Source organism: Balaenoptera physalus, assembly GCF_965194825.1.
Source record: "Balaenoptera physalus genome assembly, chromosome: Y".
Classification (NCBI taxonomy): Eukaryota; Metazoa; Chordata; class Mammalia; order Artiodactyla; family Balaenopteridae; genus Balaenoptera; species Balaenoptera physalus.
The window spans coordinates 9,896,636-10,039,936 of record NC_138904.1 but is presented as its reverse complement, the minus strand read 5'-3'; the positions used below and the strand labels follow the sequence as shown (position 1 = coordinate 10,039,936).

Below are 143,301 nucleotides of genomic sequence, written 5' to 3'. Positions count from 1 at the left end.
TGGTGAGAGTGGGCAACCTTGTCTTGTTCCTGATCTTAGTGGAAATGGTTTCAGTTTTTCACCATTGAGGATGACTTTGGCTGTTGGTTTCTCATATATGGCCTTTATTATGTTGAGGAAAGTTCCTCTATGCCTACTTTCTGGAGGGTTTTTATCATAAATGGGTGTTGAATTTTGTTGAAAGTGCTGTCTGCATCTATTGAGATGATCATATGGTTGTTCTCCTTCAGTTTGTTAATATGGTGTATCATATTGATTGATTTGTGTATATTGAAGAATCCTTGCATTCCTGGGATAAACCCCACTTGATCATGGTGTATGATCCTTTTAATGTGCTGTTGGATTCTGTTTCTTAGTATTTTGTTGAGGATTTTTGCTTCTATGTTCATCAGGGATATTGGCCTGTAATTTTCTTTTTTTGTGACATCTTTGCCTGATTTTGGTATCAGGGTGATGGTGGCCTCGTAGAATGAGTTTGGGAGTGTTCCTTCCTCTGCTATATTTTGGAAGAGTTTGAGAAGGATAGGTGTTAGCTCTTCTCTAAATGTTTGATAGAATTCACCTATGAAGACATCTGGTCCTGGGCTTTTGTTTGTTGGAAGATTTTTAATCACAGTTTCAATTTCAGTGTTTGTGATTGGTCTGTTCATATTTTCTGTTTCTTCCTGGTTCAGTCTCGGAAGGTTGTGCATTTCTATGAATTTGCCCATTTCTTCCAGGTTGTCCATTTTATTGGCATAGAGTTGTTTGTAGTAATCTCTCATGATCCTTTGTTTCTGCAGTGTCAGTTGTTACTTCTCCTTTTTCATTTCTAACTCTACTGAGTTGAGTCTTCTCCCTTTTTTTCTTGATGAGTCTGGCTAATGGTTTATCAATTTTGTTTATCTTCTCGAAGAACCAGCTTTTAGTTTTATTGATCTTTGCTATCGTTTCCTTCATTTCTTTTTCATTTATTTCTGATCTGATATTTCTGATTTTTTTCTTTCTGCTAACTTTGGGGTTTTTTTGTTCTTCTTTCTCTAATTGCTTTAGTTATAAGGTTTGGTTGTTTATCTGAGATGTTTCTTGTTTCTTAAGGTAGGATTGTATTGCTATCAGCTTCCCTCTTAGAACTGCTTTTACTGCATCCCATAGGTTTTGGGTCGTCGTGTATTCGTTGTCATTTGTTTCTCAGTATTTTTTGATTTCCTCTTTGATTTCTTCAGTGGTCTCTTGGTTATTAAGTAGTGTATTGGTTAGCCTCCATGTGTTTCTATTTTTTACAGATTTTTTCCTGTAATTGATATCTAGTCTCATAGTGTTGTGGTCAGAAAAGGTACTTGATACAATTTCAGTTTTTTTAAATTTACGAAGGCTTGACTTGTGACCCAAGATATGATCTATCCTGGAGAATGTTCCATGATCACTTGAGAAGAAAGTGTATTCTGTTGTTTTTGGATGGAATGTCCTATAAATATCAATTAAGTCCATCTTGTTAAATGTATCATTTAAGGCTTGTGTTTCCTTATTTATTTTAACTTTGGATGATCTGTCCATTGGCGAAAGTGGGGTGTTAAAGTCCCCTACTATGATTGTGTTACTGTCAATTTCCCCTTTTATGGCTGTTATATTTGCCTTATGTATTGAGGTGCTCCTATGTTGGGTGCATAAATATTTACAATTGTGATATCTTCTTCTTGGATTGATCCCTTGATCATTATGTAGTGTCCTTCTTTGTCTCTTGTAATAGTCTTTGTTTTAAAGTCTATTTTGTCTGATATGAGAATTGCTGCTCCAGCTTTCTTTTGATTTCCATTTGCATGGAATATCTTTTTCCATCCCCTCGCTTTCAGTCTGTATGTGTCCCTAGGTCTGAAGTGGGTCTCTTGTAGACAGCATATATACGGGTCTTGTTTTTGTATCCATTCAGCCAGTCTATGTCTTTTGGTTGGAGCATTTAATCCATTTATATTTAAGGTAATTATTGATATGTATGTTCCTATGACCATTTTCTTAATTGTTTTGGGTTTGTTATTGTAAGTGTTTTCCTCCTCTTGCGTTTCCTGCCTAGAGAAGTTCCTTTAGCATTTGTTGTAAAGCTGGTTTGGTGGTGCTGAATTCTCTTAGCCTTTGCTTGTCTGTAAAGATTTTAATTTCTCTGTCAAATCTGAATGCGATCCTTGCTGGGTAGAGTAATATTGGTTGTAGGTTCTTCTCCTTCATCACTTTAAATATGTCCTGCCACTTCCTTCTGGCTTGCAGAGTTTCTGCTGAAAGATCAGCTGTTAACCTTATGGGGATTCTCTTATGTGTTATTTGTTGTTTTTTCCTTGCTGCTTTTAATATTTTTTCTTTGTATTTAATTTTTGATAGTTTGATTAATATGTGTCTTGGCGTGTTTCTCCTTGGATTTATCCTGTATGGGTCTCTCTGTGCTTCCTGGACTTCATGAACTATTTCCTTTCCCATATTAGGGAAGTTTTCAACTATAATCTGTTCAAATATTTTCTCAGTCACTTTCTTTTTCTGTTCTTCTTCTTGGACCCCTATAATCTAATGTTGGTGCATTTATTGTTGTCCCGGAGGTCTCTGAGACTGTCCTCAATTCTTTTCGTTCTTTTCTCTTTATTCTGCTCTGCAGTAGTTATTTCCACTATTTTATCTTCCAGGTCACTTATCTGTTCTTTTGCCTCAGTTATTCTGCTATTGATCCCTTCTAGAGAATTTTTAATTTCATTTATTGTGTTGTTCATCACTGTTTGTTTGCTCTTTAGTTCTCCTAGGTCCTTGTTAAATGTTTCTTGTATTTTCTCCATTCTATTTCCAAGATTTTGGATCATCTTTACTATCATTATTCTGAATTCTTTTTCAGGTAGACTGCCTATTTCCTCTTCGTTTGTTAGGTCTGGTGGGTTTTTACCTTGCTCCTTCATCTGCTGTGTGTTTTTCTGTCTTCTCATTTTGCTTATCTTACTGTGTTTGGGGTCTCCTTTTTGCAGGCTTCAGGTTCGTAGTTCCCATTGTTTTTGGTGTCTGCCCCCAGTGGCTAAGGTTGGTTCAGTGGTCTGTGTAGGCTTCCTGGTGGAGGGGACTAGTGCCTGTGTTCTGGTGGATGAGGCTGGATCTTGTCTTTCTGTTGGGCAGGTCCACGTCTGGTGGTGTGTTTTGGGGTGTCTGTGGCCTTATTATGATTTTAGGCAGCCTCTCTGCTAATGGATGGGGCTGTGTTCCTGTCTTGCTAGTTGTTTGGCATAGGGTGTCCAGCGCTGTAGCTTGCTGGTCGTTGAGTGGAGTTGGGTCTTGGCGTTGAGATGGAGATCTCTGGGAGATTTTTGCCATTTGATATTACGTGGAGCTGGGAGGTCTGTTCTGTGCAATGTCCTGAACTTGTCTCTCCCACCTCAGAGGCACAGCCTTGATGCCTGGCTGGAGCACCAAGAGCCTTTCATCCACACGGCTCAGACTAAAAGGGAGAAAAAAAGAAAGAAAGAAAGAAGATAAAGTAAAATAAAATAAAATAAAATAAAGTTATTAAAATAAACATTATTATTAAAAAATTTTTTTAAGTAATTAAAAAAAAAAGAAGAGAGCAACCAAACCAAAAAACAAATCCACCAATGATAACAAGCACTAAAAACTTTCCAAAAAAAAAACAAAGAAAAACCAGACAGACAGAACCGTAGGACAAATGGTAAAAGCAAAGCTATACAGACAAAATCACACACAGAAGCATACACATACACACTCACAAAAAGAGGAAAAGGGGAAAAAAAATATATATCGTTGCTCCCAAAGTCCACCTCCTCAATTTTGGATGATTCGTTGTCTATTCAGGTATTCCACAGATGCAGGCACATCAAGTTGATTGTGGGGTTTTAATCCGCTGCTCCTGAGGCTGCTGAGACACATTTCCCTTTCTCTTCTTTGTTCGCACAGCTCCCGGGGTTCAGCTTTGGATTTGGACCCGCCTCTTTGTGTAGGTCGCCTGAGGACGTCTGTTCTTTGCTCACACAGGACCGGGTTAAAGGAGCAGCTGATTCGGGGGCTCTGGCTCAGTCAGGCTGGGGGGAGGGAGGGGTATAAAATGCGGGGCGAGCCTGGGGCGGCAGAGGCCGGCATGACGTTGCACCAGCGTGAGGTGCGCCATGCGTTCTCCCAGGGAAGTTGTGCCTGGATCAGGGGACCCTGGCAGGGACAGGCTGCACAGGCTCCCAGGAGGGGAGGTGTGGAGAGTGACCTGGGCTTGCACACAGGTTTCTTGGTGGCAGCAGTAGCAGCCTTAGCGTCCCATGCCCGTCTCTGGGGTCCGTGCTGATAGCCTCGGCTCGCACCCGTCCCTGGAGCTCTTTTAAGCGGCCCAAACTTGACATTCTGAAAGCAAAAAAAAAAAAAAAAAAAAAAAAACCCTCTTATTTATAAGGTAAAGGTCATAAAATTCTTTTTCTTTAAGAAAAAGGAAATCTGGATATTGTCCCCTAGTTTCTTAGTTTAGTTGACAAAGATGAGTTCAATCAAATGTCATCACTATACCCGTTGTAAGGACTAAAGCTAGGAATTCTTAGCAACATATTGGATCAGTCTCTCCTCCCCTGCACGTCTCCATCTGAACACAGATACCCTGTGGTATAAAATTACTGTGCATTTGAATTGTGTGCCTTGTTGTAAAGTAGTCCCTTCCTCACACAGTTACATTATATCTCTAGGCTGGGGGATTTCACACTTAGCTAATCCTATGAATTTTTCTCTATTCTATCTCTATTTTATCATTGCCTTATATTATTTGTGGACATGTTTTTTCCTCTTGAATTGTCCATCAAGTTCTTAGTTGTATTTATATCCCTCAAAGCCCAGAGGCTAACTCTGGGCATGGTAGATGCTTAATGAAACTTTGTAAAATAGGTTTTTACTTAGAGCGGAATTTCAACGTGTGTTCATATGTATTTCTGTTCTGCATATTCCACCCCACACTTTGGAAGCCCGCATCCAACTTTAATAAACTAAATCAAATGTTACTATTGTTCATGTTTCAAACCCAATCTCCAGAAAAGGAACTTATTCAAAATAAGTTTATTTCATTGATGTTATGCAATTTGAAACTTATCAAATTAATAAAACAAAGCCCTGAGTTGTAGGAGCTGTGTTATATTGTGTTACTGTTCAAATATTTGGTGACCCTCCCAGTGGGCCAGTTCTAGAACACCACACCCCTCAGATCAGATTTGCCATGTGACTTGCTATGCCCCTCTCTTTGGAAGGATTGTACACCCCAGTGTGTGACATGCTTTTTAGCCAATGACATGGGTGGAAATGATGAACATCGCTTCTGCATGGAAGCTTTGAGAGCCAGCAGGGGTATTACTTTGATGTCTCTTCTTTCAGCCAGTGAGACCTGCAGTATATCAGACAGAGGCTGCTCCACCAGCTCAGGTTCATCAGTTTGGGTCCAGAGGGGTGATGACATGGAACGGAACCACAGCTGACCCATAATGGACATTAAGGTAAGGACTAAATCTTGTTTTTGTAAGCCACGGAGATTTGAGGAGGGGTCATTTTTTCTACCACTGCATGGCTTAGCCTATGCTGGCTGATCCAAAAGTGTTAAGAGAGTGTTAACAGCGTACGGAAAACCCGAACGAACTTTTTGGCCAACCCAATAGTTGCAAATAAAGACATCCACTCCTTCTAACTTAGAAAAGGAGTTTCTTGGGGAGATGCTGGCTAGCTCTTAGAGGCAAGGCTGGAGCTTGAGTTTGGACAGTGGGCAGGAAAACAAGAATCCAGATCATGAATGGCTTAATTAAGATGCTGTCACTGCTGGGTACTAGGTCCTGCCACTGGCATCATCACCACTGCCATTATCTGTGGTCACTGGGAACCAGGGGCCACCATTACCCATGCCAGAATGAACTCTGAGCTGTTCCAGCATCTCCGTGTTGCTTTCCCAAGACTCAGATCTTCAAAGAGAGTATCTGATTGGCCGGAGTATCACATTGGTGGTTAGGATTTCAACGTATGAATTTTGGGGAGATACACACTTTCAGTCTACAGCAAGACAACTTGTTAAACTCTTTGAATGATAAGTTTTCTATAGAGTCCTTTGCATTTTCTAAGCATATCATCTGTGTTTAACACAGTTTTGTTTCTCCCTTTGCAATCATGATACTTGTTCTTTTATTTCTGTGTGCTAAGACCTCCAGTGCAATGTTGAAGAGACATACTTATCTTTTCCCTGCTTTAAAGGGCATACTTACAGATTTTAACTATTAAGAATGAATGGTGTTTGGTATAGGTTTTCAGCAGATATTCTTTATGAGGTTAAGAAACTTCCCTTTTATTCCTGGTTTGCTGAGATTATCAGGAATGGTTGTTGAATTTTATTGAATGCATTGTTTTCTTTGTCTATTGATATGATTGTATGTTTTTTCCCTCTTTCAAACTGATAATGTTAAACCACCCTTACATTCCTGAGATACATTTAAATTGTCATAACATATTCAATTCTGTTGTTTTGTTTTCTCTTGACTATGAGTCACTTTTTGCTGCTTCTTGGCATGTCTAATATTTTTTTGTTGCATGCTGTGCATTGTGTATAAATGAAACATAAATGCTCTAGATAATATCTTTTGCCATTGAGAGTTCCCCCGGTCCTTCATTAGGCAGGTAGTGTGAGGGATTTATCACTTTAATCCGATCAGGGATTGAGTTTAGGCTGAGCCTAGCTACGGCTGTGGCCAGCAGCCTGAACCGGCATGGATTATTTATGCCTATGTGGATGGCACTGACAGGAGGAGGTGAGAGGAAAGAAGTTGCTTATGTGAGCACGATAATGGTCTCAGCTTTTACACTGAAAAGGTCAAGAAAGCTGTTGATGGGCATTGGGTACTCAGACGTATGGCAGCGGGGAGGTGTGAAGAGCACAGTTCTGCTTTACTGTCCTGAGTTCTAGGAGTGGCTCAAACTTTTATATGTGTCTGTGGATTTGGAAGGGCTTCTGTCTGAAGGAACGAGTTGCTAAGGTAACTGGATTTTTGTCTGGCCCTTAACATTGTAGCCTAAGGCAAAGATTACATTTGGATGTCATTGAAAGTATTTCTAAAGGTTGCTTAAAATTGCTTCATTAAAAAATTTCCACTTATTGCTCAAAAGCTTATTGTAACATGGGATTCAAAATTTCAATAAAAATTACCCAGATTTCTACTCCCCTAACAATTCAACTGTTTTGATTTTCCCACTTCCTTTCCATTCTTCTTTTTTTTTTTAATAAACACTCATGTGCACAAACACCCATACAAACACACACAAACATACTATTTACATATTGTAACCGTGGTGTGCCTGGGATTTTCCTCCTACTGCCTTTTAAGGTGAAGTTCAGTTTATGACTCACATTCATCAGGAAATCAGGAAAGGGATCAAATTCCCCACTTCATTCCTGAAGGTTAATGCCTGCTTCGTTCTGCCCTCTGTAATTACCCAGGTTAAGCTATGTTTAGAGTGTGGTAAAGAGAGAGCAGCACTGTTCCGCATGTACTTATTATTTTTAAGGGAGTACATTAGATTTAGTTATGGCTAGAGAAACCATTATAATTTGTTTCTCCATCAGTGATGAAGATTTTGTAATAGTTTGCATCTGTATTTAGAATTTGAGTGCAGCTACATGCTAGGTTCTTGGTGAACTGCTGTGCCCTCAACCTGCACCAGCCCTGCCCACTGCCACTTGCTCATCATGAGTTACCTCCTCGCTCATGCCTTCTCTGCTCCCATCACCCTGTATTCCCACCAGCTGCACCTTGTTTATTTCCTTCAAGGCCCTTAATCCAATTTATAACTGCACATTTATTTAGTTGCTTATTGAATGTCTCCTCCACTCTTCTGAGCTCTCTTAGGAAAGGGACTGAATCCAATTTATTCAGCAACGTAAGGTCATATGATATAAACACAGCTGGTGGATAGAAGCAAAAATGTGGGAGGGTGCCTGTGGACACCCCTGAATTCCTCCAGTGTCTTGTCTACCCGCTGTAGTCTCAATGCCTGAGAGTCCACATTTCTGATTATTTAGATATGTCATTTAATGGTGAAATTGCTGACCATTGAGTTCTGTGTTTTTTCCCTGTATGTGAAAAGTATAATCAATTTAATTTTCTTTCTTTTTTTCTGGCCATGCCACAGGCCATGTGGGATCTCAGGTCCCCAACCAGGGGACCAGGGATCAAACCCGCACCCCCTGCAGTGGAAGCGTGGAGTTTAAGAAGTCCACAGTCAGTTTAATTATAATCAATATTTATGATACCTGAATCTGGGGCCCTCTTACTTGTAGCTTTTCATCAGAGATACCAGACGTGATTTCTTTCAGACTCCAGCTTGAAATGGAGTATTAACTCCTAGTGCTCATAGTAATAAGTAGGTGTTATTTAAGGAAAGGAATCATTAATGCCCAGCAACCTTGATCTGTTTTTCCTCCTTGAGTGATGCACTAGATGTTTACAGAATATAAAGGCAAAAACCCTAATTAGATGAAGGGAGACAAAATAGGTCAGTTCTTCAATGGTTTTCGTCAGTAAACAAGTTCATGGAGCAAGAGCGATAGAGACCATCTGTCTAACTTGTGTCAGCTTGCCAGGCACACATATCCAACAGCAGAAATGCCCCAAACTTGCCCTTCAGGGAAAAATCTTTCCACCCACCCTACTCTTGCACTGTCAAATCGATTAGGTAAAGCAGTGGATGGTGGGGACTTCCCTGGTGGCGCAGTGGTTAAGAATCTGTCTGCCAATGCAGGGCACACGGGTTCGAGCCCTGGTCCGGGAAGATCCCACATGCCAAGGAGCAACTGAGCCCATGAGCCACAACTACTGAGCCTGCGCCCTAGAGCCTGTGCTCCACAACAGGAGAAGCCACCGCAATGAGAAGCCCAGGCACTGCAACAAAGAGTAGCCCCCGCTAGCCGCAATTAGAGAAAACTCGCTCACGTCAATGAAGACCCAATGCAGTCAAAAATAAATAAAATAAGTAAACTAAAAAAAAGAAAAAGTGGATGGTGGAAGAGACCAAAATATACAAGTATTCTTAAGAGTCAGCTGGCTAGTGTCCAAGTAAGAGTTATTTCAGAAAAAGGAGCTTTCTGCAATTCTTTCTTCAGGTGCTGACTATGGCTACACAGATATGTTTATATGCCTCACTCACATTTTGGAACAGCCTAAGAATCACTTGTAGGACCTTCTTAGGGCCCTTTTTCCAAAACTCTTAGATTTCTCAAGGCTTACTTTAAGTCAAGATACAGTAATTTCGTAAGTGCACCTGTTAATAGCTGGTTGGTATTAGCGGTTACAGAGATAAACCCTTACCCCGTCACTCCTTGGCTATGATTATGACACATGATTTTCAGGTAGCATTTCCTTAGTGACCCTATGGAATGCTTGTTGCAATTTAGTCCAATGTATCTGACACTACGTATTTTTATTTTCTTTTGGAAAATTAACTCTAATGTTCTTATATGTTTGTTTTGTTGTGTAGTTTTAATTATGTTTTAAAATAAGATAATGAATATCTTTTCCTCCTCCCTATTGTCAATAGATTTGTATTTTATAAGCCTTTACTCATATTTCCTTGGGGAAATAACCTGTATGGATAAGATTTTTTTTACTTTAATTAATTTATTTATTTTGGCTGCACCAGGACTTAGTTGCAGCATGAGGGCTTCTTAGTTGCAGCATGCGGACTTCTTAGTTGCGGCATGCATGTGGGATCTAGTTCCCCCACCAGGGATGGAACCCGGGCCCCCTGCATTGGGAGTGCCCAGTCTTACCCACTGTGCCACCAGGGAAGTCCCTAAGATTTTTTTTTCTATAAAAGAAAAATTCATTTAAACTCAAACTAGAACTCAGTCTTTATTACATGTCCCACTTTCACAAGTATTGTAAAATTGTCTTTTATATTGATACTTGTGACAGACTCTCTCAAATAGAACCGTTCTAGTACTGAATGAAAAGTCTTAAATTAGATTCATTACCTGAAAATAACTCCCTAAAGAGCCAGAGGTTAATGATTGTGGGCCCAGGAAATAATAAAAGTGAGATCCTTCTCTTGGAAAACAAACAAACTAAATCTGCCCTGCAAAATATATTTAGAGGGACTAAAAATCCCTCTTTGGTCTCCAGGAGCCTGTATCGGAAGACCTGTGCGCTGAACTCCATATTTAAAGTGAGGAATTAAGAAGAGTTTCCTCAGTACCCCCCGTTTCCCACTACTGCTTTTTATTTAGAGAGGACAAAGGCACTACAATTTTTAACAAGCCCAAGGAAATTTTAAAAATTTAATCAAAAATCCTGTTATTTCACAGTATCACAGCTGTTCTCATTTTTCATCTACTCGTTTGTCTATTTGCATATTCATTTCTCAACGTAATCACAGCATCCTGTGATTGTGCTTTTGCGATCTGTTTATTTCCACTTTACGTCAACCTTTAAAGATAACTATTATTTCGTGCTCTCTCTCGCGGAAACGCAGCCGTAGGACCAGAGGAATAGCCGACCGGAAGAAAACCCGGGATTTAGACAGAACTGACAGGCACGGAGTGGGTGAGGGCTGGGCGAAGGCGACCTCGAGGCCCCGCCTCCCCCGGGCCCCCCGACCAGGCCCCGCCCCGCCTTCTCAGGGCTCCCGCCGGCCAGGCCCCGCCCTCTTTTCCCGGGCCCCGCCCCGTCGCCATGTTGTTCCCTCGGTGCTGGACGGGGGCAGCTGTAGTCGGACCCGGGCAGTGCCGCGGACGTCTGCTGCCCGCCGGGTCCTCGACCCTCTCTCTTTCCTCACTGCACCCGGACGGGCTGGCCCGGAGCTCCAGGGCTTCCTCCGTGTGGCCGCGAGGTGAGCGGGGCGCCGACTCCCCTCGGGGCCGGGCGGGGGCCTAGGCGGGCTGCGCGGGCGTTAGGGTCTGAGAGGAGCCCGCGGGCCGCGTGTGCGGCCTGGGCCTCGGGCAGCTGGGGCGGGAGGCGCGCGTGGCCCGTGCGGGTCACTGTCCCGCCCCGGGGTGGCGGGGCGGCTTGTTGCCCCCTGCCTCCTGCTGACTGACGCAGGTGGAAAGATGGGGTCGCGCACCCGGGGACAGAGACACACGCCCGAAGACAGAGACGCCCAGACGTCCTGGAGACACACACAGGGGGAAGGAGATCCATCGATACCTGGTGACACATACCCAAACACCCAGGGAGAGGTACACATCCACACCAACCCCCGGGGAGACACACAGGGCCACACGGAGAAACCCACCCAGGCGCGCCAACCCAGCGCACTTCCGCATGACTCATGGAGAGAAAGCAGAGGCGCGCACGATTTGATATTGGCGACCTCTGACCTGCTTCCCCGGTGGATATTTGCTAAGGTGTTGGGGCCACTCGGGAGACCAGTTGGGACGTGTGGGGTGTTATCGGATTCAGACTCTCGCTAGGGTTTCGGAATCGTGTTCCTGTCTTTCTTCTAGCTTAGTATGTAGGGAGGCAAGATGAAAATTTTAAGTGCTGACCAAGTCGTTGTGGAGGTATCAGTTGGTTTTTGGGTGGTGGTTTTTTCTTTTCAAATGATGACACATCCCGTGACCGGGGTTCTTTTGAGGAATGACTTTTCTGCTAGTTTCCAAACTGTCACGTGACCACGCGCTTTTTGTAGGATTTCGGAGGCCTGATAAAAATCAATAGATTTTGGTTCCCTTTTAAAGAAATCAATTAAAAAATTTTTTCTTCCGGGTTTGTCTTTCTGTGGCATCATTGTAGTGGAAAATCCCTAAATTGCCCATAATCTCAAAACCGCTGGGTGGAACAAAACTGAAGAGATGCCGGAAGCTCGGTGTTCTTCAGCCAGGGACTTTTAAGAAGACTTTTCTGTATTTCTCTTTTAGAAGCTTAGGTTGAAGTTGTCTTCACTGCTTGTCTCCTACTCTCTGCATCTGCTGTGGCCGTCTGGGGCTTTCAGTATTGTTGTGTGGACATTGTAAATTCCTCGTTTGTACTAAAAAGTTTCTGGCTTGCTGACTTATTTACTTTGGAGAGTTTTGTGAGTGGGGGATATTTTTGGTTTATCGTTTGTGAGGTTAGAATAGACGGAGGAAAACTAAGTAGAACGTTGTTGGCCTTGACTGCAGGCCGGGTTCTTGGAGGCTAAGGAAATACGTCAGTGCTCTTCCCTCTTGCCCAGCCTCTCCTATGTTCATTTCTTTCTTCCTCAGCCACTTCTTCCATCTAGACTGTGGTACCCTGGAGGCCTGCACATAAGTTCCTTTGGTTCTAGAGACGAACTCTTAGCCTACCCTCATTTCTTACCATTTCTTGGGCCGCCACTCCAGCACTGGGTGTTCTGTGCATGTAAATCCTGTAAGTACCTCATTTCCTTTACTTCTTACAGCATTTCTGTGGTATTAGCTCCATTTTAAAGATGAAGAATTTGCTGGGGCGTAGGAGGGGTAGGTCTGATTCCCATGGGCACGGGTGGTGAGGGGCCAGAGCCGGGATTCACAGCAGGCCTGTGTGAGTTTGGAGTGGTGGTTCTCCGCGGGGGGCGGGGGGTATTTGACAGTGTCTGCAGGCATTTTTAGTTCACACGTGAGAGGGAGTGCTGCAGGCGCCTACTGGGTGGAGACCAGGGATGCCGCTCAACATCCTACAGTACACGGGACCGCTCCCCACGACGGACAGTTGTCTGGCCCAGAATGTCACTCGTGCCCAGGTTGAGAAGCCCTGCTTGACCTCAGTCTGTGTAACTCCAGAGCTCACAGCCAGCGCTTCTGTAGTTCTTCAGATGTGATGTTGGTTCCTATTTAGGGTACCTCCTCCTCATTTTAAGAAAGAGCAGCGGGTGGGGAGGATTTGAGAACTTGAAGAGATTTCCCTTGACTAAAGGACATATTCATTCTTTTGAAAGATTGACCAAAAAATTTCTGATAACAGAATCTCCCCCCGCCCTTTTTTAAAATATTTATTTATTTGACTGTGCCGGGTCTTAGTTGCGGCACTTGGGATCTAGTTCCCTGACCAGGGATCGAACCCGGGCCCCCTGCATCAGGAGTGTGGAGTCTTAGCCACTGGACCACCAGGGAAATCCCTCCCCGCCCTTTTTTTTCCGAAGGCAAAAGTGTCAGAACTTGAGAGTCACTCAGAGCCCTTGAAGTAGACTTAGGGAATTTGGTTTCTGTATTATTCCACTTGTCAACACACATTTTCTGAGTAGCCCGTCGGTTGCTGATATAAACGTGCTGGTGATATGAAGGGCAGTGGGGAGTCCCCACCTCCCCGAAGCTTACAGTCTAATCACAGTCATGAGATCACGTTCTAACTTTGTCCTAGAACAAAATTTATTGCCCAGCCAAGGTCATGGGCCAGGTGTCTTTAAACCACACAGCTGAGACTTCCCTGGTGATGCAGTGGTTAAGAATCTGCCTGCCAGTGCAGGGGACACGGGTTTGAACCTTGGTCCGGGAAGATCCCACATGCTGCGGAGCAATGAAGCCCGTGCCCCACAACTACTGAGCCTGCATGCCACAACTACTGAGTCCACGTGCCACAACTACTGAAGCCCGTGCACCTAGAGCCCATGCTCCATAACAAGAGAAGCCAATGCAATGAGAGGCCCCTGCACCTCAACAAAGAGTAGGCCCCGCTCGCCGCAACTAGAGGAAGCCCACGCACAGCAACGAAGACCCAATGCAGCCATAAATAAATAATTAATTTGTTTAAAAAAAAAAGAAAAAAAAACAGCTGCACACCAGCACATAGGTACCTGTGTCATGGCATTTACTGTGGGTGGACTTAGGTGAAATGGGGAAAGGTTGATGTGTTTTTCTTTTAAATTTTATTGGAGTATAGTTGATTTACAACGTTGTGTTAGTTTCCGGTGTACAGCAAAGTGATTCAGTTATACATATACATATATTCATTCTTTTTCAGATTCATTTCGCATATAGGTTATTACAGAATATTGAGTAGAGTTCCTTGTGCAGTATAGTAGGTCCTTGTTGGTTATCTGTTTTATATATATATTAGTGTGTGTATGTTAATCTTAAGCTCCTAATTTATAAGGTTGATGTGTTTTTGATAGTTTTGTCAGTTGATCACGTGTGAAAATTTACAAGAAATTGGGAAGCCATTCTTGCTAAGCATAAAATTCTTCCTTGAATTAGCCTCAGTAGACAATAGTTTTGCATGCATTTTATCATTGAAATCAAGAAATATGGGGCTTCCCTGGTGGCGCAGTGGTTAAGAATCTGCCTGCCAATGCAGGAGACACAGGTTCGATCCCTGGCCCGGGAAGATCCCACATGCCGCGGAGCAACGAAGCCTGTGCGCCACAACTACAGAGCCCACACACCACAACTACTGAAGCCCACACACCTAGAGCCCGTGTTCCACAACAAGAGAAGCCACCGCAGTGAGAAGCCCGTGCACTGCAATGAAGAGTAGCCCCTGCTCGCCGCAACTAGAGAAAGCCCGTGCACAGCAACAAAGACCCAACGCAGCCAAAAATAAAAATTAAAAATAAATTTATTAAAAAAAAAGAAAGAACAAATAAGCGATGAAATTTTTTTAATCGAATTTTGCATTTTTTCTCTTGCAATCTCCAGCCTGTTTTCACCATGCCTAAAACTAGCCCCTTCAGTCCATGTAGTGCTTCATTCTGGTGGCAGATACAACTCTTAGGTGAACTTTGGGAGGGAGTGAGAGGAGTCCAGAAGGGTTGGCTCTGGGAGTTCCCTGGTGGCCTAGTGGTTAGGATTCTGGGCTTTCACTGCTGTGGCCCGGGTTCAGCCCCTGGTTGGGGAACTGAGATCCCGCAAGCCATGCAGCACGGCCAAAAAAAAAGGGTTGGCTCTGTTTAGGAATTGCTGTGAGTGTTACTCTGTTATTCATGCAGTCAACACGGCATCTTTTGTGAGGAGCTTTGCTTTTTGACTCGTGCTGATGGACAGTGTGTTGTTCACTGCTAATGGATAGATTTCTCTGCCTCTTATCAGTTTTTGTCTGCTATGGGGTAGAGGGGATGCTAAATTACACACCTAAAAATGATTGCTATCGCGTGGCGTCTAGCAAAGGGATGTGTGGTCTGTTACTACTGGAGGGGTTTTATTCTGGGAAGGATCCAGAGGAGTTGGTGCAGGAAGAACATCCACTGGCCTCGGAGGAGTCTTGCTGCATCTGCAGTTGGCTTGCTACTCTAGCCAGGTTAGGTCACAACATTTCTTTCTTCATAAAATGAGATGGTTGTACTTTATAATGTATGTCTATGAGAATACATGATACCAAGTAAAGACGTCACATAATTGGCTTCCAAGTACAGGCATACCTCGGAGATATTTTGATTTGGTTCCAGACCATCGTAATAAAGCGAGTCACACGAATTTTTTGGTTTCCCAGTGCTTATAAAAGTTATATTTATACTGTACCTGTCTATTAAATGTGCAGTAGTATTATGCCTAAAAAAAGCAATGCTTGTACCTTAATTAAAAAATACTTTATTGCTAACAGATGTTAACCATCATCTGAGACTTCAGTGAGTTGTAATCTTTTTGCAGTACTGACATCAGTGATCACAGATCACCATAGGAAACATAATAATAATGAAAAAGTTTAGAATATTTCAAGAATTATGAAAATGTGACACAGACAAGAAGTGATCAAATGCTGTTGGAAAATGGCGGTGATACACTTGCTCCAGGCAGGGTTCCACAAGCCTTCAGTTTATAAAAGCCCACAATATCTGTGAAGTGCAATAAAGCGAGTTGTGCCTGTAGTTCTGCCTCAGGCAATTTGCTGGTCAAGCAGCAGGAGGAAATAAGCCAAATGGAAGAGAGAGACAGAGAGAGGTAATAAATTTGTTAGTCAAAACCAAGGATAAGAAAATAGGGCCTGTGACTAAGTAGGTCATCAGCAGAACATTTATTAAGGATTTTTTTTTTTTGAGGGGGTGAACTCACAAAACGCCTCAGCGAGTTTGGAAAGCTGTGATACAGATGAAAGGTCAGGGTGCCTGAGGGAAGGAGGCCGGGGACCCAGGTGTGTAGGTGGAGGGGGGCCGGCTACCCTGGGTTGGGGAGGTGAGGCCAGAGCTTGCCAGAAATCCTGGGTGTGCCCGCTCGGGAGAGAACTGGGAGGAGAAATCTCCATTTCCCAGCGTGAATCTTGGTGTTGTACGTGTAGTGAAGTTGAGCTCTGGGTGTTTCCACCTTCTGGGTTCTTCCATTACTTTCTGTTAGGTTTTGACCCTGGCCAGTACAGCATTACTTTCTGTTAGGTTTTGACCGTGGCCAGTACAGGGTTTAGGATGCTGCTGCTTGTCATGAACACAGAGAAGATGAGATCTAAGTGAATGTAGGCGAGGTCATAGCTGGATCAGCATGGGCTCGGGAGAGCCGGCTGTGTGTTCTGGAAGAAATATAGAAAGAAGCGAAGCAGGCCATGGAAGCTTCACGCTGGCTTCACTGAACCGGCTCATTTAATCTCGGGGAGTCTGAACACAGGCTCCGCTTGTGTCCAAGGCCTGGTGCCTTACAAATGTCTGCTGTTGTTTGAAGGGGATGGAGAAACAGTATGGAACAACTTTCTACATTCATCCCTTGGCCACATTCATTATCCATGTGTGAAGGACAGCAGAGCAGTGTAGCCAGTGAACTGAGCTGCTGGGTCAGTGTGAACTGTTTTCATTCCAGGTTCTTGTGAACTGGATTAGGTTTTGGGGTACAGAGGCCAAGGTCGTTTCCAGAAGGTTTGTTCTCATGAGAGTGGTTGTGTTATCAAGGTTAGAGAAGCGTGAAAGACGCCTTACAGATTCCTGTTTCTGGAACGTGCTCTGTAGAACTTTTACAGATAGGGAGTGTTCAAATGATTTAACAGGTTCGCAAATGTTAGAACTCCCTGGGGTGCAGTGTGTGTCTAGGCGACCTCTCCGGTCTGCGCAGTTTCACACTTGCATGTGTAATCAGAGCAGTGATTAGGTGAACACACCTGAACATACATATGTGGTTTAGTTGGAAGTCAGAACAGAAGAGCTGCTTGAAGGACACATATTGGTGAGTGCAGAGCATTTTCTAGAATGAGTTCCAGTACTCTTAAATAAAATTTCAGCAATGCTCTTTGGGAGCAAACAGCTCCTACCCTCGTATCCTGTTCCACATTAATATTTGCACAGTACCTGAATTTTATCACACTAGCCCTGGGAAACCCCGCCTCGCGAAGATATGGTGTCATCGAAAGGAATGTGGTGTGAGCTAACGTGGGGACTGAACTCCCTTGAGCGCCAGTTGTGTGGCATCCTGTGGACGGCCAGGACCTCTGTGGTGCCCTCCAAAATGTCACATACCCTGCCCTGCCCGGTTTCCTGTGTGCACTGTCGCTTGCTCTCCCCTCCCTCATCATCCAGAGTGTTCCATCCCCAACTTCTGCTGCACACAGTTTATTAGGAAGTGGGTCTGCTGGTGGGGAAAGGGGCCCCTGGGTGCAGAGGAGGTGTCATGGGGTCTACCCTTGTGCTTTCCGCCCGGCCAGCCTGTCTCAGTCAGTGTTGAGAAGTGCCTCGTGCCCTCTGGGGTCTGTGTGCTCTCTGGGGCTGGTTTCTCATCGTCAGCTGCTTCTCGCCAAGTTAGGATTCCTGTCTCTTCAGTTTGTCACTGCTGGACTATTTGCTTTCCATCTTCTCGGTTTTGTTGTTGTCTCTCATCTACAGTTGTTCTCTCTTATTGTCCTTTTCGGGTTTGTACATGTTTTAGACCTTTCCTGTCTTTTGATGGGAGTGAAGGTCACACATGTTTGACCTGCCCTGTTTAATTAGACCAGGGAGAATTTATTTAATCTTTATGAACTTGGTTTATTGATCTATAAAACATGTTGTTCTCTCTTATTGTCCTTTTAGGGTTGGTACATTTTTTAGGCCTTTCCTGTCTTTTGATGGGAGTGAAGGTCACACATGTTTGACCTGCCCTGTTTAATTAGACCGGGGGAAGTTATTTAATCTTTATGAACTTGGTTTATTGATCTATAAAACATGGGTGGTAGTGTCCAACTTGCGGGTGACTTCAAGGTGCTCTCTGCCAGGTACCTAGTAGACATTCAGTGAACAGTGGTGGCTGATGTTACTGTGGTCATAGCGTTTGTTATTTGAGCAAACAAGAGAATGGCAGTAGGTAGGGAGGGAAGTGGACGTGTTTCTCGTGTGGGTGAATGAAGTGGGTAAGATAGAAGAAGAAAGATTTTGAAAATGGGGAAAAGAGTTGGCTTGGTGTTAGATATGTTGAATTTGAACTGCCATCCGGGTACCAGATGAATATATTATAAAGGGGGTTGGATTTCTTATCTGGTGCCCGAGCGGTGGGAGGGTAGAGGTGGGCTTTAGTTTAGGAATCACTGGGTTTTATATCCCAGGAAGACATGGTTTGGGAAGAGGTAAGGTCATCAGCCTTGCGATACATCTCCTTAAGAGCCCGTTAGAAAAGGGAGCCATCTAGGTTGCAGAAAGCCAACGGGGTGAGGGGAAGAGAAAGCAGAAACTATTATCAGAGTAGTTTTATGAACAATGAAGTGGGAAGCATTTTCAAGGTCATTGCCAGGCTGTTTAGCCCTAATAGAGGCAGTAACAGTGGCTGAGTCCTGGCTGAGACTTGAAGGTCCCGCTGAGGCCTCCAGCTGTGGGTGTGATACCTCCAAGACCCTTTCCTAGTTGGGCCTCCATTACCTTATTTGTTTAAAAAAAAATGCCTTGTGTACCATTCTGAGATTCTATATCATGTACATTCAGATAAATCTCTACATCTCAGAATTCATGGCCTACCAGGTGGGCCTCTGGTGAGGACGTTGGTCAACCATGAGGGTGTGTCTGTAGAAGTGTACACAGGGAAGTCCTATGAGAGGCACTTTCTTCTTCATTTAGGGCTGCATGTGCCTTAGGGCATTTAGATGAGGACGGAGGAGAAGCCAGTGGACGGGCCATTAGCAGGTCTCTGGTGACTTTTGCTGACATTCAGGGGGATAGAGGGGTTGAGAACCTGCGTTTAGTGAGAGGGTGGAGGGCTGATCAGGCGCAGAGCGGAAACGGGTAGTGCTGGCAGAGTACGTGGGGGATGGGAAAGCTTTTTGTAAGCAAGGTCACCTTCAGTACCTTGGTGGGGACAGACTGGAGCATCACTGATGGAGAAGTGGGATGAAGTGAACTTTCTGGAAAGCTGCCTGCGGCACTCTTACGTTTCTTCTCATTTTGACTTGGTGACAACTTCCTTGCAGAATGGGAGCCTCTAATCTAGTTGAGTCCTGTATGCCAGACATATAGCTGTTCTCTTGAAATAGACCTTCTTGGGAAATTCCACTCCTCTTATTTAATTTCTCTAACAGCCAAAGAGGTCTACCTGCTGTGGCCCTCGTGGGCACTGTTGCTATACTAACTCTTCCCTGAGCTTATATGGAAGTTCTCCAGCCCTTAACCTTTTCTGCTCCAAATTAAAGATACCAGTTTTCTTATCTAACTTGAAGAGACAAGTCAGAACCAAGGTTCCCTTGAGTTACAGCAGATCATTTAGGAATCACATTTAGTTTGTGTTTTGCTGCTTTAATGTATTTTTCTAACATGCATATTAAAATTCATTTCTTTCCAGACTTCCCTGGCTGTCCAGTGGTTAAGACTCCGTGTTTCCAATGTAGGGGGCGAGGGTTCGATCCCTGATCAGGGAACTAAGATCCCACATGCTGCGCGGCAGGGCAAAAAAAAAAAAAAAAAAATTCATTTCTTTCATAACGCAGTCTTCTTCCTGAAGTACCTAGCTGTACTTCCCAGTATAGTTTTCCTATTTTGTGACCTTTATCCATTTCTTTGCATTTTAAATTCTGTCCCCCAAAGTGCAGCCTTTAACTATCCCCACTCTTTTCTGTCCAGCATTTCAAGTGCATTTCAAGAGCTGCTTGAAGGCCACATATTGGTGAGTGCAGAGCATTTTCTAGAATGAGTTCCAGTACTCTTAAATAAAATTTCAGCAATGCTCTTTGGGAGCAAACAGCTCCTACCCTCGTATCCTGTTCCACATTAATATTTGCACAGTACCTGAATTTTATCACACTAGCCCTGGGAAACCCTGCCTCGCAAAGATATGGTGTCATCGAAAGGAATGTGGTGTGAGCTAAAGTGGTGACTGAACAGGTGTCTTTTAGGTGTCTTATTTCAGGTGTCTTATTATAGGTAGATTTATGCTTGTTCCTTTTAAGGACTTCATTAAATAAAACAAAGAACAAAATGTGATCCTCACTTATAGGATTAGCAGTTTCCTGTGAATAAGTCTCTTCATTGAACTGTCACAGTTCATGGTCAAAGTGTAATATTAGGAAAGTCTTATGGGTGAGGGAAATAGTAACGCCAAGTAAAGATGAAAGTCTTGAGGGTGTTAGGAACTACACAAATTGATCACACGAAATATACAAATATTGCAGACATGTATTGATCATTTCTTGAGGTCCACAATCCTTTTAAGAATCTGATGAAACCTTTTCATACTCTTTCCAGAGAAAGGCTCAAACACATGCTTCCATCCATACCCTCATCCTTATTTCACATGTGATTCTAGGAGGTGCATTTTCCCCCTGCAGCTCCTTCATGGACTCCCAATTAAGCACACTCGATACCTGTACTGTGTAATGCAATACTCATGTAGCTATTTAAGTTTAGGCGAATTGAAATGAAATAAAATTAACAATTCACTTCTTCAGCTGGACCAGCCGCATTTCAAGTGCTCAGTAGCCACATGTGGTTAGTGTACTGTACTGGGCATAAGAACATTTCCGTCATCACAGAAAGTTCTGTTGGATCACGCTGCTCTATACTTTCAGGATGATTTAAGAAAATTGAATTCCTTAACCAAATCTGTTTTTTTCTCCTCTCTTCTCCCTTCCCACTCTCTCCACCACTGTTAATGGTTAGTATACCTAACTACAGAGGTGCCTTGTTTTAAGCAAAATTGAAAGTATATACTTCTTTAAAGTTTAATTAGATAGCTCATCTTCATAAAAGAGTACTTACTGAAACGAGTTCTTTTAGTAGAGTGAGCTGCTCTGACATCGTGGTAGCTTGGTCTGATTTACACAGCGTTCTCCTTGTCTAGCTGTCTCTGAGGTAATGCTCAGTGGTCACCTAGATAATTTATTTCATCTGACAAGTTGTGCCTCCAGTTTGGTCTGTTCTTCTGGTATTTTGCTTAATTCTTCTGTTTTGCTTGACTTCTTGCTGTAAGAGATCATGCCCATTATTACACTTAATGACTTCCTTGACTTGCCTCTCTTTCATCTGTTTCAGCAAAGACGACTAGGAAGACTGGTAATAAAGAGTGGAGCTAATAGGCTGTTAAGCGAGACACACCTGTATTAAGATATAAGGAAACAAATACACCTCAGGCGAAAATAGAAATAATGTAAGGATTAGCCATGCTTTTGTTGCCTTGGTTAGTTTCTTCAAGCCTCGGTTTCTCAAGCTATGAAATGAAGTGGCATGCCTCTCACTAGGGCATTCAGAGTGAGTGCAAAAGGAATGTGTGATTTTGGAGAAAAAAAAAATTGTTCCTAAATTTAAACCAGGAGTGATAAATTCAGTTTAAGTTTTTGGAAGTGAGAGTTAGTCACGGGGTTTCAGATTTGAAAATCTGAAATTTTGAGGAAGCAGTTTATAAACCCAGCGTACTCTCCCTTTGGTAACTTGTTAGAGGAATGTCGTTTTTCAGCGTTTCCTGTTGCATTCAGTACTTATTTTAAAGTGGTTTCCTCATGTGACTTTCAAGTAAGAATCAAGTTTTTTGTCCTCTCCCACACATTTTTTTTTCCCCCACACATTTTAATAGACCTCAAAAATAGAATGGGGGAAGGAACTAATTGAGTAGAGAAAGAAAGAACTGTAAGTACGGTAAGTACAAATAGAAAAATAAGAATAGAATAACAAGAATGAAGGAGGAAGTAGTTCACTCTTTGTTCTCAGTTTAGCATTCATTTGGTACCTCATCGAATGGAAAGCTTTGTACTAGATGCTGCAGAACCAAAAAAGGACAAATGAATGGATGGCGTTAAGTGTTGTGTGTCCCTCCCAGGGAACTGACGCTGTAATTAGGAAACACACATACACAACTGACAGATGGTTAAAGCATAAGTGAAGGAGAGCTGTAATAGAGGTGGGATGGTTATGAGAATGAGGAGAAAGGTTAGGTTTCAGGGGACGGGGGGTGTGGGTGGCAAAAGTGGGCCTTTGGATGACTCGGATTTTCCTAGCTGTCGATGTTGAGGGGGGGGCCTGCTAGTCCCAGATAAGGGCCTGAGCAAAGGCTGGACAGTAAATGCCTGTGATAAGTTTGGGGATGGTGACTTGTAAGGATATAATTGGGACAGGCAGGTACGTGAGGTTGGATAGCTCTTGGAATGCCATGCCCAAAATCCTATATAATAAAAGTAATAAAGAAATAAATGGATTTCGTTATCTGTAAGGATGGAGGCAGTTATATCCATAACCAATAAAAAGTGTCTACGTTTAATCCATACAAACATTTCTATTTGAGATATATATTCTCCATGCTTGGATCTGACTCCCCCTTGGTTTACTGTAATATAATAATTGGCTTTGGAAGCCAGCATGGGGGCGGAGAAGGCCAGGGAAAAGGCTACTACTGATACACTATCCATGAACAATTGATAGTGCAAGATAAAAGTACACAATAGAAAAGCTGGAAAAATAGTGTTATGAAAAGGAAAGGGTTGCTTACAATGTGCTCTTTTTATCTTTAGTTTTGAGGTATTTGCTGAAAGCATAGTTCATTTTCTTTCCTGCCAGTAACCTACTTAACCAACTTCCTGTTCAGATTAGTGTGCGCCATGTATGACACGCATTGGTGCCTGCACATGGTATTGTAATCCTAATAGAGTATCTGTGTGTGTGTAACTGGCTTATTGAAAAGGATTCTGCTGAAGGGACAAGGAGATCATCTGTGGCACGTGTAAATCTAATGTTAGGGTCTTACTGCTAATTCTCAGGCTGATATAATTCCCATACTGTAAAATTCACCTTTTTAATGTATGCAATTCAATTGTTTTTAGTATATACACTAAATTGTGCAGCCGTCACCACTATCTAATTCCAGAGTATTTTTGTCATATCCCCCCCAAAAAAAAGAAAGAAAGAAACCCCATACCCATTAGCAGTTACTCCCGATTCCCTGGAACCACAAATCTACTTTCTGTCTCTATGGATTTGCCTATTCTGAACATTTCATATAAATGGGATAATATAATATATGGCCTTTTGTGTGTGGCTTCTTTAAAATACAATGTTTCTGAGGTTCATCCACGTTGTTGCGTGCATCAGTACTTCATTCCTTTCTATGGCTGATTAATCTTCCATTGTATGGATAGGCTACATTTTATTATCTGTTCATCAGCTGATGGACATTGGGTTGTTTCCATTTTTTGGCTATTGTAAATAATGCTACTTTGAATATTCATGTACAAGTTTTTGTGTGGATGTGTTTTCATTTCTCTTAAGTATATGCCTAGGAGAGGAATTGGTGGGTCATATGGTAACTCTGTGTTTACACCTTTTTGGGGAACCGCAGATTGTTTTCCATTATCGTTGCACCATTTTACCTTCCTGCCAGCAGTGTATGAGACTTCTAGTTTTCCCACATCCTCATCAACACTTGTTATTGTCTGCCTTTTTGATTTTAGTCACCCTAGTGGGTGTGAAGTGGTGTCTCATTATAGTTTTGATTTGCATTTCACTACTGGCTAATGATGTTGACCATTTTTGCCCATTTTTAAGTTGTTTTTTGAAAAATTATTGATTAATTTTAAGAGTTTTGGATACAGGTCCTTTATCAGATATAAGATTTGCAAATATTTTCTCCCATCCTGTGGGTTGTCTTTTCACTTTCTTGACAGTGTCCTTTGAAGCACAAAAGTTTTAAATTTTGATGAAGTTCAGTTTACCTATTTTTTCTTCTGTTACTTGTGTTTTTGGCTTCATATTGAGTTATTTTTAATATAATCTTGAGTTACAGAAGAATTTAAGAAACAGTTGTCCTTAAGGTCTGGTGGATAGCAGTATTTGGTGAAACTTTAAAAGAAAATCATTTCTGTTTCATTTCAATTACGGCATTCAGTCAAGCTAGGCTTTAAGTGAAAACGAAGCTTTAAAAAATATTGAGTCTGCCAACCCCTGTCCAAATTGCAGATTCAAGAGCAAAATCAATTATTGTGGTTGCCTTAAAAAATACACATTTGATATTAAAAAAAGGAGTATGAATTTGCAACCAAATCAGGACTTTGAAGACTGAACTCGGTATTGATTATTCGAGGTTTTCTTGCAGACTTTCATGTTAACCTGTGAGCTTTTACATGGTGTCATCACGACGTGCACGTTCTTCAGGTTTATCACTTAACAATGTATTTCTACAGACCTGTGTTTCCATGTCTCCTCAAGGGCGGCAGACGATCCCCAATTATGCATTTAGGTCATTTCCGTTTACCCCACTTGGAAAGTCATTCCTTCCTTCCTTCCTTCCTTTCCCTCCTTCCCTCCCTTCCCCCTTCCTTCCTTCCTTCCTCCCTCCCTCCCTCCCTCCCTCTCTTCTTTCCTTCCTTCCAAGATGGTTTTAGAATGGTATGAGGATGTATTTTTTTGGTAGAGTCTAGAAAATTGACAACTCAGGGAAAAGTCTGGGCATTTTTGTCATGGTATAATACATTTCCATTAACTGATTCTTTTTAGAGAGCTTGTTTCATTATAAAAATGAAATTGCCATGGGACTTCCCTGGTGGCGCAGTGGATAGGACTCCATGCTCCCAATGCAGGGGGCCCAGGTTCGATTCCTGGTCAGGGAACTAGATCCCACATGCATGCCGCAACTAAGAGTTTGCATGCCACAACTAAGGAACCCGCGTGCCGCAACCAAGATCCCACGCATCCAAATAAATAAATATTTTAAAAAATGAAATTGCCGTGATAGGCATGCTGATTTCAGTATTGTCTCTGCACATAGAGGTACGTGCAGGGTGTGCTAGGAGCGCAGGGGAAGGGCTTCACGGGGAGACGAGGTCTAGCTGCATCTCCAAGGGTGAGCAGGATTTCGCTGCCCGCCAGAGAGCAGGAGGAGGGGTTTGTAGTGAATATCTTACTGCAGTCTCAAGTACGAGGCCCAACCACCGCAGTTTTCAGCCCCAAAGTCGCTGATACCATTGGTACTGACAGTTGAGAGGGATGGTAAGGGATCCATCGCAGCTCTGCCCGAGGCCTCCCTCCCGCCCTCGCCGCAGTCTGCTCTTGATCGCAGCCAGCTGCCTTTCTGGACTCCGCATCTGTTCAGGTTGCGGGCTGCAGAAGCTATTTCAGGGCTCCGCTCGCTCCGAGGGTGTCAGCAGGAATCCTTCCGTGGCTGCTGAGGCCCTGCCCGCCCCAGGGCCCGCCCGTCCAGTCCCGTCGACACAGCTCGCTCCGCTCTCCCCGGCTCCGGGTGCCCGGCCCACCCTGGCCTCTCCCAGGACGTGCCCGGTGCCTTGGCAGGGCCTTCGCACCACTGGTCCCGCCTCCTGGTTCTGGCCCCCTCCCCCTTCCACAGGTTCCTCCTCCTGCTGCTGAGCTTTGCTGGTGGTCAGACCAAATCCCCCAGCAGTGGGCTCAGCCTTTGGGGAGGCTGGTTCTAAGGACGGCACGCGCCTGAAACGGTCATGGAGACACTGCTTTAGAACAGCCCACGCTGGAGACTGGTGCATAGTCTCGCGCTAACACAGGGGAACACTGCCGATGGTCCTCTGGCCTTGGAAGTTACCGCTTCTTTCTTTAACTGAGCGGCAGGTGAAGTAGCTCTCTCTGTTACAGGATCATGTTGGATGAAAATGTAATTCCCCTCATGGCTGGAATCACGCAGCTCCGTGAGATGCTCACACTTGGGGCCTGATCTGACCTAGGGAGCTGCAGGGGCAGAATCCCTGCACTGTTTAAGCTGTTCTTTGGGTTTTGGTTGTGTGTTGTACTCTATAGCACGTACCTCTCATTTGTAAGACTTGTATCAGTTATAATGCAAGAGGGTTTGTGCCCGGATTGTCAGCTCCCCCAACTACGAGCCCCACCTGCCAGGGCCTGGGTGTGGCCTGCATCCTGAGTGCCTGGCCGGGGGAGGCACGCACTGAGGACTCCTGCAGAACTGCTTTCCTACCCGCTCCACGCGCTCGGCTTCTGGGAGGCGCCGCAGGGTTCTGCAGATGTGTGATTGCAGTTGCATTTAAAACATGTTCAAATTGGAAACTCTAATAGAACTTAGGTAGACTCAGATGTGCTTTATCTATATGTCAGTGGATTGAATACTAGTAGTTCTGTCAGGTTCACTTGTTTCTGTGCAGATCTTGAAATAGAGCAAGCAGGTGGAAGACTCTTCCCATTGCTACCCCTTCTTTTCATTATACCTAAGACAGCAACAGGAGCGCCCTCTGAAATAAACGCAAAGGCAGCTGAGACTGCCGCGCCTGTGGGTTAGCTACTGGGCTTTGGAGCCGGTCGCATTCCGATCTCACTGCCCCCCTTGACGAGCTGTGTGACCTCGAGCAAGGACCGTAACGTCTCTGAGTCAGAGTCTTCATCCACAGGGTAGGGATAATGAGAGGCTTGTGAGGAGTGAACACAGTGAAGCAGAGTCAGTGGCTTGCAGGGCTCAGTCAGTGTTAGCGTGGTGGTGGTGGTGGTGATTTTCTCCTTAACCCCCAAATATCAAGATTCTGAAGGGTATCATTTTTTTCATTGAATTTATAAGTTGAGGGCTGCTTTACGTAAGTCCCACAAAAATGCCCTTTGCTTTTAGAAAAGGGAGGGACAGGGGTTTGGAACTGTTGGTTTAGACCGGAAGAGGCTAGTAGTTCAGCACAGCTCCGCCTGGTCGGTACAGGAGGCCTTCACCCGGAATTTGGTCTGTAGGGCTAGGATCCGTTGGCGTCCTAATGTCTGCCTGCGTGGCCCTCTCGTTTGTTCTGCCCAGGACTCTTCTGAAATTTGACTGAAGAAATGGCCATAAAAGAAATTACCTCGTTTCTATAAAGCTCCCAGTAAAGACTTCTTCATGTGTCCATTCCACGGAGACTCCCTGCGCTCCTCTAACGAGCCTGGCACAGGGGTGAACCGCTCCCCCGTTGTCCGTGTCCAAGTGGGTCTTCCAGACAGCCCTAGACGTAGGTACCGCTGTCACCGGAGTCGCCAGAGCTGCAGGATGTCAACTAGCCTGCCCACGAGTCTGCGCTCTTGGCCTCTGGCATGGGGAACCAGTCCTCCTTTCCGACAGTGGGCCTCCATTCGCTCACAAAATTTCCTGTCTGCCTTGGCTGCCCAGAAAGAAGCTTCACGAAATTCTGCGCTGCCTTAGTCTTTGCCTGACTTTTCCTGTGTCACATTGGGTGCCTCTCCCTTGAGTGGTCCTTCTTTTTTCCTTGTTTGTGTTAGCTTTATTCTGTGGAATATGATTATTCTAAAACACTCAAAATTTGGGCAGATTTTGAGTAATTTATAGTTTACATTTCATCTTAACCAAATTTTACAGCTGTCTAAATGGGATACTTAGAAAGGTAGGATGGGTGGGGGCAGGTGAAAAACTTGTTGGAAAAAAACAATGGTTAAAGTGTAGTATTTGATTCTAGGGCTATTTTTAGGCTGAGAAGGGTCATGGGCAGCTTTCAGGTGCAGTTTTCCTTTTAAATTAAGAATCTAGCTACTAATGGAAGTCAGACATTTCTTTTGCATTTTAATTCTTGTGTTTACTCTTAAAGTTATGAAAGCAGATTGAATCTACATTGCTAAGGTGTGCTTTCTGATTTTTTCTTTGCAGATGATGATGTTTGAACTGAACAATTAAGGTAAGATTATGGCTTATGTCACATGCTTTTCTTATTCAGCTTTCTTTATAGGGTTTAGCTGATTGCTAAAGTCATGTTTTAGCTTGGGTGAAGATTATTGCCTTTGGGCAGTCCTTCTAAACTGGAGTATAAAAGGCCTTCATTTTAAGGTAAGTTTTGAAAAGAGCATATCAGGATACGTTTATTCATTCAGCTTATACTAAAGAAGTTTCAAAGCATTTTACTGTTTTCAGAGAAGAAAAAGGGGACATTTTGAATGTTCATAAACTCATTATGTTACGTTAATGTAGAGATTGCATGAAGCTAGCTTTTGTTAGATGTCAGTGGGAAATAAGATAGTCCGTATAATTATCTGTATCACCATGTGTGTTTATGTTCAATGCTACCGTTAGACTCGGAGAGCTGTTTGTACCTGTGTTAGTTGTTTGAGCAAAGGCCAGCGTACCCCCAAATAGGATACCTGGGAGACCCCAAATTATACATGAGAAATGTAAAAAATTGTACCCTATTTCCTGGTGTGTGGGGCTAGCGTATCCCAAATTTGTTTGATCAGAATAAGGGCACAAACTAGGAAATGCCACATTATTATGAAGAAAGAAAAGAACTATGAGAGTGTCCTGATAGAGTTACGAATTACAAATCTCAAGGAGTTTCTAAGACTTAATTTGGTAGATGTATGTAACCACGCATCTGGGTGGAGGTTGTCAGATTGCACAGTCTGGTTTATAATTTGATGTACAGATCCTAACAAGTTGATGCTGTACAATGAAACTTTGTGTCCAGTGAGGCAGTTAGAGACTTACTAAAATCCTGAGATAAATGATAGACTAGAATTCAGCACATCTGTTACACCCTTGTAACACAACGTGGAACATCTGTGTTTATATAGCTTCAAAATCACGAGAAAGGAACAATCTTGGGATGGGGGGCTGCTGGGGGAGGTTCCCAGTGTAGGGTATGACGGTGCTGAGCGGTTCTGAGGGCCCAGCGGTTAGTTCGTGAAGTGGGGTTGGGTTCGCCAGCAGAGGGAGCAGCACGTGCCAGGACGAAGGCAAGGGCGAGTGTGAGGGCCGAGCGTGTGGATCGGAATTTCACTTCCCTCTGGCAGTGCGTTTCGGAATGGCTGATGCCAAGAATGGGCAGCAGGGCCAGGTGTCTTGCCTTAGAAGTGGGACTTAGAACTGAATCTCTGGAGAAGCACTGAAGAATGTTAAAGAGGGAGCGTTAGATGCTTTCCTTGTGTCAGAATAGTTGGTGTGCTTTTTTGGTTTTGCTACTCTTTTTTCCTAAGTTGAAGTCGTGTAAGCAAGATTCCAAAGAATTAAACAAAGGAACCGATTTAGTGCACTGTTACTATGTCAGGAAATTAAAGGGCTTGAGATAGTTTCAGTTTCCTCTCTAATATTAATTTAGCCTGAGCATTGGGCAGAGCCATCCATTGAAGTCGAAAAGTCTCCAAGTAGTATGCACTTTAATTGCCTCACACTTTCGTTGGCCAATTTAAATTGTATTAATTATAGTAGTAATTACTGCAGTAATTTAAAAGAGCTAATAAGAGTTAGGGACAAGTTGCCACATATTTATAAGAATGGTGTGTAGCATGTAGTAGGAAATGCAGAATTCTTGCACGTTATGGGAAGTGTTCAGTTACATTATACCGGGTCATACTTGCATATAACCAGGCGATTGCCAGGTAATGTTTGTTTACTGCAGTGATTTTGCAAATTCATCCTAGTCAATACAACAATTATTGTTCATGCCTTTATTACCTTCCCATTGAGGGATTCACAATATCTACTTTCATGTTCAAGTTAATTACCATTTTTCCTCTAGGGCTGTGCTGTCCAATACAGCTGTTGGCTCTTTAAATGTGACTATTCAAATTAGTGAAAATTATATAAAATTTAAAATTCATTTCCTTGCTCCCACTAGCCACTTGCGGGTAGTGGCTGACATATCAGACAGTCCAGATGGAGGACATCTCCATCGTTGCAGAAAATTCTGTTAGTGCTACTGTAAAGGTTGTCTTCTTTTACAAATATCTTAAAAGCCATTTAATATTGAAATATTCACAGTTTAAATGATATAATTTGATTCAAAATAATTGGGCAGAAGGGAGAATGGGACGCTATGGAGGAAACAAGATTTGCTGTAAGTTGATAAATGGTGAAGCTAGGTTTAGGGTCTGTGAGGTGTCATCATATTATTCTCATTATTCAGAAATTGTGTATGTTTGAAAATTTTCATAATAAGGAATTAAAACAGAAGCCTTAAATAGGAACAGAGCTCCGCTCCCACCAGCCTACACAAGGGCGTCTGAATCTCTGTACCCGCCCCACCCCGCCCCCCGCCGGGGGACTGGTGTCGGGGAGGGAGTTAGTCCTGCCCCAGGGCTTCCCCTGAAGGGTACGCATGGTACCACATTTTTGTTTAATGTTCATTTCATTCCCCCTCGAAACACACAAGTAACAGCCCAGGCGCGCATTTGTTCAGAAGAGTTGGAGCTGCCCAAATGAATCTTCTGGGTAGAATGTACTAGGTTATGATATTATATCAAAGATTCGAGTGGTGCTGACATTAATGTTAGCCAACTCAAAATAGTGTTCCTAATGAAAAGAATAGAGTCCTTTACTCGGTGGTTGGCTTCGATCTATTTACAGCCAGATCAGTCAGTTGTGTCTCTGGTTTCCTGCTTACCAGCTCCTATGGGGATGGCGCTGGGAGAGAGAAAGAGGTGGGTTGTCTAGAAACCCCCTGGCCTGAGAGGAAAGCCATCAGTGAACACTGTCACCGTGCCACCGGAGGGCTGTTTGCAGTTGCTACAGAAACGTGCCAACTTTGGTCTCCCACTGCATCTGTAACAAACGGTGGCAGGGCTTATTGTGAGCCAAGAGGAACGGTTGAGAGGACAGTCTTTGGGGTCAGACTTGGCCTTGAGTGCTAGCCTCAGTCAGCGGTGACCCGAGGAAGGGGAAGAATGAGCCCTCAGCAGCTGTCAGAGAGAGTGACGGTCGGGTGGTGCCTGGCACGAGGCGGAGGGCTCAGTAGGTGACATCTCTTGCCGTCCGGTATTCCGTGCGCAGAAAGGAATTGGGGCTCTGTGTTTTATTTCCCTTAGACACTGACATTCATAGAGGCATGTAGAGCCATGTACAGGTCTAAAGGAATGTAATGGTACCCTTTTATTTTACAGGGTTCCGAAATCAGAGATCTTGAGATTAAAAATGGCAGGAAAATCATCGCTTCTTAAAGCAATTCTCCTTGGAGATGGTGGAGTTGGGAAGAGTTCTCTAATGAACAGATATGTGACTAATAAGTTTGATGCCCAGCTCTTCCATACAATAGGTGTGGAATTTTTAGATAAAGATTTGGAGGTGGATGGACATTTTGTTACCATGCAGATTTGGGACACGGCCGGTCAAGAGCGGTTCAGAAGCCTGAGGACGCCATTTTACAGAGGTTCTGACTGTTGCCTGCTTACTTTTAGCGTCGATGATTCTCAGAGCTTCCAGAATTTGAGTAACTGGAAGAAAGAATTCATATATTATGCGGATGTGAAGGAGCCCGAAAGCTTTCCTTTTGTGATTTTGGGTAACAAGGTTGACATCAGTGAGCGGCAGGTGTCTGCAGAAGAAGCTCAAGCCTGGTGCAGGGACAATGGCGACTATCCTTACTTTGAAACAAGTGCAAAAGATGCCACGAATGTGGCAGCGGCCTTTGAGGAAGCAGTTCGACGAGTGCTTGCTACCGAGGATAGGTCAGATCACTTGATTCAGACAGACACAGTCAGTCTGCACCGAAAGCCCAAGCCCAGCTCATCTTGCTGTTGAAGTTCGAGAGGTTGCCCGTGCGATCTAACCAGCTCACACACATGCACAGATAAGCACAGGGTGGAGACGAGAATTCGTGTTTGCAGCGATGGATCACGTACTCATGAAATTAAACTAACCACATTGCTGCCTTGTTGGTGGGTGGGAGAAGGGACACATCCACTCCCAGGAGAATCTCTTTACTCAGTAATGGCACCTTACCTTTATAAGTTGTAACGGTTGTCTAATAATGTTTAATTTAAATATGTATGTCACACAGCTAATAAATGAGATGACCAAGACTTTATACTTAAAACAAAACACTTGAGTATCCTAGGAGTTACTGTTTTTTCCCCAGGAAAATGGAGAACTACTTTTTCTATGTGTATATTTTTATGTAATTAGCACTCTGTTCCTGGTTCAGGGAAAACATGTCCTAAAGCAATAATGTTAGATATTAAAGATTAAAATCCAGTGCATTTGCTGTGTAGTCGTGTGATTTGAGGACGTGTTCATTCGGTTTAGAATTATGTGCGTGTTCGCTTTTTCATTCTACGTATCAGGAGTGATCTCACTCATAATCACTTGTCACTTGTGTGCCCTCCCCCGCCCCCCAACACAGAAGCCGGCTTTATCACTCTTGGAGGAGGTACTGCTTCTGGATTGTACTGTGTGTGCGGGTAAATGAAGACATCTTTATTTGGTCATGTATTTATTCAGTGTCTTCTGTGTCACTGAGCTTTGTTTAGTGATTTGGTCTCAAGGAGATTTTTCGTCATTCTGCTGCAGTGAGCAGCCTTATTGATGAGCAAGTTGTGGTCTTTCGTGGGTAAAGTTCACGCGCTGCGCCATTCATGCGGATCCCATCCCACAGAGGAACACCAGTGCCAGGCGCACGTGTTAGTGAGGACAGGACCCTTGGCTGTGGAGCGGTGGGTTATCAAGCCACATGCTTTTGGGGGGTTGTCCTGTGCGGGGGGGTACATTTTGGAACAGCTAGGTTGAGAGATTTCTCTCCCTGGCCCTGCTCCTTGGAACCACTTGACACAGAACACCAATATAGTAAGCTCAGCTTTTGAAAATCTAATTTCCTAACACAACAGATTTGGCTCTAAGCAAAACATTTTCACATTTTAAATTTGGGGAAATTAAATCTCTCTGTAGTCTCAGGTTAGAGATAGCTGTAGTTTTTATTATTTATAATCAATTACGCCCCCGCCCCACCAAACTATAATCCTCCATTCAGAAAACAAAATAGGAATCCACCATTAACAAATGAGTGTATATTATATATTCCCTTTGTTTTTTTCTCTAGGGGACTTGCCTTGTTATTTTAAATCAAGTGTACCCATTGTTTAGTGACTTGCCCTTTTCTCTTAATCTGTCTGGATATATTTCCATTATATAGTAGACCTCCCTCATTTATTTGCTGCATGGATGTCTAGCAGTTTATTCAAACCGTTCTCTGCTGATAGCTAGCTAGCAGTAGTAAAGTTTCCCACACCTTGCTCACCAGTGGATATTAGGAGTACGTTTTTTGTTGTTTACCATTTGAATAGATGATAGAGTCACACGGTTGAACATTATAAGGCACAAGGGACAAATATCTACCATTGCCACCGAGTTCCTGCGCCTGGAGGCAGCCGTGTGTCAGTTTCTTGGGTATCCGTCTAGATTTTTAGTACGTAAGGAAAGCATATTGTGTTAGTTCACTAGTGCTGCCATAACATGCAGATCAGGCAGTTTAAACAATGGGGATTTCTTTTCTCACAGTTCTGGAGGCTAGAGGTCCAAGATCAAGGTGTTGATAGGTTTAGTTTTTCCTGAGTCCTCTCTCCGTGGCTTGCAGGGGATCTTTCCTCTGCACACAACACTCCCCCACCTCCACACCCCCCTGTCTCTCTGTGTCCAGATTTCCTCCTCTTATAAGAACACCAGTGAGACTGGATTAAGGGACCACCCGAATGGGCTCATTTGAACTCACATTAACTCTTTAAAGGGCCTGCCTCCAAATACAGTTACGTTCTGAGGGACTGGGGGCTAGGCCTGTTGATTATGAATTTTTTTTTGGGGGGGGACACAATTCAGCCCGTTATACGTCTGTGTGTGTGTGTAGGTATTTACAAAATGTATAATTTTGATACTTGTATAGATTTAACTAATACCTTAGTGGTTTTTCTAAACTTCTAAGCATCTTTTCAATAACCTTTTTTTCAGCTAAATCTTCAGGGATTAGATTAGTTGGCATTCCAGAGGTCTAGAGCTGGGCAGCAAAAAAAGGATCATAGGACCGAATCCTCGTGTGTGTAGACAGGCTGACGGAAGGGAGAGTAAGGCAGCTCCACAGCGTGACTTAAAGGGACCCGGTGAACAGAGGCTGACCAAACCCAGCACTGAAATGGGACGAGAGGAGGAGGAACAGGACCTGACTGAACAGCTTCCGCTTTCACAGCAACGACAACTCGCTGACCTGACGGAGGAGCTCTTCAGACAGCAGCAGAAGGTAGCTGAAAATCTGAATCTTTTAAGAAAGTAACACGGGCTTTGCCTGGCAGGTGTTATGACACAAAGATGAGAACTAGGGAAAAAGTGAGAGCTGGGGAGCAAAGCAGGTGACTGCGGTGGCGGTGGTGGTTGCAAGAGGGGCGAAGCAGCTGCGGAGCCCGAGGAAGCAGGCGGGAGGGAGGGACTGGGGAGCGCACTGTCCCATTCAGGGCTGGGGCCCGGGTGTTACGAGGCCCGGCGGCTGCCGCTGTGATGACAGGTGCTTTCGTGCTGTCTGCACATGTAAAGCCTTGGAGACAGAGTTCAGGGTTAAGAAAAAGGCAAACTACTGAACTTGGGAGGATGGACCGATGTACACTTGCCAGTCGATGTAGCAATTACAATGTGCTGCGTGCAAGATGGAAAAGTGCATGTTCTTCAATGAATTACTGCTTTTGTCACCTTTTTCCCCCTTGGGGAAAACTCCCTAGTTGAAGTTAAAACATCCTAGATGGTCCTCATGTTAAAACCTGGCGTTTTACATTTCTATAAAACCTTGTGTAAGCTTTCACTTTAATAGCATGACCCTGTGACGGCAGTTCCATCCACAGTGCCAGCGGGGCTTGTGGGGCAAGGAAGCATTAGGTAGAAAAGAGGATCTGTGTAGTCAGTGGATTCTGAGAAGTTACCACCATGGGCTGTCAACCAGGAAGTGCTGTCATGACCGTAAAGTGAAAGGACACGGGTGTAGCAGGGTGGAGGAGAGACCGAAGGTCTCTGCATACGTGGAGAATGTGGGCGCCACCGAAGCGTCCTAGGCAATGAAAGAGGACCGAACCCGATTTGTGCATTCTATTTGGATCACTTCGGGAGTGCTAACGTAGATTACAGGTTTAATGCTGACTTGCGTGTGCTCAGTGGAGCCCGATGCCCTGGGTGCTACTGATGTCCCCCAATTGGTCTTGTGTTCCAGAGCTTTAAGTGACAGTCACCTACTACCAGATCTGAGTTTTGCTGGCTCTTTTGCTGTTTTTTTTTTTTTTGGTTTCTTTTGCTTTCTTAATGGTCAGCACCTGGTTTTCCCCTTGTACCGGCCCTGGTTCCATCCTTTCAGCTGTCCTGTCCATGTGCCCACAGGCTTTCCCAGCACGGCCCACGTTTCAGGTCCTACCCACTCGTACGCTCATCGCTGAATCTGCCTTCAGGCTCCTTCAGAGGCAGTCATACGTGAAATCTGACACTTAACTACAGTGATCTACTCCCACAGGGCCTGTGTTATTCGTTCCCATCTCACCATCACAAGCCTGGTGACAAGGCTGTTTGCAGGGCACCGCTGTTGTGTGGCCGAGCTGGGATCCAAACCATCTCCACCCTACAGCCTCCTGCTGGAGCACCACGCCGCCGCTCCTCACCGGAGCATTGCCACCCTCTGCGCTATACGCTCACTGAGGGCAGAGCAAACTGTATGCAGTAAGTACATGTGTGGGTCTCTCCAGTGAGCATGGCGGACATTACGCCTGGATTTCTAGCTGAGTATCTTTTTCTGCTCCCAAAGCTCTGGCACCTAAGTTTGAGGCGATTTGAATCCTGGAAAATGAGTTACGATATATGTTAACATGCAGACTTTCATTAGGGGAAACAGGACTAAAATGGTAGTAGTAGTGGTGGGGTGAGCAGCACTTTAAAAATTCAACATTGGGAATCTCCTGGTGGTCCAGTGGTTAGGGCTCGGCGCTTTCACTGCCCGGACCCGTGTTTGATCCCCGGTCGGGGAACTAAGATCCCGTAAGCCGCGCAGGGTGGCCAAAAAAAAAAGAATAAAAAAAATCGATATTAAACTTCCACAATCTTGGACAAACATCTTTGTTTAGGAAATCAAATAAATACGGTAAAAAATTATGCTAGCAACTTCATACAAAGATACAGGACCAAACTTAGAATTAATTGCTCAGGTTATTCAGAATGGAACAAAATTCTTCAAGTGCTCACAATTAGCACAGAAAATACGCAGTTATTATAACTTGCTTTTCAATGGACATTTACTGGTTTACTGTAAGATCCCACGCTGTTACAGTACAAAAAAGAGACTACTCCTGCCCCCTCCGGTATACAGCCTAAATGGCCAAGAGCGCAAGTGTTAATGTGATGCAAGCTTTTCTTTGTTTACAATTCTAAAACTGCCTTACAACTTTTTACTAGTACAGCTAGCAACGGGTTCACTTAATCTTCAGTTTACTGTCTGAGGGAAAGGAGACATAAGAACATAACCTGTCACTTTGGTCCTAGCCTCCCACTTTACAAACATGGATCCAGGATTCTAGTATTACAGCAGGATCACTGTTCCAGTCTCTGACAGGGGCAGGCCTGTGGCATTTGGCACTGCAAAGCTGTCTGCTGTGGCTTCTTGGCTTCTTAGTGTACATATACTACTTCTATGTATACTACCTATACGTTTTCATAACATCTCTCGATGTATAGATGAACCCATGTATGTGCTATCAACTTCATTCCCTACTGCAGAAGCTTTTGGTTTTAAATCTGCCTACCAAATCTTGACAATGACATTTGGTTCTGGATTGTTAAAACAAGATCAAGCTATCTGAATGAGGAAAGTCAAAAGCTTATTCTCAATTTTTAAAATAAAAATATTTCAAGCTTACTGATAAAGAGCTCTTCATAAATAACACTGTTCACAAGCAAGTATCAATCTGTTGATAATCATAAGAAACTGAATATACTATTTTTAAATATAAAAGCGATTTCATTAGGTTTAGATAAATTGAGACTACAACTAAAACTTTTCCATGCTGTTTAATCAAGTTACTTACAATGTACACATTCCTGAGTACACCCCATTGTAGTGACACTGTTTACGTCCGAATTTTTTGCATTCAGCTTAAAAGGTGTTTCTTCCCAAGAAACTGAACTTTTCTGTCAAATGCGCTTGATCGAATAGGAGAATTGGGTTCATAAAATGGATTCATTCCAAACTAGAAGAGAAGAAAGTATTAAGGTGAGCTTGTAAAAGTTAAAAGGCTGACATCATAAGTCTCTAAAAGGAAAATCTTTTAAAGTTTTAAATTAAGTCATTAAAGACATTCAAAGCAAAGTCTGAAGACCACATTTTTAAGTTTCAATGAAGATGTTCCACTGTTAAATATTAACAGCCCCTTAAGGAAATTTCTGTCTTGGTGTTGAAGGGAAGTACCTGTGGCAGAACCCATGGTGGCACGTATGGTAAGTGCTGCCTGTGTGAGCAAAGCCAACTCCCGGGATCCACCCTGTGTGTGAAATACAACTACATTCAACGTTCATTATCAAGATGTGGATTCATCCGGTAGGCCCTTTGGCTATACAAAACACATGAAAAATCTGATATGCTCAGAGTGAAGGAAAGGTTATCCCACACTGCTTTTAAAAGTTACTCTTGTGCGGTAGTTTTTAACAATCAGGTTTTTAATACTCTCCTTTAACACAAGGTGAGTGATCAGTTTCTCAGATAATGTAATGAGTATATGATAGTATGTGTGAGGGGAAATTAGTACTGGATGGAATCACAAATGAGGAAAGGAGTTACCAACTTTTACACCTTAATCACTTGATGTTGTCCATCTTTATAAGAGGGCTAAATATTCTTACTTGCTACTTCTGACTAGGAATATTGATTGTTAACTGTGCTGATATGCAAAAAACCTTGTCCAAATAGAGAAGGTTTAAATTATTAAGAATATACTGTCAGCACTGCAGTTTAACCACTCACATCTTATTACTATTTCATTTTTTCCAAATGAGTATCAAGACATGCGCGTGGCCCCTTTCTCCTTGAGTGACTTTGATAATACATGAATCACTTCCTGTTTATGATCTACATTCATTGCACTGTAACTTACTTGTTAAGTAGATGGAAAACATTTTACATTAAAATTATGAAGCAACTTCCCTCATACAGACTGCTTCTGTCTCTCGCTTTAGGGTTCCCTCATAAAATCAACTATATGCACCAAAAGGGGGAGAATGAAACCGATTTAAAAATAACTACGACTTGTTGTCCTGCCTACGTGGTAAGCTGGTGGTAGAGACCTGCCTGGTGAGGGAGCTGCCGGGAACCGTCCTGCTGGAGGAGAGCTCTGCTGAGAGGAGAGCTGTGCGGTCTAAGGGGGCTGCCTCAAAAGTTGGAATCTCTTTTATAACCAGATTTTACAAGGTACAGAACATACCATACCTTTATATATAAATCATAGACATCAGTAAAGAAGTTCTTTATCCCGTCTTCTTGCCTGATGTCATGCAGCATAGTAAATCTCATATGTGAAATAATTAAGGTATAATCTTCTTTAGAAATGAAAACTGAAAAGCGATCAGTCGATACAATATTCTTCAAATGAGTCACATGCAGTGTATTTTGCGATGGAAAAGGTGAATCTGTACACTGGGTTCAAAGTTAGGTTAGTTTTATCTTGAAGAGAACATAATCTTTTTAAGTTAGAAAATAACTACAAAATAAAATCACCATTGATATGGTTCAGATAAACCTTAACTTTATATATGAGACTTGGTTTTAACATTATCTGTTAAACAAAAGGTGAGTGTTTTTTCCCCCTAAAAAAATAAAAGCCCCGTAAGTGGCAATGTTTACCTAATATTTTGCAGTCCACAGACTCAGAACCTGGCATTTAGGTCCCACCTTGGTCTAGTCTGTTACCCCAACCCTTTGTTAGAGCTCTTTATTAAACAGGTAAGGATATGACCCGCAGTGACGAATGCTGAAACGAACCACTCATTGAACTTGTCCACCGTCTTCAAGTACATGTTGTTTGACAGCCACATGTTCTCATCTACGAGGTCGAGAGCCGCGTGAGCTATGAACTGGTTCAGATGGCGGTGATCGTCCTAGGTGGCAGCGAGCAGCACCAGATTAACATTTCCTTACAGCGTCAAGAACAGCCACACTTCACTCTGCAAATTCTAGACACAGCTTTCGGTGGGGTGGGGGGAAGCTTTCTGCTTTTACTTCGATTATTGTCATGAGATTTACAGAGGTCTTCAGTGCTTTCACATTATTTTCTATTTTATAATCTGGTTTCGAAAGTTCAATAAATAGAAACAGCCAATTCCTTAGTAAATGAAATGTGTCCAAGAAATTATATTTTTAAAATTTTGCAAGAAGGAAGTTACCAAGTTCTGTAACCATTTAAGCATGTGAAAAAAAGGATACTACATTAAAAAAAAAGATCCTGCTTTTTTTTTTGTTTTTCTTCCCCCTCACCATTCCTCCCTTCCCCTCAGCTTAGATCCTGATTTCAAGAAGCTTGCATCTTTTTAGAGGAGGAAGACAGGAAAAAACAAGGTAGGCTGGGGCTGGGGGTAGGAGGCGGGGCTTCATGTGCGGTGACACCCAGTGAGCAGTGGAGACAGCCTGGCACAGGGTCTTGAGGTACAGGGAGCTCACATGGCAGGGACCTGGGAGTGGCAGGTGGCCAGGCTCAGCCCCAGCTGCGTATCCCCTGTGCCGACAGTGCCAGGTGGTCCTGTCAAAGCCGGGGGTGTCCTTTTCATGGACTGTAAAGGCCTAACTGAAGAAGGTGGGACTGTCCCAGCAGAATGTGGAGAAGGAATTCACAACCTGGAATGCAGTCTCACTCCTGTAGAATTCTTACTTTCAAAATGCATTTTTCAAAGAACACCTCTGTTACAGGTTGAATTTGTGCCTCCTCCCCCAATCCCTGTGTTGCAGTCCTAACCCTCAGTACCTTAGAACGTGGCTGTATTTGGAAAGAGGGTCGTTGCAGATGTAATTAGTTACCATGAGGTCATGCTGCAGTTGAATGGGTCCCTAATCCAATGACGGATGTATTTATAAAAGGGGGAAATCTGGAGACAGTCGCGCACCTAGGGAGACTGGCACGTGAGGACTGCAGTTCTGCTGCCACAAGCCGAGAACTGCCAGAAGCTGGGAGAAAGGTCTGGAACAGACCTTCCCTAGCTCCTCTGGACGGGCACGGCCCTGCCGACAGCTTGGTCTCAGACTTCAGGGCTCCCCAGCTGTGAGACAAGACGTTTCTGTTGTTCTAAGGCACGCAGTTCCGGGTACTCTGTGACGGCGGCCCTAGGAAACGAACATGACTTCCTTGCTGAGGAGGCTGTTCCCGTGCCTGGGCGGCCGAGTTGCCCTGGGAGCCCTTGCGTAGCTAAAGCACGTTTACACTTCCCCCACGGCACCGTGACGGAGCCAATTTAACCCTCAGAGGAGTGGACGTGTATTGTCTGGCTCGCAGTAGTGCTTTCCCTGACACTGATGATCAGTCTTGAGACGTTAGAAGAAAACTGTAGAAATGGTTTACGGAGGTGAGTGGTAGCAGGAGAAAGAAGATGCAGTCACGCGACACTATTTTTACATGCACTGCTTTGCCTACCACAAGGCCACCGGAGTGAGAGAAAAACTGTAAGCAGCCGCGTACCACACAGAGCAACTGCTGCTGCAGGGACGCCTCACATCCAAGTGTTAACGAACAGTGTGCTCACGTGAATGTGGGAAAGTAACGTAGCAACAACACCTGCTACAGTAGGTAGTACCTTGGATTTCTGTCATATTTTAGTGGCAAGATCTGAATAGCTGAAAAGCGTCTTACACTGGACATTACACATCACATCTAATTTCAAACATCAGTTCCGGTCTTAAGGGACATTCAAGCCTATTTTTGGAGGTTGGGAGAAACATAGTATAACCTGTCGGCAATTTATTTGGAATATGCACTTGTACAGGGAGATGGAAGGGACCAGCTACGCTCATCCCAAGACTCTATGGCTCTGTTTACTCTCGGTGGCAACATGTTCTTGAAGCTTGTTTTTCGGGAACCACTCTTGACAAGAAGGTTGGGTGGCGTCACTGGAGAGGAGAGCACGAGGGCACCACGCGGCCAGTGGGTGCCACATGGGGGTCGCCGAAAAAGGCCGCCGTCTCGGGCAGCAGGAGGACGTGTAAGTCGGGGTCTCTTTTAACCCTCCCGGGGTAAGTGGATCTAGTACGTGTGTCCTGCTGAAAAAGGTGATTCACGGGGACAGAAGGGACTTTCCTGGCATTTCAGGGCAGCACCACGTGCTCCTGCAGACCCACTGCAGGTGAGCTATGTTTCTATGTGCTCAAGGAGCCGCCTTCACAGGGGGTGACACAGGGAACTGATGACCAGGGAGGGGAGACCCAGGGCATCTGCTAGTGCGTGCTAAGTGTGTGCTGAATTAGAGCACGAACAATTCAGAGGATACTCCTGGCTGGCTTCTATCAACCTGAGGGACTGCAGAGCAACCCTCATTTAGTTGTGCTGGGTTCGTAGTTACCTCATCTGTCCAGATCTCTTGCAGTTCTAAAATCACATCACACCATTATCGTTACAGCAATAGAACAATTTTTTAAGTTTCCATACGCACTTTGGATTCTGCTTTTCCAGCTGGCAAAAACTCCATTTCAAAAACTGGATTATCATGGTGACCAACAATGACAAAGTAGAAGCTTCCAGACATTGTCTTCAATATATAGCTCCAATTAAATGAAAATAACACATATTTTTAGTACTCAATACTGAAAACCAAAAACCAGGAAGTGACGAACTCCATTTTTTTTTTTTTTTTAACTTAAACCTGAATTGTAGAGGAGGTGGCCCCTAAGCTCGGCATGCTTTCCAGCATGCCACTGTAGATACATGGCTTTTGGATGATACAAATTCTTTATCTGTGATATGTCCTGGAGAATCCACTACTACATTTTCATAGGGAAACTGGAAGACCTCTAATATGAAATCATAAGAACAACATTCTCATGATCCGAAAGTGTGGAACATTTAGGGTAAGCTGGCTTAAACTTGGACTAGATCAGTCAGCATTGGCGCTAACACCTGGGTGCTGATTAGGAAATACCTGACTTGCCTTGGAAATTTTCAGGACGGACGCTTCCAAGGAAGCTAAGAACCACTCTAGCGCATGTCCTTTACAGAAAGGAGAGCTCCTGGAGCGGTCAGCTACAGGCTGTGTGGTACTTGTATTCCCACCTCAAGGGGCTATGCACATAAAAGAGCCTGTTATATGCCTCTTCAAACACCATTTATGAGAGAGGAAGAAACAGTTTTGTACTCTAGAAGAGACGGAAGTGGTCATAATCCAAAAGGAAGACATTCTGAGTCATTAAGAGGTCCTGGAACGAGGGTTAATAGGTTTGCTACAGGAATAAGACAGAGAAAGTGGGGGGGGGGGTGGAGAAATCAGTGATTCTGGGGCATTTACCACAATTGAAATCTGGATGGATGGATGGACAGATGGGCAGATGCATTTATGTATGTATTTTTTGTACAAGGTCTTTGGAATCAGAACAAGCTAGGTTCACGTCTAGCTCTAGCTACATGAGTGCAGGCACTTGGAGACATGGGGCCTAGGAAGGCCTCCTCCTGGGGCGGGGATCTGCTTCACTGGGAACGTACAGTAAGGTGTGTCCGAACCCAGGGCCCATCGAGCCTCACTGGGACTTCCACGCAACAACATCTGAAGACCTTGGAAATGTATTTCCTGATGAGTACAACATTTTGTAGAGGAAATCACGGCATGGCTGGCCCCTTTCACTCTGGAATTGGAAGGCCGTGACTGGAAGAAAAGGAAGATAGGAGACTCGTGGCATGATGAAGTGAGTCAGATTTAAAAGGTTATTTGGGGCAGCGGTTGGCACACTACGGCCTGCGGGCCCAATCTGGCCTGGTCCGTCCTCTCACTACCATCTAAGGCTGCTCCTGCCCTACAATGACAGAGTGGGGTGGTCGCCACAGAGACTGTCTGGCCCTTTACAGAAAAAGGGGAAAGATGAGAAAAAGACCCAAACGGTAAAACTGGACAACAAAGGCAGGCAGGAATGATACAAAAGCTCTGCAAAACCAGGAGAATTGGCAGTAATTCTCAAGCACAAGTGAGGGGAAGAGGGATGGGAGCCTGAAATTTTAACCAAGTAAACAATGACATCATTCATTCTTGCTGGAATAGGTTTCATAGTTGGAGTTTGCCAAGGGAAGGGCTTACTTTCTTCAGCACAAACATTTAAGCAGCAGCAGGGGGGAAAAAAAAGTACTGTAAGGAAGATACTTCTCCCCCTACACACATTTAGAAGCAGCAAGAGACAATATATGTACAAGGAAGATTACCCTCCTCCCCGCCTTCCCCCAAACCCACTCAACCCTATGTGGAGACCCGTGTCTGGGAGACAAGCACATCCTAAAAACAGCGTGAGGATAAACAGAAAGGCAACTGCAGGAAATACCGCATAAAGGGTCGATCACAAACTGCTCAGCTACGCAGAACCAGAGCTGCCAATCGTGTGATTTCACACACAGCTGAAGAAGGTATGCAACTCTCGATTCCATTCTGACAAGGAAAAGCTGAAAGGTGTAGTGGAAGAAAAGGAAGCCACAGGAGAACATAACCATTTTGTCTCAGGAAGGGAATGTCCACAGTCATTTAATACTTGGGGCTTCTCTGCCTAGGTGGTGAGTAGAGGTGAGACACGCTCTAGAATTCCATGCTGATAAGGGAACTTTCTGCGAGGATGGAGATGATCTACACCTGCTCAATTTTTCCATCACCTAAAATAGGGGCCCTTCAGGTGTCTCCAAGGTCTCGAGGTATGGAGGCAGTCACACAGGGCTTGGCAATGGATTAAACTGGGGAGCCGCGGGAAGAATCGAGCATGTTTCCAAAATGTCTGGCTGAGGTGATCAAGCAGAATATCAAGATGATGAACCTGTTCACTGAGAACGGAAATAAGAAAGGGAAGGAAGACGGATGAAAATGAACAGGTCAGTTTTGAACGTGTGGTGGTAGCCAGAATAGCTCCCCCGAGCCCCACCAAGATGTCCACATCCTAATCTCGGGAAACCTGTGAACGTTAATCTATTCAATACATGGCAAAGGGCATTAAAGCTGCAGATAGAACTAAGGCTGCTCATCAGCTGATCTTCAGATGGGGCGAGGATCCTGGGCTACTCAGGTGGGCCCAATGTAATTACAAGCATCTTTAAAAGTGGCAGAGGGCAGCCCCAGAGGAAAGTGCAGGGGAAGCGTGGCTGTGGAAGGATCTCCACGGAGATACAACATTGCTGGCTTTGAAGGTGGAGGAAGGCGTCGTGCGCCAAGGAATGCGGGCGGCCTCTAGAAGCTGGAAAGGACAAAGAAACAGATTCTTCCTGAGAGCCTCCAGAGGGGATTTCAGCCCAGTGAGACCCGTGTTGGACGTGTATGCTACAGAACTGTAAGATGATAAATTTGTGTCGTTTTAAGCCAGTAAATTTGTGGTAATGTGTTGTGGCCACAGTAGGAAACTAACACATGTCAAAGCTGAAAAAATCTGCAGGTATAAGAAAAAAGGAAGTACTCCAGGAAGTGTCAGCAATAAAGGTAGAAGGTGCATTCTATAGAGACTGGGGACAAAATGAGTTTATTTTCCGTGGGACACGCGTTTTAGAGCCCTGTGGCAAGCGGGGGGGGGGGGCATGGTGCGTGGAGGTGAAGCCACTCGGAGCAGTGGGGGAATGAGAGTATGGAAGAGAACAGCGGCTGGGGCTGGGTTTTTCCAGCAAGTGTCCCCTACCGCTAACAGCCCTTCCCCCCACCCTTGCCCAAAGGACCTGTGAGGAGGGGGCCGTCGTTTGGGCAGTGTGTGTGTGGGGCGCGGGGGATGGTGCTGGAATCTAGGAGAGGGAATGCAGGAAAGAGAGGCGTTGGGGGGATTAACTCTCCTCAACAAGGAGGAGAACCTTCTGAAAGTTCCAGTGCCGAGGCCCTCGGGGCCTCAGGGGCCTGATTGATGAGTGCTGTGTCTGGGTGATGAACAGCACGTTTGTGAGAAGTTGCCATAGTTGTTAAAGTACCAATGAAGAAATCCTCCCTTGTAAGGGCAGGACTTGTCGGCTGAAGGGAGGGGAGCCAGGACTCCCATCTGTGGTGAAAACAGCTGTTTGTGGTGGCTAGAGCGTCTTGAGCTGCTTTTGAGAGAGGTAACTAAAGAAATGAACAAGGAGCTCTGGATTTCACTGAAAAGACCGTGTACAGGATGTAAGAAGGAGGGCACTAACTAGTAATGAACGTAAAAATGGGACCAGAAACCTGTGAGGCTAGCATTAGAAGGGCAAAAGCCCAAAACAAGCTGAAATGTGTGGAAGGCTTTCAGGTTACCACAGGAGAAAGCAAGGGAGAAAGGTCAATTAGTTGAGGCACCAGGTACATAAATAACACGGGACACAGGTGTGCTGAACTTGAGTTTTCTCAAAGAATGATTCTCACACGGCAAGTGCGGAAGCAGTTAGGTGAGGCAGGCTGTGAACCCCAAGACAAGTATGTTAAAGAAACAGTTGGGTTGACAACTGACGGTATAACTACTGGTCAGTGACGTTTGAGAAATCACAGGAACAGAAAAGAGCCAGTAACTGTTACTCCAACTTTGAGAAACAGAGAGGCTTGCCTCCCAGTCTGAGTACTTCCGAAGAGATTAAAACACCAACAGAAATAGGTATTAAATGCCTGTCTTCAGTCAGACACCATGCTGGGAGCTTTTAAGACAAACTAAGTCATTTAATGTGAATCCCTAGACAAAAAGAGTGGGTTACGACTCACTCGCTCGTTCTAGGAGAACAAGTTATGTCAGACCTACACTCGCTCTTGAGGAAGGGAAATACGGAGACGGTGAGTCACTTTCTGAAGTCCTGTGGTTCTCTGCCTAAGAACCCAGGGGAGACCTGTAGCCTGGATGACAGCCTGTGGTACCCCCAGAGCCACGGCAGTGCCAGGGCCCAGGAAGTGCTCGTTCTCTGCTGAAGGAGGGACAGTGCAGGGCTGACGGGAATGTTAAAGTGCTCCATGTCAGTCGACAGCATGGGGTCTCGAGGGAGCCTTTGAGGTTGACCTTAACCTAGTCCAGCTCAAGGTTTGCATCAGTAACCGAGATGAAGCCAATTTACCACACCCAAAGATAACATGCCAAGGGCACCTAATTTATTAGAAGGCTAAAGTTAGGATTCAAAAGATCTCCATGGCTAGGAGAAACAGGTGACATGAGCAGGACAGAATGTAAAAGGATTTGGAATAAAGTCCTGTACTTGGGCTTAAATCAGCCGCACAACAATAGGATGTGGGAGACCTAGTGTAAGAGCGCTCATCTGTGAGAACCCGTTTTCATTCACTGCCAGCTAAATCGGAGGCGGCAATCTGATACAGCGGTCGAAAGAGCGAATGCAAGTCTAGGCTGCACAAAGAGAAGATGATGTCCTCATCACTAATAATACCGTCTCTGGGGGACATGCTCAGTTCTGGGAATCACATTTTAAAATCATTAACTCTGAGCTGTGTGTGCTGGGAGGGGGGAGGCATCTAGGCTAGGGAAAGCAGACAGAAGCTACTGAAGGAACTGAGACAAACCGGGGGCGGGGGGAGACGTTTTTTGCGGGGACAGTGGGCTATGGTGCACTCTTTAAATACGATGCTGTCTAATGGGAAGGGATTTGACTAGGGACGGCAAATGGGTTTTTTTCCCGTGAGCCCATTCTAATCAACTAGCAGTGAAGGCCAGGAACTGGTGCTGAGAGAGATTCTGAGACTAAGGGTGGTCAGGGGGAAAGGCTGCTGTGATCAGTTACCCACATCTGCTACGGGTTTGGGAGAGGGCAGTGCCTATGGGAGCGCCAAGTATTTGCTAGCTCTGAACTAGACAGACTTACTCCAAACTGTTCCAGAGGCCAAGCCTAGGGCTGCTCCTTTGAGGTTACATGGAAAGACATTTGGGTCAATATAATTGAGAACTTTGTAACAATTAAAGAACTATCAGGCTGCCTTGTGAAGTGACACCACCCCCTGCCCCCGATCACTAGACGTGTGTTACGGGGAGGCTGGAAGACCACTAGTAGTGCCAGAGTGGGAGGATGAACCCGATGAACTTAGAAGGCCCCTCGGAGACAACTCATGGATGCCAGTTCCAAAACCACCCATTTTTACAGCAAACCTCTTTACAGCCTCTATAGAGGAACTTCTGGAAAACTTCCCTGTGCTCCCAACAGCAGTGGCTTCAGTTGTTCCATAGACCTGGGGCTGGAAGACTAACCTAGTGTGGCACAAGACATGTCCACTGCAATAAGCAGGATGAATACTGTTGATAGTTCTCTAATAGGACATTTTTCCTATTAATAATAAAAGCAATTCCTCTGCCTCGCCATAAGTGAGGTTATGCTGGCTTTTGGACATTTAATCTAAATATATTCAATTTGGGCACCGAAGGTTGGGGGTAAGAGGGTCTTCAGTCACAGATGTGTTTTTATTTAACAGTACTTGCAACATATTAACATCATCTTAGAACATTTTTCATCATCTCACTATTCTGCTCAAAAGCCTTAATGTTTCTCATCTACAGGGATCAAGTACCAGTATCAAAAACGTAGTCCCACGTTGCTCTGTACAGCTTTTCTCAACCTCATTGCTCTACCCTGGCTACAGTGGACTGGTATACTTTTTTTCTCCCCAACTGATTGTGTCCACTCCAGATTTATTTCTCTCTTCATGCCTGTAATACTCTACCTCATTCCATGTGTAAACCTCACCCATCTTTCAAAGCCCACCCAAATTCCTCCTCCTCCAGGTATTTCCCAACACCAACCTACACGCTCTCTACCTCCTATGGAAGCCCTGTCACTCTTGATGCCTCTTAAATTCTCTAAGCCTTTCACCGCCAGGGGTGAAAATTCATTGTACTCATTAGTGCTGTTCACAAAACCATCACTGGCCCAATTTTGTCCTCATGGGGCTTAGATACCTTATACCCACAGCATGGGGCTCTGGAGTCAGGCCAGATGCCTCACTGCTCTTGAAAGGGTCCTGATTTTTTTTTTTTTTAATTCCTTTCAGAATGTTCCCCCTTCCTCCCATGCTTTTTGCCCACCATCCAAATTCAACCCAACAAGGCCCTGATGAAGTCACACTTTTCAGAGATGTGCCCACTCATGTCCATCTCCAACCACTTTTCTAAAATCGTTACCCAGTCTACAGTGCATCTTAGTTCTTAGTCAATTCTCTGGCTGTAATGTTTTCATTATTGTTTCTTGAGAGACTGGTTCCTTTTCTTTCTAATAAGATTTAGTTATCTGGGGGACCCGGCTCACCAATCTTCACAGCACGTACAACGGTGGGTACTCAAAGTTTAGCTCACTGGTTTTCAACCCGGAGCAATTTTGCCTCCCAGACGACACGTGGCAATGTCCGGAGACATTCATGGGTCTCAGAACCGGGGGCGGGGGAGAGCAGGTGCTACTGGCATCTATTGGGTAGAAACCGGGGATGCTTGCTCAACATCCTGCAGTACACGGGACAGCCCCACAACGGAGCATTTTCCGGCTCCAAACGGCAATAATGCCGCGGTTAAGAAACCCTGGGTGAGCCGAATGACCCAGTGAGAGGTATAAGAAGCAAAGCCCCCGAGCAGGTGGACGTTTGCAGGTTGAATCGCGGTGTGGACTGGCCCGGTGGGATGTGAAGAGCTCAGCCGGCCCCGGGGCAGAGGGGAGAGACAGGGCCAACACTCGGATCCCGTGGGGCCGGGGACATCCCCCAGAGTCCTGGATCGCCAGCCGCCCACTCGCTCCATTCCCTACCTGCGGCGAGATGCCGGGAACGGAAACGCCCAGTCAGTTCCCGCGGCCGAGACCCGCGTTCCGCAGCTTCCGTAGGGACTCTGCAAGCAGCCCTCGCGAGACTCCGCAGTTGAGCTATCGCGATAGTGGGCGGAGCTTCCAGCCGCAGCGCGGCGCGGCTCCGGGCTTGCGCTGTAATGCTCCAGAGTAGGGCGGCTGGGCTTGGAAGACTTCGGGGAGGGGAGGGGAGGGGAGGGATCAGGTCTGAGCGGTTCCAACTCCGGCTAGTGCCGCGCCTTCTCTGGCCTTCTGTCTCCGGTCTCAGCCCTCCAGCCGCCCGTGAGAGTCCCGCGTGGGCCACAACCACGCCCACCTATCAGAACCGCGGAGAAAGGAAGTGCGTGTCTCTGCCTGAGTTCTTAGTTCGGAGTTCAGCTTGTTCCTCCCGTTTTTCTGGGACAGCGGCAGGGCTTCCCCTAGGCCTGGGCTCGCACCCCGGTCTCGGGCTCTAACTCTGGGCTCGGGAGGAAGCTGACACCTGATACCTCAGGTAGATACATCTGCCCCCTCCTCGGGGCGGGCGGAAGTGAAGCCTTTGTTTCCGTTAAACCGCCTTTGGCTTCCTTGGAGCCCACCGATCCGTCTTCAGAAATTCACGTCCCCTCTGCCCGCCAGGTAACCCGTAACCGTTTTCTCTTCTAGGCCACCATGCTCCCCACATCTGACGTGTTGAGTCAAGATGAACTGCGCAAAAAGCTGTACCAGACGTTTAAGGATCGGGGTATACTGGACTCACTGAAGGTATCACTTTTAGGCATAGCTGTTACATAAATTTTACAGGTGTAACCTGTAACAGGTAGTCCACATGTAAATACATCCATGTGTTGGGCTTTAAAAATAGCATGATACACAGATCGTATTGGTGAATTACACTGCTCTGTTCCTGTGTAACTCTTAAATCGTAAAACAAACACATTTTAGTAAGGTTAGGTTTGTTTTAAAAATTTGGTTTACAGGTACCTGAGTTAGTAAGTGGTTTTGTAATACTCATATTTGAATAGAGGATATTGTCACCATATAGAAAACATGAAGGGACTGCTTACTGTAGAAAAGTTGGGGGAATGAGAAATTTCTTCTTTAAAGTATATTGAAAGGTATAAATACTTGAGCAGCAAATATTTCTTAGTACACTTCATGTATGAATTAACAGCAAGGAGTAGGATAGCTCAAATGTGTTTTCATTACCATATACATTTCAAAAGACCATTTTACACTTAAAATGGGAAATTAAGGACAATTTGTTCTTGTCTCCATTGTTTTTGTAACTTAAAAATACTGTAGACTCGTGAAAAATACTTCAAACTCATCTGAAATATAGAAAAGCATACAAGAGAAGTCATCTCTAATACAAGTACTAATTGGCATAATGTTGTATGTATTTGTGTATCTTCTTTACTATTATATGGTGAGCATTTTCCTGTGTCCTTAAATGTGTCTTGAAATTCTCATTTTCATTGGCACCAGGCTCATCTTTGGATCTTTGGACATATGGGTAATTTATGCAGCATTCCCCTATTACTGAATATTTAGGTTATACCCAGGTTTACACATTCCTTCAGTGGCATCTCTCACTTTTTGCCTAGGATAGATGAAGTGGTATTAATGAATCAAAGGGCGTGAACATTTGTAAGGTTCTTGGTGTACACGTCTTGTTTTAGAAAGGTTGTAATACAACTGACCCTTGAACAACACGGGTTTGAACTGCTCAGGTCCACTTATATGTGGACTTTTTTCAATAAATACCTACTAGAATACTACACTGTCTGTGGTTGGTTGAATCTGCCGATGCAAAACGGGGGATGTGGAGGGGGCTCCTAACCCCTGGTGGTTCGAGGGTCAACTTCAGTTTGTATTCCACCAGCAGTTTGAGAATGCACGTCTCTCCAATAGTATGATCATGACATGTTTTAAACCAATCTAAGACTGAGAAACTCTATTATTTTAACATTCTTTCTTTTGTTTATCAGTGAGGTTGCGTACGTTTTCTGGCCATGTGTACGTTTTCCATGGATTGGTGGTTCATGTTCCCCTTGCCCGTTTTTTTCCCCTAGGGTGCTGGTGTTTTCTTATTGATACGAGTTCTTTTAATGGAAACTTAATCTTTTTTCCCATTTTTGTGGCAATACTATCTGTCTTCAATTTTAATTTGGCTCTAAAAATACTGAAGTTACATTTTTATGTGGTCAAGTCTCTTGTTTACTTTTTTTGTGCTGATTATTCTCAGTCATTTTCCACTGAGAATGAATATTCACTTTTCTTAAGTTTTTAAAAAGGCTCTTTTTTACGGTTCATTCCTTAACCCACTTGAAATTAGTTGTAGTATATCACGCATTAGTCCACTTTCTTAGGCGGAATGGTTCTTGCGTCTGGGCATGGTGTTTGTTCTCTTACTGTCCTCTGGGTTTGGTTCGGTAGGGTTTTACTTCATGTCTATAGTCCAGTTGATAATGACCTATCATTATCCATTTTGAGCTATCCTTGTTAGGCTTTGGTATCAGGATTATGCTAGCCTTGTTCACTTGACAGCTGTAGCCTATCCTAAGGAGAAATACTGTTTCTTGTTTGCAGCTGGCCATTCAGTTTGTTATTCTAGCGTGATCAATGGCAGGGGGGATTTTGGCAGGGCAGATTTTTACTTTCTCAGTCTGAGCTAATTTACTTTCTCAGTTTAATGACCTGAGTGAGTTCTAATTTTTACAATTCATTGAAGTTTTGAGTGACCTAGTTCACTTTGGGTGTTTGGAAAGAATTTGTATTTATGATTAAGTACAGAGTCATATGGGTGTCTGGTAAATGAAGTTTATGAAAAATCTTCTTTTTCCTTATTTTGAGTCTACTCTGTCAATTGCTGAGAGATGTGCTGAGGGTTCCGGGTCCCTAAGTCTTGTCTCCTACTTACCCTCCCCCCACAATAATTGGCCTTCTTTCTTTCTTTTTTTTCTTTCTTTTTTTTTTTTTGAGCAGAGAAAGGTTTATTGCAGGGCCAAGCAAGGATAACAGGTGGCTCATGCTCAAACCCGAACTCCCCTATGGTTTTTTGGGGAGAAGTTTTCATAGGCACAATTTGGGGTGAGGGCTCTGTCCTTACTTCTGTCTTAGGGACGTTTCAAGCTTTAATGCTGAATAGATTTCCCTCTTTGCACTGGCTGCTGGAAAGCCCCCAGCCAGTTTTTGGATTCCTTCCAGCAAGTGCTAGATGGCATGCTTTTTGGGTGTGTCAAGATGGAAATTCATCTGTAATGTCATTCCACTGTTTGCTACTCTTCCTTTTACCCTGCTTAAATCCCTCATTTAATTCTTAGCCATTTCAGTACTTGTTTGCAAGACACCCTAAATCCTTGTGTTAATTAAGCTGAATCTAAGTATATTTCTTCTTTACTATGTTACAAATTTAATTAAACCACTAAATTTTACTGGTGGAGGAGGCTTTAGTTTTCTCTTTTCAGTTACTTAACTGTATCAGATGAGGCAAAGCATATATATTCTGTTTAGTGTAAATGTGTTTTTTACTATAGGATTTTATTTTATTTTTATTTTTATTTTTGGATTTTCTAATCTTAGTTTTTTATACAGCAGGTTCTTATTAATCATCTATTTTATACATATCAGTGTATCCATGTCAATCCCAGTCTCCTAATTCATCCCACCACCACCCCACCCCCTGGCCAATTTCCCACCTTGGTGTCCATATGTTTTTTCTCTATATCTGTGTCTATTTCTGCCCTGCAAACCGGTTCATCTGTATCATTTTTCTAAGTTCCACATATATGCATTAATATACAGTATTTGTTTTTCTCTTTCTGACTTGCTTCACTCTGTATGACAGTCTCTAGATACATCACATCTCTACAAATGACCCAATTTCGTTCCTTTTTATGCCTGCGTAATATTCCATTGTATATATGTACCACATCTTCTTTATCCATTCATCTGTTGGTGGGCATTTAAGTTGCTTCCATGACCTGGCTATTGTAAATAGTGCTGCAATGAACATTGGGGTGCATGTGTCTTTTTTGAATTATGGTTTTCTCTGGGTATATGCCCAGTACTATAGGATTTTACATACACGTATAAGTTCTGTTCTATACTACTAATATAGAACATATATATAGAACTAATATATTCTCTTTAGCTAAAGGATAGAAGAAAGAGATGTAATGAGAACTTCATTTGTTTCTTGTTTGTATTCTATTAATAACAATTCTTTAGATGTTATTTACTGCTGAACCCCATGAATCTAGGCAGTGTACTCTTAAGTTCTGCCCAATTGTATGTTTCAGATTATGTGAAAAATAAATTAGAACAAATATCCAGCAGTCTGATTAGGGGATTTTTTAAAAACCAAAATGAATAATAACAGTGGTGTTATAACTTTGAGAAAATTAGCCACCTTGAGCCTAAATTTCCTCATTTATAAAATACGGGAAAATTATTATATTTCATAATGTCTAGAATTGTAAATAGTCCACGTGAAAGTGAATCTTAATAAGCCTTTTTTGGGTTTACTGATTTTTCTCTTGTGTATACTATTTCCGTTTTGGGAACCTAATTTTATTTTGATGAATATACTTGAATATATTTAACCCAGTATTATTTTCATATCCTCCAACAATTTGCAGAGAGGTGAGGAAGTAGCAAAGTTTTCTCCTGTATTTGGTACCCCAATGAAAAGTTGCTGAACTGGGCTCATAGGGAAGCGAAGTTAGTCTCACCATGTTCTGGCTCGCCACCAGCTCACTTGGAAGCTGGTGAAAGCAAGTTACTCTTTCTAGAACCCACTGGGCTGCTTGTCTCACAGGGTAATACACAGTGTCCAGGGGAAGGTTCCTAACTTGGGGCCATGGATTTAGAACCATTCTGGAAACAAAAGGAAGGATTCTAATTCATGTGACAAGTCTGTGTCCTGCCAGTGGAGAAAATGCTGCTGAAATTTTTTTTCCCTCTTGTTTCATTTTGTATTTGATCTAGACGCAACTCCGAAACCAGCTAATTCACGAGCTGATGCAGCCTGTGCTGAGTGGCGAAGTGCAGTCCCTCTCCCTCTCAGTGGAAGGGAGCTCCCTCTTAATACGCGCTTCCAACTCTCTAGTGGCAGATCACTTACAGAGATGCGGCTACGAATGTGCGCTTTCTGTCTTCTTTCCCGAAAGTGGTTTGGCAAAAGAAAAGGTAACACCTTTGCTTCTCTGTCTCTGAATTTTCTGTTCACAGCTTCTCCCTCAGGTAATAGCTAAGTGCTCCTTGGCTAGCTGGGTCCCTTTCTTGTTTATCTTTGAAATTACATCATGTGTTTGTTATAATGTGACAAAGGAGTATGAAATCTGACATTGTTACCAATTCCTTGGTATCTTGATTTGTCTTTATAAAATTGTGACGTTTTGGAGCTAGAAGTGATCTGACAATCCATGTGGTCTGAGGACGCAAAACTGCCATTTATGTTGAATGTCTGTTGTGAGGCTGGCACTGCTGGTCACTCTGCAGGTGGTACATGTATTACAGATGAGGATCCAGAGTCTGGAGAGGTGGGGTGATTTGCTCAAGGTCACATGACTGGTAAGTGGCAATGCAGGGCAGTAAATCTAGAGCTACAGTGTGCCGTCTTCAGTATGCTACAGTCTCTTCAGATATTTGTCGTCTTTGTGATGACATAAGAGAAGTGAGGGATAAGTAACTTTTGAAAACCTGTGGAGTTCTTAAATACTACAATACCTTTTACCACTTTCCTAATGATTGTCACTATCTTTCCACCAACCACTGAACATACTAGTCATGCTTGGTTATTTTAAAGGCAGATATGGCACACTTTCCCTATTTTCCTTAATAGACTTAATTTTTTAGAGCTGTTTAGCTTCACAGCGAAAATGAGCAGAAAGGGAGGTTGCCCTTCCGCTCCCTAACCCCACACGTGCAGGCCTCCCCGGCTATCAGCATTTGTATGTTTGGTGAACCTGCGTTGGCACATCATTATCACCTGAAGTCCATAGTTTACATTAGGGTTGACTCCTGGGGCTGTCCCTATGTTTTTACTCTTTATCTTGGCCATAATTGTCCACAAGTGTGGTATTCAGCTGTTTTAACAGAACAGCAGTGTTATTATTGGAAAAACTTAAAATTTAAATATGCTGTATTAATTCATTAACAATCAAATTTTACCAGCATTCGAAATTCTTTGACTTTCTTCTATCTGACTTTCTAATTACATTTCACAATTTTGCTTCTAGAATGAATAATGTGTCAATTATATGGTTATAGCAGTGATTATCTAGTTCACACACTTAAAGGTTTCTATACTCTAAAATACTGTGCAGAATATTCTTTAATGGAAAACTAATTGTACATTGTATCAATGTTCTGAGGGTAGACACAGCATGTATTTCTATAGTATGTATTGTTTACTAAGAATACTCAAACTCTGACCACATGTATATCTAAAATAGTTTTAAACATTTTGTAGTTGTAAAGATAGTACAAACTTAGTTTATTTACATTTTGAAGAAATAGTAATTTAAAAATGTCATTGCAATTGTAAGACCCTGGAATGCACTCATATATTCATTGGTGCCTCAGATGTTTGAGTGTTTCTTATCTGTAAAGCATTAACCATTTCTGTTATTTCAGTTAGGCACATCATTTTTGATGTGAATTATTTGGAGGTTAATTACGTGATCAAGAGAAAAATTTTATCCTTTTTTGACTGCAGTGTTTATTGTAACTTAATATAAGAAAGGTTACGGGGCTTCCCTGGTGGCACACTGGTTGAGAATCTGCCTGCCAATGCAGGGGACATGGGTTCGAGCCCTGGTGTGGGAAGATCCCACATGCCTCAGAGCGACTAGGCCCGTGAGCCACAGTTGCTGAACCTGCACGTCTGGAGCCTGTGCTCCGCAACAAGAGAGGCCGCGAAAGTGAGAGGCCCGCGCACCGCAATGAAGAGCGGCCCCCGCTCGCCGCAACCGGAGAAAGCCCTCGCATATAAACGAAGACCCAACACAGCCATACATACATACATACATACATACATACATAAATAAAATTTTTAAAAAAAGAAAGCTTATGTGTTACATTATTAGCATAGTTATAATCTTATTTAGTCTGAATCATGATTTTTAGTCTTAAATTGGGATGTTTCTGAATATATCACTTACACATTGATGTTAAAATCTGTGTACTTTTTTTTTTTTTAAGGTATTTACTATGCAGGATCTGTTACAACTCATTAAAATCAACCCTGAATCCAGTCTCTACAAATCACTGGTAGGATTGTTTCAGTTTTATAACCTACTTTGGTTTGTTAATAGTAACTGAATAGTTGAATAAAGGTAAAATATTTTCTTTTGACAGATTTCAGGATTTGATAAAGAAAACCAAAAAGGTAGGAGCCTTCATCTTTGTAGAGAATAGGAACATTTTTGTTATGTATTGTTTTGTATAAAAGTATGAAACTAATAATTTTCAGGTGGAAGAATTGAACCCTTTGACTTTTTTCCTTTCTGGTAATACCTTTTTAAATAGAACGATTCATCTGTTTTACAAATGTGGATCCTTTCCCCCAAGTTTTAACCTCTTAAAATCACTATTACTCAAAGGAGAAAACTGGAGACAGCATCAAGAGCCCTACAAACGGATTGAAAGCTGGTCTTTGTAGAGATACCCACTTTTTGGAACATTTCCAAAACAAAAACAAATAACGTTTAGGCCACTATCTTTGTATCCTAGATATGCCGTTAAGTACAATATATCGAGTATTGCATTAATATTGGCTTAAAGAATGAAATATCTGTTCAGTAATGTGCTTTTTTTTTATTGTTTATATAGGCCTGATAAATTACTTTAATTTTGGCCTTGATAATAACCTTCAAAGAGTCCATAACTACTCTGAGATAATAGAAAATGTATATATTGATCTCTGCCCCCAGTTCCTGGCACACAGCTCCCAAAATCCTTGTAATTTCCTAAGTGATAAGAACACAAGGAGCATATCTTGTTCTAGTATTGGTCTTTGACCTCCATTCTTGACACAGGTCTCCTGAAACCCTTGTAATTTCCTGGGTGATAGGAGTGTCTTGTGTTCGAATGAGCCAACACTACGTGGGTCCCTGGATGGCTCCTGGATGAGGCTGGTCACTGGAAAGACCAAGCCATGATTAGAAACTTGAGATTTTCAGCTTTGCTCCCCATTCTGTTGAAGGGAGGAGGACTGAAAATGAATAATCGATCATTTTTGTGAGTAATCGATCATGAATGTGTGATGAAGCCTCCATAAATCCCAAAAGTATGGGGTTCGGAGAGCTTCCAGGTTGGTGAACACATTGAGGTGCTAGGAGATTGGCACACCTGGAGAGGGCATAGAAGCTCCGGGCTCCTTCCCACATGTACCTCACCCTGTGTATCTCTTCTGTTTAGCTGTTCAACTGTATCCTTTATCATATCCCTTTTTTTAATATGTAAATTTATTTATTTATTTTTGGCTGTGTTGGGTCTTCGCTGCCGTGTGCGGACTTTCTCTAGTTGCGGTGAGTGGGGCCTACTCTTCGTTGCGGTGCGCAGGCTTCTCGTTGTGGTGGCTTCTCATTGCGGACCATGGGCTCTAGGCACGTGGGCTTCAGGTTGCGGCACGCGGGCTCAGTAGTTGCCACTCATAGGCTCTAGAGCGCAGGCTCAGTAGTTGTGGCACACGGGCTTAGTTGCTCCGCAGCATGTGGGATCTTCCCGGACCAGGGCTGGAACCCGTGTCCCCTGCATTGGCAGGCGGATTCTCAACCACTGCGCCACCAGGGAAGCCCCCTATCATATCCTTTAATAAACTGGTAAACGTAAGAAAGTGTTTCCCTGAGTTTTGTGAGCTGTTCTGGTACGTTAATGAAGCCCACGGAGGAGGTTGTGGGAACCCCTGTGTATAGCCAATTGCTCAGAAGCACAGGTGCCAGCCTGGGCATGTGACTGGCACCTGAAGGATGTATAGGTATGGTGGCAGGGGGTGGTCAGTGTGGGACTGAGGCCCTTAACCCACGGGGTCGGATGCTGCCTCCAGGTGGACAGTGTCAGAATTGAGTTCAAGTGTGGGCCACCCATCTGGTGTCGCGGAGAACGGCTTGATGTGAGGGAAAAGCCCCACACACTGGGTCACCGGGAGAGTCGGGAGTAAGTGTTGTGAAGTGTTCTGTGTAAAAGTCAAGGGGCCCACAGGGAGGGGAGAGATGGGAGGAAAGAGGTGGGTTTTTCCCTACACAGAAGGAGGGAGGCTGAGGTTTTTTCCCTTTACAACTGCTGTGGGTGACAGGCCACAGGCTGGACTTGATGATGGACTTGGTAGTATGAACATAAGCTGGTAACTTGCCTGTAACGCATAGTTGTTATTTAGATCTTTTCCAAAAAATCCGTAACATCATGTAGTGGCCTTTTTGTGTTAGTGTGCTCCTTGATTTTGTCTGTTGCCGGCATTGCTACCTTCCCTGCTGGGACATTAATTCAGGCCTTGCCATTTGGCGAACACTTGAGTACCTACTTTCTGCCAGTCATTATTCTGTGACTTAACTGCCTGCTCTCCCGGGAGTAATGTTAGCAGAGGATAAGTACATTGGATCAAAAGACATTCTGTTTCTATTTTACTGTATTATTGAAGTATAGTTGATCTACAATGTTGTTAATTTCTGCTGTACAGCTAAGTGATTCCATTATACATACATGTACATTCTTTTTCATATTCTTTTCCATTATGGTTTATCACAGGATATTGGATATAGTTCCCTGTGCTCTATAGTAGGACCTTGTTGTTTATCCATCCTATGTATAATATTTGGATCACAAGACATTCTAGGTCACCTGCAAAGTAGGTCATCCTTACTGAAGTTGAGGATGGTAGGTGATCCTAGGTTGTAGATTCTGTGGCCGTGCTGTTTAGTGTAACTCTGTGATGGGAATGTCTGTATGTGTGTTGGCCGATACGGTAGCCACTAGCCACATGGGGCTGTTGAGCATTTGAAATGTGGCTAGTGTGACTGAGGAACTGAGATTTTAATTTAAGTAGCTACACGTGACTAGTGGCCGTCACGTTGGACAGCACAGTTCTAAGTAAGTAGCTGCTGTCTGTAGTGTAACTATTTCAGAAAGGAATTTAGGGCTTGAAGGGATATTAAGAAATAATCCATTTATTTATAGGTATTTATACTATTAAATATAGCTTTTCACCTTTAAGCACTCTTTAAATCTTTCTACTTCAGAAAGACATCTGGCTAACATCTCTTACCAGCTTTACCCAGCATCCTAGTAAAATTTCTGAAACTCAAAAACTGAGTTGCAGACATGTCATGCATCCTAATGACATAATTCGGATAGAATTCTTGGCTAACAGTAAAGCAGCTACTGTTAAAATGAAATGATTTAAAAATTGGTGGCTCCCCATTAAGAGATTGAGACCATCAGAAAACATGTAAGAAGATGTTTTGTGCCTAACTGTTGTGTATTCCCTGACAGAGATCTTTGGTCTTATCTTACTGTGCCTGTACTTTGAGGGTGCTGATCTGTTGAATGGTTACAGTACTTTTCCCCTAGATTCCACTCACACATCCTTCCCACCCCTCATTTTTCCTTTCAAAGATAATGATACCCAGAAAATAGCTGGCCAGAGAATTTGGACACTGGCTCTTTTCTTTCTGGATGTTAAAATCATTGCCTGTGATTGACAAAAGAATACATAGGTAGATAGATAGATAGATAGATCAGTGGGACAGAATAGAGAGCCCAGAAATAGGTCTATACAAACATAGTCAACTAGCTTTTAACACAGGCAATTCAATGGAGGAAATACAGTCTTTTCAGCAAGTGGTGCTGGAACAGTTGGACATTCATATGCACAAATATGAACCTGGACACAGACCTTACACAAAAATTAACTGAAAACGAATCATACATCTAAATGTAAAACACAAAAATATAAAACTTCTGGAAGAAAACATAGAAAATCTTTGTGACCTGCTGTTTGGCGATGAAATATAATGCCAAAAGCATGATACATGAAAGAAAATATAGATCAGTTAGACTTTATTAAAATTTATAAACGTCTATTCTATGTAAGAGTGAAAAGGCAAATTACAGACTGGGAGAGGGTATTGGCGAAAGACATCCAGTAAAGGACTTGCATCAAAAATACACAAAGAACTCTGAAAACTCAACACTAAAGAGACAAGTCAGTTAAAAAATGGGCAAAGGATCTGAACAGATAGCTCTCCAAAGAAGATATACAGTTGGCAAATAAGCATATGAAAAGATGCTGCACGTTATTTGTTAGAGACATGCAAATTAAAACAAAAATGAGGGAACATGGCCAAAATCCAGAACACCTTCAGCACTAAATGCTGGTAAGGATGTGGAGCAATAGGAACTGTCACTCATTGCTAGTGGGAATACTAAATGCCACCTGGGGAGATAGTTTGGTGGTGGTTTTTTTTTTTAAATTATTTATTTTTGGCTGCATTGGGTCTTTGTTGCTGTGTGCGGGCCCTCTCTAGTTGTGGCGAGCAGGGGCCACTCTTCGTTGCGGCGCACTGGCTTCTCATTGTGGTGGCTTCTCTTGTTGTGGAGTACAGGCTCTAGGCGTGCAGGCTTCAGCAGTTGCGGCACGCAGGCTCAGTAGTTGTGGCTCTCGGGCTTAGTTGCTCTGCGGCATGTGGGATCCTCCCAGACCAGGGCTCGAACCTATTTTCCCCTGCATTGGCGGGCGGATTCTTAACCACTGCGCCACCAGGGAAGCGCAGTTTGGTGGTTTCTTACACAACTAAACATAGTCTTACTCTACAATCCAACAGTCATTGTTTTAGTTATTTACCCAAGTGACTTGAAAACTTATGTCCACACAGACACCTGCACGTGAATGTTTGTAGCAACTTTATTCATAATTGCCAGAAATTGGGAACAACCAAGATGTTATTTGGTAGCTGAATGGATAAACAAGCTGTGGTACTTCCAGACAGGGAAATACTATTCAGCTAAGAGGAATGAGCTACGAAGCCATGCAAAGAGATAAATGAATCACAAATGTGTATTGTTAATGTAAGAAGCCTGTCTGAAAAGGCTACGTGCTATATGATTCCATTTATGTGACATTCTGGAAAAGGCAAAGCTATAGTGATAGTAAACACATCAGTGGTTGCTAGGGATTTGGAGGGAAGGGGTAGGAGGTTGAAGAGGTGAAGCACAGGATTTTTTTTAGGTTAGTGAAAGTATTCTTACAATACCTGTAATGGTATGATATAGACATTTGCCTAAAACCTGTAGAACTGTACAAAGAACAAGCCTTCATGTATGCAAATTTAGGAGGTCAGGTGATCTCAGGATGGAATGCGGACTGACAAAACAATCTAACTGTAGTAACCTCACTGCAGGGGGTGGGGAAAAATATGCTGAGCTATATGACGTTGGAAAGAATGACGACTAAGACGAAAGGCAGAAGGAACTGTACATAGGCTGTGTATTCAAGGTGAGAGTTATTTCTCATGGGAGTGCTGGCTAACAGTTCTGAAACCGTGATACACGTATGCTGGAATTGAACAATTAAGTAAGTGGGTAGAAGATGGCGGGAGCCAGGTGTTCACTGCTGGAGTGGGAATTTACAGGTCAACAAGGGGAGGAGGCTAGGAAGATGCATATGGTAATGGCTCAGTTGGAGACACTAGTGTGAACTCACATGTAGCTTAATATAAATACAGGTGATACAGAGAGATATTTATAGGTATGTTTGTGTACACAGGTTAGTGTACATTCGTATTTCCTTGCTGTCTAGGCTGAGGGGCTGGAAGCAGTGACACCCCAGTTGCAGTGAGCACACCTCGAGCCCAGTTGGCAGTACTAAGATTCGGTTTCTAATGCCATTCCATGATAATAGGAGCCAGGGCTCCTTGGAGCAGCGGTTGATTCCAGGAGTGGAGCAGAGACTGTACAAGATGAGCCTGGAGCCCCTTTCAGTGCAGCACCTAAGGAAGTGCTTAAGACAAAAACCCACGATGAAAGCGCTCCCAGAGGCCAAAGCTGGAACAATTGGAGCAACAAAATAAAAGAGCGGGTTTTATCAGTGAGTTGTAGAATTACACATGAATTATAATTACCAAGGTATAAAACAGGAGTCCATACTTATATAAATAAATGACTGGATAAAGGTGGAGACTAGATGTATCCTTCTTGGGTGGGAGTGTGGAGGGGAGAGAGGGGAAGTGGAACTAGTTAGGGGCCTGCGGAAAGCACTGCAGAACTGGAAAAAGGCACCAGCGTTAGAAATGCTGAGGTGGAAGAGCACACCGCCAAAGATGACCTCCTGCAGGATCTTGAAGATTTCTGCCAAACACTGACCTTTGTCCATAGAGGGAGCCAAGATCTGGCCTCAGCACGGCAGCACGAAGGGATGAGGTGAGAACAGGCTGATAGGAAAGGGTCAGAAGAAGAGGGTGGATGGGACAGAAGAGTTGCAAGGCAATGAGTATGAAAGAACAGAGTTTATATCTGCAGTAGGGGAAGTAAAAGAGAGTATATTGTATGATATCACTTATATGTGGAATCTAAAATATGACACAAATGAACCTATGTATGAAACAGACTCACAGACATAGGGAACAGACTTGTGGTTACCACGGGGGAGAGGGGATGGGAGAGGGATGGAGTGGGAGGCTGGGGTGAGCAGATGTGAGCTATTATATATGGAGTGGATAAACAACAAGGCCCTACTGTACAGCACAGGGAACTATATTCAGTATCCTATGATAAACCACAAAGGAAAAGAAAATTTTAAAAAGTGTATATATGTATAACTGAATCACTTTGCTGTACAGCAGGAATTAACACATTGTCAATCAACTATACTTCGATTTAAGAAAACAGTATATTGTAATGTCTTCAGTAGAAAAGAAAAATAAGCCCTTAACTTGGCTGATGCGGAAGTCCATTCATCTGTTCCAAGAAAGTGAAAACTTCTAAAATTTATACTCATGACTTAAAAAAAAAAAAAAAGTTTCAGCGAATTTCCTGGCGGTCCAGTGGTTAGGACTTTGTGCTTCCACTCCCAGGGGCCTGGGTTTGATCCCTGGTCGGGGAACTAAGATCTCACAAGCTGCACGGCGTGGTCAAAAAGAAAAAAATTTTTTGAATTATTCAGAAGGGTATGAAGTGAAAGAAGAGTAGGAATTTCTTTTCATATTCTCTAATTTCACTTTCTGCTGATAACTAGAACGAAGAGTGTCTTGGTTATCCTACCAGAATTTAGTTCATAGGTGTCAAAGTCTATATGTAATTAAAACATATACTCATACATGGGATCATATCATAGATACTGTTGTGCAATTTGCTTTCTTTATCCACCAATATATCTTTCTCTAGCCGTGTACTTGGACTAGTTATTTTTTAGAATGTATTTAATTAATCCCCTGTTGATGGAGATTTTATTGTTTCATCGCTTGGTTTTTGCTATTAGTAGCATGCAGCGTGCGGTGCTACACGCTTTTGGGAAAGTATAGCTGTGTAAATTCAGAGAGGTGGAATGACTAGGTGAAAGGGCACTTGCATTTTGAGTATCCATAAACATGGACAAATTTCCCTCCCAAGTGAAAGAGCACGCCTGCTTCCCCGCTCCCTTGCTGACACTTAGAGTGCTAAGATTAAAACTTTGGTAATACGCTTATCGGGAAAATACAGTCTTTCTGTCGTAGTATTAATTTGCATTTATTTATAATTTTGTTCATGTTTATTCAACATTGAAAATTTTTTTCTGTGAACTTTGTCCATGTCTTGCCCTATTTTTCCATTTTCTTACTGATTTGTAAAAACTCTTTTATGTTTATGAAAATTAGTCCTCTGTCTCTGTATTATGCCAAATAGTTGTTTCCAGTGTATCCTTTGTCTTTTGACTTTGCTATTTCATGCCACATATAAGTTCTTAATTTGCATGTTTGATGAATATTTCTCCTTATTGCTTGTAGGTTTCTGTATCATGCTTGGAAACACCTTTCCTCAAATTACTCTTAAAAGATACATGATGTAAAAACCATAATGTTATAAAACCAAGATTGCATAAACAGTGATTGAGCAACAGTTGAATGAAAGAAAGTTGTGAAATGAAACTATACACGTTGTGTCTTTTAGGTTTTCTCATGCAGTTTCTGAAAGAATTGGCAGAATATCATCAGGCTAAAGAGAGTTGCAGTATGGGAACTCAGACAAGTGCAACATTTCCTGTCAAAGACTCCCTTGGTAATTATGGTCTTCCATAATTTCACTTCTTCCGTTTTCTCTTTTGAATGAAGGATATGACCTGATGTACCGTATTATGCATTTGTTGCTTGACTGGGAGGGATGCAGGCTGCTGGCGGCAGGGGCGCCCATTTTTTCTGGGATCAGTGCTGGGAGGGACCAGGAACTGCTCTCCAGGGCTGCTCCTCCCTTCATGACCACCAAGGCTACGCTTTCCAAATTTCGTGGGGATCCAAAGGCCCACTTCCTTGTCTGTTGGGTTGAACCCCTCTTGACTGGGAGGTTCTTTCCTGTGTCTCACCTAACTTTATAGCCACTAAACTGAGAAGATCTTAGATAATTTGCATTTCAGAGAACTAGAGAAGTCAGTGGGCCATCCTTTCATTTTATAAGTTGAGAAAACTGAGGTCACCAGAGGAAGAGCAACTTGGCAATGCCAAGTCTGGGTCAGAACTGATATGAGTCCAAGTTTTCTGGTCCGTGATCCAGAGCTTTTCTGCTGTGCAGGCTTTCTGTAATACCATCCTACCCTTGAGTTGTGTGCTCAGGAGAGAAGGGAAACAGCTGGCTAATAGGATATGGTTAATCGATTTCTTGGCCCTTCCTTATTCTTAAACTGCACTAGTGCCTTTAACTTGTAAAAAGATAAGTTCATAACCTGTAAAGACCATATTGTATGACTACGCCTTTCATTTATTCAGGTGTAGGTTTTATTCCATTAGAAACATAGAACATGCTTATTCTACAACAGTTCTGTTCAATAGTATGAGCCACATGTGTAATAAAAATTTTCTAGTAGCCAAAGTAGAAAAGGTAAGAAGAAATAGGTGCAATTTGTTTTGGTAGTATATTTTATATAACTTAGTATGTCTAAGGTATTATTCCAACCTGAATCAATATGAAAAATATTAATGAGATATTTTACGTTTATTTTTTTGTACTCAGTCCTTGATATCTGGTGTGTCTTTTACACTTAGAGTACATCTCATTTTGGACTGGTCACATTCCAAGTACTCAGAATGGCCAGATTTGGCTAGCACCCTGCATTGGACAGTCCAGAGCATTTGGAAAATCCAGAAAAGGAGATGGAAAGTCATATCTAAAGTTTTGCTGACCAGAGACATACCTGCCAATATTTTAATCTGCTTCTGCCAGCCTTTTCTTCCTATGCCTGGTTTTTGGTGGTATTGGTGTTACACATGATTGAGATTGTACGCGAGGGCCAGGTTTGCAGTGTGCAATGTGGTTGGTTTCAAATCCACAGTTGGTTTGAGGGCTGCAGGTCTGCTGGAAAGAGTGCCAGAATGTGAGGCAATCATAGACCTGGCTTTAGCCCCACTGATGCCAGTATAGAGTTGCTTAGCCGTCTGAACATCACTTCAACTGTATGGGTGTCTGTTTCCTCTTCTGTGGAGAGGAGGAGTTGAGACACATGATCTTTGATTCATCTTAAGGTCAGTGGTTGAAAGTGAGTCAGCTTTAACCAAAGTCCAATGAAGAGCTCTCTCCCATGGCATTTAGACACTGGAAAGAGATGCCAGTGTTTTCTGACTTGAACTGTACTTTTTGTTTTCTTTTCCCCTGACATTTTATGATGAGGATTCTCAAACATTCAGGAAAGTTGGCACAGTTTTACAGCACACACGTGTACACCTCACGTCTGCCATGAAATTTGCGTTACGCTTGCTTGACCACTTACCTGTCTGTCCATTAAGCTCTCTCACATTTCTGATGCGTTACCAAGTAAATTGCAGACATTCTTGCACTTTCCCTTAAGTGCACTCTTTGTGTTTGAACAGAGCTCTGGCCTCTTGCTCACCTGCCCACGTTTCTCTAACCTCCTTTCCTGTGTTGTTTTTTGATAGCTGAGAAGCTTCAGCTTATTGATGATGAGTTTGCAGGTGCTTACCCTCAGCATCCAAAGTTAGAATCTTTAGAAATCAAGTTAAACGAATATAAGAGAGAAATTGAACAGCAGCTACGGGCAGAAATGAGTCAAAAGGTAAGAATTATCTTGTTATTACCAAGAGTGATGTTTTTGCTTGTCTTTTAATGTCTTCATCTTAGGTATGTGGGGAAGTAACTAGAATCTTTACTAATGAATGTGATACTATACTGCTGTGCATGTTATTTCTCTTTCCAGATGATGTCATTTCTTTATGACTTTTGAATGCACCCTATAAGTACAGTGAATGAGACAAAACATAAAGACAAATTAAGACTAAATATATTTAGGCAGCATTAATGTTAAAACCGACAGTGAAGAGAGAATGTTACTGTTTCTTTAGTGTAGTTATTGGCATTTACAGTTATTTGTCATCAATTGGCAGCTGAAGTATTTGAAAGATACTGAAATAGCAAAAATTAAAACAGAAGAGAAAAGAAAGTGTGAGAAGGAATTAGCCGAGTTGCGGAACGAATTTGAGAGAGCTTGTCAAGCAAAATCTGAAGCCCTGATTTCTCGGGAAAAGATGACCCTTAAGAGAATTCAAAAGCACCAGGAGGTAATATTCTAAAATCATTTACCGGGTGGCTGTTTCCGGGCCGTTTCCCAAGTAGGGACTGGGGTCAAGAGCGCACGTAGAAGCATGGGGCTTGGAAAGGATGTGCAGACAGCCTTCCTCTGAGATGGCTGGAGGGAATGGAGCGGGGACGGGACCGTCCGTGCTGGGAGTGGGAGAAACTCGTACCAAAGGAGCGGCAGATTTGAGGCTTCGGGAGCAGCCGGGGGAGAGGATCCGAGGTGTGGAAGGGCCGCTTGCAGGAAAGGAAGAGCAGCCCTGGGAAGCAGACGGGGCTGCCTGAGCTATGTTGAGGGCCCAGCCGAGGTGGGCAGCCTGGAATGGCAGTAGACCAAATCCAGTGCTTACAGGCGATGGCTCTGGCGCAGCTCTCGGGACGATGTGTAGTGTCGGTGAGGGCGGAAGGATAGAGGTGCTCGGGGAGAGGAGCTTGAGAGCGCCGAATTTCTTTGCTTTTGGAAAGGCAGCCCAATTCGTGGAAGACATTGGGGTTGGGTGGGGTGGGGAAGGCAGCCCAGGAGGAGGCTAATATAGGGCAGCAGGGAGGGTGACGTGGCCGTCTGGAAGACATCGAGAAGCAGGTCTGGGGATTCCTGTGGGTGGAAGAAGAAGGATGGGCCAGGAGGACAGAGTTGCAGGTGGAGGTTTCAGATCAAGACTGGAAACAAAGCGCAGCATGCTGCCATGGGGGCAGAGGTGAGGTCCCCGGAGTGCAGGCGTCCAGGGCTGCCAGGGTCATCCATGTGGCCGTTTGATCTTGTCCCACAGGAAGGTGGCTGGACGGGAGGTGGAGAGGTCGCCAAGTGGCGGGAGGGCGTGTCGGGAGGGATTGTTGGATCCATTGCTTTGGGAAAAAGAGGTTCCTTTGCCAAGGGCATGTCTTATACCAGGCTGGATCTGAGACCTTGTTTCCTATGGACAGCGGGAGCGTCTATCAGAAAGTTCTGTTAAAAGTAGAAGACTTCCTCCCAGCGTCCACCCTTGCTTAGAGCTTCTCAATAAGACCCAGTTATTTCATGGTAATTGTACCCCCCTACAAGTGTTATATAGCAGTTCTGGGAATTGGGCTCGCTTAGCTATAAAATAAATGTTGGAGGCACAGGTGTTTGAGAAGCTTGGATTATGTTTATGCTAACAGCATCATCTTCAAGATAGGTGACTGACTAATTCAGAAAGAGGAAGACAAATAGCATATGATATCACTTATATGAGGAATCTAAAATATGGCACAAATGAACCTATCTATGAAACAGAAACAAAATCAGGGACATAGAGCATAGATTGGTGGTCCCCGAGGGGGATGGAGTGGGAGTTTGGGATTAGAAGGTGCAAACTATTACATACAGGATGGATAAACAACAAGGTCCTACTCTAGAGCACAGGGAACTGTATTCATTATCCCTGTGATAAACCATAATGGAAAAGAATATGAAAAAGAATATGTATTTGTATAACTGAGTCACTTTGCTGTACAGCAGAAATTAACACAGCATTGTAAATCAACTATACATCAATAAAATTTAAAGATAGATGACTGACTAGATGAGATCAACCAGTTAACAGACTTGAGCCCTCGTTTAGTCACCTGATTCTCTGAAGGCACTAACGAAGGTAGCCATCCTTGTGAAGAGCACCGTGCCTTGATTCCACTACCTGGAATGCCCCTCCCCTTCTCTGCCTGATGCAGCCATCCAGTCCTTCAAAATCCAGCCGGAGTGTCACACGTCCTCGTGACGCCTTTCCTGACCCCCACTGATGGAGTCCTTTGGGCTTTGTTCGTGCTGTCGAGTCTTGATGTACTTTGGTTGTGAAATCATCACACTGTAGTGTGACTGTTGATTTGTCTCTCTCTCCCTGACTAAACTGTGAGTTTTTTAAAGGTGGGGACCGTCCTATATCTGTCCATCGTTGTGTATCCAACTCCCAGTGTGCCCTTGGACATGTGACAGGTGTTCAGGAAACCCTTGCTCAGGGAGCACATACATGGAAGTGTGGCCATTCATTTGGGACATCAGGCGAGCTTGCTGACTGAGCCAGAATGACCTCTGAATTGAAACTTTGAGACAGCGATGGAACTATGGGGATTCTTTTAAGTTTTATTGCCGAATGCACATTTTGTTTCATTTTTTTCTTGCTGAAGAACTTAGTGAAATTTTGTAAGTGTCTGAGAAATGTTAATTAAGTAATAAAATAACGAGACAAGGGATGTTAGGAATATAGGGTAATGTGGCTTAACAGTCCTTGGGGGAGGAGGGAGTAAATTTTTGTGGAAAAAAAGGCAAAACATATACATCGCATTGGAACCTCTTGACAGTGAAATTGTTCCTCTAAGTGTTTGTACTTTGCTTTCTGGAATTCAGGAAGCAGGGTATTAGTTCAAATCTCTTTTGTTTTCTTTACCTTGCTTGCTAAAAATTAATACTTTCCTCTACAGAATGAAACAAAAGAAATTTATACTCAAAGGCAGCTTCTGCTAAAAGATATAGATGTTCTGAGAGGCAGAGAAGCTGAGCTGAATCAAAGAATTGAAGCTTTTGAATTGTAAGTAATGTGTATTCATTTTGGACATTCAGAATGAATGAGATGAAGAAGAACTACTAAAAATGTCTACATAGTCTAATATTAGCTGCAAAATAGAGTTCTTGGTTGTGAAGGTGATAGCACCTAGCTTCAAAAGGCACAGGTTAAGAGAAACTGGGATGATGGTTTCACTTTTGAAATATTAGACACTGGGATGAAAGCAGAAGGAGACACCGTCGTCAGGCTTCAGTGAGACGGGACAAATGATTTGCAGAAGCGAATAATGCTTTAACAGATCATACGTTTCGCATTTATGTTCAACCATTCAGATATCAGTTTCATGTGCATGTAGTAACTGAATTCCAGAGAGCCAGACCTGCCACACTGACGTGCTCTGCTGGCAAAAAAGGGAAACACGGTGGCTCTGAGTTGACTTGTACTGGGTGAAAGTATTTCTTGTGATATGTGTGTGTTGCTTTTCCTAAGTGCTCACCAGCGTTTCGTTCTTCACTTCTTACCTGGGATTCATAGCAAGCTCAGCAGTTTTATAGTTTATGGAATAAGCCTTCTTTCCCATTTGGTATGTGCCATTAATTGGCACTCACAGATACTCCAGGAACCTTCTTTCATTAAAGGATTTGTCTTCATCTTCACTGATGTTGTTTTCTCATTTATATAGGCTCGGTTCGTTTGATTTCTTCTGTGTTTTGCTTCTGTCTGCCAACCTTACTCTCTTTTTGGCAATACCAAAGAGGTAAATTGATCATAAGAGAGAAAAGGAACACAGTTTGGGTATAGATGGTTCATGATTATGTAATCACTCATTTACCGCCTCTTCCCCTCTTCCTCCTCCTCCCTTCTAAGCATAGTATATAAGCTAAATAAACGTACTGGTTTACTGCTCCTTTGTGTACAGATGAACCAGCAGAGGGAGCTAAGACACAGAGCTTTTATCCTTTGCTTGGGATAGTCTGGGTTCCCTAGCACTTCTCATTATGGTTTGATCTAAGTCCCTGTGAACCCAGTTACCTGGCTCTGGAATTGATTTTGTGCTTGATTTAAGGTCTCACCAGGTAGACCATGCCTTTTTCGGTGTTGGGACTTTGATTGATCCATCGATCTTTTGCTCTCTTTTCAGTACTTACTTTTCCGTATTGAATGAGTAGACTGTGAAATGCCAGAACGAATCCTGTCTTTAATAGCTATGGGCTAGTCAATTAAATCTCAGTTAGAAACAATATTATAAAAGAAACAAGCACTTAAGTGCACTAGCTGATGTTTGGTTTGTAGCTTTGTAACTAAAAACATCATTCTTTCACCCCTGAATTGATTATGGCTACTTAGCATTTATGACCTTTTTTTTTTTTTAAGTGTGAAGCATCTCCTGTGAGAAACCACTTTGGTTTTGGCACTTTCCCACTCCCACCAGCCAGGTGCCACCGTAGAGTTCCGTTTGCTAGTTCAGATCCATCATCACTAGGTCAGCCCATAAAAGAGGTGGGAGGCCTCTGGCTCTTTGCATCTACTCCCCACAGCGTGACAGTCACGTAACAGTTTGAGTCTGTGGAGCTAAAAACACACGGTATCTTCTCCGCCTAAATTCTTCACTTCAAGTATTATAGTTTTCTGATTTGCCGTATCTGTTTTTGCTAATTTCAGGGCCCAGAGGCTACAAGAAGAAGAAAACAAAAGCATGACTGACGGGCTTAGGAGGCGGGAGCTGAATATAAAGAGTATTGAGGAGGCCTGTGACCTAAAGCTCAAGAACGAACTCCTAAAGTAATTGTTTGGCGTTTTTAACAAAAAAGTATCATGTTTGAATTAAGTTGATGGAAACACAGCAACACTAATGAAGTAGATAAGACTAATATTTTATGACAAAATCCAGTATTTAAAAAAAATATGTGTTTTCATTGACCAGTCAAGCCTTTCCCATGAGTATTTGAGTTAAGATGGTTTTAAAAACATACAGTACAGAGAATAGCATCCTCTGTTCACTCTTGTCTCTCCTCTAGTATTTTTTTTTTTTTTCCTCTAGTATTTATTGAGGGCCTGTGATTTGCTTGAATTTCTTAGGGCACCTTGTAACTTGCTGAAAAGCTATAAAATGGGAATTATAGTCGCTTTTGTCTCTTCCTCTACCCCACTCATACTGCCATTAAGATATGGATGTCGAATGATTTATGAATTATTCTGCTTATTGGTTAAAGTATTTGTCGATCTGTATTCCTTCAAGATTCTGCAAAGCTGGAATCAAAAGAAAGAAACTAGAATTAACTATATAAAGCAAAAAATGATACAGGAAAAGGAAAATACGGACAACTGTGATACTATGGCTTTCCTCTAGTCTGGGTTTTGCTGTGTTCTGGTGAATAGTATCTTAGTGCAGAGCCATTAAACCCATATACGGTAACTTTTCCCTCCAGTGCTCAGTGTAACGTCTGGCACAAAGTAAGTGTTCAGTTAATTGTTTATTGAGTCAATGAATTCATAGCAGTGAGATGGCTCAACTCAGCAGCTCTGGGTATTTCTTAATCATCGGCCTCTCTTTACTGCTTTGTCCATAATTTGGCATTGATAGTCCATTACGTGTAGTACCTTCAAAGGGTTTTTGAGGTTATTCTTTAAAATAATTCTAATAAAAAATATAGCAGTTTTCCGTGTATCAGTTTTGACATGATACAGACTTCATCCACATATTTTATGTCCGCTCCTATAATACAGCAGTAAGCTCTGAAGAATCTGTAGTTGTTAAACTTCTAGGAATAAATGAATAAAAGTGTGTATGTTAGCTTGACATAGCCATGGAGTCGGGAACTGTTAGGTATTGATGTCTTTGTCTGGCCGTGGGTGTCCTCATTATGACTTTGGCAATTGTTGGGGTTTGGAGGATATTCACCACAGGAGTGCTTCTTTCCTTTCTCTCATCTCTGAACCAGAAAGTCAGCTGGTAATAGCTCGTGTAGATAGTAAAATTCCATGAAAACGTGCCTTTTGGTATCGCCAATCCGTATATAATTCTGTTGGCAGTGGCTCTCAGTACTGTGCTCAGTTCCTGAGGGGAAAAGTTCTTATCCTGCTTGGGGGTGGGGAGGCAGGATAGGTGGATTGGAAGTGACTGACTTGTTATCCTTTGGGATTTAGAGTCTGTTGGGTACAATGTAGAAGTAACTAAATTTACTTTCTTTTGTCAGTGGACACCAGCTGAGAAACAGTGCCATCTGTAACCTCGATAACATGACCCTTCATTTTGTGCTTGAGTTTACAGGATTGCAGCAGGATTTTACTGGACCTTTTATAGCCAGGTTTCGGATCCCTGGCCTTACTACTGAATGACCTTGAAGTTCATGCGTTGTCCTGTTCAGTGCCCTTCGGTGCCCTGGTGCCATAGATAAGCTCAGGCACTGAGAGCAGTCTGTCTAGGGAGGTGACCAGGAACTCATTTTCCATCCTTCTGATTCTCAGGTATCAACTTGAACTGAAGGAGGACTGCGTCGCTAGAACTAATAGATTCATCGAAGATAAGAGGAAGAATAAAGGTGACCCTTGGGGGGGAAAAAGGCTATACTTCTCAGTTTTGATGCAGGTTATCAGCTTCCTAAGTTGGGTCTGTTCTGTAATCCAAAAAATATGTACCTTCCACTTCATTGTTACTATAAACTGACACATTTTTGTCCTTTTAATTTTACAAAATGAAAAAAATAATCACCGTCTTTCACTATGTTTTTACAAACCTTCATGTTTAACCTTTTGTATATTCACAAAGATCAGTAATTCATCAGTAGAATTTTATTCAACTTTATTTCCATATATTTTGATGAATAAATCTGTGATGGCAAGAAGGCGGCAGCAACTTATTGCCATCAGTTAATATTACTCTAAGCCACGAGATATTTCATTTTTTACTTTGGGGCTGCTCCTTTGCAACTATCTTGCTGAGACTAATACCTCTTGAGGAATTAGTACTGTCCTGTAGTCAGGATGTGATTTTTCTGATGATATATCTGTAGAGACTTGTGTTAGATGAAGTGAAAATGACAAAATAATAACTACAAATAGCTACAGTCTTACAGAGCAGTCTTTGTCTTTAAGGAAGGAAGTTCAGAGCCGTCGGCATGAGGGCCCCGCGCTCTGTGCAGGTGGTGTAATAACTCTGGTGACTTGTGTAGCAGGAGGTTCACCACATGTATGACCATTACAACTGACTTTCCATCACCTATTGAGTAATGGGGCTTACTTATCGCTTGCTGATTTTTTTTTTGACCCAAATATCTGCTATTTTACGTGTGTGTGTGTGTGTGTGTGTGTGTGTGTGTGTGTGTGTGGTGGGTTTTTTTGTTTTTTTTTTTTTACTGTGCCACACAGCTTGCAGGCTCTTAGTTCCCCAACAAAGGATCAAACCCGCACCCTCAGCAGTAAAAACGTGGAGTCCTAACCTCTGGGCGGACAGGGAATTCCCTCTGCTATTTTAGATGATGAAATAATGGTCGTTAGATCTGACATACTGGCTATAAATGATTAAATGATTTTTATATTCACTGGGAAAACTTTATGATCTTTAGTTGGTTGGCTCTGTCTTTCAGAAAAAGCTATACATTTCCAAGAGGAGTTTGCGACTCTTAATTTTAAAAAGGAAGAACTGGATCATTCTGTAAATCGTGTGAAAGAACTTGAGGTAATTGTTAAGCCTATTGGTTTTTTTGAAATAGTTATTAGACATCACGGGAAATTGTAGCTTCAGTCATACATAATTTATCTTGAGTTATCCTCTTGGTATTTTTGGACTGTTTATTATATGACTCAGAGGGTGATGGCTGAACTTAATTCAGTAGTTCCTTATTTCAATCTTAGTCTCCTAGAGAAGCATAGAAAGAGCATGTCCTTTGGGGCCCAGAGTCGTCCTTGAATCCTTTGTGTCTCCCTCACTGCTTGTGTGCCTCTGGGCAAGATCTGTGACCTCAGATCCCTCCTCCGTAAACTCTTTGATATTGCCCACATCCCATGGTTGTTGAGGGACTTCAGTGAGCTGGTTTACTGCACCTGGCCCATAGCAGGTGGCTGGTGTATACCAGTATCTACTCAGCCTCGTCTCCCTTCCCCTCAGCAGCAGGTGAAAATTCTTATCACTACATCAGGATCTCACAGATTAAAGCAAAATGAGAGGCATTTTTCACATGATACTGTTACTTTTTTTCTGTCCATTTGTGTGCTTGCTATCCAAAGGACAGGACTGGACCTTCAGGAACTTAAAATACGTTCTGTATATAAAATTTATTTTTGCAACTGTGATGACTTGTTTGAGAACTTTATAGGCTCATGTCTCCAAACATGAGATATATTAGACTAAGAAAAGGAAAGCACCTCACAGCATGTTATTGGTATCTATCTTACCTTTTCATATTAAAAAATAGACACATTATTAACTCTGTGATGGCTTTTGGGTCCTTAGCTGCATCTGGAAAATGGGGTGATAATCCGAAGGGCTTGCTTTGTAGGACAGGGTTCTGCATAAATCGAGTTGGATGAGCTTGCCCCATCCCCAGCTCCAGGGCAGAAGTCGTAGTTAGGGCTGTCTAGTCGAAGAGAACCACACTTCAGTCAAGTGACCGTAATTAAATTATGCTGCCCAGCTGAGAGCAGCCTGCCAGCATTTACCTATGCAGTCCTGTAAAGTCACTGTTCAAATACAAGTTTTCCTTTTCCAATTCCAGCTTCAGTTGGAGTCTGTCAAAGCTCAGTGTTTGGCATTAACAAAGCAAAACCACGTGCTGAGCAAGAAGGTTAAAGAGATGAGCAACTATTCACTACTTAAAGAAGGGAAGCTGGAGCTTGAGGCGCAAAATAAACTACTTAAACAACAACTGGAAGACATGAAAAGTGAAAACTTGAATCTCCTAAACCGTAAGTCTTTTTTTTTTCCTGATTTGCCTGCTTTTGTAATTCATGTTAGGTTCATATTAGGGAACTGCTCTAAGGGAGGCTTCAATTGGGAAGATTTTATAAAATTAAGATTCTCAGATTGAAATTCCTTTCTTTTTGCTTGCTATTCCATAATTCGTAGTGTAAGAAGAAACATTTTTTTTAATTTAATTTTTATCTTATATTATAGTTGATTTACAATGTTGTGTTAGTTTCAGGTATACAGCAAAAGGATTCAGTTATACATATACACATATCCATTCTTTTTCAGATTTTTTTCCCATATAGGTTATTACAGATCATTGAGTAGAGTTCCCTATGCTATACAGTATGTCCTTGTTGATTATCTATTTTATATATGGTAGTGTGCATATGTTAATCCCAAACTCCTAATTTTATCCCTCCCCAGACCTTTCCCCTTTCATAAATTTGTTTTTGAAGTCTGTGAGTCTGTTTCTGTTTTGTAAATAAGTTCATTTGTATCATTTTTTTTAGGTTCCACATACAAGTGACATCATAAGATATTTGTCTTTTTCTTTCTGACTTATTTCACTTAGTATGATATTCTCTAGTTGCATCCATGTTGTTGCAAATGGCATTATTTTGTTCTTTTTTATGACTGAGTAGTATTCAGTTGTACATATGTAACACATCTTTATCCATTCCTCTGTTGATGGACATTTCAGTCGCTTCCATGTCTTGGCTATTGTAAATAGTGCTGCAGTGAACATTGAGGTGCATATATCTTTTCGAATTATGGTTTTCTCTGGATATATGCCCAGGAGTGTGGTTGCTGGATCATATGGTATTTCTATTTTTAGTTTTTTAAGGAACCTCCGTACTGTTCTCTATAGTGGTTGAACCAATTTACATTGCCACCAACAGTGTAGGGGGATTTCCTTTTCTCCACACCCTCTCCAGCATTTATTGTTTATAGACAGTTTTTTTAAAGGAATTTTTTCTTTTTTTTTTTTTAAACTTATTATTTATTTTATTTTTGGCTGCCTTGGGTCTTTGTTGCTCCACGTGAGCTTTCTGTAGTTGCATAGAGCAGGGGCTACTCTTTGTTGTGGTGGACAGGCTTCTCATTGCAGTGGCTTCTTTTGTTGTGGATCATGGCCTCTAGGTGTGTGGGCTTCAGTAGTTTTGGCACATTGGCTCAGTAGTTGTGGCTCATGGGTTTTAGAACACAGGCTCAGTAGTTATGGCGCATGGGCTTAGTTACTCCGCAGCATGTGAGATCTTCGCAGACCAGGGCTCGAACCCATGTCCCCTGCATTGGCAGGCGGATTCTTAACCACGATGCCTCCAGGAAAGCCCTGTTTATAGACATTTTGATGATGGCCATTCTGACCCGTGTGAGGTGATAACTCATTGTAGTTTGGATTTACATTTCTCTAAACACTAGCAAAGTTGAGCATCTTTTTGTGTGCCTGTTGGCCATCTGTATGTCTTCTTTGGAGAAATGTCTATTTAAATCTTCTGCCCATTTTTTGATTGGGTTATTTGAGCTGTGTGAGCTGTTTTGTATATTTTGGAGATTAATCCTTTTCAGTTGCTTCATTTGCAAATGTTTTCTCCCATTTTGTGGGCTGTCTTTTCATTTTGTTTATGGTTTCCTTTGCTGTGCAAAAGCTTTTAAGTTTAATTAGGTCCCATTTAAAAAAATTTTTTTTAAATTTTCGTTACTCTAGGAGGTAGATCCAAAAAGATATTACTGCAATTTATGTCAGAGTGTTCTGCCTATGTTTTCCTCTAAGAGTTTTATAATATTTGGCCTTACATTTAGGTCTTTAATCCATTTTGAGTTTATTTTTGTGTATGGTGTTAGAGAATGTTCTAATCTCATTCTTCTACATGTAACTGTCCACTTTTCCCAGCACCACTTGGTGAAGAGACTGTCTTTTCTCCATTGTATATTCTTGCTCCTTTGTTGTAGATTAATTGACCATAGGGACGTTCTGTTTTTTGGGCTTTCCTGTTTTTTGAACTATATTTCTGGGCTTTCCTGTTTTTTGAACTATTTCTGGGCTTTCCTGTTTTTTGAACTATATTTCCGTTTTTGTGCCAGTACCATACTGTTTTGATTATTGTAACTTTGTAGTATAGTCTGAAGTCAGGGAGTCTGACTGCTCCAGTTTCATTTTTCTTTTTTCTTTTTTTTTAAATTTATTTAATTAATTAGTTAATTTATTTGGCTGTGTTGGGTCTTTGTTCAGTGAGCGGGCTTTCTCTAGTTGTGACGAGTGGGGGCTACTCTTTGTTGCGGTGCATGGGCTTCTCATCGCAGTGGCTTCTCTTGTTGCGGAGCACGGACTCTAGGTGCGTGGGCTTCGGTAGTTGTGGCTCGTGCGCTCTAGAGCACAGGCTCAGTCGTTGTGGTGCATGAGCTTAGTTGCTCCACAGCATGTGGGATTTTCCTGGAGCAGGCCTCAAACCTGTGTCCCTGCATTGGTAGGTGGATTCTTAACCACTGCACCACCAGTGAAGTCCCTCCAGTTCCATTTTTCTTTCTCAGGTTTGCTTTGGCTGTTCAGGGTCTTTTGTGTTTCCATAGAAATTTAAAATTTTTTCTTCTAGTTCTGTGAAAAATGCCATTGGTAATTTGATAGGGATTGCATTGAATCTGTAGATTGCTTTGGGTAGTATAGTCATTTTGACAATATTGATTCTTCCAATCCAAAAACATGGTATATCTTTCCATCTGTTTGTGTCATCTTTAGTTTCTTTTATCAGTATCTTATAGTTTTCAGAGTACAGGTGTTTTGCCTCCTTAGGTAGGTTTATTCCTAGGTATTTTATTCTTTTTGATGTAATGGTAAATGGGATTGTTTCCTTAATTTCTCTTTCTGATCTTCATTGTTAGTGTGTAGGGATGCAAGAGATTTCTGTGTATTAATTTTGTATCCTGCAGCTTTACTGAATTCACTGATGAGCTCTAGTAAGTTTTCTGGTAGCATCTTTAGGATTCTATGTATAGTATCATGTCATCTGCAAACAGTGACAGTTTTACTTCTTTTGCAATTTGGATTCCTTTTATATCTTTTTCGTCTCTGATAATTTGGAAGTCCTATCCACAGCAGTGTTGTATAAAAGTGGTGAGAGTGCACGTCCTTGTCTTTTGTCTTTGATTTTGTTTGTTGATAGTTTTTGTGTGTGTGTGTCTTTGCTCTGTTGGATATGTTTTTTAATTTTTTATTGAAGTATAGTGGAATTACAGTGTTTCATTAATTACTGCTGTACAGCAAAGTGACTCAATTATAGATATATATACATTCTTTTTCATATTCGTTTCCATTATGGTTTATCACAGGATATTGAATATAGTTCCCTGTGCTATACAGTAAGATCTTGTTGTTTATCCATTCTGTACATACCAGTTTACATCTGCTAATCCCAAACTCGCACTCCTACCCTCTCCCACCCCCCCACCCCCTTAACAACCACCAGTCTGTTCTCTATGTCCTGATTTTGTTTCTATTTCATAGATAGGTTCATTTGTGTCATATTTTATTTTTTACTTCTTTCAAGTCACTCTACCTTTTATTTTACTTTTTTAAAGTTAATTTTTATTGGAGTATAGCTGCTTTACATGTGTCATATTTTAGATTCCACATATAAGTGATATCATATGGTATTTGTTTTTCTCTTTCTGACTTACTTCACTTAGTATGATAATCTCTACTTGCATCTGTGTTGTTGCAAATGGCATTATTTCATTCTTTTTCTGGGTGAGTAGTATTCAATTGTATGTATGTACCATATCATCTTTTATCCATTCATCTCTTGATGGATATTTAGGTTGTTTCCATGTCTTGGCTATTGTGAATAGTGCTGCTATGAACATAAGGGTGCATGTATCTTTTTTAATTAGAGTTTTCTCCAGATATATGCCCAGGAGTGGGATTGCTGGATCATATGGTAATTCTATTTTTAGTTTTCTGAGAAACCTCCATACTGTTTTCCACAGTGGTTGCACCGACTTACATTCCCACCAACAGTGTAGAGGGGTTCCCTTTTCTCCACATCCTCTCCAGCAATTTGTCATTTGTAGACTTTTTAATAATGGCCATTCTGACTGCTGTGAGATGGTACCTCACTGTAGTTTTGATTTGCATTTCTCTAATAGTTAGCCATGTTGAGCATCTTTTCATGTGCCTGTTGGCCACCTGTATTTATATTTTGGAGAAATGTCTACTTTAGTCTTCTGCCAGTTTTTCAATTTGGTTGTTCTTTTGTTTTTGAGCTGTGTGAGCTGTTTGTATATTTTGGGAATTAAGCCCTTGTCAGTCTTATCATTTCAAATATTTTCTCCCGTTCTGTAGGTTGTCTTTTCATTTGTTTACAGTTTCCTTTGCTGTGCAGAAGGTTGTAAGTTTGATTAGGTCCTGTTTGTTTATTTTTGCTTTTATTTCTATTGCCTTGGAAGACTGACCTAAGAAAACATTGGTATGATTTATGTCAGAGAATGTTTTGCCCCTGTTGTCTTCTAGACATTTTATGGTGTCATATCTTATGTTTAAGTCTTTAAGCCATTTTGAGTTTATTTTTGTGTCTGGTGAGAGGTCGTGTTCTAACTTCATTGGTTTACATATGGCTCTCCAACTTTCCCAACACCACTTGCTGAAGAGTCTGTCCTTTTTCCATTGTATATTCTTCCCTCCTCTGTAGAAGATTTATTGACCATAGGTGTGTGGGTTTATTTTTGGGCTCTCTCTTCTGTTCCATTGATCCATATGTCTGTTTTTGTGCCAATGTCATGCTGTTTTGATTACTGTAGCTTTGTAGTATTGTCTGAAGTTTGGGATGTTTATGCTGTTGGAAGTCTTTTAATCACAGTTTCAATTTCAATACCTGTGATTGGTCTTTTCTTATTTTCTATTTCTTCCTGGTTCAGTCTTGGAAGATTTGTACTTTTCTAAGAATCCGTCCATTTCTTCTAGGTTGTCCATTTTATTGGTAGATAGTTGCTTGTAGTAGTCTCTTATGATCCTTTGTATTTCTGTGGTGTCAGTTGTAACTTCTTTTTTGTTTCTAATTGTATTGATTTGAGCCCTCTCCCTTTTTTCTTGATGAGTCTGGCTTAAAGTTTATCAATTTTCTTTATCTTTTCAAAGAATCATCCTTTAGTTTCATTGATCTTTTCTGTTGTTTCCTTCATCTCTATTTCATTTATTTCTGCTCTGATCTTTATGATTTCTTTCCTTCTACTTACTTTGGGTTTTGTTTGTTCTTCTTTCTCTAGCTGCTTTAGGTGTAAAGTTAGGTTGTTTGAGATTTTTCTTGTTTCTTGAGGTAAGATTGTATTACTATAAACTTCCCTCTTAGAACTGCTTTTGTTGCATCTCATAGGTTTTGGATTGGCATGTTTTTGTTTTCATTTGTCTCTAGGTATTTTTTTATTTTCTCTTTGATTTCTTCAGTGATCCATTGGTTGTTTAGGAACATATTGTTTAGCCTCCATGTGTTTGTGCTTTTTCGGTTTTTTTGTTGTAGTCGATTTTTAATCTCATAGCGTTGTGGTAGGAAAAGATGCTTAATATGATTTCACTTTTCTTAAATTTACCGAGGCTTGCTTTGTGACCAAGCATGTGGTCTATCCTGGAGAATGTTCCATGTGCACTTGAGGAAAATGTGTATTCTGCTGCTTTCATATGGATCGTTCTGTAAATATCGGTTAATTCCATCTGGTCTAATGTGTCACGTAAGGCCTGTGTTTCCTTATTGATTTTCTGCCTGTATGATCTGTCCATTGATGAAAGTGGGGTGTTAAAAGTCCCCCACTATTATTGTGTTACTGTTGATTTCTCCTTTTATGGCTGTGAGCATTTGCCTTCTATATTGCTTCTATGTTGGGTGCATAAATACTTACAATTGTTATATCTTCTTGGATTGATTTCTTGATCATTATGTAGTGTCCTTCTTTGTCTCTTGTAATAGTCCTTATTTTAAACTATGTTGTCTGATATGACTATTGCTATTCCAGCTTTCTTTTGATTTCTGTTTACATGGAATACATTTTACCATCCCCTCACTTTCAGTCTGTATGTGTCCCTAGATCTGAAAGGAGGCTCTTGTAGACAGCATATATATGGGTCTTGTGTTTGTATCTATTCAGCCAATCTATCTTTTGGTTGGAGCATTTAATCCATTTACACTTAAGGTAATTATTGATATGTACTTAACTAACATTTTGTTAATTGCTTTGGTTTTGTTTTGGAAGGTCTTTTTTCTTCCCTTCCTCTTTTGTTCTCTTGTTACTTGATGTCTGTCTTTAGTGTTGTGTTTGGGCTGCTTTTTCTTTTTTGTGTGTGTATCTATTGTACATTTTTGATTTGTGGTTCCCATGAGGTTTTGATATAGCAGTCTATATATGTACAAGATTGCTTTAAGTTGCTGGTCTCTTAATTTCCAGTGCATTTCCAATATCCTGCATTCATACTATCCTCTTCCCATGATTGCTGGTTTTGATATCATACTTGTGTGTGGGTGATTTCCTACCTTTGTTTTATGTTTGCCTTTACCGATGAGCTTTCCCATTCATAATTTTCTTGATTCTAGTTGTGGCCTTTTCTTTTCCGCCTAGAAAAGTTCCTTTAGGATTTGTTGTAAAGCTGGTTTGGTGATGCTGAATTCTCTTAGCTTTTGCTTGTCTGTAAAACTTTTGATTTCTCCATTGAATCTGAATGAGAGCCTTGCTGGGTAGAGTATTCTTGGTTGTAGGTTTTTCTCTTTTATCACTTTAAATATATCTTGCCATTCCCTTCTGGCCTGCAGAGTTTCTGCTGAAAAATCAGCTGGTAACCTTATGGGGATTCCCTTCTTTGTTATTTGTTGCTTTTCTCTGTTGCTTTTAATATTTTCTCTTTGTCTTAATTTTTTGGTCACTTTGATTAATATGTGTCTCGGTGTGTTCCTCCTTGGGTTTATCCTGTATGGGACTCTCTGTGCCTCCTGGACTTGAGTGAGTGTTTCTTTTCCCATGTTAGGCAAGTTTTTGGCTGTTAGCTCTTCACATATTTTCTCAGCCCCTTTCTCTCTCTCTTCTCCTTCTGGGACCCCGTTAATGCCAATGTTGTGGATTTAATGTTGTCCTAGAAGTCTCTTAGACTGGCCTCATTTCTTTTCATTCTTCTTTCTTTATTCTGTTCCTCAGCAATGATTTCCACCAATTTGTTTTCCAGCTCACTTATTCGTTCTACTGCCTCATTTATTCTGCTGTTGATTCCTTCTAGTGTATTTTTCATTTCAGTTTTTGTATTGTTCATCTCTGTTCATTAAAGCTTCTAACTCTTTATTAAACATTTCTTGTATCCTCTTGGTCTGTGTCTCCATTGTTTTTCCTCTTGGTCTTGGATCATCTTTACTATCATTACTTTGAATTCTTTTTCAGGTAGGTTGCCTATCTCCACTTCACTTAGTTGTTCTTCTGGGGTTTTATCTTGTTCCTTAGTCTGGAAGATATTTCTCTGCTGTCTGGTATTGTCTCACTTGCTGTGTTTTTGTGGTCTCCATTCCTCAGGCCGTAGGACTGTAATTCTTCTTGGTTCCGGTGTCTGTCCCCTGGTGGGTGAGGTTGGTCCAGGGGCTTGTGCAGGCTTTCTGGTGGGAGGAACTGGTGCCTGCACACTGGTGGGTGGAGCTGTGTCATGTCCCCCTGGTGGGCAGGGCCATGTCAAGGGGTGTGTTTATAGGTGGCTGTTGGCTCAGGACAACTTTAGACAGCCTGTCTCCTGAGGGGTGGGACTGTGTTCCCACCCTGTTCATTGTTTGGCCTGAGGCGTCCCAGGACTGGATCCTGCAGGCTGTTGGGTGGGGCCGATCATCGGTGCCAAAATGGAGACCCCCGGGAGAGCTCACGCCCAAGAGTTTTCCTTTGGCCCCCACGGTGAGCCACAGCTGACCCCCACCTCTCCCGGAGACCCTACAGTACCTGCAGGTAGGTCTGGCCCAGGCTCTTATGGAGTCACTGCTTTGCCCTGGGTCCCAGTGCACATGAAACCTTGTGTGCGGCCTCCAAGAGGGCCGTCTGTTTCTCTCAGTCCTGAGGAACTCCTGCACTCAAGCCCAGCTGGCCTAGAAAGCCAAGTGCTCTGGGGGCTCCACCTCCTGATGCCAGATCCCCAGGCTGGGGAGCCTGATGTGGGGCTCCAGACTCTCACTCATATGGGAGAACCTCTGTGATATAATTATTTCCCAGTTTGTGGATCGCCCATCTGGAAGGTATGGGATTTGATTATAATGCAGAAGTGAACTTCCTACTGTCTCACTGTGGCTTTGGATGTAGAATATCTTTTTTGGAAGGTTCAAGTCTTTTTTGTCAGTGGTTGTTCAGCAGTTAGTTGTGATTTTGGTGTTTTCGTGAGGGGAGGTGAGCTGAAGTCCTTTTACTCCACCATCTTGTCTCTCCTGCCAGTCCTGAAGAAACATTTTAAAACTGTCCGAATTTGCCCCTGCAGATGGTACCGGGCTTCCCTTGCCCTCTGACTGCTGGTCAGGTGTGCCGAGTGCCTTCAAGCACTGGGAGGGAGGGAGGAGAGAGGTCAAGGTTGTTTGCCCTCTCTGCCACCTCCATGTACAGTGTCCTGGGCTGGCCCTGCGCCTTTCAGCCATGCAAGATCCCAGTGCTTGTGGGATGGCCTCTCTAGCATTCTGCACCAGCTCGCTCTCTCCAGTTGTGGGAGTTCCTCCCTCTCCGGCCCTCTAGGCCCAAGGGCTACAAACAGCATGGTGCTGCTAGTAGCCTAGGGAACTGTGCCATCCTTTGTGGCTACAGACCCAGCCTAAGTCATTCTTCATTGAAGGGTTCTCTGATGACCTGAATTGGGGGGCCATCTGTTTTCTGCCTGGACCCTGTGCCGCTGACAGATGCAAAGATCGAATTGGACCTCAGGGCAGTCATTGACAGGTTTTTTTTTTTTAATTAATTAATTAATTTATGGCTGCGTTGGGTCTTTGTTGCTGTGTGTAGGCTTTCTCTAGTTGCGGCAAGCAGGGGCTACTCTTCGTTGCGGTGCGTGGGCTTCTTATTGCAGTGGCTTCTCTTGTTTGCAGAGCACGGGTTCTAGGCGCATAGGCTTCAGTAGTTGCAGCTCATGGGCTCTAGAGCTCAGGCTCAGTAGTTGTGGCACATGGGCTTAGTTGCTCCTCGGCACGTGGGATCCTCCCGGACCAAGGCTCGAACCCATGTCCCCTGCACTGCGCCACCAGGGAAGTCCCAACAGGTTTTGATAGAGCACTCCTTATCTGTCTCTGAAGGGAGAAGAGGTGGGCTTTCAAGTTAATTTGAGGATTTGAAAGAGTTCTGTTATGTGGAGAAGGACGTAAGAATAGTAAAATTTGCATTTATGTTCATTAAGTTATTTTGTTTTGAAATTTGTGAGTCAGAATTGCTTGTAGTACATTTGATAGACTACAGAAAAAGGAAGAACAATTTGAAACTTGTTTGGCTGCTTTTAAAAGTCAAGCGGCATAAATCTCTCTTTCTGAGAAAGACAAATATAGTATCACTTATATGTGAAATCTAGAAAGATGGTACAGATGACCTTATTAGCAAAGGAGAAATAGAGACACAGATGTAGAAAACAAACTTATGGTTACCAAGGGGGAAAAGGGGTGTGGGATGAATTGGGAGATTGGGATTGACATATATACACTACTATGTATAAAAGAGGTAACTAATGAGAACTGACGGTATAGCACAGGGAACTCTACTCAGTGCTCTGTGGTGACCTAAATGGGAAGGAAATCGAAAAAAGAGTGGGTATATGTATAACTGACTCACTTTACTGTACAGCAGAAATTAACACAACATTGTAAAGCAGCTATACCCCAATTTAAAAAAAAAAAGATAAACAATAAGGACCTACTGTATAGCACAGAAAACTATACTCAATATCTTGTGATAACCTATAATGGAAAAGAATCTGAAAAAATATATATTATGTATATGTATAACTCAGTCATTTTGCTGTATACTTGAAACTAACACAACATTGTAGATTAACTAAACTTCAATTAAAAAAAAATTAAAAAAAAAAAAGTCAAGAGAAATGAGAACACTTCGGGGTGGTAACGACCAGGCTCTTCTACCTTCTTAGGCATAGCTCAGCCATCTCCTGAACTGCTGATTTTTCAGAAAGAATTAAAGAAAGCAGAAAATGCTATCACCTTGGAGCATAAGGAGTTTGAAACCCAGAAACAAGCTCTGCAAAAACAGCTGCAAAGTGAAGTGAGTATTTCTCCTTGAGCACCCAGGGGTCAGGCCAGTCCACTGCGTAGACATGTGAACTTGGCACACGCCACACTGGTGTAAGTGGGATTTATTTTAATATCAGAGATCCCTCAAGGTGCTAAAGGGTGTCCTTTCTCATCTGAGAGAACTGTCCAGTGGTCATGTGACTTTATATTCATAATAGTCACAAAATCCAGAGGCAAGCAAACTCACTTAAACACAACATTTTCCAAGTCCTGATGGTGCCCACAGTGGAAGTGTCTCGATTCTCACCCTGTGACTTGGAAATATTGCTGCCCTCACTCTGGTGTCTGCCCATGCCCTGGAGTAGCTGCTCTGACATGCGTGTAAGAAGAAATGGAAACTTGTGTTATCGGTCGTCATTTTAAAGGGACCCTGTGGTTTACGGGTGTAAAGCTGCTCAAAACTGGCAAAACAAAAAAAGAGAATAAGCCCAATGAGAGAATTGTTCCCTTTGAAGTGAGCTGTGATTTGTTTTACGTTGATTTCTTTTTCTTCTCTAATTCCCTGCAGATTGAGCACTCCGCCCAGCTGAAGGCCCAGATATTAGGATACGATGCTTCTGTCAAGAGGTTAACTGTGCAGGTTACCGATTTAAAATTGCAACTGAAACAAACTCAGATAGGTTAGAGGCATTTTTAACCTGTGTGTGTGTGTGTGTGTGTGTAAAACTTCTGACATTTGTGGAAATGTAATAATTGTTACTCGTTGAATTTTTAGTAATTCTCACAGTAGGGGTAAAGCCATAGAGACATGGGCCATCTTAGAAGTCAAACTCCGTGTCCGTTTCATGGATACCAGCCAGGTCGTCAGCTAAAGTGACTTGCTTTCACAGGTGCCCCATGCTTGGGGGAGCCTCATACCCCAGATAGGAAAGGTGTGGTAGTGATGCAGAGGCCCCCAAATTCATCCTGGACCTAGGCTTTCCTTTTTTATTTGCTACCCTGATAATAAGAGCGGTCTACTCTTCAGTGGTTTTATATACTCCTTGACGGGTGTATACACCTGTGGGAGAAGGCAGAGTGCCCTGGCAGAAAGAGCACTGCTTCTGGAATCAGAAAATTGGTTTTGTACCCCAATTTTGAAGTTAGTTGTTTGGCCTTGGACATGTTTCTTTTAACTTCCTTGGGCCTCAGTTTCCCCCTTTGTAATGAGGATGATAATACCTTCTGTGCCATGGAGGACGAAGGGGAAAGGTGATTGGCTCCAGTACAGTGCCTGGGGCATATAAAACACTGGGGAAATGGCCACTGCTATCATCTTATTACTATGTCTTCCTGTGGATGCGTGACACCTGCCCCTGCTCCTTCATAACAAGTGTTCCTAGGCTTCGACACTTTCTTCAGCTGCTTTCAAGCTCAGTGGAAGTTCCTGAGTGTTCGTGATTTTGAGCCTTCCTCAGTTCCTTCTTCCCACTCAGGCCCTTGGCCCCTTCTCCCCACACCAGTTTTATTTTGGTCTCTTTACTCATCTCCACTCTTTCCCGTTCCTCATTTTGTCTCCACAATTCTGCATTTGCCAAACTGCCCACAGCTGAAACTGTACCAAGCTCATATCATTAGAAATAGTTGATGGATGAGGATGGAAGCTAGTGAGGATGGAAACTTCTGGAAGATGGGCATCACAAGCATCTGTCCCGTGGTATCATCAAGGTGGCCTTGCAGGAGAGGAGTGGTCACATTTGCTGGCTTTATTAGGCCAGCGCAGTGGCTCGATGCCTCGCTAACTGGGCGATTCAGCTGCAGTCCGCCATCCATGACGTGGGAGCTGTGAGAATTCTGGGCCCACAGTGGTGGCCTGACCGCATGTCCTCCTCATCTGAGACTCAGGCCGTATGCAGTGGATTTTGCCGCAGCCCTGAGAGTTTGGGAGCGGCATCCTGTAGTGAGACACATTATTTTGAAATCAAATGTGTGAACATTCATGCTGAGTGGAATAATTAAAGATTATAAATGGGTTTATATCAGTTCAGGTCAGGTTTTTCAACCACATGAGTTCAAGTCTGGTTAGGCTTTGTCCCCTAATTGTAAATACCTTTTCACTTCTCAAAGCTTTTATATTTCAAGGTCTTGCATAATGGATTGTGAAATAATAACATACGTTACGAATGAAGGCATATGAAGCAGTAGCTGGTACACATAAGCTCTCAAGTAAATATTAATAATTACTGTTAGGACCGTGGTTTCACAAACAATTTTTTTATTTTTATTTATTGAAGTATAGTTGATTAACTGTTAATTTCTGCTGTACAGCAGAGTGATTCAGTTATATGTATATATACATTCTTTTTGATATTCTTTTCCATTATGCTTTATCATAGGATACTGAATATAGTTCTCTGTGCTCTACAGTAAGACCTTGTTGTTTATGCATATATAATAACTCACATCCGCTAACCCCAACTTCCCATTCCATCCCTCCCCCAACCCCCTCCCTCTTGGCAACCACAAGTCTGTTCTCTTTGTCTGTGAGTCTGTTTCTGTTTCGTAAATATGACACAAATGAACATATCTTAGATTCCACATGTGATATCACATGGTATTTGTTTTCTCTTTCTGACTTACTTCACTTAGTATGATATTCTCTAGTTGCATCCATGTTGCTGCAGGTGGCATTATTTTGTTCTTTTTTACAGCCGAGTGACATTCCATTGTGTGTGTGTGTGTGTATGTGTATATATACCACATCTTCTTTATCCATTCATCTGTTGATGGACATTTAGGTTTCCATGTCTTGGCTGTTGTAAATAGTGCTGCTCTGAACATATGGGTGCATGTATCTTTTTGGATTAGAGTTTTGTCTGTATACGTGTGCAGGAGTGGGATTGCTGCATCATATGGTAATTCTGTTTTTACTGAGGAACCTCCATACTGTTTTCCATAATGGCTGTACCAACCTACATTCCCAACAACAGTGTAGGAGGGTTCCCTTTTCTCCACACCCTCTCCAGCATTTGTTATTTGTAGACTTTTTAATGATGTCTATTCTGACTGGTGTGAGGTGGTACCTCATTGTAGTTTTGATTTGCGTTTCTCTAATGATTAGCAATGTTGTATGTCTTTTCATGTGCCTATTGGCCATTTGTATTTCTTCTTTGGAGAAATCTCTACATAGGTCTTGCGCCAGTTTTTCGATTGGGTTGTTTATTTTTTTGTTGTTGAACTGTATGAGCTGTGTGTATATTTTGGAAATTAAGCCCTTTTTGGTCGCATAGTTATAAAATATTTTCTCCCATTCTGTGGGTTGGCTTTTGTTTTATGGTTTCCTTTGCTGTGCAGAAGCTTGTAAGTTTGATTAGGTCTTGTTTGTTTATTTTTGCTTTTATTTCTATTGCCTTGGGAGACTGACCTAAGAAAACATTGGTAAGATTTATGTCAGAGAATGTTTTGCCTGTGTTCTCTTCTAGGCATTTTATGGTGTCATGTCTTATGTTTAAGTCCTTAAGCCATTTTGAGTTTATTTTTGTGTATGGTGAGAGGGTGTGTTCTGACTTCTTTGATTTACATGTGGCTATCCAACGTTCCCAATGCCACTTGCTGAAGAATCTGTCCTTTTTCCGTTGTATTAGTATATTCTTGCCGCCTTTGTCGAAGACTAATTGACTGTAGGTGTGTGGGTTTATTTCTGGCCTCTTTATTCTGTTCCATTGATCCATATGTCTGTTTTTGTGCCAGTACCATGCCGTTTTGATTACTGTAGCTTTGTAGTATTGTCTGAAGTCTGGGAGGGTATTGCCTCCGGCTTTGTGTTTTTGCCTTAGGATTGCTTTAGCAATTCTGGATCTTTTATGGTTCCATATAAATTTTAGGATTATTCTAGTTCTGTGAAAAATGTCATGGGTCATTTGACAAGGATCACATTAAATCTGTAGATTGCTTTGGGTAGTATGGCCATTTTAACAACATTCTTCCAATCCAAGACCATGGGATATCATTCTATTTCTTTGAATCATCTTCAGTTTTCTTTACATAATTCTCAGCATATAAGTCTTTCACCTCCTTGGTCAGGTTCATTCCTAAGTATTTTATTTTTTGAGGTGTGATTTTGAAAGGTATTGTGTTTTTACATTCCCTGTCTGATATTTCATTGTTAGTGTAAAGAAATGCAACAGATTTCTGTCTGTTAATCTTGTATCCTGCTGCATTGCTGAATTCGTTTTATCAGTTCTAGTAGTTTTTGTGTAGCGTCTTTAGGGTTTTCTGTATATAGTATCATGTCATCTGCATGTAGTGACAATTTTACCTCTTCCCTTTCAATTTGGATACCTTTTATTTCTTTGTCTTGTCTGATTGCTGTGGCTAAGACTTTTAGTACTATGTTGAATGGAAGGGATGAGATTGGGCATCCTTGAGTTGGTCCAGATTTTAGCAGGAAGGCTTTCAGCTTTTCACTGTTGAGTATTACACTGGCTGTGGGTTTGTCATAAATAGCTTTTATTATGTTGAGACACGCTCCCTCTATACCCAGTTCGGTGAGAGTTTTTATCATGAATGGGTGTTAAATGTTGTCAGATGCTTTTTCTGCATCTATTGAGATGATCATGTGGTTTTTGTCTTTTCTTTTGTTGATGTGGTATGTCACATTGATTGATTTGTGTATGTTGAACCATCCTTGTGAAGTTGGGATGAACCCCACTTGGTTGTGGTGTATGATCTTTTTTATGTGTTGCTGGATTCGGTTTGCTAATAGTTTGTTGAGGATTTTTGCATCTGCATGCATCAAAGATATTTTCCTTCTTGGTGGTGTCTTTGTCTGGTTTAGGTGTCAGGGTGATGGTGGCTTCATAGAATGTCTTTGGGAGTGTTCCCTCCTCCTCAAGTTTTTGGAAGAGTTTGAGAAGAATCAATATAAGGTCTTTTTTGTATGTTTGGTAGAATTTACGTGTGAAGCCATCTGGTCCTGGATTTTTGTTTGTAGGGAGTTTTTTGACTACAGATTCTATTTCACTTCTAGTATTGGTCTGTTCAAATTATTTATTTCTTCTTTATCCCATTTTGGTGGGCTATATGTTTCTAGAAAGTTGTCCATTTCTCTAGGTTGTCAAATTTGTTAGCATATTAATTGTTCATAATATTCCCTTAGGGTTTTTTGTATTTCTGTGGTATTGGTTGTTATATCTCCTTTTTCACTTCTTTATTTTGTTTATTTGGATTCTCTCTCTTTTCTTCTTGGTGAGCCTGGCCAGAGGTTTGTCCATCTTGTTTACCCTTTCAAAGAACCAGTTTTTGGTTTTATTGAGTTTTTCTATTTTTTTAAATCTCTATTTTATTTATTTGCTCTTTCATCTTTATTATTTGCTTCCTTCTGCTGACTTCGGGTTTTGTTTGTTCTTCTTTTTCTAATTTTTTAAAGTGGTAGGTTAGGTTTTTTATTTGACATTTTTCTCGGTTTTTTTTTTTTTTTTGAGGAAGGCCTGTATCGCTATGAACTTCCATCTAAGAACTGCTTTTGCTATGTCCCATAGATTTTTTTATGGTTTTGTTTTCATTGTCATTTGTCTCGAGGTATTTTTTAATTTCCTCTTTGATTTCATCATTGATCCATTGCTTTTTTTGTAGCATGTTGTTTAGTCTCCATGTAATCATTTTTTCTCATTTCTTTTTCTGTGGTTGATTTCTAGTTTCATGCCATTGTAAAAGATTCTTGAGATAATCAGAAAAGATTCTTGAGATAATCTCTGTACTCTTAAATTTGTTGAGGCTTTTTTTTGTGCCCTAGTATGTGGTCAATCCTAGAGAATGTTGCATGTGCATGTGCACTTGTGAAGAATGTGTATTCTGGTTTTCTTTTTGTTTTGTTTTGGATGTAGTGTTCTGAAACTGTCAGTTAAGTCTAACTGTTCTGTCGTGTTGTTTAGTATCTCTGCTGCCTTACTGACTTTTTTTTGTCTACAAGATCTGTCCATTGATGTGAGTGGGATGTTAAAGTCTTCTACTATTATTGTATTCTTGTCAGTTTCTCCCTTTATGTCTGTTAGTATTTGTTTTATGTATTTGGGTCCTCCTGTATTAGTGCATATATGTTGATGTCTGTAAAATCCTTTTCTTGTATTGATCCTTTTATCATTGTATAGTGTCCTCCTTTATCTTTCTTTATGGCCTTTGTTTTAAAGTCTATTTTGTCTGATGTGAGTATTGCAACCCCTGCTTTCTTGTCATTTCCGTTTGAATGAAATATCTTTTTACATACCCTCACTTTCAATCTGTGTGTGTCCTTTGTCCTAAAGTGGGTCTCTTGTAGTCAGCCTATTGTAGGCTCTTGTTTTCTTTTTAATCCAATCTGCCACTTTGTGTCTTTTGATTGGAGCATTCAGTCTGTTTATATTTAAGATGATTATTGATAGATATGTAGTTATTGCAATTTTAAGCCTTGTCTTCCCATTTATTTTATATTTGTCCATTTGTTTTTGTTTTTCTTTGTGTGGTTTGATGATTGTCTTTTGTATGCTTATGTTCTCTTGTTTTTGTTTTTTGTGAATCTGTTGTATGTTTTTGATTTGTGGTTACCCTGTTTTCAAGTATGTTAACCCCATTCTGTATCTGGTTGCCTTAGACTGGCAGCCATATAGGCTGAAACGCATTCTAGGAAGTGAAAAAATAATCTACATTTTCTTAATCTCCTCCCCCACATTTTAAGATTTTGATGTCCTCTATTACATCTTTATGTTCATTCTTTTGCTGTTCATTGTGATTATCATCATTTCACAGAAATTTTTTGATTCTTTCTTAATCTGTGTACTGGCTTATTTAGTTGATTTGCTTTTTTCCTTTTTTCTATTTAGAGAAGACCTTTCAATGTTTCCTTTAGGATAGGTTTAGTGTTGCTGTATTCTTTTAGTTTTCACTTGTCTGAGAAATTCTTAATCTCTCCTTGTATTCTAAATGATAATTTTGCTGGGTAGAGGATTCTAGGTTGCAGATTTTTCCCTTTGAGGACTTTGAATCAATCTCTCATGGGCTTCCCTGGTGGCGCAGTGGTTGAGAATGTGCCTGCCAATGCAGGGGACACGGTTTTGAGCCCTGGTCTGGGAAGATCCCACATGCCTCAGAGCAACTAGGCCCATGAGCCACAACTACTGAGCCTGCGCGTCTGGAGCCTGTTCTCTGCAACAAGAGAGGCTGTGATAGAGGCCCATGCACCGCGATGAAGAGTGGCCCCCCCACTTGCCGCAACTAGAGAAAGCTCTCGCACAGAAACGAAGACCCAACACAGCCAAAAATAAATAAATAAATAAATAAATAAAGGAGTTCCTTTAAAAAAAAATCTCTCTCCACTGCCTTCTGGCCTGCAGTGTTTGTGTAGAGAAGTCAGCTGATAGCTTTATGGGGGTTCCCTTGTAATTAACTCCTTGTTTTTCTCTTGCTGCTGTTAGCATCTTCTCTTTAACTTTTACCATTTTTATTATAATATGTCTTGCTATAGGTCTCTTTAGGTTTATGTTGTTTGAGACCCTCTGTGCTTCCTGCACATGGATATCTGTTTACTTCTTGAGGTTTGAGAAGTTTTCAGCCATAGTTTCTTCAAATACATTTTTGATCCCCTTTTCTCTTTCTTCCACTTCTGGAATCCCTATTATGCATAGATTGGCATGCTTTATATTGCCTCATAGTTCTCTTATATTGGTTTCATTTTTTTTTTCATTTTGCTTTCTGTCTGATGTCCTGATTGGGTGATTTCCATTATTCTATCTTGCAGATCACTTATTCGTTCTTCTGCATTATTTGTTTTGTTGTGGCCATGTTGCACAGCTTGCGGGATCTTAGTTTCCTGACCAGGGATTGAACCTGCACCCTCGGCAGTGAAAGTGCGGTGTCCTAACCACTGCACCACCAGGGAATTGCCTGTTCTTTTGCATTATTCATTCTGCTATTCATTGCCTTTAGTTCAGTTTTCATCTCGGCAAATGAGTTTTCTAATTTTTCTCGGTTCCTCTTCATAGTTTCTAGTTCCTTTTTACAGTAATCTGCATTTTTGTCGATATCCTTTCTTAATTCCTTCAGTATTTTCCTTATCTCCTTTTTGAAATCGGTGTCTATTAAACTGAAGAGATCTGTTTCATTGTTTGTTCTTTTAGGGATATTTTCTTGGTCTTTTAACTGGGAGTGGTTCCTCTGCTTCTTCATTTTGCTTCTATTTCTCTTATTCTGTGAGTTCAGGAGAATCAGTTATCTACTGTGGTCTTAGAGGGCTATTTATATGTGGCATCATCCCTGTGTAGCGTCTGTGGGTTTAATATTTTTTTGGCATGAGAGCTGTTTTTAGTATGGATGCCTGTCTCCTCTTCCCTCAACGTGTGCTGCTCATTATCCCCTTGATAGAGGGGGTGTGCAGACGCGGCAGCTGCTGCCCAGTCCCGGAGTTCTCGGCAGCAGTGGGGTCTCGTGCACCCCTGGAGCACACAGTGGGAGCAGAGGCAGCTTGCAACTGCTCCAGGAGCCTGGGAGGGCAGCTGTGGTGGCTTGCGACCACTCCTGGAGTCTGGGAGGGCAGCGGTGGTGGCAGCTGGAGACTGCTCCTGTAGCTCGTGTAGGTGGTGTCCTGCTGCCTTAGAGCATGCACAGCGAAGAAGGCTGCAGTGGCGGGTCCCACCCCTCCCCTCGCGCACCCCCCAAACAGTGGCGCCTGGCTTCCTCTGCATACACCCTCAGGTGTGGTTGCATCAGACTTCAGCCCCTTCAGGCTGTTTGCACGCAGCCCACCCCAGTCCTCTCCCCGGGTCTGGTCTCCGAAGCGTGAGCTTCAGCACCCAGCCCCAGCCCACGCTGGCGGACGCACATCTCAGGCTGGGGATCACAGGGCGGTGGCACAGACCTTTTGTGCAAGTCTCTCTCCATCCTAGCTGCTGCAGACTGGTTGCTGCGTTCGCCTCCAAAGCTCTCTGTCTGTCCCGGCTGTTCTCCACGCCAGGGAAGGGACTTGCTGGGGTGCAGGAACCTGGCCTCTTGCACAGCTCCCTCCCAGGGTGCAGGTCCTGTCCTGCTTCCTTTCTCACTTTCTTTTTTTTTTCTTTTTTCTTTTGTCCTACCTGGTTGCATGGAGATTTTCTTGCTCTTTCAGGTGTCTGAGGTCTTCTGCTAGCGTTCAGTAGATATTCTGTGACAATCGTTCCACATGTAGATATATGTTTGATGTATTTGTGGGAGGAGGTGAACGTCATGTCCTATAGGTGGTCCTATTCCACCATCTTTTTTTTTTTTAAATTTATTTATTTATTTATGGCTGTGTTGGGTCTTCGTTTCTGTGTGAGGGCTTTCTCTAGTTGTGGCAAGTGGGGGCCACTCTTCATCGCGGTGCGCGGGCCTCTCACTATCGCGGCCTCTCTTGTTGCAGAGCACAGGCTCCAGACGCGCAGGCTCAGTAATTGTGGCTCACGGGCCTAGCCGCTCCGCGGCATGGGGGATCTTCCCAGACCAGGGCTCGAACCCGTGTCCCCTGCATTGGCACGCAGATTCTCAACCATTGCGCCACCAGGGAAGCCCCTATTCCACCATCTTGATGGCTCCCTCCACAAACTGTTTAATGTGCCAGTTTGCCCTTATTACTTTGATTTTTTAGAAAAGAAATTCTCAATATATTTTAATTTGATTCTCCACCTTTTCCCTTCCTGTCTCACACTGTCTGTCTGTTTGTATGTAACCCGTAGCTCTGGAGAACGAAGTGTACCGCAACACGAAGCAGTCTTTGTTAAATCACTCCATCAATGGGTTAATGAGTGGCAAGGAGGGACCTCGTGATGATGACATAAGCGGGGATTTCTTGAAAACTCCTCTGAGACAAGAGGAACTGATGGCAGGCCCAGTTATACCACAGATCCCCAGTTACCCAAATGCCAGCGTGGAGAGTAGTTCCCCCGATTCCGACCTTGAGTTTGTAGCCAATACCACGGCAAGGGTGAGAGAGCTGGAGCAAGAGGCCGAGCGCTTGGAAAAAGCTTTCCAAAACTACCATCGAAGGGTCAGTCAGTGCCCTGCCAAGAGCCCATCGGCAGCCAGGAGCCTGCCCTCCCTGCACCTGCTGAGAGCTCTCAAGAACGTTCCTGCACGTGCTCCTGAGAAGTGTGTTTTTGCAGAGGACAGAGTTGCCTCTCAGCAGCCTCTGTTGAATGCGCATAGAGGGGACGAGAGTGAGGTATCTGAGGTGCCAGGCAGCACAGCCTCAAGGTCACACAAGGACACGGCCTCCGGACGCCTCTCCTCCACTCCCCTCCCCAAAGCAAGGAGAAGCCTTGATAGTGAGATGTACCTGGAAGGTAAGCTACTGCCAGAGGGGTTGCGGGATGCTCTGGATGTGGGTGGGTTGGTCCTCATCGGGCCTCTCCTCCGAGTGAGAGCGCAGCCAGGACGGCAGCAGGTCGTGGGAGTCGGGCCCAGGAGAGCCCTGCCTTTGAACCGCGGGCTCCTGGGGAACCATGGCATCTCCCCCGAGTCACAGTTGCTGTGGGAGGCCATGGGATAGAGCATCAAGTGCCAGCGTTTTGCTTGGCGCAGAAAGGTGTTCAGAGACTGACAGTGGCTTTTCCTTGGCTGCGGGTTAGTTTCATGTGTTTCCTTGTTACCGCTGCAGTTTCATTCAGGTGCCTGAATTGTCCGTTCTATGGATCATTTACACATACTCCACTGTTTGCAAGGATGATAGAGTTCATTTTCAAAGCAATAGAACTCTTTAGAAACCACACTGCTGTCTTCTCCACACAATCTGTAACATGCTCACCCTGGTTCCTCCTGCCTTGTAGGGCTGGGCCAGTCCCCCGCCACTGTCCCTGGTCCCGACAGAACGCCGCAGCCTTCACCTACCGAGTCCAGGCACAGCCTTTCCGTGCACTCGCTCTCCAGCCCTGCAGGGCAGAAGGCCGGGTATGTACCACCTTCTGCCCAGCCTCTGCCAACGCTGGTTGCTGCCTACGATCTCAGTCATGGTGTGTTTGGGTCTTTTAGGTGATATTAAAGACTGTGTGGCAGTATAGAATTTGCAGTCAGATTGTGAGATGTGTGATCTTTGAGAATCATCTGAATTACCTGGGGGAAAAAAAGACTCCTTTTAGCAAATGAGTAATTTTTACTCATTTGCTAAACTTGATGTATAGAATATGTACTATGGTATTAATAAGCATTTGCATAGTTCCATGAATAGACTTGGTTTATAAAGATAAAACAGACATACAGACTGCAAAACCAAATAAATTGAGTGTAAACTTAAAATAGTTTCATACATCATTAAAAAGCCACAAATATTTAGGCATTTAAATATAAGCAAATAAGGTTCCACTTTGTAAATCATTGAAAGTGGTATTGGGTCCTAGGATATGATGGCTGGAGCAGGATGCGGTGGGTGTGTTGAGAAGCTCGGGGGAGGGAGGGGCAGGCTGGCATTCGAGTCACGTGGGGGGACTCCTGCCTGGGCCCAGTCCCCGTGGCAGGAGATTCTGACTCCTTCATTCTGGGCTCAGGCCTAGGCATCTATGTGTTGATGCAGTTCTACTGTACAGAGTTGAAAACTGCCACATGTGCCTGTCCTGGTCCTCAAGTATGTAATAGTTTTTATATCACTCCTTCTGTGCTAAAGCCAAGAGGAGAGGCAGGACACACATGGGCCGAGGTAGGGCACTGTGGTGTGTTGCATCTTCAGCTGGCTCACACTAAAGGTGTGCACAGCTTTTCAAAAACCTGTTTTCAAAAATTTTTTGTAGTTCTTTAAAAAAAAACAAAAAATTCCCTCCTAGGAGCAGCCTTGTTATCGTCTGTGAACAGTGGTAGTACCTACCTCACGGCATGAGGCGGTCTGGAGGAGTGACTGAGTTAAAGTGTATTAACTGTTTGGAATGACGCCTGGTGCGTGGAGAGCGCCCAGTGCACCGTAGCTCTTATTCTCTATGAGTCCACGAAAAATTAATTTTCTAAAACATTTTCTCGAGTCACAAAAGGCTTTTTCATCACCCTGTGCTCTTGTGTCTTACATTATTAAAGCTTCACATTCTTGAATTTTATTCTTCCCATCCAGACTTTATCAAAGACAAACAGAACTTCAAGACACAAGTGAATTTTCAAATCGGGACAAGCTAGCTTTTAAGGATCGTGAGGAATTTGAACCATCTTTTGAATGTAAGTTTAAATATTAATACTTGTTTTTGTAAGTTCAAAATGTAGAAAGTTAGTTTTGGTAAAACATACCCCTTGTTATAAACAACAAAGCAGTTACAAATTAGGCCATTTTTATTTTGTGATAAAACCACACGTACAGATATATAGTGCCTCGTTTTTGTATCACAAAGATTTTCAGGTTCTGATTTCCATTTATTAAAAATTTCAGGATAACTAATTGCAAAGTCAGAGCTAAGCCCATAAATGAATCCTTAATTTATGAAGTTTAGGATTGCCTCAGATTTAAAATACCTATTTAAATAGATTTAAATGACTTCTTAATTTTGCTTTTTTTTCCTCTTTTATGGAATGTGAAAAAGTTATTTTTTAAAAAATTATACTGATTGCATCAATTGCCTCAGATTTAGAAAACCCTTTCTTAGAGAGTGGAGGTAAAAGAGTATTAGCTTAAGAGTCTAGAAACTGGTGTCCTGACTTTGGCCCTGCCGTACACTGAAGCAGGAGGCTCCGAGGTAGAACAGTCTAAACTAAGGATGTAGAGTCAACCAGCTCTGAGGTTCTTTCCGGCTTGGCAAGTCTTGTGTTATTTTTGGTTATAGAAGCTTTATTCATGATAGCCAGAAACTTGAAACAACCCAGGTATCCTTCAATTAGTGAATGGTTAAACAAATGATGGCAAATCTATACCACGAACTACCACTCAGCAATTACATGAAACGGAGTATTGATACATGCAACAGTTTGCATGGATCTCCATGGAATTAGCTTAGTGAGAAAAATCAATCCCAAGATTACATACTGTAATAGCTTATATAACATTCTTTTTTTTAATTGAAGTACAATTGATGTACAATATTATATGTTACCATGTACAATATAGTGGTTCACAATTTTTAGAGGTTATACTCCATTTACAGTTATGGAATATTGGCTCTATTCCCTGTGTTATATTGGGAAGTCTTTTTTTTTTTTCTTATTGGAGTATAGTTGATTTGCAGTGTGGTGCTAATTTCTGCTGTACAGCAAAGTGACTCAGTTATACGCCTATATACATTTTTTTATATTCTTTTCCATCATAGTTTATCCCAGGAGATTGGATATAGTTCCCTGTGCATATAGTAGGACCTTGTTGTTTTATTCATTCTAAATGTCATAGTTTGCATCTACTAACCCCAAACTCCTAGTCCATCCCTCTCTCTCCCCCGTCTTCCCCTCGGCAGCCACAGGTCTGTTCTCTATGTCTGTGAGTCTGTTTCTGTTTCATAGATAGGTTCATTTGTGCCATATTTTAGACTCTACGTTCAAGTGATATCCTATGGAATTTGTCTTTCTCTTTCTGACGTACTTCACTTAGTATGATAATCTCTAGTTCCATCTGTGTTGCTGCAAATGGGATTATTTTGTTCTTTTTTATGGCTGAGTAGTATTCCATTGTGTATATGCACGACATCTTCTTCATCCATTCATCTTTCAATGGACATTTAGGTTGTTTCCTTGTCTTGGCTATTGTGAATAATGCTGCTATGAACATAGGGGTGCATGTATCTTTCTGGATTCGAGTTTTGTCTGGGTATATGCCCAGGAGTGGGATTGCTGGACCATATGGTAATTCTATTTTTAGCTTTCTAAGGAACTGCCATACTGTTTTCCATAGTGGCTGCAACAACTTACATTCCCACCAACAGTGTAGGAGAGTTGTTTGTTCTCCACACCCTCTCCAGCATTTATTATTTGTGGACTTTTTAATGATGGCCATTCTGAGTGGTGTGAGATGGTACCTCATTGTAGTTTTGATTTGCATTTCTCTGATAATTAGTGATGTTGAGCATCTTTTCTTTTTTTATAAATTATCCCAATATTTGATTCATTAAAATTTGATTCATTATAATTCATTAAAATTATAATTTACAAAATACTTCGATTTACATATTATTTGGTCTACCTGGTTCTAACCTTACTCTACTAAAATATGTTCTCAGCAAAATAGAGTGTTAAAACAGTCAAATAATGATATATCACTCCTCTGCTCAAAACCTTGTACTGGCTTCTCAAGTATCCCACTCAGATGAAAAGTCCAGGTCCTTACGCTGAGGTTAACAGTTCTGTCTGTGGTATTCACTCTCCCTGCAAATCTTCCCTTTTTGCCTATAAAGGGGTCTCAAGTTATCACCATTAGTATTACCCATTCAGTTCAGGGCCATTAAAACCAATTAAGTCATGGGACTTCCCCAGCGGTCCAGTGGTTAAGAGTCTGTGCTTCCAATGCAGGGGGCACAGGTTCCATCCCTGGTTGGGGAACTAAGAATCCCACTTGCTGTGGCCAAAATAAATAAATAAAACCAATTAAGTCAGGTGATCTGGAACATGCACTCTGGCCCTCTTGATCTAGTTCCCTTTACTTCTCAGATCTCAGCTTACTCTCCTGGCTCATTCAGTTTAGGCACCTGGGCTTCCTTGCTCTTTTCCCAACACTGTACCCTTTTTATATATTGTCACATTCAATTTGCTAAAGTTTTGTTAAGAATTTTTGCATCTAGAGCATCTTTTCTTTACTGGCCATGTGTATGTCTTTTTTTGAGAAATGTCTATTAAGGTCTTCAGCCCATTTTTTGATTGTGTTGTTTGTTCATTTGTTGTCGAGTTGTATGAGCTGTTTGTATATTTTGGAGATTAAGCCCTTGTTAGTCGCATCACTTGCAAATATTTTCTCCCATTCTGAGGGTTGTCTTTTTGTCTTGTTTATGATTTCCTTTGATGTGCAAAAGCTTATAAGTTTGATTAGGTCCCATTTGTTTATTTTTGTTTTTATTTCTGTTGCCTTGGGAGACTGACCTAAAAAATATTGTTACGATTTATGTCAGAAAATGTTTTCCCTAGGATTTTTCCTAGGATTTTTATGGTGTCATGTCTTATGTTTAAATCTTTAACCCATTTTGAGTTTATTTTTGTGTATGGTGAGATGGTGTGTTCTAAATTCATTAATTTACATGCAGCTGTCCAACTTTCCCAACGCCACTTGCTGAAGAGACTGTCTTTTTCCCATTGTATATTCTTTCCTTCTTTGTCCAAGATTGACCGTAAGTGTATGGGTTTGTTTCTGGGCTCTGTTCTGTTTCATTGATCCATATGTCTGTTTTGTGCCAGTACTATGCTGTTTTGATTACTGTAGCTTTGTAGTATTGTCTGAAGTCTGGGAGGGTAATGCCCCTGCCTTGTTTTTTTGCCCCAGGATTGCTTTGGCAATTCTGGGTCTTTTATGGTTCAGTATAAATTTGAGGATTATTTGTTCTAGTTCTGTGAAAAATGTTATGGGTCATTTGATAGGGATCGCATTAAATCTGTAGGTTGCTTTGGTTAATATGGCCATTTTAACAACACTCTTCCAATCCAAGAGCATGGGATATCTTTCTATTTCTTTGAATCCTCTTTAATTTCCTTATTTATGTTTTGTAGTTCTCAGTGTATAAGTCTTTCACCTCCTTGGTCATGTTTATTCCTCGGTGTTTTTGTTTTTTGGATTCTGGTGCAATTTTAAAAGGTATTTTTTTTTACATTCCCATTCTGTTATTTCATTGTTAGTGTAAAGAAATGCAACAGATTACCAAATGTTAATCTTGTATCCTGTTACTTAGCTGAATTCATTTATTAGATCTAGTAGTTTTTGTGTGGAGTCCTTAGGGTGTTCTATATATTGAATATAGTGTCATGTCATCTGCATATAGTGACCATTGTACCTCTTCGCTTCCAATTTGGATATCTTTTATTTCTTTGTCTTGTATGATTGCTGTGGCTAGGACTTTCAGTACTATGTTGAATAGAAGGGGTGAGATTGGGCATCCTTGAGTTGTTCCAGATTTTAGCAGGAAGGTTTTCAGCTTTTCACTGTTGAGTATTACATTGGCTGTGGGTTTGTCATAAATAGCTTTTATTATGTTGAGGCACGCTCCGTCTATACCCACTTTGGTGAGAGTTTTTATCATGAATGGATGTTGAATTTTGTCAGATGCTTTTTCTGCATCTATTGAGATGACCATGTGGTTTTTGTCTTTTCTTTTGTTTATGTGGTGTATCACATTGATTGATTTGCGTATGTTGAACCATCCTTGTGAAGTTGGGATGAATCCCACTTGGTCGTGGTGTATGATCTTTTTTATGTGTTGCTGGATTCGGTTTGCTAATAGTTTGTTGAGGACTTTTGCATCTGCATGCATCAAAGATATTTTCCTTCTTGGTGGTGTCTTTGTCTGGTTTAGGTGTCAGGGTGATGGTGGCTTCATAGAATGTCTTTGGGTGTGTTCCCTCCTCAAGTTTTTGGAAGAGTTTGAGAAGGATCAATATAAGGTCTTCTTTGTATGTTTGGTAGAATTTGCGTGTGAAGCCATCTGGTCCTGGACTTAACGTTTGTAGGAAGTTTTTTGACTACGGATTTCACTTCTAGTGATCGGTCTGTTCAAATGATTTATTGCTTCTTGATTCCATTTTGGTGGGCTGCATGTTTCTATAAAGTTGTCCGTTTCTTCTACGTTGTTGTATTTGTTGGCATATAATGTTCATAGTGTTGTCTTATGTATTTCTGAAGCATCAGTTGAGATATCTCCTTTTTCATTTTTTTATTTTGTTTATTTGGATTCTCTCTCTTCTCTTCTTGGTGAGCCTGGCCAAAGGTTTGTTAATTTTGTTTACCCTTTCAAAGAACCAGCTCTTGTTTTTACTGATTTTTTTCTATTGTTTTTTAAATATTTTATTCATTTCCTCCCTGATCTTTATTATTTCCTTCCTCTGCTGACTTTCAGTTTTGTTTGTTCTTTTTCTAATTCTTTTAGGTGGTATATTAGGTTATTTGAGATTTCTTTTTGTTTTTTGAGGAAAGCCTGTATCTCTATGAACTTCCTTCCAAGAACTGCTTTTGCTATGTCCCATAGATTTTGTATGGTTGTGTTTTCATTGCCATTTGTCTCAAGGTATTTTTGAATTTTTCTTTTTAAAAAAAATATTCGTTTATTAATTTATTTGGTTGCTCCAAGTCTTGGTTGCAGCACGTGACATCTTTGTTGCCGCATGTGGGATCTTCGTTGCAGCATGTGGGATCTTTAGTTGCGGTATGTGGGATCTAGTTCCCTGACCAGGGATCAAACCCAGGCCCCCTGCATTGGGCATGCAGAGTCATAACCACTGGACCACCAGGGAAGTCCCTAATTTTCTTTTTGATTTCCTCATTGACCCATTGGTTTTTTAGTAACATGTTGTTTAGTCTCTGTGTAATCGTTTTTTTCTCATTTCTTTTTCTGTGCTTGATTTCATGCTGTTGTGGTCAGAGAAGATGCTTGAAATAATTTCTGTATGCTTAAATTTGTTGAGGTTAGTTTTGTGCCCTAGTATGTGGTCAATCTTAGAGAATGGTCCATGTGCACTTGAAAAGAATTCATATTCTGTTCTTTTTCTTGGATGTAATGTCCTGAAAATATCAATTAATTCTAACTTTTCTACTGTATTATTTAGTACCTCTGTTGCCTTACTGATCTTGTCTAGAAGATCTGTCCATTGATGTTAGTGTGTGTTAAAATCTCCTGCTACTATTGTATTCCCGTCAATTTCTCCCTTTATGTCTGTTAGTATTTGTTTTATGTATTTGGGTGCTCCTATATTACGTGCACGTATGTTGATGCGTGTAAAAGCCTCTTCTTGTATTGATCCTTTTACCATTATATAGTGTCCTTCTTTATATTTCTTTATGACCATTGTTTTAAAGTCTATTTTGTCTGTTATGAGTATTGCAATTGCTGCTTTCTTGTCATTTCCGTTTGCATGATATCTTTTTCCATCCTCTCACTTTCCATCTATGTGTGTTCTTTGCCCTAAGATGGGTCTCTTGTAGGCAGAATATTGTAGGCTCTTGTCTTTTAATCCAGTCTGCTACTCTGTTGTTTTTTTTAAATTAATTAATTAATTAATTTGGTAGTGCTGGGTCTTAGTTGCAGCACATTGGCTCCTTAGTTGCAGCATGTGGGCTTCTTAGTTGCAGCATGCATGTGGGATCTAGTTCCCTGACCAGGGATTGAACCCAAGCCCCCTGCATGGGGAGCACGGAGTCTTAACCACTGCACCATCAGGGAAGTCCTTCTATGTCTTTTTATTGGAGCATTCAGTCCATTGACATTTAAGGTAATTATTGATACATATGTATTTATTGCCATTTTAAATCTTGTTTTCCAGTTGATTCTATGTTTCTTCTCTGTTCCTTTCTTTTTGTGGTTTGAAGATTTCCTTTTATTTTATGCTTGTGTTTTGTTTCTGGTTTTTGTGAATCTATTGTATGTTTTTGACTTGCAGTTGCCCTGTTTTTCAAGTATGTGAACCCCTTCCTGTATCTGCTTGTTTTAGACTGATAGTCATATAGGCCCAAATACATTCTTAAAAAAAAGTCTACATTTTCTTACTTTCCTTCCCCACCTTTTATGATTTTGATGTCCTTTTTTTTAACGTCTTCATGTTTATCCTTTTGCTGTTCCTTGTTTTATTGTCACTTTCACAAAGTGGGTTTTGTTTTTTTCTTTTTAATCTATATACTGGCTAATTTAAGTGATTTACTTTCAATAGTGATTTCCTCTTTCCTGTATCTTTTTTTTTTTTTTCTGTTTAGAGAAGACCTTTCAATATTTCTTTTCAGGTAGGTTTAGTATTGCTGTTTTCTTTTCGTTTTTGCTTGTCTGAGAAATTCTTTATTTCTCCTCCTCTTCTAAATGATAATCTTGCTGGGTAGAGCATTCTAGGTTGCAGATTTTCCCATTTCAAGACTTTGAATATATTTTGCCACTCATTTCTGGCCTGCAGCGTTTCTTTAGAAAAATCAGTTGATAGCCTTATCAACTTATCAACTGGGAGGGTTCCCTTTTATTTAACTCTTTGTTTTTCTTTTGCTGCCTTTAGAATCCTCTCTTTAACTTTTGCCATGTTTATTATAATATGTCTTGGTATAGGTCTCTTTGGCTTTACCTTGTTTGGGACTCTCTGTGCTTCCTGTATCTGGATATCTGTTTCTTTAGGTTTGGCAAGTTTTCAGCCATAGTTTCTTCAAAAACATTTTCTGTCCCCTTTTTCTTCTCCTTCTGGAATCCCCATTATGGGTAGATTGACCTGCTTTATATTATCCCATTGGTCTCTTACATTGCTTTCTTTTTTTTTTTTTTGGTTTTCTTTCTGCTGTTTTGATTGTGTAATTTCAATTATTCTGTCTTCCAGATCACTTATTGTTTCTTCTGCATTATTCATTCCGGTATTCATTGCTTTTAGCTCACCTTTAGTCTTGACAAATGAATTTTCTAATTTTTCTTAGCTCCTGCCTATAGTTTCTAGTTCCTTTTTATAGTTATCCACATTTCTGTTGATAGCCTTTCTTAATTCCTTCATTATTTTCTTTTCTTTTCTTTTCTTTTTTAACTCAGTGTCTGTTAGACTGAAGAGGTCTGTTTCATTGTTTGTTCTTTCAGGGGAATTCTCTTGGTCTTTTTATCTGGGAGTGGTCCCTCTGCTTCTGCATTTTACTTATATTTCTCTTACTCTGAATTTAGGAGAAACAATTATCATCTACTGTGGTCTTGGAGCGCTATTTATATGCAAAAGCGTCCCTGCGTAGCTTGTGTGAGTTTAGTATTTTTTTTTTGCGTGAGGGCCGTTTTTGGTTTGGATGCTTACCGTCTCTTTCCTCAGTGTGTGCTGGTTGTTATCCCTGTGATAGGGGTGTGCAGGTGTGCGGCCCATGCATCCTACCACGAGGGCAGGGGCAGTGGTTGGTGCCCAGTTGTGGGATCCTCGGCAGTGGCAGCGGTTGCACCTGACCCCAGAGCTTGTGTAAGCGGTGCCCTGCCACCTAAGAGTGCGCATGGAGAGAGACGCTCCTATGGTGGTCCTGCTCCTCTCCTTGCACGTCCCCCAACAACGGCGCCTTGCCTATCTGGCCGTCCCAGGCTTCTTCCCGTACTCCCTCAGTTGTGGCACACCACACCCTAGCGCCCTCAGGCTGTCTCCCCGGTTCTGACCTCTGAAGCCTGAGCCTCAGCACCTAGCCCCAACCCGCCCTAGCAGGGTGAGGGGTGCCGGGTGGCGGCACCAACCATCTGTGCAGGTCTCTGTCTGTTTTGACCTCTGCAGCCTGGTTGCTGCGCTCTCCTCCAAGTCTTCGAAGCTCCCCCTCTTTGCAAGCTGATCTCCCCACCGGTGAGGGGACTTGCCAGGGTGCAGAAACCTTTCCTTTTTCGCAGCTCCTTCCCGCGGGTGCAGGTCCTGTCCCGATTCTTTTCTCTCTTTTTCTCTTTTTTTTTTCTTTATTATTTTATCCTACCCACTCACCTGGCGTTTTCCTCACCCTTTTGGAAGTCTGAGGTCCTCTGCCAGTGTTCAGTCGATGTTTTGTGAGAATCGTTCCACGTGTAGATGTATTTTTGATGTATTAGTGGGAGAAGGTGAGCTCCATGTCCTCCTCCTCCACCATCTTGATCCGATCCCCCAGGAAGTCTTTGTATTTGTATATTAACCTATTGTCTGCCTTGTGAGCTTCATCCTCAAGTCTCAGTGTATAGTATTTTGAACAGGTAAACGAAAGAGCTTAGTATGTTTTACCAGATCTTTGTAACCAACTTCATTAACTTTGTTAAATCATTGATATTTAAATAGAATTCAAATGATTATCTGCCAAGCCAGGTGAATTCTTCTGTCACTGGATTGATTTTCCTACTGGGTAACAAATTGAATTTGTAAATGAATCTCCTAAGAATGCTTTGAGAAACAGATACATTGGCAAGTGGCTAGGATGACTTCCTAGAATCCTGTAAGGAAGGAGCTGGCCCAGTTGCTCTGTCTGAAATTTAAGTGCTCAGCAAGGACTTATCCCCGCCCTCCCTTCTCTTGCTGCTGCTGCTGTTAAGGACTCATGGGAGACTCGTTTGCACCTCATGTAGATGCAGGGAACATGCCGAGGCAGTTTGAGATGGACGGCCTCCATCCTGCTGGCAACATGCCTCATGTGGAAGGTGCTGCAGCCCCTGTGCCTGCCAGACCTGTCTCCTATCAGTACCCAAGTAAGTTTTTCTTTAACTAATGGGATATGTTAGTAATAATATTTAATATTATTTTTCTTTCTGTCTCTTTGCTTCCTTCATGCCTTAAAAATTAGGAAAGTTAACCCTTTATATTTCAATCTTCAGAAAAGCTGATGATATTGGAGGAAAAGTGATCATCAGACTTCACTTGTCTGGCCCACTTTGTCTCTCCCCTTCCCTTCTCCAGACTCCCCCCTTCCCTTACCAGCATGTGGAGGGGGGAGATGGGAGCTTTGGTTCGGGGCTTGGCCAATATAGCCAGATCCTTTTCTCCTTGGACCAAAGTGCTGAAGCCTTATACTGGCAATTCCTCAAGTAAAACCACCTACTAGTCGTTTGCAAAAGTTGGGAGAACATCATCCCCCAAACCTATGTAAAGCCTCTTGTAAGCAGTTTGTTTGAAGTCACAGTACTCAGGAATATGTGAGTTGCTGACAGAAGCAAGAGATTTTTGAGTGGGTTGATTTTGCTGATTCCAGCGTAACTCATTCTAGAAAGCACTCTTTGAGGGCAACTTGATCAAGAGCTTTTTCTGTGCTGGGCACTTTGATGGGGGCTGGGAATTCAGCAGTGAACCAGCCCAAGTCCCTGCTTCACGGAGCTTCTAGTGGAAGGGTGGGACGGTCAGCAGGCCATCACCAAGGACCTCCAGTCAGATGGGTACTGAGTAGGGATGGTGGCCACCCGAGAGCGAACCTGATGGGCAGCCGTCTGGCAGAGATGGGAATAAAAATAATAGAATAAGGGAAACCAACTGAGTAGACAGGCGTTCTGCCTCTGAGATGGAATGGAGATTATAATAATGGCTTTTAAAATGATTATTAAGTAGTGTGGCTACATTTTGATTATTGAGAAATTCTCTGCTGTTCATTTCACCTCTGCATCTGGGCCCAAAGAGAAATGAAAAGGCTGAAACTTGGTATCTTTGAGGTGCCCAGTGGAAAAGCTTCCTTTTTTTTTTTCACTCTTATGTCCAAAGAGGTTTTTGTCCAAGAGGTTTTTGTCTGCCACTCTGCAGCCACAAAGTATACCCCACGGCCAGGAAAGAGCCCTTTTTTCTTCCTTCTTTAACTTTTTGAATTGACACCAAACAGCATTCCTATCTGAGATCACTTTTCCATGTGAGAAAGCGACACCATTTGGGAGCAGCCCTTCTCCCTCAGCAAGGAGGCAGAAGGGTGCGTTTCTGCCTGTGGAAATGACCAGCTGCCGCCTCTGGTGTTCAAGTTCATGGCCAGGGTCAAGGGACAGAGAAGACTGTTACCTCTCTCCTATTAGGAAAGCTAGCTCAGTTCTGTTGGTGATGTAGAACAGGGCATGGCAAAGAGGTTCAAAGTCCTCTGGTGAGTCTCCGAGTTTGTCTGTTTCTCAGCATTGTTAAGGGGGGAAGAAATGAGGTTGCGGGCCGGAGCTGGAGGAGAAGGGTCAGTGTAGTCATCAGCGGGATTGGCATGTAATGAAATCTGTGAGGCGCAGGGACTTGTGCTCCGGGCTCTAGGGAGTCGACAGATAATTAAAGCATGGGCCTCGCCTGGAAGGAATAGAAGTAGTAAAAAGATACACAGGGTTTTGGACGAGGCGGGCACAAAATACCGTGTGAATATGGCGCTGGAGAGGCTCCCTGTCCCTGTGGGGACACGTAGGTGCGCTTGGTCTGGGGCTCGCGGGGTAGGTAGGGTTTTGTGGGAGAGGTGGCGGGGGAGGGAGCGCGTCGGGTCGGGGAGCCCGCGGACGCGAGGGTGGGAGCAGGCAAGAGCAGCTGGAGTCGGGGGTCGGTGAGTGTGCTGGTGCAGGTTTAGGGTGTTTCAGGTGCAGGCGTGGTGGTGATGGGGGGGAAGTCAGTGCAGAAAGAAGAAGGCAGGGTGTCGGGGCCCAGGCTGCCATGGATGTGGACCCTGCCGGAGCAGAGACGGCGCACAGCAAATCCTGGCCTTCAGGGAGTGACTGGTGCTAACGAAGTGGGGTGGCTTGAAGGCCGAGCGACTGGTGTCAGGGAGAGCGTAGACTCCGGTATTGGAGCTGTGCAGGAGATGGTGGTCAGGACCCTCGCTGCAGCAGCAGGAGCAGGAGGCAGAAGCCGTAAGCCCTGGTGGCCGTGTGGACAGAGCGTAGAAAGAGCACAGTGAAAGGGACAGGAATGCAGATGGCAGGGCAGTGCCCCGCCAACAGCATGGATGTGAGGCCTGGGCGAGAGGTCAGGACGAGAGAAAACGTGTGGGCATGATCAGGACGGAGGTGGGAACCAAAACCCCAGGGAGGGGTCAGCCCGGAGGAAGTGGGGTGACGGCAAGGTGGCCCGAGCGGGGAAGCGGGGAGGGTGGTGGTTTTGTCGTGCTCCGGGCCAAGAGACTCGAGTGCCTCTGTGGGAGTGAGTGGCGGGTGGGGAGCAACAAAAGTGCTGTGGAAATAAATGGGGACGAATGTCTGCATCAGAATCCTAAGGATGGGTCGGGCTTGGAAACCAATGCAGAGGCAGAAATGCAGGGCTCGCCTTGGCAAGGATGGAGGAGGGAGGAGATGGGGGCGGAGGGGAGGACAGTGGATGTCGTGGTGCTGAGGATGACCTGGGCTCATCTCAGTGAGGTGAGAGGTGGGCGGGGCTTGCTGCCGGGAGTGGGTCTGGAGCCTCGAAGGCCATGAGGGGGGAGCAGTTGCTCAAAGCAGGTGCACAGAGGCGGCCGAGAATCACGCAGTCTCCCTGGGGCTTGGCAATGCCCCTGCCAAAGCCGATCCTGCGTTTGTTTGAAAAATCTGCTGCTGGATGCTGTTGATTCTTTATTTTCTGTCCCGTTAGGTGTAGATCAGAAACCACTTGGGGAACAGGAGGAAGGAGAAACAATACGGGAACAACAAGCAAAGGAACGAAGTCAGGGAGAAGAGCAGAGGCAGAGCGGGTGGCAAGAAGCTCTGGAAAGGGAACGGCAAGAAGTAGAAAAGCTGGACCAGGAAAGGGTGAGGATGCCCAGTGAGTTCTCTGTCCTAGCTGCTTCGTGGCCCCCCTGCAGCAAGCGCGCTGCTCTCGGGAGGGTGAGTCCTTCGTGTGTCCTGAAGTCCTAGGAGTGGCAGAGAAGTGAACAAGCCACTGGTGGCCTCCGACCCTCTTCTTTGCTGGAGAGCACTGAGGACGGCTGCAGGGCATGCAGGCCTCGTGCCTTTGCTGGTCCAGGGTAGCATGGCCAGCCCCATTCACGTGCATCCTCATCTGGTCCTGAAAACAGGCTCGTAAATGAGGAGGACCTTGTTTTGCTGTTGATCTTCTCGTTGTAAATGAGGTTGAAAGGAGAGACTCCCAGGGTTGGCTAGCTGGGACTCAGGGAACCCTGGGGAGGTGGCTTCCGGGGCGCCCCTGCCCTCTGCCTTTGGTGCTCTTCTGGCCCTGATTCTGGTCCCAGATGGATGACTCGGACCACTTCACCTGCCTGCTGAGGCTTATGTGAATTAATCTTCCGTGTGGAAGGTCCTTGGCCTCCTGGTTAATCTGGGCTACAGCATGGGACAGTTGAGGCAGATTAATCCCTTCCTTCATTGAGATGACAAATTTTTGTCCCCCTTTGATAGTAGCAATGACTTCAAGTAAAAAACAGTTCTCTGGCATGCAGGTTGTACTTAAAGGGTCAGGATTATATTACTGTGCATTTTTCAACCCTTAGAAGTTTTAAAAGATGTCATTGTATATTTCTTATTTTGGTCCTCACCTATTTCAGAGGCTAATTGAAGAGTCGTTGAAGATGGAAATGGAAAAAGAATTCGAAATGAGCATTCAGGAAACGAAAGACAAATCTAAATCTGTCTGTAGTGAAAATCCTTTAGAGAAGTACATGAAGATCCTCCAACAGGGTCAAGATAAGGTGCCTATGCTGTGGACGGGTGTCTGTGGGTGCGGGTGCCGAGGGTTTCTGTGGTTTACTTGAAACCTGGGGGATAAGGATCTGCCTTCTCCACTGGGGACAAAGGTAAAAGCATAGAAAGTCCAGAGTTCACATTGGAGCCTCAGTACGCTCCTGACAAAATGTCATCCCTTTGGCTTGGGTAGAAGATTGAAGAGATTTTGATTTGTCAAAGTTTGTGAAAGTTGGGATGTCTCTTATTATTTTAAGAACAAGAAATAAATGTAATGAAAGCCCTATGAATGAATACTGAACACATTAGTCCTAAGACAGTAATATTTTATGTAAGTCTAAAGTATTATGGGTGTTGAGAATGCCTCCCAGGTAGTTTATTCTGATGTGCTTGCTAAATGTCATGTTTAAAATTACTTCTTTTTTAGACGCTTACATTACATATATATTTCAAAAATAGTTCTTAGAGAAGTCATAATGTGTTGAATAAAATGAATCCACATCTAATTGCAAAATTCTTCTCCCCACTCCTTTGTGTCAGAGTTCAAAAAAGGTGGTCATAGAGGGCTCACAAGTGGACACACTGCCATCTAGTGACAAAGATGAAAGGTATGGCGTCCCCTACGTTGTGTTCTTGTGCAAACCATTATCCTGTTGCTGCTTTTGTCAGCCAGGGAAAGGTTCAGATATTTGAGTCTGCCTTTAAGAAACTGAATCAGTCAAAATGACTGACTTCAAAAAAAAAAAAAATCTATTGCATTTTGTAACCTGTGAAATTGCTACTGATGCAGATCGTAAGCAAGGGCAGAAACCCCACAGGGAAGGAAAGAGAGCATGACAGAGATCCCTGAATAAATGTAACAAGAATTTAACAAATTTTTAAATTTTTTGTCTTTCCCTAATTTAGTTGGACAGGCTTTTCTCACGAGGAACCAGATGACACTTGGTAACCGTGTTTTTGCTGCGCAGCATCTTACTCAGATATCGTAACTAAAGGCCTATGATTTCTCTGTGGTAATATAAAATTCTCAATAAAAAATCATGTGTGATCCAGTGTGATTTTTTTTTTCATAATTCTATTTGGTACTGTAGTGTATAAATGAAAAATAAGCTAGTTAAGTGACATCTCTGTGGGGGGGGGTGGTGGGATGAATTGGGAGATTGGGATTGACATATACACACTAATATGTGTAAAATAGATAACTAATAAGACTCTGCTGTATAAAAAATAAAATACATTCAAAAAAAAAAAAGGGACATCTCTTTAGCATGTCTCATTCTTAGGCCCTTCATTACACTGAAATGAGCTGCTATTTTTTTTTTTTCCATTTTTATCTTAGGTTATATCTACTTGAAAACTTACCTTATTGGTCAAGTTCTAGGCCTGCATTTTGGAAGTTTCAGCTGTGTTCCTTCCTCTCCAGAGTCGGGCTACCAGCTGTCAAACAAAAGGCCATCTTCCCTGACACTCTGTTTGTGATTTGTCCCTGAACATAGAGACACGGGTTTTTCTATTCTAGGCTCTAGAAATAGTATTGTATCACCTCTGGTCTTTTACTTTTGACATCTTTTTCGTGAGAATCAACACAAACCCTTCTGAAATGGTGATAAAAGAGAAGGTAACATTTATCGAGCACTTGCTATGTGCCAGGTATAGTTTTAAACCTTTATAGGTATTAACTCATTTAGTGCTCGTATCAGCCATACAAAGTGTAGGTACTGTGAGTGCTGGCATTTTACAGATCAGGAAACGCGAGGCACAGAGAGGTTAGTGACTTGGCCAAGGTCTCATGGCCATCAGGTCACAGAGCCCGGATGTATACCCAGGTGTCGAGACCAGTACTGCCTCTGACCTGGGCTGTTCTGGAGCTGGTCTGGTGGAAGACATCCCGGGACTTGCAGTGGGTCACCCATCGGATGTCCCTCTCCAGAATGACCTTTAGAAACTACACATCGCCCAAATCTAGGAAACTGCACTCAAATGCAGCACCAGCATAACTTCCACAGAGGGAAGAGGGGACTCATTTGCTCGCTATCCCCTTCATCTTTGTACCCGTGCAGCTCTCAGCCCAGCGTCTTGCTTGCACGTGGGAGCACCTCGGAAAAGTTCTTTAATGACACTGCCAGTGTAGTCACCAAAAAGTGCACACAGGACTCCTCTGAGGGTGCCTGGCCTTAGGGGTTTTCCAGGACGTGAGACTTTCAGTGCTAACTGGTGGTCACCCAGCATCTAGCACAGGCAGGGCTGGTCTGGTCTGTCTGCCCAGTAAAACCCTAGAGGATTCCTTTCCCTTTACGTATACAAACTGGGCTCAGTTGTTGTTGCCGGCAAAACTTGTTTGGCTGTAGGTTCCATAACAAAGCGGGAAGGAGTTTTGGGGGTGTTTATTATTCTTTAGGCTTCTAAGGAATTTTTTATTTAAGTATACCTTTGAAAATAGTGTGAAGAAATAAGTTGTCCAGGCATCGTTCATTATTACACTTGGCCCATCGTACATTGAGCCTCATTGCCACCAAGAACTTGGCATCTTCTCTTTCAACAGCACCTCAGATAACTTTTTTTTTTCCTTCCAGCTTTGAGATATAATGGACGTATAACATTGTGTGAGTTTAAGGTATAAAACATGTTGATTTGATATATTGCAAACTGATAAACACCATAGCATTAACACCTGCATCATGCCACATAATTACCACTTGGTGACAACATTTAAGATCTACTCTCAGCAACTTTCAAGTATATAATACAGTATGAACTATAATCACCCTGCTGTACATTAGATCCCCTGAACTTACTCATCTTGCAACTGCAAGTTTTTGCTATTAGACTAACATCTCCTCTTCCCCACCCCCAGCCCTTGTAACCAACATTTTTGTCTCTTTCTACGAGTTCAGCTTTTTAGATTCCATGTATAAGTGAGATCATACAGAAATTGTCTTTGTCTACCTTGTGTCACTTAACATAATACCCTCAAGGTCCAGCCACGTTGGTGCAAATGGCAGAATTTCCTTTTGTCTCATGGCTGAATAATATTCCATTGTGGGTATGTATACCACATTTTCTTCATTCAGCCTTTGATGGATGCTCAGGTTGTTTCCTATCTTGGTTGTTGTGAATAATGCTGCAATGAACATAGCAATGCAGATATCTTTTCAAGATCGTGTTTTCATTTCCTTTACCCAGAAGTGGAGTTGCTAGATCATATGGTAGTTCCATTTTAAATCTTTTGAGGTAACTCCATAGTCTTTTCATAGTGGCTGTACCAATTTACATTCCTACCAGTGGTGCACAAGGATCCGCTTTTCTCCACATCCTCAACACTTGTTATCACTTATCTTTTTGATGATAGCTATTTAAACATGTATAAGGTGACATCTCATAGTGGTTTGGATTTGCATTGCCCTGATGATTAGTTCAGTTGAGCACCTTTTCATGTACCTGTTAGCCACTCGTATGTTGTCTCTGGAGAAATTGTCCATTTAGTTCCTCTGCCCATTTTTTAGTTGAATGGCTTTTTTTTTTTTTTTTTTTTTTTTTTTGCTATTGAGTTGTATGAGTTCTTTATATATTTGGGATATTATCCCCTTATCAGAAACATGGTTTGCAAATATTTTCTCCCATTCTGTAAATTACCTTTTCATTTTGCTGATTATTTGCTGTGCAGAAGCTTTTTAATTAATGTAGTCTCACTTGTTTGATTGGATACAAAAAGCAAAAATAAAAATCATCATCAAGACGAATGTTTACCCCCTGTTTTCTTCTAGGAATTTTATGGCTTCAGGTCTTATGTTCAAGTCTTTAATCTATTTAGAGTTGATTTTTGTGTATGGTGTAAGATAGGTGTCAAGTTTCATTCTTTTGCACTCACCTATACAATTTTCCCAACACCACTCATTGATGAGACTATTTTTTCCCTCATATAGTCTTGGCTCCTTTGTTAGAAATCAGTTGACCATATATACCTGGGTTTATTTCTGGGCTCTATATTCTGTTCCATTGATCTATATGGCTGTTTTTATGCCAATACCATACTGTTTTGATTACTATATCTTTGTTGTATAGCTTCAGGTCAGGAAGAGTGATGCTTCCAACTGTGTTTTTTCTTAAAATTGCTTTACCTATATGGGGTTTTATTTTATTTTGTGGTGTAATTTACAATTACTAACTATAGCATTGTTTCTTCTATTTCTGTGAAAAATGCCTTTCAAATTTTCATAGGGATTGCATTGAATCTGTAGATTGCTTTGGGGAGAATGGACACTTTAACAGTATTCTTCCAATCCATGAGCATGGAATATCTTTCCGTTTATTTGTATTGTCTTCAGTTTCTTTCATCAGGGTCTTACAGTTTTCAGTGTACAGATCTTTGATCTCCTTGGTTAAATTTATTTGTAAGTGTTTTACTCTTTTTTAAAAAATTTATTATACAACAGGTTCTTATTAGGTATCTATTTTATACATATTAGTGTATACATGTCAATCCCAATCTCCCAATTCATCCCACCACCACCAGCGCACCCACACACACACTTTCCCCCCTTGGGTCCATACGTTTGTTCTCTACATCTGTGTCTCTATTTCTGCCTTGCAAACTGGTTCATCTGTACCATTTTTCTAGATTCCACATATACGTATTAATATACGGAATTTGTTTTTCTTTTTCTGACTTACTTCACTGTGTATGACAGTCTCTAGGTCCATCCACGTCTCTACAAATGACCCAATTTTGTTCCCTTTTATGGCTGAGTAATAGTCCATTGTATATATGTACCACATCATCTTTATCCATTCATCTTTCGATGGGCATTTAGGTTGCTTCCATGACCTGGGTATTGTAAATAATGCTGCAGTGAACACTGGGGTGCATGTGTCTTTTTGAATTATGGTTTTCTTTGGGTATATGCCCAGTAGTGGGATTGCTGGGTCATATGGTAATTCTATTTTTAGTTTTTTAAGGGACCTCCATACTGTTCTCCATAGTGGCTGTATCAATTTACATTCCCACCAACAGTGCAAGAGGGTTCCCTTTTCTCCACAGACTCTCCAACATTTGTTGTTTGTAGATTTTCTGATGATGCCCATTCTGACCAGTGTGAGATGATATCTCATTGTAGTGTTGATTTGCATTTCTCTAATAATTAATGATGTTGAGCATATTTTCATGTGCCTCTTGGCCATGTGTTTGACTTCTTTGGAGAATGTCTATTTAGGTCTGCCCATTTTTTGATTGGGTTGTTTATTTTTTTAATATTGAGCTGCTTGAACTTGTTTTACTCTTTTTCATGTAATTGCAAATGGTATGTTCGCTTAATTTCTCTTTCTGATAGTTCATTGTTAATATTCATTGCCTATTTGCTCTGGCAAGGTCTTCAAGTACTATGTTGAATAAAGTGACGAGAGTACACATCCTTGTCTTGTTCCTGATCTTGGAGGAACAGCTTTCAGCTTCTCACTGTTGAGAATGATGGTACCTTTGGGTGTTTCATATGCAGCTTTTATTATGTTGTGGCACATTCCCTCTATACTCAGTTTATCGAGAATTTTTATTATGAAAATATGTGGAATTGTGTCATCTAATGCGACAGTCATGTTATTTTTATCCTTCATTTTGTTAAGGTAGTATTTTGCATTGATTGACTTGCCCATGTTGAACCGTCCTTGCATCCCTAGACTAAATCTCATTTGATCATGGTGTGTGATCTTTTTAAGGTCCTGTTGAATTCTGTTTGCTAATGTTTTGTTGAGGATTTTTGCATCTATGTTCATCAAACATATTGATCTATAATTTTCCTATAGTGTCTTTGTCTGATTTGTGTCTTGGGTTAATGCTAGACTTATAAAATGAGTCTGGAAGTGTTCCCTCCTCATCTATTTTTTAGAGGAATTTGAGAAAAATTGGAGTTAACTCTTTAAATGTTTAGTAGAATTCACCAGTGAAGTCGTCTGATCTTTTTTTGTTGGGAGATTTCTGATTACTGATTCAGTCTCCTTACTAGTAGTTGGTATCTCCGAGTTTTCTACTTCTTCATGATTCAGTCTTGGAGGTTGTATGTTTCTAGGAATTTATCCACTTCTGCTAGGTTGTCCAGTCTGTTGGCATGTAATTTTTCACTGCCATCTCTTATGATCCTGTGTATTTCTGTGGTATCAGTTGTAATGTCTCCTCTTTCATTTATAATTCTGAGTCCTCTCTTTTTTTCTTGGCTAATCTAGCTAAAGGCTTGTCAGTTTTGTTTTTAAAAAAACAGTTCTTAGTTTCTCTGGTCTTTTCTATTGCCTTTTTAGTCTCTATTTCATTTATTTGCACCCTGCTGTTGAGTAGACTTCTGTATCTTGGGTTTGTAGAATAGCCAGTGGTACATGGACCTTTATGAAGGTTCCTCATTGTTTCCACTTTCCCCAAACTTAAAGCTTTGTGTTAATCCCATAAATAAGTATAAAGCTTCAGAAAAATTATACACTAAAGTGTTAGTAGCACTTGATGTAAAATACAGCCCAGTGGGTTACTGTGTTTTCTCAAATTGCTCTTGCTTTAAAAGAGGTTTCCGTCAGAAATGAAACGTGTAGCAGTTAGGAACTTCATTTCCATACAAATGTGGAATCTTGATTATGCATACTGTTTAAAAATGACACCGTACCAAAGACAGAGAAGGACAGTATTTATGTATGGTAAAAAGGCAAGTGAATGAAGCTATAATTTTTAATTTCATTTCTCTTACTACATCCACAGCTATTGCCACCTAAATAGATCTTTAAAATAAGCATACACAAGTACTGACTTTTATCTACAAATATTTATTGTAACACTTGAATAGAACTACAGGAAGCCCTTGGCACTGATAGAAAATATTGATTCACTGTTAGGTTACAAAAATTTATACATAAAATTTAATGCTCTTTACATAAAAAATATTAAACTACTTAAACAAAACTTTCAAAAATTCCTGGTAATGGCTAGCAGAATTAGAAAAGTAAAATTAGGCTTTAGACACTGCCTCTTCTAGAACACTGGACTCAAAAGAGCACCTCCACTGCTAGAAAAAAATATTTGTCTGTCATGCAACAGGAAAACAAAACAAGCTATTCTGGAACAACTGTTATACCCAGAAGAGAATGTCTCCCAATTTAAAAAAAAAGTCAAGATCCAAATAGGCATTTTTTAGGCATTAACACCACCAACAAAAAGAATCCTAATGAACTATTATACTTGGTGTTCAATTTTAATAGCATCTGATAAAGGTATGCTTCCTTTCATTTTAACACATGGATATGTTTTAAAATCCAGGAAAGAGCCAAACAACAAGTTAATTCTTAACATGAATATACAAAGTTAACCCTATATTATGCAGCCCACTTTAAAAAGCGCTGATGCCAACAATTATATGTATCATTTCATAAAGAACAACACAAAGTTTACCATCACTAATACTCGATACCTATAGTCACAATGTTCTGAAACACAATGATTTAGAAGGCAAGTTTCTTTCAAAGATGGCTTAAAACTCAAGCAGTTGGGGTTTTTTGTTGTTTTTGTGGGGTTTTCCTGGGTTTTTTTGTTTGTTTTGCTTAACATTGAACTTTATTATTTCAGGAAACTAAGATTTAGATAAGAAAAAGTGAAATAAATACCAACCCTAATTGAAATTACTTCAGTATTCAAGTCTATAAAAGTAGGAGGTCTGCGGTCTGTTGGTAATTAGGTTTTAGATAGTTGGTATGAAACTGTAAACTCACTATTCAGACCACGTAAAAATGGTTTTGAGTGGTGGTCATTTTAATAAGGTAACACTTCTTCATTAAGAAAAACACTTGTGGAACAAAATTCTATGAAGGATTTGGGGTTGCCTGTTGTAACTTAAGTTCTTAGAAATTTAAAGCAAATAAATACTCATTAAGGCAGAGCTGACATTTCTCAAGAAGAATGTGACAGTTTATTAAAATGAAATCTATTATAAAATTGATTCTGGAAAGTTTGTCAGTTGAAATCCAGCTTCTTCCACGGTAGGTGTAGCAGAATTATTACAATGGGCTTATTTTAATATTCTTGGGAAAAAAAAATTTCTGATTGGATCAGGAAATTGATTTGTCCTGCAGGCGGGGAGGTCAGCTATTTTTTTAAAGAAAAGTCAACTGTAAGAATCACTTTATCTTTGAGCCCCGGCTTCATAAATGTCAGCTGTCAGAAATGGAACTTCACATCAATTCCACTTTATTTCCTATTTAGATACATTTATTTGAGAAGGGTTGGCCTAAGTGAATCTATGGTCACACCCCCTGATGCTGGTATGGCATGGTCCCTATCAAGATAGGGGTATGATGTATTCTCACAGCCTGTCTTGGTAGGATTATTAACATGCCACAGATTTTCAAATGGATGAACAATCATTTTGTCAGTGTTGCCTTTTAAAATGGCTCCCGTGAAACCAACAATATCTGTTCTAAAGAAAAATATTTACCTACTGGAAGGTTTTCCTAGAAATACATCCCAGCAGCTTGAGAGAGACAGTGAAGTGTTTGGACTTCTACATGAGTTTATTTGGTGGGGTACACATCTGTACTGCAGAGCAGCTGTCTGATGATTTGTCAGAGCTGTAAATTCATCGGCTGAGACCCTCTGGCAAACATTTATGTGTAAGAATTGAGTTGTTCTTTTGACCGAGACTGGATATCTTGCAGTTCCTGTTCTTCCTTTGCTTTGATATCCTGGTAAACCTGCATTTTGCTTGCATCCTTTAAGTAAGCCCAGTTAGAAGACAGTATCATGAGGAAGTGGATCTGGAAAAGAAGGGTAAGCATGATGGCTAGTGAGCATGGGAGAAGGCAAAGCGAGCTGCGAGGTAGATTAGACGCTCTGTACTGAAAAAGGGAGAGGCAGTTATTCCGTATTAATACTCCTTCTGCTATCAGAGGCATCGGAGGCTGAGCGCATGCTCTGCTAAGACGCTTCATATTAAGAGGCTGAAGGAAAGTTAGTACACACACAAACATAATGAACTTGGAAAAAATGGCCAAAGTTACTGTTAAGAAAAGGCAAAAGTGAAATACGACAGGGTGCTTTTTACCATTTTGAAGGGAACTTTAAGGCAGAAATTCAGAAACACGCTGTGTGGTTATTTTAGAACCAGTGTTGTGCAAAGATCTTGCTTTCCTAGCTATCTGTGGATAAAAATAATTCTCCTAAAGGCCTGAAAGTGTGAACAATGTTTATTTTGAGTAAATAATATAAAACTACATATTTAACATGTAAAAATGAAGTGAATGTCAAAACCAAAATGAAGAACTATAAGCAAAGCATGCAGTCTGTGTTAACACATTTTGGTGGTGAAACTACAGTTTTCACTTTGTAACTGCCATGATTTCATTTCACAAAACGTCAGAATCTTTATTACCATTCTTGAGAGTTGATGTGGCAAACACTTCTTTCCTGCTTATTTTCCTCATCTTTCCTGCAACACCTACATCTCAAGTTCCTTATATTATTTCCTTCTCGACATATTTGAGACTTTCTGATCCAAGCACAATTACTCTCCCCATTAAAGTCTTACATGCAGTTTGAGAAGTGGCTATAAGGAATCAGTTACTACTCACCCAAACCCAACACTTTGAGGTTATCAATCAATTCTGGGGGCTCTGAAAGGAATGATGGTGTTGTGTAAAAATAAAACTACATATAAATCCCCTTTTTAGAGATAACAAATGAGCTCTTTTTCTTCAAGTTTTCATAGGCTTATTTGAGGGGCATTTATTTGGTAGTGAGCCCTGTAATCATAAAAAGAATTGTAATTAAATTTAAAATAATGTTGTAATCAAATTTAGAATACATTTGTAGAATATTTTCCAGAGTCTGACAAGATCAAATCCAGATGAAAACGGTTCTCTTCCATTTCATCTTTAGCGCTTGTTTTCATCACTGAAATTGGTTATCAAACAAGCAAAAATAATGGAAAATGCAGGTATCCCAAAGTTGTAATACTTAGAGATACTACTGCTCAAAGTTTAAGTTCAAGAAAAATTGTTTTTCAGTGGATGCTCACCAATGTCAGTAAATAACTGAATCCTTTCCAAAAGGTGGAGAGAGCCAGATCTCATTATTTTGTACTTCATGTACAGTAAGTCATTTCATTAATCTACCATGCACAATGAGTTGATTAAAGTGATTTACGTATTACTGTAACAAAACTACAGAAACCTAGGCTCTGCTTTAGTCTGGGGGTCAGTGATATTTCATGCTACCAAATATAGCTCTCTAAAGCTCCTTATTGGCCTTATGCAATTTAGAAATTAGTGCAGCAATCTTCCCGACTCTTAAACTTCAAAACCACATAGTTATATGTAGTAGCCATCATGCAGATCAGCTGGTGGAAGAGAAAAGAACAGGACAGTAAGATACAGGCAATGAGGGCCGGCGCCCTGACGCTTCTAAACTCGGGTGGGGATGAGCGCTAGCTCAGAGCCTACGGTGCTTCTTTTTTCCCATTTATGATCACAAGAGAAGATTTTTCATAGCTGGCACACACAAGTTCATAATTGGCATTTCACATATAAGTCCTCTGCTCTCCCCTCAATACGTTTATGAAAAAGACTGGATGTATTTAAAAAATAACAGAGAGAGCTGGGTGAGCAGCATGAGAAAGATGAGGGTAAGAACCCTTTCCCCTCATTCTTTCCCAAGCTGCCCACTCAGCAGCTGTTAGTTCTCTGCCTGCCTGTTGCTCAGCAAAGAGAACAAGTCACTCCTGTGATGGAGCAGGTAGTTCTTTCCCTGGCTGGAATGGGAAGGGATGATGTCAAGGTTGGAAAAACTGGGAAGAACTCATTTCGGAGCACATGTGATTTCCCCTTCTCTCTACGAGTCTTAGATTTCTCGACACCACAAGCCAAGCCCTCCCAAGTTATATACACACACACACACACAAACATACACCTGTGTGGTTGCACCCTCCCTATGTGTGAATTTGCCTTCATGTTAAAATTTCTCTGCAACTCCCAGGTCAGGACTCATGGCACTGCCACGGCCATTTGGACATGCAGAGTGGGGAAAAAGCTGAGGCAACCAAGGCAACACTCTGCCTTCTTGTGGCAACTCTTGGGCTGTAAACAAGCGTCCTTTTCATAATCTACTTAGTGCCATGTAGTTTGCATTTCTGTGATTTCGCTCTTTACATGTTCCCTCACCGGCGTGCTGAAGGGCTGTCTAGGGTCCCTAAGCTCAGGAAGGCTGCGAGGGGCCTTATGGAGAAAACACGTGTGTTAAACTTCATTCAGGTTTGAGTTACAGTGCTGTTGGCTGTGAGTTCACTGTTCATGAATCAGCAATATATAATGAATAAGATGTCTTTAAACAGAAGCAAACTGATTCTTTCCACAGAATCCAAATTTCATCACCTACCATGGATGCCAAGACCACCACCTCGTACTTCCTGCAATCTAGACATGGGGTAAGTTTACACAGGGGAAACTGAACCAAGGTCGAGTCTCAGCCTTGTTGGCAGGAAGCCTGGAAGGGAAATCTGTTAATATAGTGACTGCAGGGAAGGGGGAGACTGCACTAGGCCTGTCCTGGGGCCAGTACTCACCAAGGCAATGACGGTGGCGCCAGCTCTGGCACAGGCCACGATGAACAGGTGATAGGACATGTAGAACTAGGAAAGAGCAGGGCACCAACGTTAGCATTTTATGTGGAAGGACATGGCTTCCACCGTTCTGGGCGTGGCTCCCTCTTTCTCCTCTAGGGCTGTTTTGCGAAGGCTGGGCACCTGCTGGAATCACCTGTGGGGCTTTCCAAACTTCCTGCGGCCCAGGGTGGACCCCAGACCAGTTACATCAGAGTAGCTGGGGGCTGGGCCCCAGCGTCAGGATATGATACTGCTCCAGCGTGCCTGCAGCTGGATCCTGGATATACACGCTGAGCAGCCAGGTAGGCGGGCCCTGCTGATCTCGGTCGCTCATGGCTTCCAAAAGCACGTCAGGATTCTCTTGACTATGCAAGCTTCCACGTGTGCATGGGAGAATTTGCTTTTTTTAAAAAATTAATTTTATTTTTGGCTGCTTTGGGTCTTCATTGCATGCAGGCTTTCTCTAGTTGCGGTGAGCGGGGGCTCCTCTTCCTTGTGGTGCGCGGGCTTCTCATTGCTGTGGCTTCTCTTGTTGCAGAGCACAGGCTCTAGGCACGCGGGCTTCATTAGTTGTGGCACGTGGGCTCAGTAGTTGTGGCTCGCGGGCTCTAGAGTGCAGGCTCAGTAGTTGTGGCGCACGGGCTTAGTTGCTCCGAGGCATGTGGGATCTTCCCAGACCAGGGCTCGGACCCGTGTCCCCTGCATTAGGCAGATTCTTAACCACTGCACCACCAGGGAAGTCCCAGAATTTGCTTTTATAAACAGTTATAAACCACTGCCTAAAGACTATTCTAGGGCAGAGAGATTTTAAACCCTAGTGTGTCAGGATTTATTGCCAATTAAGGATGAACAAGAAATAGTAGCAACTCCATCTGGAAACGTGAGCCCAAGTGCCAATGTATAAAAATTTGCTTGTATACAAATTCAGGGCCGTCTTCTCTATGACAATTTGCCTTGGTTCTGTGACAGGTGTCCTACTTTGAAAAGCTATCTGAAGGTGAGAGAGAAGAGTCTGCAGGTATGTTCAGATCTGCAGGGCTGGGGTCACTCTCGAATTATTGCCGAGAGAGAAAGAGAAAGCGCTCTGCTGGCGCAGGCTCCTCACTCAGCGGGCTGGGCCAGGACCACGTTCTAGGTCAAGAATGGAGGCAGAGCGCCCACTCTCTGTCCCTAGGAGAAGCCCTTCGCTCAGCCTCTGCTGCCCCGCGGTCATGTAGGAGCCAGTGCAAGGGGCGGGGCTTACCTCACTGGTGTTGCAGATGTTCTCCAGGGCCGAGCCACACATTCTTCCTAGGAGGGCATTCCAAGGGATGATACCTGGGAAGCGAATCCCAACAGAAGCTTAGGGATTAGTACCGAGTCCAGCGCCCCTGCTCTCAGCGGGCCCCACCTCTTTCAGTGGCAGTTACAACACAATGACCAGCCACGTTCTTCAACAACCGATGTACCTGCTCCTTGTAGAACAAGCTTTGGGGAATAAAAAGTCCTATTTGGACAACAGGGTAAGAGCAAAGTCAACTAACTAGTCCATAAGGGAATTAGACAACTCAATTTTTTTCCCCACGAATTCTGCTTTGGTTAGTTGAGCTGATAGTCCTGAACTCTAGTTCAACAGCTGCAGGACAGCCCACCTCACAGGCATTTCCTCCTCCTGAAGCCAAACACATCTCCCCCTGAATTTCATGGTCTGCAGCCTCACCCTTCAAGCTCTTTGTCAGTGGTCCGCCCCAAGATCCGTTCTGAAACGGGCAGGCTGTGCTCAGAAAGGTTCATGGCAATTTGACAGAGTAATTATGTTCTAGAATTCGGGTTTCCATTTTGTATGTCTTTGCTTTTCTATTCATTTTTGTTGTGTTTTACAAGTATCTCGGAAATGCTTCTGGATTGAAGCTCCAGTTGGAAACTTGGAAAACCACTGTCCTTCCCCACAGAGAGCATGGCCCTTGGTGTCTCTCACTGTACCCAGCTCACCTCTGCAGGCACCTCGTCCATTCGGCGGCTGCTCTTTCTGCCGTGAATGCCTAAGTGTGTGCTTAAATATGACATGCGTCAAGTTCTCCTTCTCCCAGGAGGTAAGGAAGGAGGATTTTATTTTTACAAGAGATAAATAGACTAACACCAAGCATTGTACATGGATGACCACAACAAAAGCAACAATGATTGCAATTACCAAACACGAAGCACACTCATACTATGTCATAATATTGACATTCAGTCCAGTAATCCTCCACTGTAACAACTCCTTTACTTTGCAGTGAAAATTGATTTGTATATTCTTTGCTTCTGAGTCCTTGTGGGATTTTTTAAAAATAATTCAAAATGAAAGTCACAAAAATTATACTCATCCTCATCAGTTCACTCATTCCCATGTAATTAATTTTTTTTTCATCTTGATCTTCTGTTAGCATTTTTATGGTTCATCAGTTTTCCATTATAGTTCTGAAAATGCTTATTCATTCAGTTCAGCAGTATAGTCAGTTACCAGAAACCTGTACTTGTCAGAGTCTTTTCCATGAATTCCTTGAAGATGAAACCCTTTTATAGGAACATTTTTGCAAAAGCATCAGAGTACACCAAGAACTGTCTGTAAATGACAAGACTTAAAAATGACCACGGTTAAAGATGTGATGAAAGTTCATCATAATGGAATTGACAAGGAAATTTAGTTATTTCTGAGATATACATTTTAAAGTAATAACTAGAATTATGATATAACATTATACCAGAACATATAAGATTTTTAGAAATTTCATGTAATGTCTGAAACATTTATATTAATGTATTTCCCTACAAATAACCCAAAGAAAGTTTAGTATTAGTTGCTTGTTTTTTTATACTGCAGGTTCTTATTACTCATCAATTTTATACACATCAGTGTATACATGTCAATCCCAATCACCTAATTCAGCACACCACCATCCCCACCCCACCGCAGTTTTCCCCCCTTGGTGTCCATATGTCTGTTCTCTACATCTGTATCTCAACTTCTGCCCTACAAACCGGCTCATCTGTACCATTTTTCTAGGTTCCACATACATCTGTTAATATACGATATTTGTTTTTCTCTTTCTGACTTACTTCACTCTGTATGACAGTCTCTAGATCCATCCACATCTCAACAAATGACTCAATTTCGTTCCTTTTTATGGCTGAGTAATATTCCGTTGTATATATGTACCACATCTTCTTTATCCATTCGTCTGTCAATGTGGATTTAGGTTGCTTCCATGACGTGGCTATTGTAAATAGTGCTGCAATAAACATTGGGGTACATGTGTCTTTTTGAATTACGGTTTTCTCTGGGTATACACCCAGTAGTTGAATTGCGGGATCATATGGTAAATCTATTTTTAAATTTCTAAGGAACCTCCATACTGTTCTCCATAGTGGCTGTATCAATTTACATTCCCACCAACAGTGCAAGAGGGTTCCCTTTTCTCCACACCCTCTCCAGCATTTGTTGTTTGTAGATTTTCTGATGACTCCCATTCTAACTGGTGTGAGATGATACCTCATTTTAGTTTTGATTTGCTTTTCTCTAATAATTAGTGATGTTGAGCATCTTTTCATGTGCTTCTTGGCCATCTGTATGTCTTCTTTGGAGAAATGTCTATTTAGGTCTTCTGCCCATTTTTAGATTGGGTTGTTTGTTTCTTTAATATTGAGCTGAATGAGCTGTTTATATATTTTGGAGATTAATCCTTTGTCCGTTGATTCATTTGCAAATATTTTCTCCCATTCTGAGGGTTGTCTTTTTGTCTTGTTTATGGTTTCCTTTGCTGTGCAAAAGCTTTGAAGTTTCATTAGGTCTCATTTGTTTATTTTTGGTTTTATTTCCATTACTCTAGGAGGTGGATCAAAAAAGATCTTGCTGTGATTTATGTCAAAGAGTGTTCTTCCTATGTTTTCCTCTAAGAGTTTTATAGTGTCCGGTCTTGCATTTAGGTTTTGAATCCATTATGAGTTTATTTTTGTGTACGGTGTTAGGGAGTGTTCTAATTTCATTCTTTTACATGTAGCTGTCCAGTTTTCCCAGCACCATTTATTGAAGAGACTGTCTTTTCTCCATTGTGTTTCTTTGTCTCCTTTGTCATAGATTAGTTGACCATAGGTGCGTGGGTTTATCTCTGGGCTTTCTATCTTGTTCCATTGATCTATGTTTCTGTTTTTGTGCCACTACCATACTGTCTTGATTACTGAAGCTTTGTAGTATAGTCTGAAGTCAGGGACTCTGATTCCTCCAGCTCCGTTTTTTTACCTCAAGACTCCTTTGGCTATTTGGGGTCTTTTGTGTCTCCAAATTTTAAGATGATTTATTCTAGTGCCGTACAAAATGCCATTGGTAATTTGATAGGGATTGCATTGAATCTGTATATTACTTTGGGTAGTATAGTCATTTTCACAATATTGATTCTTCCAATCCAAGAACATGGTATATCTCTCCAGCTGTTGGTATCATCTTTAATTTCTTTCATCAGTGTCTTATAATTTTCTGCATACAGGTCTTTTTTCTCTCTAGGTAGGTTTATCCCTAGGTATTTTATTCTTTTTGTTGCAATGGTAAATGGGAGTGTTTCCATAATTTCTCTTTCAGATTTTTCATCATTAGTGTATAGGAACGCAAGAGATTTCTGTGCATTAATTTTGTATCCTGCAAATTTACCAAATTCATTGATTAGCTCTAGTAGTTTTCTGGTGGCATCTTTAGGATTCCCTATGTATAATATCATGTCATCTGCAAAGAGTAACAGTTTTACTTCTTCTTTTCCAATTTATATTCCTTTTATTTCTTTTTCTTCTCTGATTGCCGTGGCTAGGACTTCCAAAACTATGTTGTATAATAGTGCTGAGAGTGGACACCCTTGTCTCATTCCTGATCTTAGAGGAAATGCTTCCAGTTTTTCACCATTAGAATGATGTTTGCCATGTGTTTCTCATATATAGCCTTTATTATGTTGAGGTAGGTTCGCTCTATGCCCATTTTCTGGAGAGTTTTTATCAAAACTGGGTGTTGAATTTTGTCAAAAGCTTTTTCTGCATCTATTGAGATGATCATATGGTTTTTATTCTTCGATTTGTTAATATGGTGTATCACATTGATTGATTTGCATATATTGAAGAATCCTTGCATCTCTGGGATAAATCCACTTGATCGTGGTGTATGATCCTTTTAATGTGTTGTTGGATTCTGTTTGCTAGTATTTTGTTGAGGATTTTTGCATCTATATTCATCAGCGATATTTGTCTCTAATTTTCTTTTTTGTAGTATCTTTGTCTGGTTTTGGTATCAGGGTGATGGTGGCCTCATAGAATGAGTTTGAGAGTGTTCCTTCCTCAACAATTTTTTGAAAGAGTTTGAGAAGGATGGGTGTAGCTCTTCTCTAAATGCTTGATAGAATTCACCTGTGAAGCCATCTGGTCCTGGACTTTTGTTTGTTGGAAGAGGTTTAATCACAGTTTCAATTTCATTACTTGTGATTGGTCTGTTCATATTTTCTATTTCTTCCTGGTTCAGTCTTGGAAGGTTATACCTTTCTAAGAATTTATCCATTTCTTCCAGGTTGTCCATTTTATTGGCATAAAGTTGCTTGTAGTAGTCTCTTAAGATGCTTTGTATTTCTGCGGTGTCTGTTGTAACTTGTCCATTTTCATTTCTAATTTTATTGATTTGAGTCCTCTCCCTCTTTTTCTTGATGAGTCTGGCTAATCGCTTATCAATTTTGTTTATCTTCTCAAGGAACCAGCTTTTAGTTTTATTGATCTTTGGTATTGTTTTCTTTGTTTCTATTTCATTTATTTCTGCTCTGATCTTTATGATTTCTTTCCTTGTGCTAACTTTAGGTTTTGTTTGTTCTTCTTTCTCTAGTTCCTTTAGGTGTAAGGTTAGATTGTTTACTTGACATTTTTCTTGTTTATTTAGGTAGGCTTGTATAGTTATAAACTTCCCTCTTAGAACTGCTTTTGCTGCATCCCCTAGGTTTTGGATCGTTGTGTTTTCATTGTCATTTGTCTCTAGGTAATTTTTGATTTTCTCTTTGATTTCTTCAGTGATCTCTTTGTTATTTAGTAACGTATTGTTTAGCTTCCGTGTGTTTGTGTTTTTTACGTTTTTTTCCCTGTAATTCATTTCTAATCTCATAGCGTTGTGGTCAGAAAAGATGCTTGATATGATTTCAATTTTCTTAAATTTACTGAGGCTTGATTTGTGACCCAAGATGTGATCTAACCTGGAGAATGTTCCGTGCACCCTTGAGAAGAAAGTGTAGTCTGATGTTTTTGGATGGAATGTCCTATCAATATCAATTAAATCTATCTGGTCTATTGTGTCATTTAAAGCTTGTGTTTCCTTATTTATTTTCATTTTGGATGATCTGTCCATTGGTGTAAGTGAGGTGTTCAAGTACCCCACTATTATTGTGTTACTGTCAATTTCCTCTTTTATAGCTGTTAGCAGTTGCCTTATGTATTGAGGTGCTCCTATGTTGGGTGCATATATATTTATAATTGTTATATCTTCTTCTTGGATTGATCCCTTGATCATTATGTAGTGTCCGTCCTTGTTTCTTGTAACATTCTTTATTTTAAAGTCTATTTTATCTGATATGAGTATAGCTATTCCAGCTTTCTTTTGATTTCCACTTGCATGGAATATATTTTTCCATCCCCTCACTTTCAGTCTGTATGTGTCCCTAGGTCTGAAGTGGGTCTCTTGTAGACAGACAGGTCTTGTTTTTGTATCCATTCAGCAAGCCTGTGTCTTTTGGTCGGAGCATTTAATCCATTCACGTTTAAGGTAATTATCAATATGTATGTTCCTATGACCATTTTCTTAATTGTTTTGGGTTTATTTTTGTAGGTCCTTTTCTTCTCTTGTGTTTCCCACTTAGAGAAGTTCCTTTAGCATTTGTTGTAAAGCTGGTTTGGTGGTGCTGAATTCTCTTACCTTTTGCTTGTCTGTAAAGCTTTTGATTTCTCCATCAAATCTAAATGAGATCCTTGCCGGCTAGAGTAATCTTGGTTGTAGGTTCTTCCCTTTCATCACTTTAAGTATATCATGCCACTCCTTTCTGGCTTGTAGAGTTTCTGCTGAGAAATCAGCTGTTAACCTTATGGGAGTTCCCTTGTATGTTATTTGTCGTTTTTCCCTTGCTGCTTTCAATAATTTTTCTTTGTCTTTAATTTTTGCCAATCTGATTACTATGTGTCTCAGCATGTTTCTCCTTGGGTTTATCCTGTATGGGACTCGCTGCGCTTCCTGGACTTGGGTGGCTATTTCCTTTCCCATGTTAGGGAAGTTTTCAACTATAATCTCTTCAAATATTTTCTCTGGTCCTTTCTCTCTCTCTTCTCCTTCTGGGACCCCTATAATGCGAATGTTGTTGCATTTAATGTTGTCCCAGAGGTCTCTTAGGCTGTCTTCATTTCTTTTCATTCTTTTTTCTTTAATCTGTTCCGCAGCAGTGAATTCCACCATTCTGTCTTCCAGTTCACTTATCCGTTCTTCTGCCTCAGTTTTTCTGCTATTGATTCCTTCTAGTGTAGTTTTCATTTCAGTTATTGTATTGTTCATCTCTGTTTGTTTGTTCTTTAATTCTTCTAGGTCTTTGTTAAACATTTCTTGCATCTTCTCGATCTTTGCCTCCATTCTTATTCCGAGGTCCTGGATCATCTTCTCCATCATTATTCTGAATTCTTTTTCTGGAAGGTTGCCTATCTCCACGTCATTTAGTTGTTTTTCTGGGGTTTTATCTTGTTCCTTCATCTGGTATATAGCACTCTGCCTTTTCATCTTGTCTGTCTTTCTGTGAATGTCCTTTCTTATCTCTTGTAACAGTCTTTATTTTAAAGTCTATTTTAGCTGATATGATTATTGTTACTCCAGCTTTCCTTTGATTTCCATTTCCATGGAATATCTTTTTCCATCCCTTCATTTTCAGTCTGTAAGTTTCCCTAGGTCTCTAGTGAGTCTCTTATAGACAGCATATATGTGGGTCTTGTTTTTGTAACCATTCAGTCAGTGTGTGTCTTTTGTTTGGGGCATTTAATCTTTCTGTATTTAAGGCAATTATCAATATGTATGTTTCTATTACCATTTTCTTAATAATTTTAGGTTGTTTTTGTAGGTCTTTTCCTTCTCTTGTGTTTCCTGCCTAAAGAAGTTCCTTTAGCATTTGTTGTAAAGCTGGTTTGCTGGTGCTGAATTCTCTTACCTTTTGCTTGTCTGTAAAGTTCTTGATTTCCCTGTCAAATCTGAATGAGATCCTTGCTGGGTAGAGTACTCTCGGTTGTAGGTTTTTCTCTTTCATCACTTTATGTATATCCTGCCACTTCTTTCTGGCCTGCAGAATTTCTGCTGAAAAATCAGCTGATAAGCTTATGGGGATTCCCTTGTATGTTATTTGTTGCTTTTCCCTTGTTGATTTTAATATTTTTCTTTGAATTTCATTTTTTTTAGTTTGATTAATATGTATCTCAGCATGTTTCTCCTCAGGTTTATCCTGAATGGGACTCTCGGTGCTTCCTGGATTTGGGTGGCTATTTCCTGTGCCATGTTAAGGTAGTTTTCAACTATAACTGCTTCAAATATTTTGTCAGACTCTTTCTCTTCTTCTTCTGGGACCCCTATTATTAAAATGTTGGCGTGCTTAATGTTGTCCCAGATGTCTCTGAGACTGTCCTCAATTCTTTTCATTCTTTTTTCTTTATTCTGCTCCTCAGCAGTTATTTTTACCACTCTGTCCTCCAGCTCACTTATTAGTTCTTCTGCCTCAGTTATTCTGCTATTGATTCCATCTAGTGTATTTTTAATTTCAGTTATTGTGTTGTTCATCACGGTTTGTTTGTTCTTTAGTTCTTCTAGGTCCTTGTTAAACATTTCTTGTATCTTTTGTATCCGTGCCTCCTTTTTATTTCCGAGATCTTGGATCATCTTTACTATCATTACTCTGAGTTCTTTTTCAGGTAGGTTGCCTATTTCCTCTTCATTTATTTGGTCTTGTAGGTTTTTAACCTTGTTCCTTCACCTGTAACATATTTTTTTGTCATCTGTCTCTCTTTTGTGTGCTCTTTTTATTTTTATTTTTTGATGTGTGGGACTGTGTTCCTGTCTTACTGGTTGTTTGGCCTGAGGTTTCCAACACTGGATTTTGTATGCTGGTCACTCAGGGGTTCCTCCCATCCTCTTAGGTGTCGAGTTCCACCACCAGCATCAAGTAGGTGCCCTAGTTGTGGAAAAATGCAACTCCACATCCTCTTACTCCACCGTATTTAATCTGCCAGATACCTGGATGTATTTTTTTCAGTAGTTCTATTTTTTTCATCCCCTTAAAATGGTAGTTTTGAGTAGATACTCTTCTATGTTAAAAATTTGACTTCTCACAGCATTTTCTTTCTGCCTATTATTTTCAAACCAAAGGGGCATACTATGGCAACCTGTTTTTGTAAATAAAGTTGTATTGAAACACATCCACACCCATTTGTTTCTATACTATGTATCTTTGCTTTCACCCTATAACAAAAATTTGGGTAGTTTTAACAGAAACCACATGGCCCACAAAGTTTAAAATATTTAATATCTGGTTCTTTACCTCCCTAAGTGTACTTATTTCAGCTTAAAAATATAACATAGGAATGTTGGATTATATAAACTGGTTGCTGCAATTACTAAAATCAGCCTATCTAAAATGGGAAATTGTTTATTTTTTCTCACTACATATTCTTTGAAGAGAAATATCATTGAGTTAACTAAGAATGAAAATTTTTCCTGGTGTTATAGTCTGATATTTAATCTGCCACCAACCAGCAAAATTATGGTTAAAACCAAGATTATCCTATTCATATGGTTTCTAAGATAAGTTAGTACCCATCTACTTCTATAATGGGAGCTGAGAAAACAAAGAAAGCATGTTTCAAATGAGAATATTATTTTTTAAAATAATGAAAAAAATAAGTAAAAGCATTTCTTAAACTGGAATTATTGCCTCAATTTCTTAAAATCCACTATTCTTCATCTTTGTCCTCTTTCTCATGCCATCCTTCTGAACAATAACCTCACATAGATGTATTTGTTCAGATAAAAAGAGAAGAATGTCTTTGGAACAATCCATTCAGTCACCAGGCTCAGTATGGGGAGTTTATGTCATGGTAACCCTGGTTGTATCACATGTTTACAGATACAGCAAGACTAGTAAGTCATTGTATAAATTTACTATCCAAATACTACAGAAACAGGGTTTTAAAATTATAGTCAATTTAGTGTTTACATAAATTTCAATGTAAACAAATGTTAATTTTCAGGAATGACCCAAATTTCTTTTTCTAATAGTAATCAATGAAGTAATAAGGTCAGCATGGAAAAGCATGTAATGGAAACAATAATACAAATGTAGGAGTTGTATTATATAGCTCATTGAGATATTTTCCACATTTAAATGTTCTAAAAACACCCCACAAATGACATTATAACTATTTTATACCTCTAGCACCACCTGGCTGGCCACAGTTCTCCCTACAAGCCTATTCCACATATACCCTCTCTTCAGATGTTCTTCTTGGCATATTCTTACACAGTGAGTATCCATATCCAGTTACCACACTATGATTTAATTTAAAGCTTCCAATTTTAAAACTGTCATTTGTAATAATATGGGATCTATCTGAGAAAACTTGCATGCTTTCCTTAAAAATCTCTAATCATCTATTAAACACTACTTATGAATTTTGGTCACCTAGCAGTGTTCTGTGACAAATACAAACTGTTTCAAACACATTCTCTAATCTTAAATACTTGAAATAAGGGGAAGGAGTCAATATAGTGGAATAGGAGTATGTGGACTTCACCTCTCCTCACAAATACATCAAGAATACATCTACAAATAGAACAGTTCTCATGGAAGACCTGCTGAACACTGGCAGAAGACCTCAGACACCTAAAAGAACAAGGAAAATCCCCACTCAACCAGGTAGGAGGAAAGAAAGAAAAAAGGAAAAGAGGAAACAAGAAGGGGCCAGCACCCCTGGCAGGGAACTGAAGGTGAGGAGAGGTTCCCACACTCAGAAAAGTCCATTCATGGAGGGAAAATAAGCTGGGGCAGAAAAGGACCTTCAGGTGATCAGAGAGGAATGCAGCAACTGGTCTGTGGCAGGCAGGACAAAGTAATAACTGCATCAATGGTCTATGCTGCAGCGCTATGCACCCTACCAAGTCGTGTGTCTCCTGGTGCAGAGGGGGACTGGGGGCTGGAAAGTAGGGTTTGGAGAGTGGACCCAAGGAGGGGAAAGCTGCTGACTGTGAAGAGACAACCTGAAGGGACAGGAGTAAGGAGACCCACAACCAGGAAAGTTTTCAGAAGAAGCCCAGCCACTATAGAAGCAAGGCACCATTGTTGAGTGGTGTGCAAGTGGTGGGGCCGCCATTGCAACCCCCTTTCTCCACCTGCTGGTTCCTGCCTCCATGAGCACTGGGAGGGGCGCCCACTTGAGCAGGCTTGCCTGCCTCTCAAGCCAAGGACTCCTCCACCTGCACAGGTTCCAGCGTCCTGAGAACCACAACTACCAAAGCCTCCTCAAGAATCAGCCCTAGGGTGCTCCAGCCTGAGATGGGAAGCTGCCAATGCTGGTGGGGGTGAGAGCTAAAGTGTGGGGTTAGGAGGGAAAATCCAGGGAGAGTATTGGTGTTGGCTGTGCAGAGACAACCGGAGGGGATGGGAGTGAGGGCCTCTGTGGCTTGCTTCTATAGGAAACATGGTCTGCCTTGGAAATGAGGTGCCATTGTTGAGTGATGCACAAGGGGCGGGGCTTCCAATGCAATTACCCTCCCCAACTGCTGGCCCCTGCCTCCTTGGGCACTGGGAGAGACTACCACCACGTGAGTGCATCCCAGTCTGATGCAACCTCTCCTTGCACACCCCAGCTATGGCTGCTTTATCCCTCCTCAGCCTGAGGGAGTAAGTGTGCCCTATCAGCCTCAATGCCCCAATCAGCTTACATCCCCTCTTGCCTGGGTGGGAAACACATGCCGGAGGGTGGCCCACACAAAGACATGGGGCCAAAAACAAAGCTGAGCTCCAGGGGTGGTGTGTGGAAGAAGAAAGGAAATCTCTCTATGCAGCTGCACCAGCTGCAGATTAAATCCCCGTGATCTGCTGGGTAAACCCTGCATCTTTGGAATATCTGAATGGACAATAAGTGCTCCTACAACTAAGTCCAATCTAGGTCTAGGAGCTGTGGACTCTGGGGACAAGTACATGTGGGTGTCAGGCCAGGTCGAAGTTTGACCTGCTCCCACAGTGCCAAGAGCAGGTCCAGAGACCTACCTAGAGGTATTGGAGGGCCTCCTGAGGAGGCAGAGGTTTACTGTGTCTCACTGAAAGGGAAGGCACCAGGAAAATATTATTACTACCATTATTTTTTTGTTTTCTTTTGTTTTGTTCTGTTATTTTTGTTGTTTTGTGTTTTTTATTATTTTTATTTTTTTCTTTTCTTTTTAAAATTTTTAACGTATTTTTTATTTTTCTATTTTTAATTTACTTTTTTGTTGTTTTGCATTTTTTTCTTGTTTTTGATCTTTGTTTCCTTTTTTTGAATTGTTTGTGTGTATTGTTTTCTTTGCTTTTTAAAAAATTTGCTTTCTACTATTGTTTGTTTCTTTGTTTCTATTAATTTTGTTTTTATTGTTTCTTTTTGTTTTGGGGGTCTTTTCTTTGGTTATTCTTTTTTTTAATATAAATTTATTCATTTATGTATTTATTTTTGTCTGTGTTGGGTCTTTGTTGCTGCGTGTGGGCTTTCTCTAATTGTTGTGAGTGGGTGCTACTCTTTGTTGCAGTGCACAGACTTCTCATTGTGGCAGCTTCTCCTCTTGCAGAGCATGAGCTCTAGGTGTGCAGGCTTCAGTAGCTGTGGCATGCAGATCTGCAGTTGTGGCTCACGGGCTCTAGAGCACAGGCTCAGTAATTGTGGTGCACGGGATTAGTTGCTCCACGGCATGTGGGTTCTTCATGGACCAGGCCTTGAATCCATGTTCCCCAAATTGGCAGGTGGATTCTTAACGACTGCACCACCAAAGAAGCCCTGTTCTCCTGTTTTTTGTTTTCTGGGTTTTTTTTTCTTTTTTGTTTGTTTGTTGGCTTGGTTGGTTTTGCTTTTATCATTTGTCTTGGGTTTTTTTTTTCTTCTCGTTTCTTTTCTTTTTCTTTCTGGCCATGCCATGCAGCTTGGCGGGGGGGGGGGTCTTGGTTCCCTGGCTAGTGGTCAGATCTGAGCCCCTGGGGGTAAGAGCATTGAGTCCAAGATGCCGAACCACCAGAAAATCCGAGCCTCAGGGAATATTAATCCCTGTGAGCTCTCCTGAAGATCTCCATCGCTACACTAAGACCCAGCTCCACCAAACTGCCTACAGGTTCCATGGCTGGAAGCCTCATGCCAAACAACTAGCAAGACAGGAACACAGCCCCACCCATCAGCAGACAGACTGCCTAAAGTCGTTCTAATCTCACAGATACACCAAAACACACCACCTCATGCGGCCCTGCCCATCAGAGGGAAAAGACTCAGCTCCACCCACCAGAGTACAGGCACCAGTCCCTCCCACAAGGAAGCCTACACAAGCCACTAGACCAACCTGACTGACCAGGGGGCAGATTCCAGAAGCAAGGGGAACTACAACCCTGAATTCTGCAGAAAGGAGAACAGATACACAGTAAGTCACACAAAATGAGATGACAGAAAAATATGTTGCAGATGAGGGAGCAAGGTAAAAATTCCACAAGACTAAATAAATGAAGAGGAAATAGGCAGTCTACCTGATAAAATAATTCAGAGAAATGACAGTAAAGATGATCCAAGATCTTAGAAATAAAATGAAGGCATGGTTAGAAAAGGTATGCGAAATGTTTACAAAGGACCTAGAAAAAAATAAGTAAATAAAAGAAAAAGGACCTAGAAGAACTAAAGAACAAACAATGATGAACAACACAATAATTGAAATTAAAAATTCTCTAGAAGGAATCAATAGCTGAATAACTGAGGAAGAAGAATGGATAAGTGGGCTGGAAGACAGATTGGTGGAAATAACTGCTGCAGAGCAGAATGAAGAAAAAAAATGAAAAGAAATAAGGACTCTCAGAAAACTGGGACAACATTAAATGCACCAACATTCAAATTATAGGGGTTCCAGAAGAAGAAGAGAAAGCGAAAGGGTCTAAGAAAATATTTGAAGCAGTTAATAGTTCAAAATTTCCCTCATATGGGAAAGGAAATTTTCATCCAAGTCCAGGAAGTGCAGAAAGTCCCATACAGGATAAACCCAAGTAGAAACACAACATATTAATCATATGCATATTAAACACAGTATAATTAACTAAACATATTAATCAAAGTAACAAAAATTAAACACAAAGTAAAAATATTAAAAGCAGCAAAAAACCCCAACAAATAACATACAAGTGATCCCCATAAGGTTATCAGCTGATTTTTCAGCAGAAACTCTGCAGCCAAGAAGAGACTAGCATGATATATTTAAAGTGATGAAAAAGGAAAATCTACAACCAAGAATATTCTACCCAGCAGGGCTCTCATTCAGACTTGATGGAGAAATCAAAAGCTTCACAAACAAGCAAAAGCTAAGAGAATTCATCACAATCAAACCAGCTTTACAACAAATGCTAAAGGAACTTCTCTAGGCAGGAAACACAAGAGGACATAAAGACCTACAAAAACAAACCCCAAACGATTAAGAAAGTGGTAATAGGAACATACATATCAATAATTACCTAAAATATAAATGGATAAAATGCTCCAACCAAAAGACACAGACTGGCCGAATGGATACAAAAACAAGACCCATATATATGCTGTCTACAAGAACCCACTTCAGACCTAGGGAAATGTACAGACAGAAAGTGAGGAAATGGAGAAAGATATTTCATGCAAATAAAAGCCAAAAGAAAGCCAAAGTAGCAATACTCATATCAGAAAAAATAGACTTTAAAATAAAGACTGTTACAAGAGACAAACAAGGACACTACCTAATGATCAAGGGATCAGTTCAAGAAGATATAAAAGAGAATGAGAAAAGAGGAAAAAATATATACATGAAAAATTGGGTGAAGTGATATACTACATAGGATTAAATTTAGTAAGTAAAATTACTTGCTGAAAGACTTTGAAAAGTGAAGAAAAGTTCACCAGTTCAAGAATTACAGAGAAAAGGCCCTCACCAGGGCCATAAGTCTTACGCCCATGGCCACTGGTTTCCCTGCGCATTTGGCACCACTGGAGCTCCCATGATTCAAGCAGTCATACTGCCTCTGAGCCCTGTCCTCACTGGGGCAGAATCAAGAGCTCCAAGTCACCCTCAGGACCAGACACCGGTGGGTGGACTACACACAGAGGTGGGGATAAAAACCAAAGCTGAACCCCAGGGATGGGGTGACTAAGGAAGAAGATCTAATATCTTTCCATCAGCTGTACAAGCTACAGATTAAATCCCCACCATCAGCTAGGTACCTGCATCTATGTAATATCTGAGTAGATAATGAGTGTTCCCGCAAATGAAAACCATCTAGCTCTGGCAGCTGTGGACTTTGGGGGCAGCACACGCAGGAATTGAGCCAGATCAGAGTCTGAGTGGTCTCCACAGGGCCCACAGCAGGTCCAGAAGCCAGCCTAGAGGCAGGAGAGCCTCTTGGGGAGGTGGAGATGGGCTGTGGCTCATGGTGTGTGCAAGGACATTTACAGCAGAGACCCCAGGGAAACATAATTATTACTATTAATTTTACTATTACTTTTTAAATTTTTAAATGTTATTTTATTTTCTTTTTTATACAGTAGGTCTTATTAGTCATCAATTTAAAACACATCAGTGTATACATGTCAATCCCAATCACCCAGTTCATCACACCACAATCCCCACCCCCCCGTGGCTTTCGCTCCTTGGTGTCCTTTGTTCTCTACATCTGTGTCTCAACTTCTGCCCTGAAAACTGGTTCATCTGTATCATATTTCTAGGTGCCACATACATGCGTTAATATACGATATTTGTTTTTCCCTTTCTGACTTACTTCACTCGGATGACAGTCTCTAGATCCATCCACGTCTCAACAAATGACCCAATTTCACTCCTTTTTTGGCTGAGTAATATTCCATTGTATATATGTACCACATCTTCTTTATCCATTCATCTGTCGATGGGCATTTAGGTTGCTTCCATGACCTGGCTATTGTAAATAGTGCTGCAATGAACACTGGCGTGCATGTGTCTTTTTGAATTATGGCTTTTTCTGGGTGTATGCCCAGTAGTGGGATTGCTGGATCATATGGTAATTCTATTTTTAGTCCTTTAAGGAACCTCCATACTATTCTCCATAGTGGCTGTATCAATTTACATTCCCACCAACAGTGCAAGAGTGTTCCCTTTTCTCCACACCCTCTCCAGCATTTGTTGTTTGTAGATTTTCTGATGATGCCCATTCTAACTGGTGTGAGGTGATACCTCATTGTAGATTTGATTTGCATTTCTCTAATAATTAGTGATGTTGAGCATCTTTTCATGTGCTTCTTGGCCATCTGTATGTCTTTCTTTTTTCACACATGCACACACACACTGTATTTTATTTTTACAACAGATAAATAGACTGACACCAAGCATTGTACATGGATGACCACAACAAAAGCAACAATGATTGCAATTACCAAACATGAAACACACTCATACTATGTCATATTATTGACATTCAGTCCAGTAATCCTCCACTGTAACAGCTCCTTTACTTTGCAGTGAAAATTGATTTGTATATTCTTTGCCTCTGAGTCCTTGTGGGATTTTTTTTTAATTCAAACAGAAAGTCACAAAAATTATACTCATCCTCATCAGTTCACTTAGTCCCATGTAATTAATTTTTTTCTTGATCTTTTGTTAGCACTTTTATGAGTTCAGCAGTTTTTCATTAGAGTTCTGAAAATGCTTATTCACTCAGTTCAGCAGTACAGTCAGTTACCAGAAACCTGTACTTGTCAGAGTCTTTTCTGTGAATTCCTTGAAGATGAAACCCTTTTATAGGAACATTTTTGAAAAAGCATCAGAGTACACCCAGAACTGTCTGTAAATGACAAAAGACTTAAAAATGACCACGGTTAAAGATCTGATGAAAGTTCATAATAATGCAGTTGACAAGAAAATTAGTTATTTCTGAGATATACATTTTAAAGTAATAACTAGGATTATGACTTATAACATTATACCAGAACATATAAGATTTTAGAAATTTCATGTAATGTCTGAAACATTTATATTAACATATTTCCATACAAATAACCCAATGAAAGTTTAGTATTCGTTGTTTCTTTTTTTATACTGCAGGTTCTTATTAGTCATCAATTTCATACACATCAGTTTATACATGCCAATCCCAATCGCCCAATTCAGCACACCACCAACCCCACCCCACCGTGGTGTTCCCCCCTTGGTGTCCATACGTTTGTTCTCTACATCCGTGGCTCAACTTCTGTCCTGCAAACCAGTTCATCTATACCATTTTTCTAGGTTCCACATACATGCGTTCATATACGGTATTTGTTTTTCTCTTTCTGACTTACTTCACTCTGAATGACCCTCTCTAGATCCATCCACGTCTCAACAAATGACTCAGTTTTGTTCCTTTTTATGGCTGAGTAATATTCCATTGTATATATGTACCACACCTTCCTTATCCATTCGTCTGTTGATGGGCATTTAGGTTGCTTCCATGACCTGGCTATTGTAAATAGTGCTGCAATGAACATTCGGCTGCATGTGTCTTTTTGAATTACGGTTTTCTCTGTGTATATGCCCAGTGGTGGGATTGCTGGGTCATATGGTAATTCTATTTTTAGTTTTTTAAAGAACCTCCATATTGTTCTCCATAGTGGCTGTATCAATTTACATTCCCACCAACAGTGCAAGAGGGTTCCCTTTTCTCCACAGACTCTCCAACATTTGTTGTTTGTAGATTTTCTGATGATGCCCATTCTAACTGGTGTGAGGTGATACCTCATTGTAGTTTTGATTTGTATTTCTCTCATTATTAGTGATGTTGAGCATCTTTTCATGTGCTTCGTGGCCCTCTGTATGTCTTCTTTGGAGAAATGTCTATTTAGGTCTTCTGCCCATTTTTGGATTGGGGTGTTTGTTTCTTTAATATTGAACTGAATGAGCTGTTTATATATTTTGGAGATTAATCCTTTGTCCGTTGATTCATTTGCAAATATTTTCTCCCATTCTGAGGGTTGTCTTTTTGTCTTGTTTATGGTTTCCTTTGCTGTGCAAAAGCTTTGAAGTTTCATTAGGCCCCATTTGTTTATTTTTGTTTTTATTTCCATTACGCTAGGAGGTGGATCAAAAAAGATCTTGCTGTGATTTATGTCAAAGAGTGTTCTTCCTATGTTTTCCTCTAAGAGTTTTATAGTATCCAGTCTTACATTTAGGTCTCTAATCCATTTTGAGTTTAATTTTGTGTATGGTGTTAGGGAGTATTCTACTTTCATTCTTTTACATGTAGCTGTCCAGTTTTCCCAGCACCACTTATTGAAGAGACTGTCTTTTCTTCATTGTATATCTTTGCCTCCTTTGTCATAGATTAGTTGACCATAGGTGCATGGGTTTATCTCTGGGCTTTCTATCTTGTTCCATTGATCTATGTTTCTTTTTTTGTGCCAGTACCATATTGTCTTGATTACTGTGGCTTTGTAGTATAGTCTGAAGTCAGGGAGTCTGATTCCTCCAGCTCCGTTTTGTTCCCTCAAGACTGCTTTGGCTATTCGGGGTCTTTTGTGTCTCCATACAAATTTTAAGATGATTTGTTCAAGCTCCATAAAAAAATGCCATTGGTAATTTGATAGGGATTGCATTGAATCTGTAGATTGCTTTGGGTAGTATAGTCATTTTCACAATATTGATTCTTCCAATTCAAGAACATGGTATATCTCTCCACCTGTTGGTATCATCTTTAATTTCTTTCATCAGTGTCTTATAGTTTTCTGCATACAGGTCTCTTGTCTTCCTAGGTAGGTTTATTCCTAGATATTTTTGTTGCAATGGTAAATGAGAGTGTTTCCTCAATTTCTCTTTCAGATTTTTCATCATTAGTGTATACAAATGCAAGATTTCTGTGCATAAATTTTGTATCCTGCAACTTTACCAAATTCATTGATTAGCTCTAGGAGTTTTCTGGTGACATTTTTTAGGATTCTCTATGTATAGTATCATGTCATCTGCAAACAGTGACAGTTTTAATTCTTCTCTTCCAATTTGTATTCATTTATTTCTTTTTCTTCTCTGATTGCCGTGGCTAGGACTTCCAAAACTGTGTAGAATAATAGTGGTGAGAGTGGACATCCTTGTCTTCTTCCTGATCTTAGAGGAAATGCTTTCAGTTTTTCACCATTGAGAATGACGTTTGCTGTGAGTTTGTCATATATGACCTTTATTATGTTGAGGTAGGTTCCCTCTATGCCCACTTTCTGGAGAGTTTTTATCATAAATGGGTGTTGAATTTTGTCAAAAGCTTTTTCTGCATCTATTGAGATGGTCATATGGTTTTTATTCTTCAATTTGTTAATATGGTGTATCAGATTGATTGATTTGCATATATGGAAGAATCCTTGCATTCCTGGGATAAATCCCACTTGATCATGGAGTATGATCCTTTTAATTGTTGTTGGATTCTGTTTGCTAGTATTTTGTTGAGGATTTTTGCATCTATATTCATCAATGATATTGGTCTGTAGTTTTCTTTTTTTGTAGTATCTTTGTCTGGTTTTGGTATCAGGGTGATGGTGGCCTCATAGAATGAGTTTGAGAGTGTTCCTTCCTCGGCAATTTTTTTGAAGAGTTTGAGAAGGATGGGTGTTAGCTCTTCTCTAAATGCTTGATAGAATTCACCTGTGAAGCCATCTGGTCCTGGACTTTTGTTTGTTGGAAGAGGTTTAATCACAGTTTCAATTTCATTACTTGTGATTGGTCTGTTCATATTTTCTATTTCTTCCTGGTTCAGTCTTGGAAGGTCATACCTTTCTAAGAATTTGTCCATTTCTTCCAGGTTGTCCATTTTATTGGCATAGAGTTGCTTGTAATAGTCTCTTAGGACGCTTTGTATTTCTGTGGTGTCTGTTGTAACTTCTCCTTTTTCATTTCTAATTTTATTGATTTGAGTTCTCTCCCTCTTTTTCTTGATGAGTCTGACTAAAGGTTTACCAATTTTGTTTATCTTCTCAAGGAACCAGCTTTTAGTTTTATTGATCTTTGGTATTGTTTTCTTTGTTTCTATTTCATTTATTTCTGATCTAATCTTTATGATTTCTTTACTTCCACTAATTTTGGGTTTTCTTTGTTCTTCTTTCTCTAGTTCCTTTAGGTGTAAGGTTAGATTGTTTATTTGAGATTTTTCTTGTTTCTTGAGGTAGGCTTGTATAGCTATAATCTTCCCTCTTAGAACTGGTTTTGCTGCATCCCATAGGTTTTGGATCATCATGTTTTCATTGTCATTTGTCTCTAAGTATTTTTTGATTTCCTCCTTGATTTCTTCAGTTATCTCTTGGTTATTTAGGAACATATTGTTTAGCCTCCATATGTTTGTGTTTTTTATGTTTATTTCCCTGTAGTTCATTTCTAATCTCATGGCATTGCGGTCAGAAAAGATGCTTGATATGATTTCAATTTTCTTAAATTTACTGAGGCTTGATTTGTGACCCAAGATGTGATCTAACCTGGAGAATGTTCCGTGCACCCTTGAGAAGAAAGTGTAATCTGCTGTTTTTGGATGGAACGTCCTATAAATATCAAATAAATCTATCTGGTCTATTGTGTCATTTAAAGCTTCTGTTTCCCTATTTATTTTCATTTTGGATGATCTGTCCATTAGTGTAAGTGAGGTGTTAAAGTCCCCCTTTATTATTGTGTTACTGTCGATTTCCTCTTTTATAGCTATTAGCAGTTGCCTTATGTATTGAGGTGCTCCTATGTTGGCTGCATATATATTTATAATTGTTATATCTTCTTCTTGGATTGATCCCTTGATCATTATGTAGTGTCCTTCCTTGTCTCTTGTAACATTCTTTATTTTAAAGTCTATTTTATCTGATATGAGTATAGCTACTCCAGCTTTCTTTTGATTTCCTTTTGCATGGAATATATTTTCCATTTCCTCACTTTCAGTCTGTATGTGTCCCTAGGTCTGAATTGGGTCTCTTGTAGACAGCATATATATGGGTCTTGTTTTTGTATCCATTCAGCAAACCCGTGTCTTGGTTGGAGCATTTAATCCATTCACGTTTAAGGTAATTATCAATATGTATGTTCCTATTACCATTTTATTAATTGTTATG

The 143,301-nt window shown here is 41.7% G+C and overlaps 3 protein-coding genes and 1 pseudogene across 9 annotated transcripts; 2 read left to right on the top strand and 2 right to left on the bottom strand.

The window, feature by feature from the left end:
- The first annotated feature begins 26,250 nt into the window (after positions 1-26,250).
- On the top strand, positions 26,251-32,142 carry LOC309653376 (ras-related protein Rab-9A pseudogene; annotated as a pseudogene). 2 transcript variants are annotated; one of them, XR_014268794.1, is made up of 3 exons: positions 26,251-27,176; positions 27,827-27,854; positions 31,048-32,142. The product of XR_014268794.1 is annotated as a ras-related protein Rab-9A pseudogene (transcript). The 2 variants fall into 2 exon arrangements; XR_014268796.1 differs by having other exon boundaries at positions 27,040-27,176; positions 27,827-28,003.
- A 3,852-nt stretch (positions 32,143-35,994) lies between these two features.
- On the bottom strand, positions 35,995-41,705 carry LOC309653387 (trafficking protein particle complex subunit 2-like). Its single transcript, XM_082448009.1, has 5 exons — positions 41,573-41,705; positions 38,850-39,037; positions 38,725-38,746; positions 38,370-38,576; positions 35,995-37,137 (listed from the first exon to the last, which is right to left on the bottom strand). Exons 1-5 carry the CDS (start codon positions 41,663-41,665, stop codon positions 37,039-37,041), a joined length of 609 nt encoding a protein of 202 aa, XP_082304135.1. The 5' UTR covers positions 41,666-41,705; the 3' UTR covers positions 35,995-37,038.
- A 7,308-nt stretch (positions 41,706-49,013) lies between these two features.
- On the top strand, positions 49,014-111,374 carry LOC309653411 (centriole and centriolar satellite protein OFD1-like). 4 transcript variants are annotated; one of them, XM_082448023.1, is made up of 23 exons: positions 49,015-49,183; positions 49,489-49,587; positions 53,815-54,015; positions 56,032-56,100; positions 56,188-56,218; positions 63,970-64,077; positions 65,943-66,079; positions 66,408-66,581; positions 69,034-69,140; positions 70,779-70,898; positions 72,585-72,658; positions 73,703-73,794; positions 74,831-75,020; positions 85,139-85,269; positions 85,807-85,918; positions 94,937-95,542; positions 96,026-96,146; positions 97,291-97,391; positions 106,346-106,465; positions 109,281-109,438; positions 110,191-110,334; positions 110,867-110,934; positions 111,233-111,374. In XM_082448023.1, exons 2-23 carry the CDS (start codon positions 49,495-49,497, stop codon positions 111,273-111,275), a joined length of 3,000 nt encoding a protein of 999 aa, XP_082304149.1. In that variant the 5' UTR covers positions 49,015-49,183; positions 49,489-49,494; the 3' UTR covers positions 111,276-111,374. The 4 variants fall into 4 exon arrangements, 1 of the variants encoding a protein (XP_082304149.1); XR_014259145.1 differs by lacking the exon at positions 49,015-49,183 and adding an exon at positions 49,271-49,336 and having other exon boundaries at positions 110,191-110,934; XR_014259144.1 differs by lacking the exon at positions 66,408-66,581 and having other exon boundaries at positions 49,014-49,183; positions 110,191-110,934.
- Positions 111,375-118,844: 7,470 nt separating this feature from the next.
- LOC309653354 (neuronal membrane glycoprotein M6-b-like) lies at positions 118,845-123,581 on the bottom strand. Of its 2 annotated transcripts, none has more exons than XM_082447960.1 (3): positions 123,185-123,487; positions 121,903-121,968; positions 118,845-119,101 (listed from the first exon to the last, which is right to left on the bottom strand). In XM_082447960.1, exons 1-3 carry the CDS (start codon positions 123,224-123,226, stop codon positions 118,952-118,954), a joined length of 258 nt encoding a protein of 85 aa, XP_082304086.1. In that variant the 5' UTR covers positions 123,227-123,487; the 3' UTR covers positions 118,845-118,951. The 2 variants fall into 2 exon arrangements, 1 of the variants encoding a protein (XP_082304086.1); XR_014259122.1 differs by lacking the exon at positions 118,845-119,101 and adding an exon at positions 120,453-120,681 and having other exon boundaries at positions 123,185-123,581.
- Between the last annotated feature and the right edge of the window lie 19,720 nt (positions 123,582-143,301).

Coding starts and splice junctions, on each gene's coding strand:
- LOC309653387 (XM_082448009.1), bottom strand. CDS start 41,665: ATGTCTGGAAGCTTCTACTTTGTCATTGTTGGTCACCATGATAATCCA. Junction 38,747..38,849: donor AGCTCTAACAAAGGGTTGGG/GTAACAGACTAG, acceptor TTATTTTTTTAG/GGGGAAAAAACACTCACCTT. Junction 38,577..38,724: donor GGAAAAAACACTCACCTTTT/GTTTAACAGATA, acceptor CTTTGAACCCAG/TGTACAGATTCACCTTTTCC.
- LOC309653411 (XM_082448023.1), top strand. CDS start 49,495: ATGCTCCCCACATCTGACGTGTTGAGTCAAGATGAACTGCGCAAAAAG. Junction 69,141..70,778: donor AGAATTGAAGCTTTTGAATT/GTAAGTAATGTG, acceptor TGCTAATTTCAG/GGCCCAGAGGCTACAAGAAG. Junction 73,795..74,830: donor ATCGTGTGAAAGAACTTGAG/GTAATTGTTAAG, acceptor TTCCAATTCCAG/CTTCAGTTGGAGTCTGTCAA.
- LOC309653354 (XM_082447960.1), bottom strand. CDS start 123,226: ATGTGTGGCTCGGCCCTGGAGAACATCTGCAACACCAGTGAG. Junction 121,969..123,184: donor ACATCTGCAACACCAGTGAG/GTAAGCCCCGCC, acceptor GCTCTTTCCTAG/TTCTACATGTCCTATCACCT. Junction 119,102..121,902: donor GCGCCACCGTCATTGCCTTG/GTGAGTACTGGC, acceptor CTTCTTTTCCAG/ATCCACTTCCTCATGATACT.